Source organism: Pocillopora damicornis, chromosome 2 (genome assembly GCF_964200805.1).
Source record: "Pocillopora damicornis chromosome 2, jaPocDami1.2, whole genome shotgun sequence".
NCBI lineage: Eukaryota > Metazoa > Cnidaria > Anthozoa > Scleractinia > Pocilloporidae > Pocillopora > Pocillopora damicornis.
Genome location: NC_142671.1, coordinates 7368264 through 7511539, shown reverse-complemented (window position 1 = coordinate 7511539; position 143276 = coordinate 7368264). Strand labels below are relative to the sequence as shown.

The 143276-nt window shown below is 37.7% G+C and overlaps 14 protein-coding genes, 2 long non-coding RNA genes and 2 pseudogenes across 18 annotated transcripts in view; 8 read left to right on the top strand and 10 right to left on the bottom strand.

The window, feature by feature from the left end:
* LOC113678265 (GFP-like fluorescent chromoprotein amFP486) overlaps positions 1-6049 on the top strand; it is a 10502-nt gene extending 4453 nt beyond the window's left edge. The window contains exons 2-5 of the mRNA XM_089195093.1: positions 3972-4069; positions 4611-4829; positions 5184-5393; positions 5830-6049. Coding sequence (XP_089051219.1) covers positions 3972-4069; positions 4611-4829; positions 5184-5393; positions 5830-5953 — 651 coding nt within the window. The 3' untranslated portion in view covers positions 5954-6049. The remainder of the gene's footprint in view (positions 1-3971; positions 4070-4610; positions 4830-5183; positions 5394-5829) is intronic.
* Positions 6050-9119: 3070 nt separating this feature from the next.
* On the top strand, positions 9120-27024 carry LOC113672101 (GFP-like fluorescent chromoprotein amFP486). The gene is given in 5 exon segments (XM_089195091.1): positions 9120-9166; positions 24936-25033; positions 25553-25771; positions 26139-26348; positions 26805-27024. Coding segments are annotated over 5 exon segments (678 nt in total). The 5' UTR covers positions 9120-9148; the 3' UTR covers positions 26938-27024.
* LOC149049730 (GFP-like fluorescent chromoprotein amFP486) lies at positions 20676-21908 on the bottom strand. Its single transcript, XM_089197402.1, has 4 exons — positions 21898-21908; positions 21425-21520; positions 21111-21135; positions 20676-20879 (listed from the first exon to the last, which is right to left on the bottom strand). Exons 1-4 carry the CDS (start codon positions 21906-21908, stop codon positions 20676-20678), a joined length of 336 nt encoding a protein of 111 aa, XP_089053528.1.
* A 4308-nt stretch (positions 27025-31332) lies between the features above and the next one.
* On the top strand, positions 31333-33416 carry LOC149049729 (uncharacterized; annotated as a pseudogene).
* A 2281-nt stretch (positions 33417-35697) lies between these two features.
* LOC149049728 (GFP-like fluorescent chromoprotein amFP486) lies at positions 35698-38384 on the bottom strand. Its single transcript, XM_089195090.1, has 4 exons — positions 38279-38384; positions 37077-37174; positions 36329-36547; positions 35698-35929 (listed from the first exon to the last, which is right to left on the bottom strand). The coding sequence occupies exons 1-4, from the start codon at positions 38294-38296 to the stop codon at positions 35716-35718; spliced, it is 549 nt and encodes a 182-aa protein (XP_089051216.1). The 5' UTR covers positions 38297-38384; the 3' UTR covers positions 35698-35715.
* Positions 38385-44086: 5702 nt separating this feature from the next.
* LOC113672100 (GFP-like fluorescent chromoprotein amFP486) lies at positions 44087-48081 on the bottom strand. The gene is made up of 5 exons (XM_089195089.1): positions 47950-48081; positions 46587-46684; positions 45837-46055; positions 45230-45439; positions 44087-44314 (listed from the first exon to the last, which is right to left on the bottom strand). The coding sequence occupies exons 1-5, from the start codon at positions 47965-47967 to the stop codon at positions 44182-44184; spliced, it is 678 nt and encodes a 225-aa protein (XP_089051215.1). The 5' UTR covers positions 47968-48081; the 3' UTR covers positions 44087-44181.
* Positions 48082-68230: 20149 nt separating this feature from the next.
* On the bottom strand, positions 68231-70811 carry LOC149049727 (uncharacterized). The gene is made up of 2 exons (XM_089191439.1): positions 70251-70811; positions 68231-69914 (listed from the first exon to the last, which is right to left on the bottom strand). Exons 1-2 carry the CDS (start codon positions 70809-70811, stop codon positions 68475-68477), a joined length of 2001 nt encoding a protein of 666 aa, XP_089047565.1. The 3' UTR covers positions 68231-68474.
* Positions 70812-74617: 3806 nt separating this feature from the next.
* LOC149049726 (uncharacterized) lies at positions 74618-75272 on the top strand. Its single transcript, XR_016183285.1, has 2 exons — positions 74618-74785; positions 75053-75272. It is a non-coding gene; the product is annotated as an uncharacterized LOC149049726 (long non-coding RNA).
* Positions 75273-77086: 1814 nt separating this feature from the next.
* On the top strand, positions 77087-79870 carry LOC149049725 (uncharacterized). Its single transcript, XM_089195087.1, has one exon. The coding sequence runs from the start codon at positions 77525-77527 to the stop codon at positions 79715-79717; it is 2193 nt and encodes a 730-aa protein (XP_089051213.1). The 5' UTR covers positions 77087-77524; the 3' UTR covers positions 79718-79870.
* Positions 79871-85383: 5513 nt separating this feature from the next.
* Positions 85384-93481, bottom strand: LOC113672103 (GFP-like fluorescent chromoprotein amFP486; annotated as a pseudogene). The gene is made up of 3 exons (XR_016183284.1): positions 93367-93481; positions 85943-86152; positions 85384-85516 (listed from the first exon to the last, which is right to left on the bottom strand). The product of XR_016183284.1 is annotated as a GFP-like fluorescent chromoprotein amFP486 (transcript).
* On the top strand, positions 89459-91024 carry LOC149049724 (uncharacterized). The gene has a single exon (XM_089195084.1). It carries the CDS (start codon positions 89524-89526, stop codon positions 90880-90882), a length of 1359 nt encoding a protein of 452 aa, XP_089051210.1. The 5' UTR covers positions 89459-89523; the 3' UTR covers positions 90883-91024.
* LOC149049723 (uncharacterized) lies at positions 90990-91763 on the bottom strand. The gene has a single exon (XM_089195085.1). It carries the CDS (start codon positions 91761-91763, stop codon positions 91209-91211), a length of 555 nt encoding a protein of 184 aa, XP_089051211.1. The 3' UTR covers positions 90990-91208.
* Positions 93482-101549: 8068 nt separating the features above from the next.
* On the bottom strand, positions 101550-102964 carry LOC113672102 (GFP-like fluorescent chromoprotein amFP486). Its single transcript, XM_089191428.1, has 3 exons — positions 102882-102964; positions 102149-102349; positions 101550-101763 (listed from the first exon to the last, which is right to left on the bottom strand). Exons 1-3 carry the CDS (start codon positions 102962-102964, stop codon positions 101550-101552), a joined length of 498 nt encoding a protein of 165 aa, XP_089047554.1.
* Positions 102965-108313: 5349 nt separating this feature from the next.
* On the bottom strand, positions 108314-114128 carry LOC149049722 (GFP-like fluorescent chromoprotein amFP486). Its single transcript, XM_089195083.1, has 5 exons — positions 113993-114128; positions 110463-110560; positions 109713-109931; positions 109123-109332; positions 108314-108539 (listed from the first exon to the last, which is right to left on the bottom strand). The coding sequence occupies exons 1-5, from the start codon at positions 114008-114010 to the stop codon at positions 108407-108409; spliced, it is 678 nt and encodes a 225-aa protein (XP_089051209.1). The 5' UTR covers positions 114011-114128; the 3' UTR covers positions 108314-108406.
* Positions 114129-119671: 5543 nt separating this feature from the next.
* On the bottom strand, positions 119672-122557 carry LOC149049721 (uncharacterized). Its single transcript, XR_016183283.1, has 2 exons — positions 122320-122557; positions 119672-121896 (listed from the first exon to the last, which is right to left on the bottom strand). It is a non-coding gene; the product is annotated as an uncharacterized LOC149049721 (long non-coding RNA).
* A 6027-nt stretch (positions 122558-128584) lies between these two features.
* On the top strand, positions 128585-133878 carry LOC113672095 (GFP-like fluorescent chromoprotein amFP486). The gene is made up of 5 exons (XM_089195078.1): positions 128585-128717; positions 131778-131875; positions 132404-132622; positions 133005-133214; positions 133650-133878. Exons 1-5 carry the CDS (start codon positions 128700-128702, stop codon positions 133780-133782), a joined length of 678 nt encoding a protein of 225 aa, XP_089051204.1. The 5' UTR covers positions 128585-128699; the 3' UTR covers positions 133783-133878.
* Positions 133879-141971: 8093 nt separating this feature from the next.
* LOC149049720 (uncharacterized) overlaps positions 141972-143276 on the top strand; it is a 2325-nt gene continuing 1020 nt past the window's right edge. The window contains exons 1-2 of the mRNA XM_089191421.1: positions 141972-142631; positions 143087-143276. The exon at positions 143087-143276 is cut by the window's right edge and continues 1020 nt beyond it. Coding sequence (XP_089047547.1) covers positions 142039-142631; positions 143087-143276 — 783 coding nt within the window. The 5' untranslated portion in view covers positions 141972-142038. The remainder of the gene's footprint in view (positions 142632-143086) is intronic.
* The window catches only part of LOC149049719 (uncharacterized), a 3921-nt gene continuing 3270 nt past the window's right edge, over positions 142626-143276 (bottom strand). For both annotated transcript variants that reach the window (XM_089195076.1, XM_089195077.1), the window contains one exon: positions 142626-143276. This exon is cut by the window's right edge and continues 1383 nt beyond it. The gene's annotated coding sequence lies outside the window, so the exon portion shown is untranslated.

Sequence of the window (143276 nt, the reverse complement as noted above, 5' to 3'; positions counted from 1 at the left end):
TTTGTTAACTGACATTGGCTCACTTACAGATGTTTCTAATAGTTTCAGGAGTACGTGCCTAAAATACTATGGTTTAGATCCACCACACTATCTTTCCGCGCCTAATTTTGCCTTTGATGCAATGCTTAAAAGATGAATGTTAAACTCGAGTTGATTGGTAATATTGGAATAGAAAAAACCAGTCAACAAATGATGCGGGGTGACATAGGCAATATTACACATCGATTTGCAAAAGCAAATAATAAATATTTCGCTAATTTTAATGAAAATGAAGATTCTTCTTGCATTATTTATCTTGATGTAAATAATCTTTATGGCAGGGCCATGATTCAACCATTGCCAGAGGATAAGTTAAGTTTTGTTGATCCATCAAAATTTAAAATTGAAAATTATGTTGATAAAGGTGCTATTATTGAATGTGATTACATCTATATTGACAATTTACATGGTTCACTATGAATGTATCAACTTGCGCCAGACAAATATGTTCCATGTGATGATTTATAGCCTTATTGTAAAAAAATGGATTCTGAATTTAACCTTTCTAACAATAATGTTGCAAATTAGTTCCCAACTTCACATAATAAAAAGAGCTATGTATTATACATCGAAAATCTTAATTTATATCAGTCTCGGTGTGAAACTTGGAAAAGTACATCGTGTTTTGGAGTTTGATCAATCACCTTTTCTCAAAGATTATATCGACTTTTACACTGAGAAACGTAAACAAGCTAAGAATTCATTTAAAATATATATATAATAATGCTGTTTTGGCAAATCAATGGAAAATTTATGAAACAGATGTAATGTGAAATTCGTGATTCATCAAGAAAAACATTAAAAGATTTCTGCAAGACCAACTTTTCAGAGTTGCATCATTTTTAATGAAAATCTTGTTGGAGTAAAACAAATTAAAGAGATGCTAACGTTGAACAAACCATCTTATGTTGGTGCATGTATTATGGATCTAAGCAAATCTCTTATGCACGATTTTCGAATTCATAACGGATACTTCCTTAAATAATATGATATCGATGATGTAAAATTACTATTCAATCAACTGATTTGTTTTGCTATCACGTGAAAACTGATGGTGTTTACAAAGATTTGTTTCTAAATCAAACAACGTTTGATGATAGTGATCATGATAAAAATTCCAAATGTTATTTTGATTACCACAAAAAAGTCAATGTAAAAATGAAAGATGAAACTGCAGGTGTAACAACTAAAGAATTTGTGGTTTTTAAGATCTAAAATGTATAGTTATGTGCTTGGCGATCTAAAAGAAACCGATAAAGCAAAGAGCGTCAAGAAAAATGAAAATGAAATGAAAAAGGAAATACAACGGTAACATTATAAAGATTACATCTTGATAATGCCAAGTAAAAAGTATCACTTTCTTGTTATGATGATAAACGATATATATAAAATGATGGTATTTCAACTTTAGCTTATAGATATCAGCGGAGTGAAACCAAAGAATTAAATTTATCAGGGTAATCTTTCCATTTAAGCAACATCCGTTTATTTTTGTAGTCATGTTTCATTATTCTTTCTATTATAAAAATTTCTTGATCATGTGATTTGCAATTCTTTTTCATAAAGGCTACCTGCCATATTTTCACTCATTAACGTTGATTTCAGAGGTCACTGGCATTGTTGGCTCTATTGAATTTATAATATTTATATTAACTTCAAATACTTTCCTCTTAAAGTTACTTATATATTCTTTATAACCATTTCAAATTTAGCTTTATGTGTCATCAGGTTTTTTGGAAAAGTAAGCATTAAGATATAATATACCTACATTTTTCTTTCTTTTGTGCTTCACTTGGTGTTATTTTGATAATGTTATGATATGTATTATTGTAATTATGAACAACGTCTTGTAAAATATTAATACGAGTTGTATTATTGTTTACTGTAAATTGCTTGAGGATCAAATTTTTCGGTGTTCCGTTGAATCTTTCTATATCAGATGATTTTCCTTTTTTTGTGTGCTTTAAAGAGTCACTCCATTTTATTTTTAAGAACTGTACTTGTTTTAAAATTCTGTCCCTTTGCAATCCATACCAATGCAGGTTTTGTGCGTCAAAATGTTTTGTTTTAAAAGCATTGACAATGGTTCTCCCATCTTTAAATTTTTGTCGGGATTACCTGTGAATATTGCTGAAAACAACAATAATTGTCAATAGCTATTTCTTATCCTTATTCCACTTTGAAAACCTATGCATGTCAACAAGATCAGCTGTCCAAGTATTATTTATTGCCTATGTTTTTGTCACGTTTGATTGAAGTTAGTGGAGTTTGCAGAAAAATAGTACCAGTCTCTGAACCGTTTCGAAATAATTAAAGTCTTTAAAACGCTAGCTTTTAAATCTTTAAGTTTACTTTATCAACTCAGCCGATAATACTAACTTACCCTGTTCTAAAGTCCCGCCGACGCAGCACATCAGTTTCTTTAGTAACTAACCCCCTTTATCCATACATATTAATGAAATCAAGAGATATTTGCGTGACGGTGAATTCAATGACCATGATCTTATTGTAAAATTACAACATACAGATGATAAATTAATGAATCAATAGCATGGATAATTATCATAAGAAGTATGACAAAAAATAGAAAATAAGATTACATAAAAAAACAATACTTCAAATATGCTATCATATTTCTTCAATGTTTGTTTACCAAGTCTCTTATCAAATAAGTATCTTAACATTATCGATATAATTAAACTTAATAAGCCTTTTAATCTTCATCTGTACCATTTGCTGTTCTACTATTTGAAATAAACGGTAAAACTCGCTTATCTCGTCGTAGCTTAACATGATATGGTATTTATCAATTGTATTTTTCAAATCTTTATTCACACGATATTTCCTTCAGTAGACTGATTTTTTTTGTTTTTCTTTAACTTAAATGACAGTACCCGCAAAATCGTAATTGATGATTTGACCACACTGCGGCAAATATTCGTCCAATTATCATTAATTAAGTCTTGGTTTTGACAACATTTATCATCTGTTTTAGCCACTTTACCATTACGAAAATGAAACTCATCAAATAAATCTAATATCGTCATCGATATTTGTTTCAAACGTAAAATATTTTTAAGAATCTTCTGTTCGCGCTTAAACAATTATTGTCACGCGTGGCAAACACTGACAACAATAGCCACCTACACATTATTCAAACAAAGCGTGGGAAACATTTTGGGCCGGTTATTTACACGAGGTCAAACCCAAACCGCGGTTTCCCGCAAGCAGTGAGCCTCTGGGATTTTCTATAAGAGAGCTGTTTTCATTAAATATATATCCTTTAACTGCTAGCTTTCGGTCTTCTTGGCACTGTTCGCAAAAAAAGTTTTCGGATAAAAGTCTAAGCTGAATTCAAGATAGTTTGCAACGCGGTTTTGTTAACAACGGTTAAACTTTGTTTAAATAACCGTCCCATTGTTTTTAAGAGTTTATTTGGCGAACGCATTTCAGTGTATCATTAAAACACTCAATGATGAATGGGAAATGAACGTCAATAAGCATTATCAAATGCATTTCTGAATGAAGTTGCGTTGCGCGTGACACAAGAAATTTGAAATTTGTTCACAGTTCACAGTTTATTAAAATATAAACTAGCTGCGCGTGGCATATTTAAAAACACTGAATACAATTTGGTACAAAATGATGTACCCGGAGCATCCGCAAGTTTACAGTAGTATTTTGAAAATGACAAAAAAAGCACAGAAAATGTATTTGGAGAAACAAAAAGCAAATTAGTGCGCCGGCATGCCCATTTTCCATTAATCAGGCGCACTGAGTTAATTTGATATGGCGTAAGCTGTACCTTAAGAGTAGAAATCAATAATTCCTATTGTAATGCGCATGCGATTGCAGTTAATAAAAACAGCTTGGGTCTTTGAATTATCAATGTCAGTAGAAAATAATAGTTTCTTTACTTTTTACTTATTCAGGTCATTCTAAAAGACATGAATTTGAAATTTGAAATGAAGGGTAGTGTCAATGGACATTACTTTGAGATCGAAGGTGAAGGAAAAGGAAAGCCTTACGAGTAAGTGTCTCTTAAAAGACAGACCACGATGAATTATTTCATTATCATGTATTACGATTTATTTTTAAACACAGAGTTGATAAGATAACACTGCAGTCGTCACATAAGAGCCTGATATCAAAGTATCAATGATTTTGGAAATTATCAAAAATTAATAAAGATTTTTTTGAAAAGCAAAGTGAACAAGATCAAAGATTTATGTGAAGATTTTCCGCGAAAACTATGTCTTGTTTTTATTCGAATTTGCAAATTACCTACAGTGTATGACAGCACCTTTTTCATCTGCTTCCATGATCAGGCGAAGTGTAAAGGCTACTGTAGTGCTCAGTCACAGCTAAATTCATTTGCGATACAAATTACCAACCGTCTATGACATCGACCGATTCTTCACCTGCTTCCAGAACCAAGCGAAGTGTAAAGCTACTTCAAATCATCGTATAAAAGCTCAGTCACAGCTAAATTTATTTGCCATACTTTTTTAGGTCATACATGAGCTGCTTCTGAAAATAATTTCCAACACTCTTATCTTATCTTATTTTAGAGGAGTACAGAAGTCCACGTTTTGGGTAACCAAGGGAGGACCCCTTCCATTTTCCTTTGACATACTTTCGTCAGTCTTCAAATATGGAAACAGATGCTTTACTAAGTATCCTGCCGACATGCATGACTATTTCAAACAAGCATTTCCTGCTGGAATGTCATTTGAAAGGACATTTACATTTGAGGATGGAGGAGTTGCTACAGCCAGTGGACATATTTGGTATAAAAGTGATGATTAGTCTCGAATTGACACAATACTCTCAAAAATTAATCTTCAAGGTCATTTTTTACACGGAGAGTGGAGCGCCCTTTTTGAAAGTGTAACTTAGTTGTGATTCTCCCAAGAACGCTTCTTGTCTGGCTACAGGGGAACAAATGTACAAATAAAGCATAGTGACCAGAGAACATGCAGACCGCTAAATTTTGAAATAGGCATCTCTGAGAAAATGGATTAAGTTTGAAAAACGTCGTAGCATTATTCTACAGAGTACATGGCACTCTAGGTATGTGACACAGTTACAAGAGTAATTTTTACATATTTTAATTGATATCTCAAATTTTCTTAATCATACAGTCTGGAGGGAAATTGGTTTAAGCACACATCCATGTTTCATGGCGTTAACTTTCCCGCTAACGGACCCATAATGCAAAAGAGGACAATTGGCTGGGACCCTTCCTTTGAAAAAATGACCGTCTCCAACAACATATTGAGAGGTGATGTAACTATGTTCCTGCAACTCAAAGGGGGCGGTTATCACAGTTGCCAGTTTCACACTTCTTACAAGTAAGTATTCTGTCTCTGTAATAACTCCAACGGTTGAATATCATTTCTTTTGAGCATCTGGATCTCATCTTCTGTGTTTTAAGGGCATAAAAGCAACCGAAGAGAACGCTAAGATGAAAAAGGCCTTGAGAAAACGGCTTAACACTAATTTCCCTTGTAGATAAAATGTTTGGGATCGAATAAGATTCTCCACAAGATACTATAAGTTATCTATTATAATATCCTTTAAAACTTAGAACTTTCCCTTCCCTGTATTTCTTAGTAAAAGATGTTCAAGGAAAAACAATCATTATTAACACGAGTAATTGCTGAACTTCACTGTAAAAGCAAAGTTCAAAAGCATTGATGTTGATAAAACAAGTAAAAAACCCAACGCTGATAGGTGACGTAAAACACATATTTTGTATTTTTATAAGTTTTTTTTCCTTTTGCACAGAACAAAGGAGCCGGTCACGCTGCCTCAGAACCACGTCGTAGAACATCGCATTACGAGGACCGACATTGAAGACAAAAAGGTCGGGCTAGAAGAAACTGCTGTGGCTCATGTTAACCCTTTGTAACTGGGATGGAACTAGTTTTATTACCTCTTTACCTCTGACGATATTGTAATATGAATCAGGTCAGTTGAAAAATAAAAAAAAAAAGCATTGATGATCTGTGTAATTGTCCTTCTCCCTAGGTAATGGACATTAAGCGAGTAAATTGTTCATACTTATCATAAAATTGATATATGAATTTTGAGAAACTGTGACTTTAGCACAAAAATAAACAACTCAGAACCTACAGAGTGATTTACATCAACTGAAATCCCTAATAGCAGCAACTGACTTACATCTCTACCGAGGAAGCCAAATAGACGCTACACTTCTACTTCCTTTTTTTACCTTTGTTTCGTTTAAGCAAAAAAAGCAACGGTTAGGAACTGAAATTAAATGTAAACAAGGTCGCTACAAAGAGTTAAGACTGCTCATAACTCTTTGCATATTTGTAGAAACACCCTGGGGCACGAATTTGTGGTATCAAGGGAAAGCAGTGCCACAAGTACAAGCGTTGCCTTTAACTTTTTCGCTGCATGAGGGCACCTAAGGGAGTGGAGATAAAGCATCGGCAGCAATATTCCTTGCTTTTTTTCGGGATCGGGCGAAACAATCCCCCTCCTTCACCAGGGCCGTTCAGCCGACCTACACAGCACTGACCAAGTAGACTGAATGTTTTAGATGTAAAGAGGGCTTTTCACCAGTCTTCATCCTTGTTGAACTAGCTTTACATTGTCTCCTACTTACTAAACTAACTTCAATGCCAAAGTTAAAAGATAACTCCTTAAATGTGATTTGATCTGAACAAGTGCGTTTGAATAGGCTTGACCACAAAACCATTTCTATATTAAAGAGACAATCAACGATTTCATGTCATTTGAAGAAATAGTTGAAAAAACCTGATCGATTTTTCTGTAATCCGATTTAATATGCAATGAATAATGTTTCTGCTTAGATCAACCGAGAAGGTTGACTAGAATACTAAAATTAGTGTGGAAAAAAATAATGGCATTGGGCTTTTCAAAACTGTTTTGACGAAATATTTATCAGTTCTGTTAATCTATTACACAAATTTTGAAAGCTACACAGCCTTTGCTAAAAAAAGAAAAAGAGGGGAAAGGGAACAATTTCACGCCACTTGAAGAGATAGTTGGAAAAAAATGATTGATATTCTCTCCTCATTTCAGGCTAGAATACTCGTATTACGTTGAATTAAATCGCCTACTTTTGTAAAAACTGATTAAAGCGTCGCATGCAGAGGGCAAAGTTCACAATCAAAAATAAAAACTGCTTTCCATCGAAAGGGAATATCTGTGACCCTTCACGGGAAAACAGGGAATAAGGTACAAGAACGCGTGCAATGACACGACACGCTAAGCGAGTCACCAATCTCACGGATATGCGAATATTTTATGGCATATTCTATAAGCCTCCCAGCTACTGTGCCAGGTCTCACGCTTAACGTGCGATATAACTCGAGTGCGAAAAGACGAAGGTCATGCTCTCGCTACAAAAGAAAATGACAATCAATTTAATTTCGGCACGGCTTTCTAAATATATTTATTTAATTCAGTCTTGAACAATTTTATTCGTTAAAAAAATTGAAAAAAAAAATAAACATGAGCGAAGTCTTTTCCCTAAGTATAGCCGTTTCTTCAGTGTTCATTTTGAGTTCATTTCATTCTTTTTTCGTTAACCAAGAACTCGTCGTAAACAACTCCATCTTGGTTCGCTTGGTTTCTACATGGTTTCGCAATGCATTGAAACTCTAAGACGGTGCCCAAAAGAGATGTACTGTCATGATTTTTCAGTAAAAAGAGAAAAGACGACAACGATTTCCAAATTATAAGAAATTATGAAGAAAAACAAGAGGTGCTGAAGTCTAGTGGCACAACACGAAATAACAGCGGCATCAATCACAGAAAAAAAAAACGTGTAGTGGGACAAGAGACTGAAATAGAATTGAGCGAGTAAAAGTGCTCGGTCATTTTAAACGACAATACTCGTTGCACGTGCATCTTGAGGCCTGCTCTACGGAAAGTAACATGATGTACATAAACGGTCATATGCAGCAAAGAATAGTAAAAATGTTTAATTTGGTTGTGTAGTATAGGTCTAGGGCAGCATTTTTTTCCCCTTTTTTACGGTTGATAAAAAGATTGATCACTAAGACAAGGTAAACATCGGCTTCATTGAAATCAAGCGACTGGTTTCAAAATTTAAAAATATATATATATATATATATATAGTCGACCCTAACTGACAGTGGCGCTCAAGGACCACTTGTTGTTTGACAATTCAAAAGTATTCTCAGGGTCTCGGGGCAGACCCCAAAATCTATTCAGCAGAACCTGATACGTTGAAAGTTAAATATAATAAATCATAAGTATGTTTCCCTTGTACAGAATTCAGTTTTGACTTCTGAGTGCCGAATTGCCGTCTGCATGCGACTTTTAAATCAGTTTTCAGAAACAAGCAATCCAAACTCGACAAGGAACATTGCTCCGGGGCCAAATATTATTTGACAGTTCAAAGCGCAAAAGGTAGTCGTTACGAAACCTCGCTAAGCAGCTCTCATGGGTCCTCTCTATTAAACTCTTACTACTGGTATTATTATAGAGAGATGACACTTGTTGCCCCTGAATGGGGAAGATCAGCATGCATTCAAAACATTGTGGAGCCTTCGATGCGATGAGTCATTAAACAGTTCTAGAGGACGTTTACATAAGTAAAAGTAAAGCTTCAATGTCTACTTAAATTTCTTTTTTCGCTAAAGGATGATTGAAAGATGCACACCCTCGCATGCTGAGCCGCAATGTGAAATTACTTTGCCTATCGCTTTACGCGTCAATCGACGTTTCTCGCTTTCCTTTTCAATTGAATAGTGTAAACATAGTTGGCATTTGATGGTAGTCATATTGATTAAGATTGCACACCCTTGAATACTACGAAAAAAGAATGAAATGCGCAGCATTTAACAGTCTCAACAGCGTTGCTTCAATTAAAAATCGAAATGTAGCTTTTGAAAGCAATAGATTCATACTAAGAGGAATTCGGATAAGGCGAAAAATCTAGATAAATGTGAATTCTGTAAAATTCCTTTAATAGCAATCCTCCTTAACACTCCGGTCAGTTCAGGTTAGTTGATGACGGAATGAACTACAGCAGACTATTTCGACGCAAAATCCAGTTTTGAAAATCAAGCAGCCTATCCTCAACATGCCTCTTTCAAAGCAGGTTAGTGAATTCTTGAAGCTAATTAAAGAGAGTCGAATGTTCCTCGGTAACAAAGAATAAGGAAAAATCGTCCGAACGCAAATTGGTATGCCACACCCAAAACATGCTCCTTAAACGTTATGACCTTACACTAAAATCAGATAAAGCTATGATTGCCGCAAACTAGCTGCAATTTTAGTAATTCCACAAAAGCTTGAAAAAAATAGGCTTCCACAGATTCAAATCTGTGCCTCTCAGATACTAGTTAGGCACCGCTACTAAGCTACTAACCAACTAGGAATCTTTTTAATAGTTTTTCTTTCCCGTGAAGAAATCTGAACCTCCCGCCTGTCACTGGTGGTTAATTTGGATTCAATTTTGTATAGCTCCACCTTTGTGCCCTGTTTCCCCCGTCCTGATAATATGTAAAGACTTTCCCCCGAGTAGATGAACCCTTCTCATTAATGACACCACGCAAACAAAAATTCCACGAGACAAAAATCAATGATAGACTGTATTTGGTCGCTTCTGACAGAAAAATACCGTTGTAGTGTGTCGCTATACTAGCTAATTAACCTGTCTTCACGTATCAGTTATGGCTCATTTAATTCATTCTGCATGTTCTCAAGCTTCAAACTCGCCTTTCAGTTTAATTCAGTGCAGCGTTTATTTCTAATTCAATTAAATATTGCAGCTCATGGAAATATTTTGAAAGAAGGTCAAAGAGTAGGACAATTATGTATAGAGCCAAATAGTGTGATAGTTATTTTCATAGGGCGTAAGCTATATCTTAATAATAGATATCGATCAGATAGTGAGCAAGTTATCCACTGGAAAATTAAAATGCCAGCTTAGGTTTATGAATTATTAGTGTCAGTAGAAAATAGTCGTTTCTTTGCTTTTTACTAATTCAGGTCATTCTAAAAGACATGAATATGAAATATGAAATGAAGGGTAGCGTCCATGGACATGACTTTAAGATCGTAGCTGAAGGAAAAGGAAGGCCTTACGAATAAGTGTCTGTAAAAAGACAGACCACGATGAATTATTTCATTATTATGCATCACAATTTATTGTTAAAAAATATGGATAAAATCAAAGCGGAGCTCACAGCGCAAACAGCGTAGTCTCTTAATTATACGAAATAATAGTAACCCATCAAGCCGAGAAAATTTGGACTAACGACCGTACGCCCGAGCGTACAAGGTGCTACTTTTAGCATGCGCGGTCAACTGCATTTCTTAGCCATTACCTAATCGAAGGGCGCTGGAGAAGGTAATGCGCAGGTGCGATTGCGTGCGTAACTTGGATACCCGATTAGTGTGCGCCAGGAAACACCGACTGATGACAATGAGGTGCCCGTACTCGAGTGCTGAGCCTTAGTACAGCTTACCGCGGGCACACGGTTAGGCATTACACAAGGGCTTCACGTGGACTTCACGCGGGCAAGTAGATGTGAAGCAAGTGGATGTTGAGCGGGAATCAAACTGGTGGGGTTCTTGTTGAACAGTAATTCTCAGTATTTTCCAATTGCTTTTTTTTCTGGCTACAGGCACTTTTTGCACTTTGGCTTGATTTTAATGTGGTTATAAAACTTGTTTTTATTGCATAGAGTAGCTGATGTTGATTCAGCAATCAGAGATTATGTCCAGCACAAATTTTAATTGTTGGAGATCTTCAATACATCAATCACCTGAATATAGTAACAGAGGGAAGTGTAATTTGTCACTTCTTACAAGAAAAGATTCTTGATGCTCTCATTGGGTTACTTGGCTCATTTATATTTTCTTACAATCGGTCAAAGGCAATGTTGACTTTTTTTAGAGCAAGCATTGCTTGAAATTGGGCACAGGCAGACTCTTGTCACTGTTTCCTCTATTTTCAATGACTTGGAAAATGCCTGTGGTAGTACTTGCTGATAGTTTATATTTTGATAATATCTAAAGTAGCAATATGAGTGCATGTATTCTCACATCCACTGGAAGAATACTCTTTGCTGCTCTAAGGCTCTTTGTTTTTCATATGCACAAATCAAACAAGATCTATATTCTTGTGCAGGAACTGGACCATTTGTTGCCACTGTCTTATTTTGATAATTTTCTGTACTTTAAATCAGTCTTAATTATAAGCTGCTTTACATTACCACATTTGCTAAGTCATTGGAAAGGGAAGCTTTACTCACAAGTTTCTCTTGGGTATAATTTCTTGCAATGCTTGCACTGTTAAGAAGTATACTGATTTAGGGAAGAGATCTAGTTTAGAAAATGGTTGAATTAATGTTAAATATGTATGTATGTTATATTCTTTCACATGATGTTTCAAAGTTTGTCTGTTTTATACCACAATTAAGATTTTTAATAACTGTAAAATCAGGTAGCATAAAAGGTTTTTACATAAACAATATCTAGAACCTAATAAATGAGTGTTTGAAAGATAAAGTATGTGGTGTATTTTCATTATTTGAATGTAAGGGGGAAAATCAGCATGGAGAGGAAAGAGCCCTCTACTTCTGAAGTGGCCCACATTGGAGCTGAATTGGCTCTTTTTGAAGGGGCCATTTGTGAGAGGGCTGAAATTTTGGGGGCTGTTTTGGCCCCTATAAATTTCAAAGTGGTCCCTGTATTTTTCAAATTTACCCTTCACATGGTCCAATTTGGCCCCTACAACGGGGTCAATTCAGCCCCAAAATTGGTGCCAAAAACAGTCCCATTTCAATGGGGCTGAATTGACCCTAAGCGAGTGCCAAACTGGACTCACTCGTTTTGGCCCCATTTTTGGGGCCAAATCAACTCTTTTAATTTTACAGTGCACGAGGTCAAGTTGATGTCTTTCTCAAACCGTATTCTGTTTTGTGTGTACAGCCACTGCCAGAGTATATAACGTTGGTATTTAAGGCTTAATTTTGATATCAATGCCAATTCGTCTTAGGGACTTGCCAAAAGGTTGGGTTTTTCTTATGCTGTAGTTAGAAAACATGACGAATTTGCATATCTGCGAAACCGGTTGCGCGACTTAATTCAAATAAATGACTAGCTGCTATCACCAACAGTATGTCAGAATTGATGAGAATGTTTCTTTTACAAAATCCTTCGTTCTCAAAACGGTGAGTAGAATAAACTCTGAGCGTAATTGCACGTGGCTTGTTTACATTCAATGAATAACCAAAAATCATCCCATTGCAACTAATTTGCTTAAAAATCAAGACGTGTATGTTAAATCAAAAATATATTCACTGTATTAGGAAACTTTCTGGGCGATAAATGTTCTTTAACCGTTTTCTTCTGATCGGTGAAGTCAAGTCCCATATACAGCCAGGTCATTACGGGTTGATTTTTTTTTTCCTTGACCGTCTATTACCCCCATTTTTTTTATTTATATGATCTGTTCATCTTTGAACAAACGTTGTTCATAGTAAATGGTAACCTCTGAATCGAGGTAACACTGGAGATATTAGTTTACTAAGTTGGGGTAAATTTTTCATTGCTCGAGGCGGCCTGAAGCTACCTTAGAACCTTGGAATCATATGTTGCTAAAACCAGATATTTGCCTTATATTTTTTAAAAAGTGTTAATAGGAAGGGAAGATCGTTTCATGAATATCACGAGATTTTGAGAAATCTTTACCATACGACTCGAGTTGAATTCAAAAGATCACCTTCGATCCGCCATTTTGACGGGCAATTATGGGCAGACCAAGTGCACTTTTCCCTTTTTTTGCCAAGCAGAAATAACCGGAACTTTTTCGTCTCCATTTCGTGATTAAGACCCTAAAGCAAGATTTCATGCCAAATTTAGCCAAATCGAAGGAATGAAGTGGCTGACAAAAGTTCGACAGTTACAGACTACCGCATTGAAGGGTCTAAAGCTAATTTCGTCGCTTGAAAGAGCTTCATTCATTCATTGTTTTCGAATAGATTCTCATTAAGCATGTTTAATATTCATTTTGAGCCCCAAAAGGTATGTCTCGATCGCTACAGACAGAAAACAATCTTAAAAGTTTTTAAAGCCTTGCAGCCGAATTCTACGGAAACTTTTCAGCAAAGTGAAACTGCACGCGTTATCTTATATACGCACGGCCACCTTGGTGGCTCATTAGGAATTAGCTAGGACTTACGCGCACCCGCCTTACAACGTGACCTAGACTTAATTTTGTTAGCGTAGTCTAACTTACAAAACTAAGATAAAAGGTCATAAGCATTAAAAAAAATAAAGATAAACACTATCTTTTCTACAACATTCTTCGTGGGAACTACTTGATTTCGTAAATTTTAATTCCTATTAAAATGAAACAGAAGTTTTAAATTTTGTAACATTAAAGTAATCATTCGATTTCTTCTTCTTAGATTTTAGACTGTTTACAACAATTTGTTGGGGTTATAGGGTTAGTGATCCAATTTTGTCAAACAAAGGCGCATTGGTGGATGTTATCAACAAATTTCAATTCTTCTTTTAATTGAAATACCACTTGAATAAGGTTCTATCTAATTGGTCAAAGTTTTGCCGAAGTCAAGGTAAAAAAAAAAAACAAAAAAAACAGTGACCCTAGAGGGCAGCACACCGACAAATTTCCTTTCTTATTTGAATTAAAATACCACTTGGATAAAGCACTATTTAATTAGCCAATGCTCTGCTGCAGTCAAGGTGTGAAAATAGAAACAGGGACCCTCGAGGGCAGTACACGTACACAAATGATTACATAATCAGATGATTTGGTTTTTGTTAAACTGAGTCGAAAACTTGACTTGGCTGAAGAAGGACTAACACTCGAAACGTTCTGTAGAGTGGTTCCTGGGTCAAAAATTCACTTATCAACTCAGTCGATAAAGGCAAATATCAAATAGCTTAATTAAAGAAAGAGCCCTAATGAAGCAAGAGGTCCACTAACGGCAACGAATATTGCTGTTACGTCCACGGAATTAGCTGCTCTTTAACAGTGAAAACGATTTAGGCAACTCTGGTACTTGCGGCATTTAAATGAAAACAACTCTCTGCAAAGTCAATGGTAGAGACTAGTTACAACGTGATATGTTTGCCATTATCACTTTTTGCCACGTGCGGGACTGTGACTCCAGATTGCAGAAACACTCTTCATTTGTTTTAAAGGTTAATTTCATATTATCGTTTGAAGAAATATCAAGGAAATACGATTAACTTTCAAGAAGGTACCTCAACAGAATTTGGGAAAAATACTGAATTTTCAGGAGTTCACGGTATCTAGTTTTTTCCCTATCCGCCTTCCTCTCAGCACAGGTCGACCACCGTATGTGTTCGTGGTTAATAATTGTTGACAATCTATGAGGTTTATCAATAAAGCTCTGAAAATTACATTTCGGTCTGAATATCTCAATGGAGTTAAATGAAATGTTAACCGACGAACTTTTAATTTTTTTTAAGCTTTAAGCCTTCGTAGGCCGTTTATAGCATGCAGACTGTTTCAAATCCGACCAAAAGTAGTTTCGTTAAAAGACGTTTCATACGGCCCATGATGGCTAAAAAATATATACAAATGCACCGATAAACATATCATTTAACTTTATTGAGATCTTCAGACCTGAAATGTAATTTAGATATGAAATTTTAAGGGCTTTATTCATAACCCTCATATATTTTTTTGGTCTCATATCAACAATTATTAACCACAAACAAATGGCGTGAACTGCCTGTGCTGAGAGGGAGGCGGATGGGGCAAAAAACTAGACATCATGAACTCTTGAAAATTCAGTATTTTTCCCAAATTTTGTTGAGGTACTTTTTCTTGAAAGTTAACTGTATTTCCTCAATATTTCTTCAAACAACAAAGTGAAATTAACCTGTGAAACACATGAAGAGTGTTTCTGCAATCTTGAGTCAGAGTACCGCACGTGGCAAAACTGATTATGCTATACGTTTCACGTTGCAATTAGTTCTACCATTGACTTTGCAGATAATTATTTTCATTTCAGTGCCACAAGTACCAGAGTTGAGTAAATCGTTTTCACTGCTAAAGAGTAGCTAATTTCGTGGATGTAGTAGTAATATTCGTTGCCGTTAGTGGACCCCTTGCTTCATCAGGGCTCTTTCTTTAATTAAGCTATTTGATATTTACCGTTATCAACTGAGTTGATAATGTGAATTTTCACCCATGAGCCATTCTAAAGAAGACGTTTCGAGTGTTAGTCCTTCGTCAGCCAAATCACGTTTTCAACTCAGTTTAACAAAAACCAAATTATCTGATTATGTAATCATTTGTGTACGTGTACTGCCCTCGAGGGTCCCTGTTTCTTTATTCACACCTTGACTGCAGCCAAGCATTGGCTAATTAAATAGTGCTTTATCCAAGTGGTATTTTAATTCAAATAAGAGAGGAAATTTGTTTGCAGCATCTATTAGAGCGTCTCTGCTTGACGAAATGGATTACTAACTAACAAATTGCATAGCCTATAAACAGTCTCAAATCTAATAAAAATGAATCGAATGATTACTTTTATGTTACAAGATTTGAAACCTCTTTCAAATTTTACTTAAACTCGAAGTTTACGAAATCAGGTAGTTCCCACGAAGAATGTTGTAGAAAAGATAGTGTTTATCTTTATTTTTCATGCTTATAACCATTTATCTTAGTTTTGCACGTGAAACTAGAGTAACAAAGTATATGCTACGTTTTGATGCAGTGCGTGCATAAGTCCTATTAATTCTAGTGAGCCACCGCGGTGCGTACATACATTGACGTGTGTAGTTTTACCTTGCTGAAAAGTTTCCGTAGAATTTGGCCGCGAGGCTTCAAAACTTTAGATATTGTTTTTCCGTCCGTAGCGATCGAGACACACTCTTTGGCGCCCAAAATGATTATTAGATATACTAAATGAGAATCTATTCATAAACAATGAATGAATGAAGCTTTTTGGATACCTGGACGATATACGCCCAGTAAGCATGAACCAATTGTTAAATATCACATGATGGTTCACGTGGCATCATCATCAATGAACTTCTGTTTGTTCTATCCTACCTTTTAACATTAAGCCACCCTAACACTCCAGACAGTTCAGCATAGTCGGCGACTGAGTGAACTACAACAGACCATCTCAACTCGCGATCCAGTTTTGAAAATCAAGCAGTTTATCCTCAACATGTCTCTTTCAAAGTGGGTTAGTGAATTCTTGAAAAAATATGGTGATAAACTTAATTACGCTGATATGACTTTTCCAGTAACGATAAGATAAATGAATAAAGTAGAAAATAATAATAATATAAGAATTTATGCCTTTGGCTACGAAAATAAAAGTGTGTTTCCTTGTTATATTTCAATATTCTTCTTTTAAATTTATAAAGGCAACTCTTGAAAAAAAAGGCGTAAGCTATATCTTAATAGTAGAAGGCGTTTCTTTGCTTTTACTTATTCAGGTCATTCCAAAAGACATGAACATGAAATTTGAAATGAAGGGTAATGTCATCAGACATTACCTTGAGGTCGAAGGTGAAGGTAAAGGAAGACCTTACGAGTAAGTACCTCCTAAAAAGACAGACCACGATGGATAATTTCACTGCAATTTATTTTTCAACACGGAGTTGAATAAGATCACAGTCTTCAGATAAAGGCCTGATATCAAAGTATCAATGATTTTGGGAAATAATAAAAAATGAGTAAAGACTTTTTTGAAAAGCAAAGTGAACAAGATCAAAGATTCATAAAAAGATTTTAAATCATAACCTATGATCATGTTTTTATTCGAGTTTGTGAATTACCTACAGTCTATGACAGCGACTTTTTCGTCTGCTTCCATAATCAGATGAGGTGGAAAGGCTACTGCGGAGCTCAGTCACAGCTAGATTCATTTGCGATACAAATTACCGACAGTCTCTGACATCGACTTCTTCATCCGCTTCCAGAACCAAGCGAAGTGTAAAGCAACTTCAAATTAACGTATAAAATCTCAGTCACAGGTATTTGCCATATTTTAATTTCTCACCACTTAACATGAAAGGTTATGCAGTATTTTACTTAAGTTTGAATTATCATGCGCATCAAATATTTGGTTCTTCCTAATTATCGTGTATTTCAAGTCATAGATGAGCTGTTTCTGAATATAATTTCCAACACTCTTATCATCTTATTTTAGAGGACTACAGAAATCCACTTTTTGGGTAACCAAGGGAGGACCCCTTCCATTTTCCTTTGACCCACTGTCGACAGTGTTCAAATATGGAAACAGATGCTTTACTAAGTATCCTGCCTGCATGCCAGACTATTTCAAACAAGTATTTCCTGCTGGAATTTCCTTTGAGAGGACAGTTACACATGAGGGTGGAGGAGTTGCCACAGCCAGTGGGCACTTTAGGTATAAAAGTGATGATTAGTATAGGATTGATATAATACCCATTAAAAGAAATCTTCAAGGTCATTTTTTTACACGGAGAAGGTAGGGCCCTTTTTGAAAGTGTAACTTAGCTGTGATTCTCCCGAGAACGCTAACTGTCTAGCTACAGGGGAGCAACCTACACAAAAAGTATAGTGACCACAGAATATGCAAACTACTGCATTTTTATATAGACATTTGTGAGTAAATGGTTTTAGTTTGAAAAACGTCGCAGCGGAAATGACAAAATCTAAAAAAAAAAAAAAAAATGGCGCTAATATACTACAGAGCTCATTGTACTCTAGGTATGTAAAAGGGTAATTTTACATATTTTTATTGATATCTCAAATTTTCTTTATTCTACAGTATTGAGGACAATTTATTTGAGCACATATCCATGTTTCATGGCGTTAACTTTCCCGCAAACGGACCATAATGGGAAAGAGGACAATTGGCTGGGACCCGTCCTCTCAGAAAATGACCGTCTCCAACAACATATTGAGAGGTGATGTGACTATGTTCCTACAACTCAAAGGAGGCGGTTAATGTTTCACACTTCTTACAAGTACGTATTCTAGATCTGTTTCCGTAATAGCTCCAACGTTGGAATATCATTCCTTTTGAGCATTTGGATCTCATCTTCTGTGTTTTACGGGATAAAAGCAACTGAAGAGAACGCTGAGATAAAAAGGGAACGTAAAACACATATCTTGTGTTTTTATAGGAATTTTTTCCTTTGCACAGAACAAAGGAGCGGTCACACTGCCTCCGAATCACGTCGTAGAACATCATATTGTGAGGACTGAAATTGAAGACAGAAAGATCCTTCTGGAAGAAACTGCTGTGGCTCATGTTAACCCTTTGTGACTGAGGTGGAAGTATTTTTACCTTTTTACTTCTGACGTTATTGCTACACGAATCAGGTCAGTTGAAAAATTCAAATAAAAATAAAAAAAAACCTTGATATGATGAACTGTGAAGTGTCATCCTCTCTATTCGTACAGCCATGAATACTCCCTTAGACTTAAAAATGAGTACAACAGTGCCACAAGAACAAGCGCTGGCTCTATCTTTTCTACTACATGCGAGCACCTATGGGAGTGGAAATACAGTATAGGCAGCAATATTCCTTGCTTTTTCCCGGGATCGGGTGAAAAAATCCCCTACTTCATTAGGGCCATTCAGCCGACCTCCACAGCACTTATCAAGTAGACTGAATGTTTCAGAAGTGAAGAGAACTTTTCGTCTTCTTTGGGCTAAACTTACATTGTCTCCTGCTTGCTAAAAGTTAAAAGATAATTCCTTAAATGTATTTTGATCCGACAGAGTGCATTTGAATGGGCTTGACCGCAAAACTGTTTCTTAATGAAAGAGGCGGTCAACGATCTCATGTCATTTGAAGAAATAGTTGAAAATAACTGATTTGTTATTCTCCTCTTAGTTTTCTCTGATCCGATTCAACATACATTGAATAATATTTCTACTTGGATCAACCGAGACGGTTCATTAGAGTACTAAATAGTAGTGCGGATAAGATAATGGCATTGGGCTTTTCAAAACTGTTTTGACGAAATAGTTATCAGTTCTGTCATTTTATTGCACAAAGTGTCAAAGCTACGCATCCTAAAATTCTTCCTCAGCTAAAAGAAAAAGAGAAAGGGAACAATTTCACGCTACTTGAAAAGATAGTTGAAAAAAACTGATTAATATTCTCTTCTTATTCATCTAGGTCTGTAACCAGATTTGATATAAGTTGAGGAAGATTTCTTCGGTGAAAAGAGTGATTTTCTATTACACAAATTATTCAAACTACGCACCATAAAACTTTGGTTACTCAAGAATAGTGAGAGCGATCGTTTATTTCAAGCTAAAAACTCGTAATATGTCGAGTTAAGTCGCCTGCTTTTATAAAAAACCGATTGAAGCATCGCAAAAAAAAGGCAGAGTTCATAAATCAAAAAAGAACATTTGTGACCCTCCACGCGAAAAATGGAATAAGGCACGCTAAGTGTCTTACCAATCCCATGGATATAGTCTGGACATGACTCTATTTCGACTTCCGGTGTTGACGTTGCCGTTCTCCCCAACAAGTGCCGGACGTCATTTAGCTGCTTTTCCATTCGCGATCAAAACACCTGGGATTTGCGTAAATTGTGCACTCGTATACGAGATAATGCTATCTGGGATGATTTCAGAAGTTCTTTTCAGGATAACCACGTCCTCTTTGTTTTATGCCATGTATTTATGAAAATTTACCGCTAAACTTACGCTGGACTTCCGAAAGTTTCTGAAATTGAAAGACGATCGTGAACAAGCGATCCAAGATTTCTGTTAGTGGAGAGTGTTAGGGAGCCAAGAAATGTCGTAAAATTGAATGCACGCCAAGGAGAAAATTTCATATATGTATTCAATGCGTAATACCGGCGACGATGCATTTGGCATCAATATTAGAGTGCAATTTTAAAAAATCAACCATGATGCTAAAAAAATAAGAAAATGACAACTTACGATTTGTGGCCAACTGTGTTCTTGAATTGAATCCTCACTAACATTAACAGCGTCAGCAAAACCGACTAACACGGTGTATGGAAACACGGCAGTTACATATTTATCTCTTATAACTGCGATTTCCTTTTAGATGAAAATCCCATATTACGAAATCTTTGAGGGCATTAGGCAGCCCACAAGAACAAAGCGAACTGTCACAAAGTGCTGTTTCCGGCTCATATAAGGAATGCACAGTTCCTTAACAGCTTATTGCTACATCGAAACGAGTGAGGTGGTCATCCATTCAGTAACTAGATGTACGACACAATGGTTTATATTATGCTTAGGGCATATACTCACCGCAGTTATATAAAAAGGAAGGATCTAAAGATTTATATATCGTTAGCACGTTCCTGTTTAAACTGGGAGGCGAGGATAGGAAAAGGAAGTCTGAAAAACGTTAAATTTTTTGCTCGAAAGCTATTTCCGATATAATTTTGTGGGAAAAAAATAGCCTGTTTCAAATTCCGTAGTCTGCATATTCTCTTGTCATTATGCTTTTTGTGTAGTTTTGTTCTCCTGTAGTTAGACAGGAAGCGTTCTCGGGAGAATCACAACTCAGTTAAACATAAAAAAGGGCGCTCCCTGCTCCGTGTAAAGAATATGACCTTGAAGTTTTCTTTTAAAAAGTATTTCCTCAATCCCAAACTAAACATTACTTTTATACCTAATATGTCCACTGGCTGTGGCAACACCTCCATCCTCGAGTGTAAATGTCCTTTCATACGACATTCCAGCTGGAAATGCTTGCTTGAAATAGTCGGGCATGTCGGCAGAGTATTTAGTGAAGCATCTGTTTCCATATTTGAACGCTGACGACAGTATGCCAAAGGAAAATGGGAGGGGTCCTCCCTTGGTGACTCAGAAAGTCGACCTCTGTATTCCTCTAAAATAAGATGATAACAGTGTTAAAAACTATTTTCAAAAACGGCTCATGTATCACCCGAAATACACAAAAATAAGGAGGACCAAATATTTTATGCTCATGATAATTCAAACGTAAGTAAAATACTGCATAACCTTTCATGTTAGTTGTGAGAAATTAAAGTATTGCAAATGATTTTTAGCGTGACTGAGCTTTACAGTAGCCTTTACACCTCGCTTGTTTCTTGAAGCAGATGAAGAAGTCGATGTCAAAGACCGTAGGTAATTTGCAAACTCGAATAAAAACAAGCCTATAGTTTATGACTGAAAATCTTTTTATGAATCTCTGATCTTGTTCACTTTGCTTTTCAAAAAAATTTTGAATCTCTTTTTGATAATGTCAAAAAATCATTAATGCCGTGATATCAGACCCTGATTTGACGACAGCGGCATGATCTTATTAAACTCTGTGGCTAAAATAAATCGTAATGCATCGTAATGAAATAATTCCTTGTGGTCTGTCTTACACTTACTCGTAAGGCAGTCCTTTCCCTTCTCCTTCGATCCCAAAGTAATCTCCATTGACACTTCCTTTCATTTCAAATTCATCTTCATTTCCTTTAGAATGACTTGAATAAGTAAAAAGGATAGAAACTATTATTTTCTACTGACACCAATATTTCAAAGACCTAAGCTCGCTTTTATTTTCCAGGGAATTATTTGCTCACTATCTATAGATAATTGATTTCTACTATTAAGATACAGCTTATGCCATATCAAATTAACACAACGCGCCTCCCACCATTTGGCTCTATATATAATTATCCTACTCTTTGACCTTCTTTTAAAATATTTCCATGGACTGCAATATTTCCTTGCATCAGAAACAAACACTGCACTGAATTTAGCTTTAAGGTGAGTTGGAAGCTTAAAGACATGTAGAATGAATTAAACGAGCCATAACTGACACATGAAGACAGGTTAATTAGCTCATATATCGACACACTTCAACGGCATTTTTCTGTCCGTGGTATGTGGCGCGAAATAAAGCGATCAAGTTCAGTCTATTACTGACTTTTGCCTAAAAGAATTTTCTCCACATGGTGTCATTACTGAGGTGGACTCTTTACCGATTATCAGTACGTGGGAAAGGTGGAGGATTCTTCGGGGGGAGGGGGAGGGAGTACTACGTTGTTTTAAAGGGGAACGGAAGGGATCATTCGTCATTTCACATTCAAATTTCACACTCACCTTGAAGCTAAATTCAGTCCAGTGTTTGTTTCTGATGCAATGAAATATTGCAGCTCAAGGAAATATTTTAAAAGAAGGTCATAGAGTAGGACAATTATGTAGAGAGACAAATGACGTGTGGCTTATGATGGACGGAAAAAGGGCGTGCCGGCGCATTAGTTTACTTTTTGTATCCCACAAGCTCTCAGCTGCATTTTTAATGTGCGCGGCACTTTTTTCACTCAAATATTTTTGTACAAAATTCTTATGTCAAGCGCAACGGAACTTTATTCAGAAATCCATTTTATAATGCTTATACAAACCATTCTCATTCATCATTGAGCGTTTTAATGATACACTGAAATGCGCTTGTCAAAAACTTATTTGAAATCAAAATCTTTCTATAATATATAGAAATGAACGCAACTGAATTAAATACACTTGTTAAAAAAGTCAATTAAAGAAAACAAACTTTTTAAAACCATGGAAAGTGAGTTTAATAGAAAACCTGTTCATTTTCTAAGAACAAAGAAAAATGCACTTACAACTGGAGGAAGAAACTGTCTAATTTAAAACCAGCAGCTTTACCAAGAACAAAAATTTTACGAAAAACCCAGTAACTTTGAGAGGAACAAAACTTTAAAAAGAAAAACGTATACCTTCACCAAGAATTATAGTTTCTAAATTAGATACAGAACCATTTACTACAGATCAAAATAAAAGAATGAAAGAAGAAACAAAAAGATAGAAAGTAAGTTTTTTTCAGTGACCATGCATTTATTGATGATCCAGATCATAAAACTAGTGAGACTAAGAAAAACTAAAAAAGGGATTGAAAAAGAGTTATTACATTAGATGATAAGTCTCAGGAGAAAATCCATGCGAATGGATTCAAGAAACAACCTCTTCAGTGCTACTATAATTCATTATTGTGTCCAATGCACGCAGTCTAGGTTCGACTAATATGATACGCAGATGAAGCTGCATGCTATGGCGCACAAGCAAAAGAAGGACGAATTTTGGAGGGAAATTGCCTTATAACAAAATTTTAATTGTTAAAAAGGTCACAGAATAAAGTTGATTCAGCCTATCGATAGTCTCTTATGGTTTCGTCCGCGTTTAAGATCTAGTTTTACTGGTATACTTCTTTACACTCCCGAATCCTAACGTCCTTGTGTCGCTTAAGTCGTGATGGAACTTCCATCTGTCGTTACAATTTTGGGCCAATAATCAGTCCATTCTAGCATTGCACCTTGTTGGGGCCAAATTGGTAAATCCTTCTTGACTCTTGGAAGGGACAAATTGAGAAAAAAGTTCCAAAGTAGAATTTGTTTGGGCCAATTCAGAGTTTAAATTGGCTTAAATAGTCCAAAACGACCCTTGAAGGGCTTGATTGGTCTCCAAGACATCGAGGCCAATTTGGCTTTTCGGGTCAATTTGGCTCTCTTCACTCTACAGAGTATGTTAAATGAAATCAAGACGTATTTGCGTGACGGTGAATTCAATGACCATGATCTGATTGTAAAATTACAACATAGAGATGATAAATCAATGAATCAACACCAAACATAGATAATTATTATAAGAGGTATTACAAAAAAAAAAAAATAGAAATAAGATTATATAACAAAAACAATATCTTCAAATACGTTATCATATTTCGTCAATGTTTGTTTACCAAGATGCTTATCAAATAAGTATTTTGTAACATTATCTCCATATAACTTAAGATTCTGAAGAAGATATAATTAAACCTAACAAACCTTTGAATCTTCATCTGTACTATTTGCTGTTCTACTATTTGAAATAAACGGTAAAAGTCGTTTATTTCGTCGTAGCTTAACATGATATGATAGTTATCAATCGTATTATTCAAAACCTTGTTCACACGATATTTTCTTCGGTAGACTGATTTTTTTGTTTTTCTAGAACTTAAATGACAATAGTCACAAAATCATGATTAATGACTTGACCGCATTGACGGCAAACATTCATCCAATTATCATGGATTAAGTCTTGGTTTTGACAACATTTATCATCTCTTTTAGCCACTTTATCATTTTGAAAATGAAACTCATCAACTAAATCTAATATCATCATCTATAAATATTAAAAGTAAAATTTTTTTAAGAATTTTCTGTTTGCGCACAAAAAAAAAAATACTGTCACACGTGGCAAAACACTGACAACAAGAGCCACCCACACATTATTCAAACAAAGCGTGGGAAACATAAAAATATATTGTTTTGAAGTATCTATTTAGCCTGGCGCATTTCAGTGTATCATTAAAATACTCACTGATGTATGGGAAATGGGCGTCAATAAGCATTATAAAATGTATCTCTGAATGAAGTTGCGTTGCGCGTGACATTTGAATTTTGTATAAAAATACTTGAGTGAAAATAATCCAAATATGATGAATTTATTTCGCGTTCACAGTTAACTAAAATATAAATTCTCTTAATAAACTAGCTGCGTGTGACACATTTAAAAACAATGAATACAATTTGGTATAAAATAATACACCTTGAGTAAGCGCAAGTTTATAATAATATTTTGAAAATAACAAAAAATACGCAAAAATGTAGCGTGGAAACAAGAAGTGAATTAATGCGCGGGCATACTCATTTCTTATTCATCAGGCGCACTGTGTTAATTTGATATGGCGTAAGCTGCATCTTAATTGTAGAAATCAATAATTTCTATTGAGAAGTTTCTGATAGTGAACAAGTAATACGCTGGCAAACTAAAACCGTCTTAAGTTCTTCATTTATTAGTAGAAAATAACCGTTTCTTTGCTTTTTCCTTATTCAGGTCATTCCAGAAGACGTGTTTATGGAATTTGAAATGAAGGGTAGTGTCAATGGACATTACTTTGAGATGAAAGGTGAAGGAAAAGGAAAGCCTTACGAGTAAGTGTCTCTTAAAAGACAGACCACGATGAATATTTCATTATTATGTATCATTATTTATTTTTAAAACCAGAGTTGAATAAGATCACATTGCAGTCGTCAGATAAAGGCCTGATATCACGATATCAAGGATTTTGGGAAAGAAACAACTATCAATAAAGACTTTTTTTGAAAAGAAAAGTGAACAAGATCCAAGATTCAGAAGAAGATTTTCAGTCATAAACTATGACTTGTTTTTATTCGAGTTTGCAAATTACCTACAGTCCATGACATCGACTTCTCCATCTGCTTCCAGAGTCCGGCGACGTGTAAAGGCTTCTGCAGAGCTAAGTCACGACTAAATTAATTTGCGATACTTTAATTTTTTACAAGTTAACATGTAAGGTTATGCAGTGTTTGACTTAAGTTTGAATTTTCATTAGCATAAAATATTTGGTCGTTCCTAATCTTCGTTTATTTCAGGGTATACATGAGCTGTTTCTGAAAATAATTTCCAACACTCTTATCATCTTATTTTAGAGGAATACAGAAATCCACTTATCGGGTCACCAAGGGAGGACCCCTTCCATTTTCCTTTGACATTCTGTCGTCAGCGTTCAAATATGGAAACAGATGCTTCACTAAGTATCCTGAGGGCATGCCCGACTATTTCAAACAAGCCTTTCCTGCTGGAATGTCATAAGAAAGGACATTTACATTTGAGGATGGAGGAGTTGCTACAGCCAGTGGACACATTAGGTGATGATTAGTATGGGATTGAGATAATAATTTTTAAAAGAAATCTTCAAGGTCATTTTTTCACGGAGAAGCACCCTTTTTGAAAGTGTAAGTTAATTGTGTTTCTCCCGAGAACACTTCCTGTCTAGCTAAATGGGAACAAACCACACAAAAAGCATAGTGGCCAGCGAATATGGAGACTACTAAATTTTGAAATGGGCATTTGTGAGTAAATGGGTTTAGTTTGAAAAACATCGTAGCGGAAATGACAAATCTCAAAAATAAAAGGTGCTAACGCATTATTCTCCAGGGCACATTGGTATTTGATACAATTACAAGGTTGATTCCAATATTTTTATTGATATGTCAAATTTACTTAACTTTACAGTCTTAAGGGCAATTTGTTTAAGCACATATCCATGTTTCATGGCGTAAACTTTCCCGGCGACGGACCCATAATGGGAAAGAGGACAATTGGCTGGGACCCTTCCTTTGAGAAAATGACTGTCTCCGACACTATATTGAGAGGTGATGTGACTATGTTCCTATTGCTCAAAGGAGGCGGTTATCACAGGTGCCAGTTTCACACTTCTTACAAGTAAGTATTTTGTTTCTGTAACAGCTCTAACAGTTGAATATCATTCCTTTGGAGTATTGATATTTGGATTGCATCTTCTATGTTTTACTGGATAAAAGCAACCGAAGAGAACGCTGGGATGAAAAGGGCCTTGATAGAACGGCTTAATTCTAAATTCTTGTGTTAATAAAATGTTTGGGATCGAATAAGACTCTTCTCAATATGCTAAAGGTTATGTACTATAATATCTTTTACAGCTAAAAATGTTTCCTTCCCTGCACTTGTCGGTGAAAGATGTTGAGGGCGATGGAAAAATAATTATTATTGATACAAGTAATTGCTGATCTACACTGTACCAAAAAACAAAGTTCAAAAGCATTGATGTTCAAAAAACAAGTGAGAGACCCAATGCTGATAGGGAACGTAAAACACATATTTTTTATATTTTACTAAGTTTTTTTTTTTCCTTTTCCACAGAACAAAGGAGCCGGTCACACTGCCTCCGAACCACGTCGTAGAACATCGTATTACAAGGACCGACATTGAAGACAAAGACGGCAAGAAAGTCCTGCTGGAAGAAACTGCTGTGGCTCATGTTAACCCTTTGTAACTGGGATGGAAGTATTTTTATTACCTCGTTACTTCTGACGTAATACGAATCAAGTCAGTTGAAAAATAAAAAAAAACATTGATTTGATCAAGTGTGTAGTGTCATCCTCTCAATTTGTACAGCCGACTCGTTCAAAACTTCAGTTTTTTCATGACTGCCTTCATTTACTAATCATGTTAGTAGCCACTTACAACTCTTTCCGAACAATTGCTCTTTTTCCTAACTAATGGGCATTGAGCAAGTCAATTGGTCATCATAATTAGACACTATAAAATTGTGACATTACTTTTGAGAAATTGTGACATAAGCACAAAAATAAACACCTCAGAATCTACAAAGGGATTTACATCTCTGTTTTCGATTCGTGGTGGTAAAGTTCAGAATGCATCATAAATCCCATACTTTCCGCAGTCATTTCTTACCACCATAATGCAAGTTTAAAGCGAATGGAAAGAGTTAGATACCCGTGAATACCCAAAATACAAAAGAGAAAATACTGAGGAAGGGAACTAGAAGCTCCTATTTCCTTTTTTTTTTTTTCCATTTTTACTGCTCAGAATGTAACTCAAATAGCACTTTTCCTTTGCATATCTATTGAAATACCCTAGATTAAGGGTTGTATGTGAATTCGAAATGTACACTGCAACTGGTTAGCGAAAAATATGCTACATGAGTACATATCGAAGTGATTTGTTGCCGGGCACCCCGCTAATACGGACACGAAATTGTGGTATCAAGGGAAAGCAGTGCCACAAGAACGAGCGTTGCCTTTATCTTTTCCGCTGCATGAGAGCACCTAAGGGAGTAAACATATAGTATCGGCAGCAATATTCCTTTCTTTTTTCCGGGCTCGGGCGAAACAATCCCCCTCCTTCATCAGGGCCGTTCAGCCGACCTCCACAGTACTGACCAAGTAGACTGAATGTTTCAGATGTAAAGAGAGCTTTTCAGCAGTATTCATACTCTTTGGACTAATCTTACATTGCAGTCTCCTGCTTGCTAAATTAACTTCGATGCCAAAGTTAAAAGATAACTCCTTAAGAGGCTGTCCGCGTAAGAACGGATAAGGCAAATTTCGGCCTTAACCGATTTCCCTCAGTTTTTCACTGGAAGTCAACAATATTATCCCATGTACAAATATCACATTTATCTTGATCAATTTTATTTTGTTTGTTTTTTTTTTACGAGACAATTTTAAAAACTGCTCAATTTGTCTTCTGTGACCCCTATTATTAAGCTATAAATATCGAGCGCTGCCAAATCCTTATTTCCCAGTCTAGAAAGCTGATTATTTTACATGTTTAATAATGGCTTTAGTTCAATACTTCAAAGGTGGAACGATTGCATTCTGTAAAATTTTTACCGAGTTATGAAACTTTCAAAATACCTTCATTGAAATTTCTGAGGAGTGAGGTACATACGGTTGAAAGCCATTTTCTCTTACGTGGGAGCTGATCTAGAGTCAAGTCTATTGCAGCTTAAAAGTAATTGGATAGAGCAAGTTAAACATAGAATAAAACTTTTGGGCACTCCTCATCCTGCGCCGTAGAGAGCTTTGTGGATTTCATGAATATCCGACGTCTTGATCGAAACCAACGATAACGCAGTCCGACCAGCAGACAGGTTTGTAAAGGTTAACAGCCCTAAAAGGCTTAAAGGTGCAGGAACAATTTTGTGTTATATATTTATGACCATTTTCATTTTCTATGAGGCGATAAAAAAGAGAGCCGAGTGTTTCTGTTTCACTTAATTAAATTACTGATTAATTTTGATAAAGAAATTCGACGGCAGCTACATTTCCTTTTAATACAGGTACATCTCTTGAAAAACACACGTAATTTTTTTTGCTTAGAGCTTATTAAAGTTAAAACTTTTTAACTTTTCTGTGTGGCATTTCTATTTTTTGCGAAAGAATATTTGGCAAAATTGTTTATTTCTTCCTAATTCAAATAAAATCTGTCGGGAACAAAACGATTTGTCTGCAAGATTTTCAGACAAATCCGAGACAGTGTTTCTTGGGACGTTTACTTTGTTAGCACTCAAAATGCCTGCCGTCCCACCAAATTGTTCTCTTTACGAAATACTGCAAAGTCGGTTCTAGTGGGGAGGAACTAGAGCATGTTTTGCTCTCCGAGTGTAACGCAGATATATCCGCCCATTTGGCGAGCTGCTACATGTCAAAATACAGTGAAGTTTAAGAAACCAAGTTAATCATGGCGAGAGCGGGAATTCAGCATTTGCCGAGAAGTCAGCTCGAGGGAATGACCATCTGCCCGAGGCACAGACACTTACTAGGAAGATTCTAACGAGGTCCAAGATTGTGCCAATACCCCGGCCATACTAGGAAAGTTACAAGTGTGGTGGGCAGCCACGTCATAACCTTCCAAATAGCTGACGAAATAAGACTTATATTTAAAGAAATCGCCGCTGTAAGATCACGTAAGTACCAATAGCCTTGTGGCTCTCTCTAGTTCTCTGTCTAGTTCTCTGTCTAGTTCTGTCAATACTCCTATAAATTTTTGTTGTTGTTAGTCACATGTCCATTTCCCTTGATTAATTATTGGTGTCGCAGTCGTAAATACAAAAATGCGTTTTTTATCACCAACCAAGGAACTAAGACTACTGGACAGCCTGGTTGGTGGCAATGAAGGACACAAATATAGTTCTGAGCGGTGAATCTGCATCTCCTCTCCATGCCTCGCATGATGTCGCCCCTCTTTTACTCGTCTCTACGGTTCGAAAACACTTTTCCTTTATCTCACACCCACAACGACAACTGTTACGCACGATAGAGACCATAGACCTCCTAGAAGTGTTTGAAACGCCTGGCATTTCTATTACAAATGATTTAGGCTAAGCTAGACGATGACGATGACGATGACGATGACGATGACGAGCCAAAACTTTACTTAGGAGGGCTGACTGTCTACCATCTTCACTCGATTCGAAGGCTGAGGAGAGGAAATATGTTGCCAGTGTCCTAAAGGCAAATGGCTATACAAAAACTTTTCTCCGTAACTGCCAAAAACCAGTCACAAATAGTAACGCTCTTGATGAAAGGGAACCAGTGACTGGTTTTGCTGTTATTCCTTACATACAGGGTGTTACAGAACCCATCAAGAGAATTTTGAATAGCCACAACGTTAAAGTTGCTCAAAAACCTTTTCAGACTTTGGGGCATATTTTCGCCAAACCTAAGCATCCTGTCACGAAAGAACAACGAACCGACGCCATTTATTCTATTCCTTGCAATGACTGTGACAACGAATACATCGGACAGACCAAACGTCAGTTTGGTACATGGTTAATAGAGCACCAAAAAGCGGTTTTTCTTTGCAAAAAGGAAAATTCAGCTTTATCGGAGCATACATGCCTAACCAACCATACAATTGGGTGGGATAATTCTAAAATTATCACCACTAATCGGCGTTACCATCAGCGCCTTTGTTTGGAGGCTTGGCATATTAACTCCGCCCACGCTCCTTTAAATCGTGACGATGGCGGTTTGCTTCCTGACGCCTATTTACACCTCGTCAGAAAAAAGGCCGCTAATTATTGATCATATAAAAGGACCTCTTGTTGCAGCGTTTAGATCACCCCTAATGAAGGCACTAGACAGGAGTGTCGAAACGTTGGGTCTATAAATCGTAACTTCTTCGGTTACATTCGTTAAATCTGCAAACCAGAGTAGCGTCAAACTATGTCTGATTGTCCACCTGGTTGCCGTGGGAACTAAATTCCTTAAGCTAGACAGAGGCGAAACCATCGAGATGCGGAACGTGGTGCGTACCGAGACGCGGTCTACGATGATTAGCCAGTACATACAGTTCTGTCAGGAGGAGAAGTTTGAACCTCTCAGTCGCACCACTTTATTCAAGATCCTAGAAGTCAGACAAGCCTCACAGAGAAAGTCGTTACAAGGCCTCGACAATACTGCTACCGATGGCTCTGCTGGTTTCCAGAAAATTGAAATGATTGTCGATGATCTAGAGAAAGGAGGAATGAATAGGCAATGTTGCGATGAGGTTAAGGAAAGGCTGAAGAGTGGAAAACGCTACCTAAAGACAAATTATCGCGTTCACTGCAATACAGAGAAAGCTTTGTCCTGATCATTGCCGCAAGTTCGTTTTAAGTGACGAAGAAGATCCCGACTTCCAGGGGAAATGCTCCCATCAACACACAGAAAACTGTAACGAGTGTCAAAATCTGCGAAATGTCTTAGACAAAGTTCGAGGTCCATTTTGGATCCCTTACGGCAGTGAACATCGAGACGATCTGCTATGCGACTTCAAACTGGCACAGACAGATATTTTTGAGTGTAAGGTTCACATTGTTCGCTCTGTAAACCAGGAAGCAGCAAAGCAAGATCAGCTGAAGATGATAAGTACTAATCTGAACTGTGCACTAGTAATAATAGACTGGGCAATGAAGTTCCTCCAGCTTAAATATCGTGAGAAGCAGTCAGATTGGTTTGGCAAGAGAGGATTGAGTTGGCACATCTCGACGGTGATCACACTTGATCCGAACCTTGAAGGAAGACTAGAAATGCGGTCATATGCCCATCTGTTTGACGCATGCCGGCAGGACTGGTTCGCCGTGTGTTCCATCGTAGAAAGCACACTGAGAGAAATTGAGACCCAAAAGCCTCACATCACCCGGGTTTATCAGCGGTCAAATGAAGCTGGCTGTCATCATAATAACTCCCTCGTTGCTGCGGCAAGAGGAATTGGTAAGCGGGTTGGTTTGGAAGTTTATCGGTACGACTTTTCAGAGCCACAATATGGCAAGGATGTGTGTGATCAAATTCTGTGTCCGATGAAAACATGCATCCGACGTTTCTGCAACGAAGGACACGACATTCTATTAGCGGGAGACATGAGGAAATGCACTTTCTGGAAAACCAATGAAAGGTACATCCGCATGCGTTTGCGAAGTTGACGAGGCGAAGATAACCCTAGAAGTGAACAAGATAGATGGCTTTGCAAGCTTCACAATATCCAGTTTGAGGAGAAAGGTATTCGTGTGAGGAGGTCGTACGGAATAGGGCGTGGTAAGGAAATCTCTTTTGACCAGCTGGTGTTAAAGCGCTAAAGGGACACTGGTATCATTGTCAGTGAAACATTTTTCCCTCTTCATGATGCACGTGTTTATCAATGCTCAGATCCTAAGACAGAGAGTTCAGAAGAGGAGAATTACTGGAACGATTCGAATATAAGCATGTTTGAATGTTCCGAGCCTGGATGCGTGAAGAGTTTCCAAACATTTTCAGAGCTCGAGTCACATTTGGACGTAGCGAATCATTGCGTCAAAGATGAAAGGCCGTCAGAAACGCTATATGATAAGCTTCGTAGAGATTGGGTAGACAGGTTTATAACATCAGTCAACGTCACTGAAAATGAACCGTCTGAACCTAATATCCACCAAAGTGAAAATGTCTCAATACCCGCGTTGCACACCGTCATTATGGGTTGGGCCCTACACTGGCCACGAGCAGGATCCACTAGATTCAGTGACAAAGTTAAGAAATATCTAACTGCAAAGTTTGACCAAGGGAACAATCAGGCTAAAGGCTGACCCTCAGCAAGTCTCAAATAATATGAGCAAGACAAGAGATGAGTAGAATAGAAGGTTGTTTGAATGAGACGAGTGGTTGACCAAGAGCCAAGTACAGGGTTACCTTTCTCGCCTTGCAGTAAGCAGAAGAAGGCAAAAAGCACACTCAGAAATCGAGCACAATCCAAAGGAACTATTTCTAGGGGAAAAAGGAGCTGAAAGACAACAGCTGATGGCGCACATTTCTAACGAACTGAGGCCGCAACACCCTCTGTCTTACGACGCCTTTAACTTGTGCGAGTGTGCGAGGGATAATAAGCTGAGTCTTTTTAATGTTTCACTGCTTAAAGAAATCTTGCACTTTTTTGAAATACCATTTAAATCAAAAGACAGGAAAAAAGACCTGATTGAGCAACTGATGTCCTTTATACAAGAACGTCAATGCTTTAATGAAGTGTAACACACGGGCCGCGGTTGGGATAACTGTCAGCATGGAGCCGTGGCAAACCAGTGATAGGGCATTTAAAGTGAATTTGTTGAAGAGTAATGTGCACCGCCTCTAAATACCCTGATGTACAGTTCTATATCGATAGATGAAAGTGCTTAAAGCATTAACATGTAATTAAACCCGTGAAAATCATTTTAAAATTGGCGCCTGTTATTTTGTAGTCATGCCTTTAATGTCAAAACAAAAAAATAATAAGCCTACCGTGACCGTTAGTCATGTTGACCCTCACTCTATAGCATGTACGAGCATTTACAAAAGATATTTTCTCTATTGCCTCCTCGAAATTTTCTCAATGATTTATGCCTTAACTTAAATTACTAAATTCGCTTACTTACTTTTGGAAATGTTCATTGAATTAAATATACCAATTTCTATCGCTTGCATAATTTCTCAATTTCTTCTGGGAGATTTCCATACTCTCGATGGAGAAACATCAACATATCATGATATAAATGCCGAACTAAATGTTTCTTTAATTTGAGTTCACCAGCCGTGAGACAATCTTTTAATGCTAGTATTGCGTGACTAGGCTACTTCACTGCAGTCCACAGTCACGCTTAAAAATCTCAACGGCGTTAATCATGAGAACCAACTAGCTCACAATCTAAAAAACTTTCACAAATAGTAAGACGAAATTTTTCCACAAGTAAGGGTGAACTATTTTCCTGAAGAAAAACGGCAAAAGAGGTCTGAAAAGATTATGCACAAGATAAAAACACTTGCGCGAAATGAACAACTTAGTTGTCAAAAAAAAGGTGGATCCCCTTAGCGCATTGTGTTCAAAGGAAATGGCTCTTGAAATTTTACGTAAAGCTGTCAAGAAAGGATACAACAGATGAGTTTCACATTTATAGGAATTAAAAACGAAGTATTTTTCCGGAAAATTTGAGCCATTTCGTGAAAAAATGGCCAAAATGATGAATTATATCGATCTTGATACTCCATCAGATAATCTTTGCGGCACCTTAGGGCTGTTACGCTTTAAAAACCTGTCTGCAGGTTGGACCGCCTTATCGTTGGTTTCAATCAAGATAGCGAATAATTTATGAAATTCGCCAAGTTCTCTATGGTGCAGGATGAGGAGTGCCCAAAAGTTTTATTCTATGTTTAACTTGCTGTTTCTAAGTACTTTTAAGCTGCAACAGACTTGACTCTAGATCAGGTCCCGCGTAAGAGAAAATAGCTTTCAACCGCATGTATCTCATTGCTCACAAATTTCAATGCTCACGATAAGGTATTTTGAAAATTTCATAACTTAGTAAAAATTTCATAGAATGCAATCATTTTACCTTTAAAGTATTGAAATAAAGTCATTCTTAAATATGTAAAATAATCAGCTTTCTACATTGGGAAATAAGGATTTGGCAGCGCTCGATATTTATAGCTTAATAATAGGGGTCACAGAAGGCAAATTGGGCAGTTTTGGGATGACCTTTAAAATTGTCTAATGAAAAATAAAAAGACAGAAAATGATCAAAAAAATGTGATATTTGTACATGGGATAGAATTTTTGACTTTCACTGAAAAAGGTAGGGAAATCGGTGATCGGCCGAAATTTGCCCTATCCGTTCTTAAGCGGTCAGTCTCTCAACATTTTTTACGGAGACTCAATATTAAAACAGCAGAGACATTTTAAGTATCTTGGCGTGGTGGTAGACGAATCATTATCATGGAACAATCACGTGTCATACGTTGCCTCGAGAGTTTATCCTAAACTGAAACTTTTAAGTAGAACTTCATCTTTTCTTAGCCCTGAAATTTTATTGAAGATTTACAAAACGACAAATTTACCTAAGTATTCGAGACTATGGCTGCATCGTATGGGGTTTTTGCAGCAAGAAGAACTCCGATTTTCTGGAAAGGTTGCAAAACAAAGCAATGCGAATAATCTTAAGAACAAATCACTTAGCGTGCACACAGTCAATGAGAGAGAGACTTGGCCTGTTAACATTATCTAACAGGCGCCGTTATTTACGTCTCCAACTAGTATATAAAATCGTACATGATTATCACTGTCCCAGGCAACTTCAAGGGTATTTTGCATTGAGATCACAACTTCGCCGTAAAGCCCTCAGAGATAGTAGGGAGCTTTATCTCCCAAGATACAAAACAGCTATGGGCCAGTCAACATTCGAGTATGCCGCTGCAAAGGAATGGAATGACCTCCCCAAAGAACTGTGTGTTTGTGAAACGTTGAGAATTGTTAAAATTAAAACTTTTAAACTTTCAGTAGAATCAGATGAGGCACAACACAAATGAAGTGTATAAATTTTTTATCACTGTAAATATTTTTTGATAATTGTTTTTATTTAATCTTAACTTGTATCGATGGTAAATTGTATTTTTAACAGTATTTTTATTACTGATTTATACCAGCGTTTTCTATGATGAATTTGCTGATCGGTTTTTTTTTCAGTTTAAATAAAGCATTTATTAAATAAAGCATTTATTTGCGGGGATCTGACTCTTTCCATTCGCTTTAAACTTGCACTATGGTGGTAAGAACTGACTGCGGAAAGTATGAGATTCATGATGTATTTTGAACTTTATCACCTCAAATCGAAAACAGAGATGTAAATCAGTTGCTGTTTTCAGAGATTTAGTTAATGATGTGTTTAATTTTGTGCTAAGTCATAATTTCATGTCTCAATTTTACAGTTTCTAATTATGATGACCAGTTGACTCGCGATATTCAACCGTTGGAGCTGTTACAGTACTTACTTGTAAGAAGTGTGAAACTGGCAACTGTGATAACCGCCTCCTTTGAGTAGTAGGAACATAGTCACATCACCTCTTAATATGTTGTTAGAGACGGTCATTTTCTCAAAGGACGGGTCCCAGCCAATTGTCCTCTTTCCCATTATGGGTCCGTCGGCGGGAAAGTTTACGCCGTGAAACATGGATTTGTGTGTAAATAAATTGCCCTCAAGACTTTAAAAATTAAGAGAAATTTGAGAAATCAATGACAAAGATGTAAAATTACCCTTATATCTATGTCACATACCAAGAGTGCGATGTGCCCTGGAGAATAATGCATTAGCGCATTTTTTTTTTTTAGATTTTGTCATTTCCGCAACGATATTTTTCAAATTAAACCCATTTTCTTATAGATGCCTCTTTTAAAATACAGTCGTCTAAATATTCTCTTGTCACTTTGCTTTTTCAAGTTGTAGTTTTGTTCCCATGTAGCTAGACAGCAGGCGCTCTCTTGAGAATCACAACTAAGTTACACTTTTAAAAACGGCGCGGCCTGCTCCGTGTAAAAAATAACCTTGAAGATTTCTTTTAAGGAGTATTATCTCAATCCCATACTAAACATTACTTTCATACCCAATGTGTCCACTGGCTGTGGCAACTCCTCCATCTTCAAATGTAAATGACCTTTCATACGACATTCCAGCAGGAAAGGCTTGCTTGAAATAGTCGTGCATGCCCTCAGGATAATAAGTGAAGCACCTATTTCCATATTTGAACGCTGACGACAGAATGTCAAAGGAGAATGGAAGGGGTCCTCCCTTGGTGACCCGAAAAGTGGACTTCTGTATTCCTCTAGAATAAGATGATAAGAGTGTTGAAAATTATTTTCAGAACAGCTCATGTATGCCCTGAAACACAGGAAAATTGGGAAGATCAAATATTTTATGCTCATGATAATTCAAACTTGAGTCAAATACTGCGTAAACTTTCACGCTAAGTTGTGAGAAATTAAAGTATTACAAATGAATTAAGCTGCGACTGAGCTTTTACAGGATAATTTGCAGTAGTCTTCACGCTTCGCCTGATTCTGGAAGCAGATGAAGAAGTCGATGTCATAGGCAGTTGGTAATTTGCAAACGCGAATAAAAACAACCTCATAGTTCATGACTGAAAATCTTCTTATGAATCTTTATCTTGATCACTTTGCGTTTTTAAAAAAGTCTTTATTCACTTTGGTAATTTCCCAAAATCATTGACACCGTGACATTAGGCCTTATTTGACGGCTGCAAGGTGATCTTATTCAACTCTGTGTTTAACAATAAATTGCAATGCATAGTAATGAAATAGCTCATCGCGGTCTGTCTTTTAAGAGACACTTACTCGTAAGGCTTTCCTTTTCCTTCACCCTCGATCTCGAAGTAATGTCCATTGACACTACCCTTCATTTCAAATTTCATATTCATATCTTTTAGAATGACCTGAATAAGTAAAAAGGAAAGAAACGATTATTTTCTACTGACAGTAATATTTTTCAAAGACCTAAGCTGGTTTTAATTTACCAGCGCATTTAATTGCTCAGTATCTGAAACGATAAAATATATTTTTTTTTTACTATTAAGATACAGCTTACGCCATATCAAATTAACACAGTGCGCCTCACACCATTTGGCTCTTTATATCTAAATGTCCCACTCTTTGACCTTCTCTTAAAATATTTCCTTGCGCTGCAATATTTCATCGCATCAGAAACAAACATTGGACTGAATTTAGCTTCAAGGTGAGTTGAAAGCTTCAGGACATGAAGAATGAATTAACTAAGCCATAACTGATACATGAAGACAGGTTAATTGGTATAGCGACACAACACGACGGCATTTTTCTGTCTGCGGTTTGTGGGGCATGCATCTGTTTCAGCAACTTTTTAACCTGGCGAAATAAAGCGCTCAAGTTCAGTTCAACATTTATCTTTTGCCTAGTAGAATTTCTGTCGGCCTGGTGTTATCAGTGAGATGGGCTCGTCTACTGAGGGGCCAGTCTTTACTCACCAGGACGGGGGGAAGGGGGAATGTTTTTTTTTTGGGAGGGGAGGGGCTCTAGTTGTCAGATTTCAACCCCGACACCCTCCTCCCCTTGGTCGATAAATAATGAGCAGTAACGAAGACAAATTTTTGTTCCCTTAACAATTGCGAATCCTACTTGAGAACCGGCTGGAACACTCAGACAAATTGATGCTCACCCGCGAGGATTATTGTTTCACTTGATTTTCATCCGCAGGTCAAATAAAAATTTGCATTTCTCCTAACGTGTGGTTAGAAGCAGCGCCCAGCTAGTATTTGAGAGGCACAGGTTTGAATCCTGTCGAAGTCTAATTTTATCAAGCCAGGAGTGATGGCTCCTGTCAAGCTTCTTTTCTGCAATTGTTTAAATTACAGCTCACCTGCGAGTGAGTAAGTGCAAAGTCAAAACGTTTGAAGAGCATGCTTTGGGTGTGGCATAGCAATTTGCGTTCGGACGATTTTATCTTATTCTTTGTTACCGGGGTAGATTTGACTTTCTTTGCTTAGTTCCAATAATTCACTAACCTGCTTTGAAAGAGACATGTTGAGGATAAGCCGCTTGATTTTCTAAACTGGATTACGAGTTGAGATAGCCTGTTGTAGTTCACTCCGTCGCCGACCAAGCTGAACTGACCGGAGCTTTAGGGTGGATTGATGTTAATAACTAAGATAGAACAAACAAACGCTCATTGATGATAATGATAACACGTGAACCATCATGTGATATTTAACAATTGGTTCATGCTTAGCGCGGGTGTATTTGTAACTTTAACTTTAAGTAAAATTTACAAGGTGTTTCATATCATGTAACATAATAGTAATCATTCGATTCCTTTTTTTTAGATTTGAGACCGTTTATAGCAACTTATTGGTTAGTAATCTGTTTCGTCACACGGAGGTGCACTAATGAATGATTGTTATCAAATTTAATTTCTTCTTTTAATTAGAATACCATTTGGACAAGGCACTATTTAATTAGTCAATGCTTTGCTAGAGTCAAGGTCAAAAACAAATAAAAAAGAAAGAGGCGGAGGAACCCTCGAGGGCGGTACACGGACACAAACGATTACATAATCAGATGGTTTGGTTTTATCAACTGAGTTGACAACGTGAACACAGAGCCTAGGAATGTAATCTGATTATCTCTTATGGAAAGTTGGCAATAACTAGTCATGAATGTGCTTTACCCTCAATAATGATAATTTAAAAAATCCTCTGGAACACCCTGCTTTAATTTTCGGCTTTATTAGGCTCAACAAAATTATATCCAGTTCCAAAGAAAGTATTGTAGTTGTTCCATGCTTCTCAGCCGTTGTGAAGTATAAAAGCGTATGCTTGTCGTTTTTAATTCCTTCGGTCCGTTCAATCTTTTTATTGTTACTTCAGTTTAACATTTTTTAGGAAACAGACTAACTTCGAAATTGAACCAGTTCATGTTAACAAAAATATAGGCGTTGCTATTGACATCGAACTTTATTAAATAGTCAAAGCATTGACGACTAGTATTTAATTGGTCAATGCTTTGCTGGAGTCAAGACCCTGGGAATACATTTGAACTGTCAAACAGGAATTGCCCTTAGGCGCCGCGGTCAGCTAAGGTCAACCACGTTTTTTAAAATTATGAAACCAGTCGCTTAATTTCAATGAAGCCGGATGTTTATCTTGTCTTAATAATTAATCTTTTGTTCAACCGAAAAAAAGGTAAAAAACAAATGCCGCTCCCAGATCTATACTAAACTTCAAAATTAAAAATGTTCGTCTTTTCCTTTTCTGTATATGTATATCATGCTGTTTTCTGTGATTTTGTGAAGTCTAGTTATAAATTTCGCATTGGATGGACAGCAACTTGATATTGATACAATACTTCCTCGCCCTTTCTTGCTCTCTTGCAGTGGAAGTATACATCCAACAGGTGGATGTACTTGCGGCACTGTGTTCCGTCGCTACTGCGAATTCGTGTTCGTAATAACGGGGTGCAAGACAATGTTTAAGCAATCATATTTTTTCGTTGAACCAGTTGCACAGCTGTAAATTTCGCATATTAAAAAGCGTCATAACTTTATAAACACAGAGCCTGGGAATGTGATCTGATTTTCTCTTATGGAAAGTTGGCAGTAACTGATCATGAATGTGCTTTTACCCTCAAGAATAATAATTTTAAAAAATCCTCTGGAACACCCTGCTTTAGTTTTCGCCTTTATTAGGTTCAACAAAATTATATCCAGTTTCAAGAAGTACTATAGTCGTTCCATGCTTGTCAGCCGTTTTGAAGTATAAACGCGTATGCTTGGCGTTTTTAATTCCTTCGGTCCGTTCAATCTAATGATTGCATAATCAGCTGATTTAGTTTTTGTAAAACTGAGTTGAGAACGTGACTTGGTTGACGAAGGACTAACCCACGAAATGTGTAGAATGGCTCTTGCGTGGAAATTCACACCATCAACTCAGTTGATTAAAGAAAGAATTAAATAGCTTTATTAAAGAAAGAGCCATGATAAAGCAAGAGCCGGTCCACTAACAGCAATGAATGTTACAGCTACGTCCACGAAATTGGCTGCTCTTTAGCAGTGGAAACGATCTAAACAATTCTGGTACTTGTGGTGCAGAAATGAAAACATTTGTCCGCAAAGTCAATGGTAGAAACTAGTTACAACGTGTTGCGTTTGGCATAATCAGTTTTGCCATGTGCAGGATATGCTGAAAAACTCTCCATGTTTTTCAAAAGCTAATTTCATTTTATCATTTGAAGATACATTTTGACATTCAATTGAAGTGACGCTTTCGAAACTGATAACCTTAGCGCATTCCATTCTATTTTCGTAGTATTCAAGGGTGTGCAATCTTAATCAATATGACTACCGTCAAATGCCGCCCATATGTTTGCATTATTTGATTGAAAAGAAAAACGACGAACGTCGATTGACGACGCGTAAAGCGATAGGAAAAAATAATTTCACACTGCTACTTGGCAAGCGAGAGTGCATTTTTCAATCAACATTTAGCAAAAAAAGGGAATTAAAGTGGACATTGAAGCTTTACTTATGTCATCATCAAGAATCAATTAAATCTTTCTTTTGTAAACGTCATTCAAGACAGTTTCATGACTTATCCCAGTGATTATTATTGTGAGGGCTAAATAGAGAGAACCCATGACGGCTGCTTGACAGGGTTACGAAACGATTACTTCTGTACTTTGAACTATTGGATAACATTTGGCCCCAGAGCAATGTTCATTGTCGAGTTTGGATCGCTTGTTTCTGAAAACTGATTTAAAAGTCGCATGCAGACGGTAATTCGAGACTCACAAGTCAAAACTGAATTGTATACAAGGGAAACATACTTATGATTGTATATAGAAGAGGGAGATGGTATGTTTTGAGCTCGGTAAGGAAATAGAGAAAAATGTTTTTTCGTCTTGTCACGAGCGTGGGACAAAGAAAAAATCCTGAGTACTTATGATTTATTAGATTTCATCGTATCAGCTTCTGCTGAATAAATGTTGGGGTCTGCACCGAGACCCTGGGAATACTTTTGAACTGTCTGTTACGGTGGTATAATCAAAGCTACAGAAAAACACTACAATCCCACAAACTCAACTACTTTATTAAACAGTGAGTAATGTTCTTAACAAGGAACGACTCCTAAAAGCAGTACAATACTTATCGTTGATAAACTTAATTAAGCCCGCCACAGTCTATATGCCAGCTCACCGCTGACATAATCTCACTGCTGTCTCCAAAGTTCTTTGAATTTTTGATCATTCTTCTTTCGCGCTCATAACGTGTTCTGTCCACTTACATAGTTATGACGTGTTAACTGCCTCTTTAACTGTCCTATTGCACTTTCCAATTACAAGGATGACGCGTACACTGTCCTATTAATGCTGAAATCGGGTTGGTGATAACCAATCACGTTAAAGAATTTTGTTGAAGTTTTGACTGGAGCGGGATTTACTTGTCATATAAAACCAGAACGCTCTCATGAAGGCATCCTCAACGTCAAATTTCCTTTCTTAATTTTGTATTCAAAATAGGAGCCTTTAAGTGCCGCTATTATCACATTATCTTATTGTTTAATGCTTTGCTAAAAGTAAAGACTAAAAACCGCGACCCCTAAAAGGGTGGTGCACAGACACAACTGATAACATAATCAGATTGGATTAATCGCAGATCGACCTATTAAGGGATAAACGACACAAACGTCGACTGACCCATGGAACGAGAGAAGGCAAGGTCGCAGCCGAAAGGTATTACTACAAAGAGGAAATTATATTTGACATTCAGAAAACAAACAAATAATAAGAATTCCAGTGGGAAAGAGACAATAAAAAATATTACTTATTACTCCCACAGAGTTTAGGCGGAACTACTCAGATCATGTCAGACAAGTAACTCTTTCTCTCCATAACTCTTTAAAACTATTTCATAAGTTAGGGCTCAATAAACAATTTGTTTGAAGGCTTATCTGCCTGCAGATGGATTGACTCGTCGTCTCCCTCCAGTGGCCTTTTACAATAAAAATGTTTAAAAGTGGGAGATTGCATCTGCCGACCCCTCGTTAGCCCCTCAGCGGTGGCGTGGGTCAGCGTAACAGCGAGCTACTTGTCAGAGTCAGAGTTTGAGGTCAAGACGTATCTCGATAAAAGTTATTCTTAGTGGTTTTCGTTGTCGGCTGTGGAGTAAGGGTGTGATTCAGCACTTACAAACAACCCTTCTTCTCCTGAAATCCGACCCCCTCTTATCTCCCTTTATAGGAAGTTTGCGTAATTCAGTATATTTCAATAAATATGCAAAGGAAAACTGCTATTTGAGTTACAAGTCTTAATTCGTTTTTAGAGATCTTGTTTACATTTGTTTTCACTTCCCAACCGTTGCTTTCTTTGCGTAAACGATCTGAATGTAATTAAAAAAAGGAAATAGAAGCTTCTAGTTGGCTTCCTCAGTATTTTATCTTTTGCATATTGGTTATTCATAAAGTCGGAAGCCATGATTATTGCGTCCCACAAAGCACTCAAAACCAACCGAGACATTAACATTTTTTTACGGAGACTCAATATTAAAACAGCAGAGACATTTAAAGTATATTGGCGTGGTGGTAGACGAATCATTATTATGGAACAATCACGTGTCATATGTTGCCTCGAGAGTTTATCCTAAACTGAAACTTTTAGGTAGAATTTCATCTTTTCTTAGCCCTGAAATTTTATTGAAGATTTACAAAACGACAAATTTACCTATTTGAAACTATGGCTGCATCGTATGGGGTTTTTTCAGCAAGAAGAACTCCGATTTTCTGGAAAGTTGCAAAACAAAGCAATGTCAAAAATTTTAAGAACAAATCACTTAGCTTGCACACAGTCAATGAGAGAGGGACTTGGCCTGTTAACATTATCTAACAGGCGCCGCTATTTACGTCTCCAACGAGTATATAAAATCGTAAATGATTATCACTGTCCTAGGCAACTTCAAGGGTATTTTGCATTGAGATCATAACTTCGCCGTAAAATAAAGCCCTCAGAGATAGTAGGGAGCTTCATCTCCCAAGATAAAAAACAGCTATGGGCCAGTCAACATTCGAGTATGCCGCTGCAAAGGAATGGAATGACCTCCCCAAAGAACTGTGTGTTTGTGAAACGTTGAGAATTGTTAAAATTAAAACTTTTAAACTTTTAGTAGAATCAGATGAGGCACAACACAAATGAAGAGTATAAATTTTTTATCACTGTAAATATTTTTTGGTAATTTTTAATTTAATCTTAACTTGTATCCATGGTGAACTGTATTTTTAACAGTATTTTTATTACTTATCACCGGTTGATACCAGTTTTTTACATGATGAATTTGCTGATCGGTGTTTTGAGTTTAAATAAAGTGTTTATTAAATAAAGCATTTATTCACGGGGATCTGACTCTTTCCATTCGCTTTAAACTTGCACTTTGGTGGTAAGAACTGACTGCGGAAAGTATGGGATTCACGATGTATTCTGAACTTTATCACCCAAATCGAAAACAGAGATGTAAATCAGTTGCTGTTTTCGAAAATTTAGTTAATGATATGTTCAAGTCATAATTTCTCAAAAGTCATGTCTCAATTTTACAGTTTCTAATTATGATGACCAATTGACTCGCGCAATGCCCGGTGGCTAGGGAGAAGGACAACTGTTCGGAATGGGTTGTAAGTAGCTACCCGCATTATTAGAAAGTGAAGGTAGTCATGAAAAAACTGTTGTTTTGAACGAATGGACAAAATGTTTGTATCCAGTTTTAAGTCTAAGGGAGTATTAATGGCTGCACGAATTGAGAAATTGCCACTACACAGTTGATCACCAATGTCTTTTATCTTTTTTTTTTTATTTTTCAACTGACCTGATTCGTATTATGGTGAAGTGAGAAATTTTCGGGGAGGTAGTGAAAATACTTCCATCCCAGTTACACAGGGTTAACATGAGCCTTAGCATATTCTTCCAGCAGGACCTTCTTGCCGTCTCTGTCATCAAGGTCGCTCCTCACAATGCGATGTTCTACAACGTGGTTCGGAGGCAGTGTGACTGGCGCCTTTGTTCTGTGCAAAAGGAAAAAAATACTTGTTAAAATACAAAATATGCGTTTTACGTTCCCCATCAGCGTCGGTTTTTTTACTGGTTTTTTTTTTTTTTACTTTTTTATGAACTTTACTTCTTTTGGTACAGTGTAGTTTAGCAATTACTTGTGATTATTTTTCCATCGTCCTCAACATCTTTTATTGACAAATGCAGGGAAGGAAACATTTTTAGCTTTAAAGGATATCTTGTAAAATTTAAAAAACGATCTCTGGCTAAAACTTTAAGAATACGAGCTTTCGGCTGTTTGCGCTACAGCCTTCAACGGGTAAAATGATAAAAAGGTAAGAAATACTAGGTGTGAAGTACAAAGTAGGAAATTAAAAATGCTAATAACTAAGAATGTTTGTTAAAAATACTAGGTGTGAAGTACAAAGTAGGAAATTAAAAATGCTAATAACTAGGAATGTTTGTTAAAAAGAATGTTGTATTGTCCGGGCAAAGGACAGGAATTGTTGTCCGCATTGGGAGTTAACTTGGAATGCCACGCTTCTAGTGTTTTTCTTGTTCTAAAACTGCCTTTGTCAATAATAGATGCAATATCAAAGTCTATTGCGTGATTATTGGCCCAGACGTGATTGGAAATTCTTGAGCCTTTTGCCGCGGTTTTCACATTTCTGAGGTTTCACATTTTATCCTGGCTGCGGCCCCTCTATCTTTAAAGGATATCATTATAGATAACCTTTAGTATCTTGTGAAGATTCTTATTCTCTCCCAAACATTTAATTGACAAGGGAAATTAGTATTAAGCCGTTCTCTCCAGGCCCTTTTCATCCCAGCGTTCTCTTCGGTTGCTTATATCCCGTAAAACTCAGAAGATGAGAACCGATAGCTCAAAAGAAATGATATTCAACAGTTGGAGCTGTTACAGTACTTACTTGTAAGAAGTGTGAAACTGGCAACTGTGATAACCGCCTCCTTTGAGTAGTAGGAACATAGTCACATCACCTCTCAATATGTTGTTAGAGACGGTCATTTTCTCAAAGGACGGGTCCCAGCCAATTGTCCTCTTTCCCATTATGGGTCCGTCGGCGGGAAAGTTTACGCCGTGAAACATGGATTTGTGTGTAAATAAATTGCCCTCAAGACTTTAAAAATTAAGAGAAATTTGAGAAATCAATAACAAAGATGTAAAATTACCCTTATATCTATGTCACATGCCTAGAGTGCGATGTGCCCTGGAGAATAATGCATTAGCGCATTTTGTTTTTTAGATTTTGTCATTTCCGCTACGATGTTTTTCAAATTAAACCCATTTTCCCATAGATGCCTCTTTAAAATACAGTCGTCTGAATATTCTCTTGTCACTATGCTTTTTCAAGTTGTAGTTTTGTTCCCATGTAGCTTAACAGAAGGCGCTCTCGGGAGAATCACAACTAAGTTACACTTTTAAAAACGGCGCGGCCTGCTCTGTGTAAAAAATGACCTTGAAGATTTCTTTTAAGGAGTATTATCTCAATCCCATACTAAACATTACTTTCATACCCAATGTGTCCACTGGCTGTGGCAACTCCTCCATCTTCAAATGTAAATGACCTTTCATACGACATTCCAGCAGGAAAGGCTTGCTTGAAATAGTCGTGCATGCCCTCAGGATAATAAGTGAAGCACCTATTTCCATATTTGAACGCTGACGACAGAATGTCAAAGGAGAATGGAAGGGGTCCTCCCTTGGTGACCCGAAAAGTGGACTTCTGTATTCCTCTAGAATAAGATGATAAGAGTGTTGAAAATTATTTTCAGAAACAGCTCATGTATGCCCTGAAACACAGGAAAATTAGGAAGACCCAATATTTTATGCTCATGATAATTCAAACTTAAGTCAAATACTGCATAAACTTTCATGCTAAGTTGTAAGAAATTAAAGTATTACAAATGAATTTAGCTGTGACTAAGCTTTTACAGGATAATTTGCAGTAGTCTTTACACTTCGCCTGATTCTGGAAGCAGATGAAGAAGTCGATGTCATAGGCAGTTGGTAATTTGCAAACGTGAATAAAAACAAGCTCATAGTTCATGACTGAAAATCTTCTTATGAATCTTTATCTTGATCACTTTGCGTTTTTAAAAAAAGTCTTTATTCACTTTGGTAATTTCCCAAAATCATTGACACCGTGACATTAGGCCTTATTTGACGGCTGCAAGGTGATCTTATTCAACTCTGTGTTTAACAATAAATTGCAATGCATAGTAACGAAATAGCTCATCGTGGTCTGTCTTTTAAGAGACACTTACTCGTAAGGCTTTCCTTTTCCTTCACCCTCGATCTCGAAGTAATGTCCATTGACACTACCCTTCATTTCAAATTTCATATTCATATCTTTTAGAATGACCTGAATAAGTAAAAAGGAAAGAAACGATTATTTTCTTCTGACAGTAATATTTTTCAAAGACCTAAGCTGGTTTTAATTTACCAGCGCATTTAATTGCTCAGTATCTGAAACGATAAAATATAATTTTTTTTTTTACTATTAAGATACAGCTTACGCCATATCAAATTAACTCAGTGCGCCTCACACCATTTGGCTCTTTATACCTAATTGTCCTTCTCTTTGACCTTCTCTTAAAATATTTCCTTGCGCTGCAATATTTCATCGCATCAGAAACAAACATTGGACTGAATTTAGCTTCAAGGTGAGGTTGAAGCTTCAGGACATGCAGAATGAATTAAATAAGCGATAACTGATACAAGAAGACAGGTTAATTAGTATAGCGACACAACACGACGGCATTTTTCTGTCTGCGGTTTGTGGGGCATGCATCTGTTTCAGCAACTTTTTAACCTGGCGAAATATAGCGCTCAAGTTCAGTTTAACATTTATCTTTTGCCTAGTAGAACTGTCAGCGTGGTGTTATCAGCGAGATGGGCTCGTCTACTGAGGGGCCAGTCTTTACTCACCAGGACGGGGGGGAAGGGGGAATGTTTTTTTTTTTTTTTTCGGGGGGGGGGGGGGGGGCTCTAGTTGTCAGGGGGATCGTCGCCAACAAAGTATAAAGGGGGAGCTATACAAGATTGACTGCAAATTAACCACCAATGACGGGGTAGAGGGAGGGGGGGTCATAAGTGGGGCCATAACTATTATTTGAATCGACCAAAATATTTCAACCCCAACACCCTCCTCCCCTTAGTCGATAAATAATGAGTAGTAACGAAGACAAATTTTTGTTCCCTCAACAATTGCAAATCCTTCTTGGGAACCGGCTGGAACACTCAGACAAATTGAGGCTCATCTGCGAGGATTATTGTTTCACCTGATTTTCACCCGTAGGTCAGATAAAAATTTGCCTTTCTCCTAACGTGTGGATTCCTAGTTGGTTAGTATCAGCGCCCAGCTAGTATTTGAGAGGCACAGGTTTGAATCCTGTCGAAGTCTAATTTTATCAAGCCAGGAGTGATGGCTCCTGTCAAGCTTATTTTCTGCTTATTACAGCTCACCTGCGAGGATTATTGCTTTACTTGATTTTAGTAAAAAAGTCATAACGTTTGAAGAGCATGTTTTGGGTGTGGCATAGCAATGTGCGTTCGGACGATTTTACCTTATTCTTTGTTACCGGGGCAGATTCGACTTTCTTTGCTTAGTTCCAAGAATTCACTAACCTGCTTTGAAAGAGACATGTTGAGGATAAGCCGCTTGATTTTCCAAACTGGATTACGAGTTGAGATAGCCTGTTGTAGTTCACTCCGTCGCCGACCAAGCTGAACTGACCGGAGCTTTAGGGTGGATTGATGTTAATAACTAAGATAGAACAAACAAACGCTCATTGATGATAATGATAACACGTGAACCATCATGTGATATTTAACAATTGGTTCATGCTTAGTGCGGGTGTGTTTGTAACTTTAACTTTAAGTAAAATTTAAAAGGTGTTTCATATCATGTAACATAATAGTAATCCTTCAATACCTTTTTGTTAGATTTGAGACTGTTTATAGCAACTTATTGGTTAGTAATCTGTTTCGTCACACGAAGGTGCACTAATGAATGATTGTTATCAAATTTAATTTCCTCTTTAATTAAAATACCACTTGGACAAGGCACTATTTAATTAGTCAATGCTTTGCTAGAGTCAAGGTCAAAAACAAATAAAAAAGAGAGGCGGGGGGACCCTCGAGGGCGGTACACGGACACAAACGATTACATAATCAGATGGTTTGGTTTTATCAACTGAGTTGACAACGTGACTTGACTGTCGAAGGACTAACGCTCGAAACGTCATCTTTAGAAAGAATTTAGCTCCGTAAAGTAGGCCTCAACGATGAACATGTAATTCTTTTCACAACCGAAATTTTAATTTACTTGATCAGTGGTGTGGATGTCGGCTGACCCCTGACGATGGATAGGTTTTAGTTTTTCGAGCCCGAAAAAAGCTGGGCAAGGAATAATGCTGCTGATACAATACGTCAAGGCCCTTTGTTGCTCTCTTGCAGAGGAACTGTAATAGCGTGGTGCAAGACAAAGTTTATGCACTCGTAGCATATTTTTTCGTTGAACCAGACGCAGAACTGTAAGTCTCGCATTTTCAAGAGCGCCATAACTTTATAAACACAGAACCTAGGAATGTAATCTGATTATCTCTTATGGAAAGTTGGCAATAACTGATCATGAATGTGCTTTACCCTCAATAAGGATAATTTTAAAAATCCACTGGAACACCCTGCTTTAATTTTCGGCTTTATTAGGTTCAACAAAATTATATCCGGTTTCAAAGAAAGTATTGTAGTCGTTTCATGCTTCTCAGCCGTTGTGAAGTATAAAAGCGTATGCTTGGCGTTTTTAATTCCTTCGGTCCGTTCAATGTTTTTATTGTTACTTTTAACATTTTATCCTCATCTTAGATGCTGACCTTTTAAGGAAACAGACTAACTTCAAAATTGAACCAATTCATGTTGCTTTGACATCGAACTTTATTAAATAGTCAAAGCATTGACGACTAGTATTTAATTAGTCAATGCTTTTCTGGAGTCAAGACCCTGGGAATACTTTGAACTGTCAAACACGAATTGCCCTTAGGTGCCGCGGTCAGCTAAGGTCAACCATGTTTTTTTTTATATACATCATGCTGTTTTCTGTGATTTTGTTAAGTCTAGTTATAGACTTATTAAGTCTTGTTAAGTCTAGTTCCTTTTAAAGGAACTAGAACTAGACTTTTTATTTTTTTTATTCTAGTTCCTTTTAAGGAAACAGACTAGCTTCGAAATTGAACCAATACATGTTCACAAAAATATGGGCGTTGCTATTGACATCGAACTTTATTAAATAGTCAAAGCATTGACGACTAATATTTAATTAGTCAATGCTTTTCTGGAGTCAAGACCCTGGGAATACTTTTCGACTATCAAACACGAATTTCCCTTAGGTGCTGCGACCAGCTAAGGTCAACCATATTTTTTTTTAATGTACATCATGCTGTTTTCTGTGATTTTGTGAAGTCTAGTTATAAATTTCGCATTGGATGGACAGCAACTTGATATCGATGAAATACTTCCACACCCTTTGTTGCTCTCTTTCAGTGGAAGTATACATCCAACAGGTGGATGTACTTGCGGCACTGTGTTCCGTCACTACTGCGGATTCGTGTTCGTAATAACGGGGTGCAAGACAATGTTTATGCAATCGTAGCATATTTTTTCGTTGAACCAGTTGCACAGCTGTAAATTTCGCATATTAAAAAGCGTCATAACTTTATAAACACAGAGCCTGGGAATGTGATCTGATTTTCTCTTATGAAAAGTTGGCAGTAACTGATCATGAATGTACTTTTACCCTCAAGAATAATAGTAAAAAAATCCTCAGGAACACTCTACTTTAATTTTCGCCTTTATTAGGTTCAGAAAAATTATATCCAGTTTCAAAGAAATTATATTATAGTCATTCCATGCTCGTCAGCCGTTGTGAAGTATAAAAGCGTATGCTTGACGTTTTGAATTCCTTCGGTCCGTTCAATCTAATAATTACATAATCAGCTGATTTAGTTTTTGTTAAATTGAGTTGAGAACGTGACTTGGCTGACGAAGGACTAACGCACGAAATGTGTAGAATGGCTTTTGCGTGGAAGTTCACATCATCAACTCAGTTGATTAAGGGAAGAATTAAATAGCTTTATTAAAGAAAGAGCCCTGATAAAGCAAGATCCGGTCCACTAACGGCAATGAATATTACTGCTACGTCCACGAAATTGACTGCTCTTTAACAGTGGAAACGATTTAGGCAATTCTGGTACTTTTGGTGCTGAAATGAAAACAATTGTCCGCAAAGTCAATGGTAGAAACTAGTTACAACGTGATGCGTTTGGCACAATCAGTTTTGCTATGTGCAGGATGCTGAAACACTCTCCATGTTTTTCAAAAGCTAATTTCATTTTATCGTTTGAAGAAATATCGACGAAATACAGTTTCAAAAGAAAGTGCCTCAACAGAATTTGGGAAAAATACTAAATTTTAAAGAGTTCACGGTATCTAGTTTTTTGCCCCAACCTCCTTACTCTCAATGTGGATCCATTACTTTCAAAAGATACGTTTTGACATTCAATTGAAGCGACGCTGTCGAGACTGATAACCTTTGCGCATTCCATTCTATTTTCGTAGTATTCGAGGGTGTGCAGTCTTAATCAATATCAATACCGTCAAATGCCGCCCATATGTTTGCATTATTCGATTGCAAAGAAAAACGACGAACGTCGATTGACGACGCGTAAAGCGACAGGCAAATTAATTTTACATTGTCACTTGGCATGCGAGAGTGCATTTTTCAATCAACATTTAGCTAAAAAAGGGAATTAAAGTGGACATTGAAGCTTTCCTTATGTAAAATAAAGTCGCATGCAGACGGCAATTCGGGACTCACAAGTCAAAACTGAACTGTATACAAGGGAAACATACCTATGATTGTAAATAGAAGAGGGAGATGGTAAGTTTTGAGCTCGGTAAGGAAATAGAGAAAAATGTTTTCTCGTCTTGTCACGAGCGTGGAACAAAGAAAAATTCTGAGTACTTATGATTTATTAGATCTCATCGTATCAGTTTCTATTGAAAAAATGTTGGGGCCTGCACCGAGACCCTGGGAATACTTTTGAACTGTCTGTTACGGTGTAATCTAACCGACAGAAAAACGCTACAATCCCACAAACTCAACTACTGTATTAAACAAAGAGTAATGTTCTTATTAAGGGGCGACTCCTAAAAGCAGTACAATACTTATCGTTGATAAACTTAATTAAGCCCGCCACAGTCTTTATGCAAGCTAATCACTGACACAGTCTCACTGCTGTCTCCAAAGTTCTTTGAAATGAGCAATCTTCCGCCGTAACTTTCTCTCGGTATAGCTCTCAAAGCAGTCGTCGCTCCGACAACAACAAGTACTCTTATTACTACATAGATGAGTCTTTATAGATATTCACAAAGTGTTCTGGGACATTCCAGAAGCTCACCTAAGAAATATTTTAGTAGTATTAGATAATAAATGCGTGACTTGATGAAATGTTTTGAAAAGTTCTATGGTATGCAAGTCAGCATGACTAAGCAGTCTGGAGATTTCTTGGTTATATTTACAATTAATCATTACATGTCAAACAACAAATTGCTCTTGAGCGCCGCTGTCAGCTGAGGTCAACTATGTTTTTCTTTAAGTTATGAAACCAATCGTTTAATTTAAGTGAAGCAGATGTTTACATGGTCTTAATAATCAATCCTTTTTTCAACTGAAAAAAAGGGCAAAAACAATTGCCACCTTCAGACCTGTACTAAATTACAAAATTAAAAGGGTTCGTCTGTTGCTTTGTTGTATATGACCGTATATGTACATCACGTTGTTTTTCTGTGATTTTATTAAGTCTGGTCATAAATTTCCCCTCGAAATGGAAGCAGCGTTGACTATTTTACTTTTTTACTCAACAATGACCATGTAAAAAATATTGTAGCGTGAAATGACCGATCGCTGTTACTCCCTTGGAATCAATTTAAATTTCTTTAGTGCCAGAGCCAACGTCAAGGTTTTACGATGCGTAGTATTGATAATTTGTTTTAAAAAATAACAGAACTGATAAAAATCTCGTCAAAACAGTGTGCAAAAGGAAAACGTAATCATTCATTTCACTAATTTCAGTAATCTATTCAACTTTCTTGGTTGATTATACGGAATTACCTCATAAATTTACATTAAATTGGATAACAGATAGAGAAAAGGAAAATAATTAGTTTTCAATTTTCCATCCAAATGACGTGAAATTGTTCACTTTCTCTAGAATTTAAAAATTGTTTTGTGTTTAGGAAGAATGTACACGTGTGCTTGTTGGTTCAAACCATTAAAATACTCTTTGTCAGACCGAAACCTTAAAGAATTCTTTCTTAAATTTTGAATTGAATTGACTTTGGTAAGTAGGAGATAATGTGAATTTAGTCCAGATCAGAGGGGATGAAGACTGCTGGAATGTTCTTTTCACAACTGAAATTTCAATTTACTTGATCAGTGGTGTGGAGGTCGGCTGACCCCTAACGAAGGATAGGTTTGAGTTTTTCGAGCCCGAAAAATACCGGGCAAGGAATATTGCTGCTGCTGTTACGACAAGTCAACGCCCTTTGTTGCTCTTTTGCAGAGGAACTATACAACACACTCTAGGTGAGGTATAAGAGCGTATACTTTACGTAGCAAATGGTGGAGTATTGTTAGGGTTATGGATTAATAGTTTCATTTAGAACAAAAAGTCTCAATTATGGCCAAATTAAAAAACCCTTTAGCAAAGTCGAAATTTCCTCCCGGGCCGTTCCGATTTGAAACAGCCGTTCTCAATTGATCCTTGCGCTCAAATGTCCAAGAAATGAATTGAAATAATGTATGGTAAGACTTTATCAGTTAAAAGATATGGTTTTAATATATGTTTCAGATACGAGTGAGATATCGTTTACCTCATTCAACTGTAAACGTAACAGGTTCCGCCAAATTAAAATCAAGGGAAACCTACTCGTGATTTATTAGGTTTAACTTTCAACGTCTCTGTTCTGCTGAATAAATTTTGGAGTCTGCACCGAGACCTTGGGAATACTTTTGAACTGTAAAACACGAATTGCCCTTGGGCGCCGCTGTCAGCTATGGTCAATCATGTTTTTTAAAACAATGAAACCAGTCGTTTAATTTCAATGAAGCAGATGTTTATCTTGTCTTAATAATTAATACTTTGTTCAACCGAAAAAAGGGCAAAAAAAATGCCGCATCAGACCAATACGAAACTTCAAAATTAAAAATGTTCGTCTTTTCCTTTTCCGTATGTGTAAATCATGTTGTTTTCTGTGTTTTTGTTAAGTCTAGTTGTCCATTGGATGGACAGCAACTCGATACTGATACAATACGTCTATGCCCTTTGTTTCTCTCTTGCAGTGGAAGTATACATCCAACTCTTGTGCTTGCGGCACTGTGTTCCGTCGCTACTGCGATTTCGTGTTCGCAATAGCGGGGTGCAAGACAATGTTTATGTAATTGTACCTATTATTTTTGGACCAGTTGCACAGTTGTATATTTCGCATATTCAAGAGCAGAATAACTTTATAAAAACAAAACCTAGAAATATATTCTGTTTGTTTTTTAGGGAAAATTGGCAGTATCTGAATCCGCTTGTACCCTCAATAAAAAGGAAAAGCCCTGATCTAATTTTCGGCCCTGTTAGGTTCAACAAAACTATATCCAGTTTCAAAGGGAGTATTATAAACGTTTCATGTCTGTTAGCCGTTGTGAGGTAAAAGAGTGTATGCTTTCCGCAGCAAATGGTGGAGTATTGCACTAATTCATTTTCAGTAATTCATACTTCACTTTAGAAAAAACGTTTTCAATTCCTTCAGTCTGTTGAATCTTTTCATTATTACTTTTCAACATCTTTTCGTCTCAGATGCTTAACTTTTTAAGGAAACCGACGGAACTTCGAACTTGAACCGATCCAAGTTAACTAATACGGTTGTTGCTTTTGACATCGAACTTTTATATACCGTCCTATAGCTGTTGTTAATTCAATTGGATGATTTTCAGTGGTCGTAAGGAAATTGCAGCAGAGTGATTTAGCAAGAGGACGAGAAGGTCAGTTAACAACGGCGCGTGCAGAAAAAATACTGGTAAGAAACTGGGTCGAGAACGTTGCCCGTCTCAGATGTGACTTAGCAGTCGTTGAGACGTCAACGTTATATTTGTTCTTGAACATTCTAACCTAGGCTCTTTAAAGAACGCCATCACCTTTTAATTTTCGGTTTCATAGAACACTACAAGGACGACGAAATGACCCTCTTTGAGAGTTATGCAACAAGCTGAAAAAGAGGATAGTTATAGTTACGGAAAGTAAGTTGTTTGAAATTTAAAAAAAAATTAACTTTTTAATATAATTCCATTCCAGTTAAGTCTCTTGTCTATTGATTCATGCATCTATCAACTTTTGAAGCCAACTACAAAAATTGTTTCTGTGATTCGTACCGCTGTGATTTCGTTTTGCGTCACTCGTTTTTCTTCAAAATTTCAAAAAGTATAATTTGGAAATCGTCGTGGTTTTTCCCCGTTTTTACTGAATATTTCATCACAATCATGACAGTCCATCTCTTTTGAGCATCACCTTCTTAGAGTTGCAATGCATTTTGAACAGAGTTATCGGGAGCTATGGCGAAACCATGTAGAAACCAAACGACCCAAAGATAGAGTTACCTACGACTGTTTACGACGACTTGTTGTTTAACTATAAAAGAAAAAATATGAACTCAAACTAATCACAAGCGAAACGAATGGACTTAGGAATAAGAGTTTGTTCCTGTTAAATTTTTTTAATTTTTGATAATCTTATTCATTTTTCTCGGTTTTTTTTTTTTTTTTTTTTTTTTTTTTTACTGAAAGAAATTTTCAAGACTGAATTAAATTAATAGATTTAGAAAGCTGTGCCGAAATCAAATTGATTGTCATTTTCTTTTGTGACGAGAGCATGACTTTCTTGTCTTAGTTTTCACCGTCTGTGGTTTTGTTGCACTTACTTTGTTATCTATAAGACACGCGTGCCCTATCGCACGCGTATCATCTCGCACGCGTGTCATATCGCACGTTAAACGTGACACCTAGCACACTAGTAGGGACAAAGGCTTAAGCATGCCACACAAAAGCTGCCTTGCCAATCTTTATTTTGCCTATTAAGTATACGCATATCCATGAGATTGGTGACATGCTTAGCGTGCCGTGTCATTGCACGTGTACTCGTGTCTTATTCCCTGTTTTCGCGTGGAGGGTCACAAATGTTCCTCTTTGATAATTAAACTTTGCCGTCTGCATATGACACTTCAGTCAGTCTTTACAGAAGCAGGCAGGTTAACTCAACATATTACGAGTATTTTAGCTTGAAATTACCGATCGCTTTTACTATTCTTTAATAAATTAAAGATCCAATAACGCCAGAATAAACAACAAAGTTTTACGATACGTAGTTTTGATAATTTGTGTAATAGAGCAACAGAACTGATAACAACTGCGTCAAAACAGTCTTTCAAAAGATCGAAGGCAATCATTCTTTCTAGCGAAGATATCTTCTTCAACCTATATCAAATCAAATTACAAATGAATAAGGAGAGAATATTAATCAGTTTTTTTCAAGTATCTTTTCAAGTAGCGTGAAATTGTTCCCTTTCTCTTTTTCTTTTAGCTAAGGACGAATTTTAGGATACGTAGCTTTGACACTTTGTGTAATAGAATAACAGAACTGATAACTATTTCGTCAAAACAGTTTAGAAAAGCCCAATGCCATTTATTTTTTTCGCACCAATTTTATTATTCTTTGTCAACCTTCCCGGTTGATCTAAGTAGAAACATTATTAAATGTATATTAAATTGGATTACAGAAAAATAAGACGAGAATAACAGATCAGTTTTTTCAACTATTTCTTTAAGTGACATGAAATCTTTGACCATCTCTTTAAAATAGAAATGGTTTTACTGTCAAGGCCATTCAAATGCATTGTTCGGATCAAAACACATTTAAGAAGTTTTCTTTTAACTTTAGCATTGAAGTTAGTTTAGCAAGCAGGAGACTGCAATGTAAGGTTAGTCCAAAGAAGATGAATACTGCTGAAGACCCTCTTTACATCTGAAACATTCAGTCTACTTGGTCAGTGCTGTGGAGGTCGGCTGAACGGCCCTGATGAAGGAAGGGGATCGTTTCGCCCGATCCCGATAAAAAGCAAGGAATATTGCTGCCGATACTATATGTTCACAACCTTTAAGTGCTCCCATGCAGTGGAAAAGATAGAGCCAACGCTTGCTCTTGTGACACTGGTTTCCCTTCATACCACAATTTTGTGTCCGTATTAGCGGGGTGCCCGGCCAGAAATCACTTCGATACCCATGTAGCATTTTTCGCTAACCAATTGTATTGTACATTTCGAATTTGCATATAACCCTTAATCTAGGGGATTTCAATAAATATGCCAAGGAAAAGTGCTACTTTAGTTACATTCTGAGAAGTCTTATATTCGTTTTTAGCGATCTTGTTTACATTTGTTTTCAGTTACTAACCGCTGCTTTCTTTGCGTAAACGATCTGAATGTGAAAAAAAAAAAAAAAAAGAAAGAAATAGGAGCTTCTAGTTGTCTTCCTCAGTATTTTCTCTTTTGTATTTTGGGTATTCACGGGTATCTAACTCTTTCCATTCGCTTTAAACTTGCATTATGGTGGTAAGAACTGACTGCGGAAAGTATGGGATTTATGATGTATTCTGAACTTTACCACCACGAATTGAAAACAGAGATGTAAATCAGTTGCTATTTTCGAGGACTTCAGTTACTGTAAGCTACTCTGACATTCCCGCAGGAAAAAGCTTGTTCGAAATAGTCGAGCATGTCGGCAGGGTATTCGGTGAAGTATCTATTTCCATGTTTGAACGCTGACGACAGTACGTCAATGGAAAATGGAAGGGGTCCTCCTTGGGTGACCCAGTAAGTGGACTTCTGAATTCCTCTAAAATAAGATGATAAGAGTGTTGAAAATTATTTTCAGAAACAGCTCATGTATGACCTGAAACACAGGAAAATTAGGAAAGACCAAGTATTTTATGCTCATGATAATTCAAACTTAAGTCAAATACTGCATAAACTTTCATGTTAAGTTGTAAGAAATTAAAGTATCGCAAATAAAGTTAGCAGTGACTGAGCTGTCATTCGATAATTTGAAGTAGCTTTACACTTCGCCTGACTCTGGTAGCAGATGAAGAAGTCGATGTTATAGACTGTTGGTGATTTGCAAACGCAGAAACAAGCTAGCCCATAGTTTATAACTGAAAATCTTCTTATAAATCTTTGACCTTGTTCAGTTTGCTTTTTCAAAAAAGTCTCTATTCATTTTGGTAATTTCCCAAATCCTTGATACCGTGATACGAGGCCTTCTTAGACGACTGCAATATGATCTTATGCAACTCTTTGTTTAACAATAAATTGTAATCCATAATAATGAAATAATTCAACGTGGTCTGTCTTTTAAGAGACACTTACTCGTAAGGTTTCTTTTCCTTCACCTTCGATCTCAAAGTAATGTCCATTGACACTACACCCTTCATTTCAAATTCCATTCTCATGTCTTTTAGAATGACCTGAAGTTGGTTTAAATTTTCAGTAGATAACTTGCTCACTATCTATCAATTTTTTGATTTCTACTATTAAGATACAGCTTACGCCATATCAGATTAACACAGTGCGCTTCACATACAAACTCTTTGTATGTAATTGTCCTACTCTTTGACCTTTCTTTTAAAATATTTCCTTGCGCTACAATATTTCATCGCATCAGAAACAAACATTGGACTGAATTAACTTCAAGGTGAGTTGGAAGCATGAGGACATGCAGAAGGAATTAAACGAGCCATAACTGACACATGAAGACAGTCAGGTAATTAGTACAGCGACACACAACGACGGCATTTTCCTGTCTGGGGTTTGTGGGGCATGCATCTTTTTAAAGATGAAGCTCAGATTTCTCCACTTTTGAAACAATATTTCTTGATAAAGGTATACGTTTTTCCTTTGAAACTTTTGTTCTTCTCAAAGTATAGCGATTGCGGACTGCAGACCGGGGATAAAATGCAGACTAAAGACTGCAGACCAAAGGTAAAATGCAGACTCGGTTCTAAAAAAACCCGCTTCCCCGGGCCGCGTAAGTCATGGGAGGCTGGCAATAATTGTCTTGCGATTGGTGTTTCGAACTTCACTTCCTCAGGTGATTTTGGCGTTAACATATTGTTTTGAGATAAGAACGAGAAACGTAAGTGTTTGAATATTCAGTTCATGGCCAGCTAAATATATTTCCCTTGTTAAGGAATAAACAGTTCTGCTAAGCAACATTAGGTAGCATGAACATACATGTAGCTCATGTATACTTTGTTCGGCCTTGAAAATGACAGCGATAGACTTTCATCACACATCGGCAATCTCGATTACTTGGACAATGAAAACCTGTTTCTCGTACCATTGTTTTGCGCTGCGAAGTTAGGCTTGCAAATTCTTTAAATATAATGCAAACTTGGGGGTCCAGCTTAGAAACCTTCCAACAATATCCCCTGATGTTTGCCTTTTTTGTTCTACTCAGCGTTTCTCATCAGTATTAACCCGAGGTCAATCTGCGGCTATCATGGTCAACTTAACCTATGTTGGGCTTCTTGTTGAATTGGCTGACGAGGAATGCTTAGGAAATTTAGTTTTGCTGTGACGTGTATTTTACTCACTTGAAAAATTGGAGTCTTGAGTCTTCCTTAAATTGAAACAAATTAAAAGCACGTACAAGTCTCAAGTTCCTTTAAAGTTTAATAATTTGGAGAGAATCCAGAAATGTTCATAAATTTCATCTAAAGAACCGAGTCTGCATTTTACCCCTGGTCTGCAGTCTTCAATCTGCATTTTTCCCATTGTCTGCAGTATGCAGTCTACAGTCTGCATTTTATACACTGACCGAGCCCAAGGCTGCATATTCCATTTCCGAACCGTGAACACCCGATCCCAGGAGCGAAAGGCCATGCTCAGAATGACCGTGCGGCCACAGATCCAACGTAGAATCCCAGCACATATACTTTAGTTTCATTTCAATTCACTACAAACTCAATCCTCCTCGTTAAACCGACGCTAACCTGCAATTTGCTTGAAATTTCCAGTTTAGACGTTTCTAACGGCCCGCATACACATTCACTACGACACATGACCTTTGAAAACCAGATTACATAATCATATTACATAATCAGATGGTTTGGTTCAAAAACCAAACCTGGCTGACGAAGGACTAACGCTCGAAGTGTCATCTTTAGAATGGCTCTTGGGTGAAAATTTACATTATCAACTCAGTTGATAATAGCATATAATTAAAATAGCTTAATTAAAGTAAGAGCCATAACGAAGAAAGAGTCCACTAACGGCATCGAATATTATTGCTACGTTTACGAAATAAGCTTCTCATTAGCAGTGATCACGATTTAGGCAACTCTGGTACTTGCAGCACTGAAATGAAAACAATCGTCCGCAAAGTAAATGGTAGAACTAGTTACAATGTGATACGTTTGGCATAATCAGTTTTTCTAAATGCAGGACTGTGACTCCAGATTGCAGAAACACGGTCATTTTGGAGCAACCCCGCCTCCTTTGCAAACTGTGCCTCGCCGAGGACCACACCGTCACCTGGCACCCGTCGGTCTAAAACAATTTATTGATGCTAAGTGACGGTGTGGTAATCAAATTTCATTTCCTCTTTTATGAAAAATACAGTTCGATAAGGCACCATCAAATTAGTCAATGCTTTGCTTAAGTCAAGGTCAAAAATGAATAAAGAAACCCTGCCTCCTTTGCAAACTATGCCTCGCCGAGGACCACACCGTCACTTGGCACCCGTCGTTCTAAAACAATTTATCGATGCTAAGTGACGGTGTGGTAATCAAATTTCATTTCCTCTGTTATGAAAAGTACAGTTCGATAAGGCATTATCAAATTAGTCAATGCTTTGCTTAAGCCAAGGTAAAAAACGAATAAAGAAACCCTGCCTCCTTTGCAAACTGTGCCTCGCCGGGGACCAAACCGTCACTTGGCACCCGTGGTTGTAAAACAACGTATTGATGTTAATTAAGTGACAGTGTGGTAATCAGATTTAATTGTTTCTTTAAATCGAAATACAGACTGTAAATATATGAAAACCATATATGTGAACTGTGGATAAAGAAATGAATACGGAAGCGATCCTCCCAGTTATGAAGACTTCTTAACCAGTAGAAAATGAGGCCTGTACGGGGTTTTGACCTATGACAACTGTAATAGCGGTGCAGCGCTCTACCAACTGAGCTAACAAGCCAATTGGGAGCTAAGCCCTAAGTTTGTACAGTTGGATAATGCACAATTGAATTAGTCAATGCTTTGCTAAAGTCAAGGTCAAAAAAAACAAAAAACAAAAAACAAAAAACCCTGCTTTCTTTGCAAACTGTGCCTCGCCTGGGGCCACACCGTTCCTTGGCACCCGTAGTTTAATATTATTATTGATGCTGAGAGACGGTGTGGTAATCAAATTTCATTTGCTCGCTTGTTATCTGACCGCTTACTATGTTGAAAAGAACCTATTTTAGCGAGTTATCCATTTCTAGATTTACTGCATAAGGGAAGCCCAAGGCTGCACACTGCATTTCCGAACGCCCGATCCGAGAAGCGAAAAATCCAAGCTCCAAAGTGATCGTGTTTCTGCAATTTGGAGTCACATCCCTACACGAGGCAAAACTGATTATGCAAGTAAGGCGAGATATTTTAATTGAAAACTTGAGCTATTTCTTAATTCCTAAGAGCGGTCGTAAATATTCCCATATAAACTCTCGCCATGACTCTTATTTCCCAAGATGATCATCTCACAGCTGGAGCTTGAGCCGACTTTGGTCCAACAGGCCGCGGATGAAGTTATGCAACTCGGGTATTTCCATTAAAAGAGGAAATGAAATTTCGTTTCAATTATCCATTGGTGCGCCTCTGTTTGACGAAACGGATTACTAACCAACAAATAGCATAGGCTATAACAGTCCAAAATCTAACAAAAAGGAATCCAATATTATTTTTTGTTACAAGATTTGAGACTTCTTTTAAATTTTGTTTAAAGTTTAAGCTACAAATACACGCGCACTAAGCATGGACCAATCGTTCAAAATCACACTATGGTCCACGCGGGATATCACATGATGGTTCACGTGGTATCATCATTAATAATGAGTGCTTGTTTGTTCTATCCTAGCTTTTAACATCAATCCACCTTAACACTCCAGTCAGTTCAGCTTGGTCAGCGACGGAGTGAACTACAACAGACTATTTCAACTCGTAATCCAGTTTTGAAAGTCAAGCGGCTTATCCTCAACAGTTTCTTTCAAAGCAGGTTAGTGAATTCTTGAAATTAAGCAAAGAGAGTCGAATCTACCCCGGTAACAAAAAATAAGGTAGAATCGTCCAAACGCAAATTGCTATGCCACACCCAAAACATCCTCTTCAAACGTTATGACCTTACGCTAAAATCAAGTAAAACAATAATTCTCATTAGTGAGCTTAATTTTAGCAATTGCAGAAAAGAAGCTTGAAAATATTAGACTTCGACAGGATTTAAACCTGTGCCTCTCAGATACTAGCTGGGCGCTGCTGCTAACCAACTAAGAATCCTCACGTTAGTAGCAATGGAAACTATTAAGAGCTAATGTCAGCATGCATCAAACAAACAGCGGCAAGTCACCCAAATTTATTTTCCCTCCTTCTTTCATATTTTGTAGCCTAATATGTTCTGGTAATTGTGGTGTAGTTTTTTTGTACAAATTTATTTTAGTTTTCGAGAAATAAGTTTTTTCGCTCGACCGCTTGAATATGCAAATTTTCACCGTGAATATTACCCGAGTTGTGTGTCCTCATGTAACGAATGTACTAGAGCTACGGTATTTATGTGGACATGATCCTTTATATTATTATCTAAACTTAATTCCCTGTCGTTACTGAAGCTGGCAAAGAAATATTTATTTTTTGGCGAATATTTTTGTCCGACATACTTTTCTTATGTCGACAAGTAGCATCAAAACAAAGACAGTTTTAACAATGACCAATATGACACAATCTACTGAGCTTCAAGCTTTTATAAGACAAAAGGATGGTTATAAAGTTACTGTAAAAATTTCCTTGTGTATTTGTGTTTTTCTATCTTGAGACGAACTCAAAGTCCGGCAAAATTTACTTGATAGCGACTATGAAAAGTACATGGTGCGCCTACTTGTCGCCACCGTTAATTTGCATAAATCACTACAATTTGTAAAAAATACCAACATAACACTCTTACCTTGTTTATTTATGATTTTATTAGCCATTTGAAATATACATGGTGCGCCTACTTGTTGCCACCGTTAATTGGCATAAATCACTACAATTTGCAAAAAAATCTACCATAACACTCTTACCTTGTTTATTTATGATTTTTTTCGCTGTTTCGATTATCACGATAATTATGCTCTACCACATTCTAGCCAGATTTAAGTTCCAGTTCATATATCTTCTCTAACTTATTATATCAGTTGCGTGACAAGCGTGACACAGAAGTTCAAAGATGAAACAACCTCCGAAATACCAAGAGATGGGTTTTTTCCTCTTTGCATGACATCTAGATAAACCCTTCAGGAATTACTGCATTCAGAAAACTAAAATGTACAGATCCATCAATGATTCCTTTGCCGGCTGAAGTCAAAGTATGGTTACAGTAGTCAGTTTGATTGACAAGCTACATACTGATTAAGGCAGTGTTCACACTTGGTGCCCGGGCACTAGTACCCGGGCACCGGCACAAAATGGTGCTGTGTTCAGACACACGGTACCCAGTCTGAAGATATGTTCACATTCAATAAACAGAGCACACGCTCACTATTGAAATCTCGAGTGAGACAAGGAATTGTGGGTACGAAAACAAGTGGTTTGTGGGTAAAGTGCCAGGGCACCAACGAAAAATGTGTTCACACAAGGACTCAGTGCCCAGTTTAGTGCCCGAGTACAAGGTCGAGACCTTGTACTCGGGCACCGGCACCGTGCCCGAATTCTGGCGTGGGTACCAGGAAAAAAGGTGTGTTCACTTGGTGCCCGGCGTAGAATAGAACCCGGGCACGGTGCCCGGGCACCAAGTGTGAACACTGCCTTGGCTAACCGATCTGTTTTGTAAGCGTCTCATCTTACATGCTAACATGGAGATTTGTTATTTAGTTAAATCGTTCGCTGGTGGAACTTGTGGGTTTGGTTATCGAGAAGACCAAGTCGTACCCTTGTGTGATTGTTAAAAAGATATTTCATGTCACTTGCGGAGTTGCAAGTTTTCAGATCCAGAAAATGAAGTTGATCTTGTTTTGTCGCGTGCTGGCATCTTCGAGACGCCAAAAGATGTCGATGATTTTACAAATTGCCCCACTCACAGATCAAATCTCGGTGTTGGGTGGAATCGTGGTTCCAATAGCAGATGTAGGGTGCCAAAAGAAATGTCTGGCCATGGTAAAGGTAGGGTTAAGTCGAGTCCAAAAGCTGATAGGGGAATTGGCAAGCGTGTATCACAGATAGTACTCAACATGTCTGGAAAATTCGTACAATCTGGCTTCGGTAAGTAGGCTACCTACCACCGTGAGCAAAATTACGCGTGACGTCAGAGTTAAGTTTCAATTGGGAATTGGTCAATAGGCTATCAAAAATTCAGGCAGAGGCGGAGTTTTTTGAACTAATGACTGAAAACTTTGTTGGCTTTCCGCCGTCTGAGGGAGTGGCAACAATTAGCCTGTAAAAACAAGTGTTCATGTCCTTTTCTGTCTTTTTCAATGCTTCCCTCGCTCCTACAGAGGATTCATACAAACATGAGAGCCGTGCCGCGTTTACATTGTACAGGTAAAAAAAGGTTGTCCAGAATGAGTGTTTCGTTCTGTAATGAAAACCCCAATAATTTCACTCAGAAATGACTCATATCGAATGAATTTTACGCTGGTTATTATGTGGTAACCGGTATGAACTCGTTCTTGTACAAAATTCATTCGAATATCATGTAAAAGACCCCTAAGAGTTTTTATTCCCAGAGCATCACACTTTGCTCGCCTGTCTGAATGCTAAAAATTTCAGTAACGTTGAAGCAACAACCCGCCTTAATTTAAACTGCTTCGCTGCCGCTGAAACAACGATTAGTGAATAAAAGCACATATTTTAATATTTTCAATTCAACGTAAACAAAAATCTTTATAAATGGTAAATATTCAGTTGTGTCGGTATCAATTATTGCGTGACTAGCTTATGAGATAAAAATGAGGGAGGGGAAAACACAACGCAAAACCTGAGCTCCTGTCAAAAAGTTATACCCAGGCGTAATATATTAATCGAAATGGCTAATAAAATCATAAATAAACAAGGTAAGAGTGTTATGTTGGTATTTTTTACAAATTGTAGTGATTTATGCAAATTAACGGTGGCGACAAGTAGGCGCACCATGTACTTTTCATAGTCGCTATCAAGTAAATTTTGCCGGACTTTGAGTTCGTCTCAAGATAGAAAAACACAAATACACAAGGAAATTTTTACAGTAACTTTATAACCATCCTTTTGTCTTATAAAAGCTTGAAGCTCAGTAGATTGTGTCATATTGGTCATTGTTAAAACTGTCTTTGTTTTGATGCTACTTGTCGACATAAGAAAAGTATGTCGGACAAAAATATTCACCAAAAAATAAATATTTCTTTGCCAGCTTCAGTAACGACAGGGGATTAAGTTTAGATAATAAAATAAAGGATCATTTCCATAGAAATACCACACACCACAATTACTAGAACATATTGGGCTACAAAATATGAACGTAGGAGAGAAAACGAATTTTGGGCGACTTGCCACAATATTTCAAATTTGTTCGATGGATGCTGACATCCTCTCTTAAGAGTTTTTCTTTCCCGTGGAAAATTCTGAGCTTCATCTTTAATGAAACAAATTTTATTTGACCTGCGGATGAAAATCAAGCAAGAAGATAATTCTCGGAGGTGAGCCTCAATTTTCCCGGATGTTGCAGCCTGTTCTCAAGTAGGATTCGCATTTGTTGAGGGCACAGAACTTAGACTTTGGTACTGTTTATTATCTATTGATTAAGGGGAGGAACTGAAGTATTTTAGTTGATTCGCGAAAATGTAGCTAAATTCAGTCCAGTGTTTGTTTCTGAAGCTCAAGGAAATATTTTAAATGAAGGTCACAGAGTAGGAAAATTATGTAGAGAGACAAATGGTGTGTGGCTCATGATGGACGGAAAATGGACTTGCCGGCGCATTAGTTTACTTCTTGTATCCTAAAAGCTCCCAGCTACAATTTTTCTGTCCACGGCATTTTTTTCACTCAAATATTTTTATACAAAATTCTAATGTCAAATTCAGTGATTTTAAATGTGCCACACGCAGCTAGTTTACTAACAGAATTTATATTTTAGTCAAATGTTAACGCAAAATAAATTCATTACATTCGGATTATTTTCTCTCAAATATTTTTATACAAAATTCTAATGTCACGCGCAACGGAACTTTATTCAGAAATCCATTTTATACTGCTGATACAAACCCATTCCCATTCATCACCAGGTGTTTGAATGATACACTGGAATGCGCTAGCCAAAAGCATTTATTTATGTACGCAACTAATCTAAATGCACTTGTTAAAAAAGTTAATTAAAGAAAACAAACTTCTTAAAACCATGTAAAGTGAGGTTAATAAAAAACCTGTTCCTTTTCCAAGAACAAAGAAAAACGTACTTGCTACTGAAAGAAGAAATTTTGTCTAACATAAAACCAGTACCTTTACCAAGAACAAAAATTTTACGGAAAAGTCAGTAACTTTGAGAAGAACACAGCATTAAAGGAAAAACGTATAACCTTCACCAAAAATTATAGTTTCAAAAGTACATACCGAACCATTTACTGCAGATCAAAATAAAAGAAAAAAAGAAGAAACAAAAAGGAAGAAAGCACATTTTTTCAGTGAACATGCATTTCTTGATGATTCAGATCAAAAAGCTAGTGAGACTGAAGAAAAGCCAAAAAGAAGATTGAAAAGAGTTATTGAATTAGATGATAAGTCTCAGGAGAAAATCAATGCGACTGGATTCAAGAAACAACCTCTTCAGTGCTACTATATCACTACTGTGTCCGACGCACGCGGTCTAGGTTCGACTAATGTGATACGCGGAGGGAGCTGCATGCTATGAGGCACTTGGAAAAAAAGGACGAATTTTGGAGGGAAATTGCCTTATAACAAAATTTTAATCGTTAAGAAGGTCACAGCATAAAGTTGAGTAAGCGAATCGATAGTCTATCGTGGTTTCAACCGCGTAAAAGATCTGGTTTTACCGGTGTACCCTTTTACACTCCTGAATTCTTACGTCCTTGTGTCGCTCAAGTCGTGATGGACCTTCCATCTGTCCTTGACAATTTGGGCTAATAATCAGTTATTTGTAGCATTGCACCTGGTTGGGGCCAAATTGATAAATCCTTCTTGGCTCTAGGAAGGGCCAAATTGAGAAAAAAAGTTCCAAAGTAATGGAACTGTTCTGCTATTTGAAATAAACGGTAAAACTTGTTTAATTCGTCGTAGCTTAGCATGATAAGGTAATTATCAATCGTATTATTCAAAACCTTGTTCACACGACATTTTCTGCGGTAGACTGATTTTTTTGTTTTTCCATAACTTAAATGACAATAGTCGCAAAATCATGATTAAGAATGGCTGCCTGTCGGGATCGAGAATTGTCCGTCAACGACCATTTTGGTGAATTGCTCATATTTTGCTCAAAGATACCCTTTGATAAACTATTTTCAAAAATCATGTTTTTAAGTTTCAGCAATTGTTAAATTTTCATAAATTTGCGAAAATCTGAAAACGCGGTTTTCAGGCTTCCGGAGCTCAGGCTCCGCATGACGCACAGTCAAAAATTAACTGCAAAAACCAAGCCCCGTTTAAGGATGAAAATGGAATCAATCAACACCAAACTTCACACGATATTAGGACAGCTATTCTCATTCAATTCTAGTGAGTGATTTTTTTGGGGCACATCGATTTTGGGATTACTTAAGCCCTTGAAAGAACATCCTCACAGACCGCGTAAAATGGCAGCGAAAAACGGGTGATATTTCACGCGAAAAAAATGTACCTGGTACCACATATTTTAGATTTTCAACAACATATTCGTGAAATATTGCTATTTTCCATTCATTGTGGAAAGTGTGATGCTCGGAATCGCATTGCTTCCCTTCGAAAATGGCAGAAGTGTTTGTGACTTGAGCGAGCAAAATGATGCAAAGTGTGTAAACAAACAACAAGGTAATTTAATCATATCGAGTTGTTAAATCTCCAAATTAAATCCGGCCTCTGCTGTGTCGGTTTGTAGCTCGGAAAATGTAAAGTGACGAGTAAATTATTCCGTAAGATATTTGAAAAGGTTCTACAAAATATTTTTTGGCTAAAAATCTGCAAGTGAAGTACATAGTACATTAGCACCAACTCACATTCAAGTAATGCAAAAGATACATTCGAGAGAAGCTACTTAGTAGATTAGTACTTGATTCCATGCTGATAAATTAGATTTTTTTATCTTTTACTTTGAGAACTCATTTTCTGTAGGTTTAAATACATGGAAAGGCGACTTTTGACCTTCAAAGTAATTAAATGCAAGGCGACAGTTCTTGTTATCCTAGTGATTATCAATGTCACGCAACGTAACGCCATTGGAAACGTGTCGGGGGTGCTGAAACATACCCGCGTAGAAACCGCAAATGAAATAATTATGTCGTTAAATTCGAGAAAGAAATCCCGCACTTCAAAATGAGCGGAAAGAAATGTAGGTTGAATACTCTCACGTCTGTCAATTTGCATGTGTCAGCTACCAGATGAGTAAACTTCATTACCGATGTGAAGACCAGAAAAGGAAAGTGAGGGTCAATATTGGCATGATTAAAAGAAAAACAGAACAAAACGAAAGAACTTCTAATTACTCTACGAGCTTTAAAAATGAGATAACTAGTAACTGACGATTAGGAACGAGTCACCGTTAATTCGTTTCTTCCTCACTTTTCTATTCTGCTAAACTAAAGAGAAAGTCAGCATCACGATGACTTTTGGCAAGTACATTTGCTGACAATCTCTTTCAGTAGAGCCAAGTACGGGGCCTTTTTACGCAGGGGCTTTGATGGTACATCGAGGCCAAGGTCTTCACACATGTGCTGCAGCATGGGTAGCTTCAAGATCTTCAAAGAATCATTTAGCGCCATTTCACAAAGATCGTACTGATCGTAGATCAGGGGATGGTCAAGTTGTATTGACGCGACAGTCTCCTTTGCTTCGCTAAAATTACTCTCCTCTTGAGCTGCTCGGATATCAGCCTCATCAGGATCTCTCTGGCGTACCAAGGCACTCTGTCTTGAGAAGAAGGAGGTGATCTGGGTGGTTGTGAGGAATTCCGATGACTGGAATAGTCGTGCACCATCGGTGCCCCGGGCACGCCGCATTTCTCGAGCAACTACCTCTGCGTCAAGCTTGTGGCCTGTCGTCTGCCCTATTCGAAATTTAGATAAAAGGTACGACTTTTGTTTTTCACTGAACCAGTAAGCCTTCCTTACTACTCTAAGAGCCCATCCTTCTTTCAGAGAAACACGAGAATCTTCCTGTCGTACAAGAGCTTGAAGCGATGGCAGCTTTCCCACACCTTCCACCAAATACGATTTGTAGCCAATTTTTGCCAAGTCCATTAAAGAATTTTTTTCTGGTACCCTGGTACATTTTTCAAGTGACAAGTGCTTTTCTAAGGCTGAAAGCCTTTGAAAAACACGAGTGCAGCCGTCTTGAGGACATGAATACACCCCTACTGCCTGGCCACGTTCTATGGAAGCTGTCTCTTCAGCCACATTTTCTTGGCACTTCGTTAATTTGCGGGAGGAGTGGTAGCAGCCGGCGTTATCTTGCCTGAAGTAGGCCTTGTTGATTTCAGGATACTCTTGCTTCAATGTGGCTAAAACATGTTGCATAATCGCGGTAACAGCAGAACTTCCTTGGGTACAGGACTGAATCACATGGATAAAGGCTTGCCACTGTAGCACACCCTCTATTCGTCTGTATACCACAGATATGTGCCAAGAAATACCCCGCTTACCAAACCAGTCTGTCTGTGACTCGCGGTATCTCTGAGGCAAGAACTTCATGGCCCAGTCATTTACAATGAAGACTGTTCCAGAATTAAGGGCATCGATGACGTCCAAACGAGCCTGATCTTGATGGGTCGACCTCAGCAAATGGCACTTCCATGACTTGATGGCAAGCGTAGCAGAGCTAACGAGAAACAAAGCTTCGTCTTTGTCTTCTTCTGTGGCAAAAGATGCTTCATCGACCGCAGTAGATATGTCGTTCAGGGTCGAATGCAAGCTTTCACATTGGTCACAGAGCTCGTCATGGTTGTGTTTGCATTGCTGTCGCAGGTCAGAATCTTCGGTGTCACTCAGAGCAAATACACTGCAATGACTTGAAACGGGAGAAGAAGCACTCACGTGAACCTGAGTGAAAATAGGAAACACAGCTTGACACAAAGCATGGATTATCATATTACGGCAACATTAACGACAAAAAACATTTGCAATATGTATGCTTCATGTTATCTAAATCGAATAACCTCAATAATCTGAGAAGATAAAATCTATTACAAGCATAATTTATACTGATAAAAAACGAATACCAAGAGCAAAAACCGACGTATATTTCCCAGTCAGGGTGGACCTGTCATCGGAACGGTTTTTTCGTGCCATGCTTCCATCCATTTGTGAAATAAGATCACCCTGCTTGAAAAACATAATCCAATTTTCTTGGAACTCTTGACACTTTCGGTTGCTTACCTTGAAATCACCCTTCAGGTAGAATTTGGCCACCTTTAATGATTTCACGTATCGCACTTGCCACTCCATTCCACGACCAAGCTCCCCCAATTGAAGAACCAAGCCTTCTAGTTCATCGAACGCACGCGCCCCGTCTGCTGCAAAATAGTCAAGGCCTTGGAGAGACTTTCTGGTCGAGGCCTTGCATTCATTTAGAACACGCATCATCGTCCGCTCGCTGAACGCCTCAAATCCAGTCTCTTTGCAGTACTGGGTATACTGACGCACTATCCTTTGCGGTATCATGGTGCGAATAACATTGGGTACTTCAACCAGTTGTCCAGAGGAGAGCTTCAGTGTTTTTTGTCCAAATGGCAGATCTTGCACCAAATGGGGGCTTGTTATATAAGATAAAAAGTGATCCAGTTGTCTTGGGTCGACTCTTATCTTTGATGAAGGCTGGGGGGTCACTGAAGCGCCGCTTCCGTGCTGAAGACGATGCAGATTAGCTATGGTAAAACGATATCTACTTAAGCCAGGTATGAATCTCGAGATATCATTATGATTGGAAACACCACTCATCATCGAAAGAATTTGCCGTCTTGTGTCCCACCCATGGGCTTTGTCATATGCCTCAGCTAAGACCTCGAGGTAGCATTTGGAAGTTTCGGAGAGTTCGTCCAGCCCGAGTGCTTCGTTCATGGCAGGATAAGAGACGACTGCTTGCCAAAGAGAACCTGCACAACTGGGTGTTAGGTCGTGGAGCACAGAAGAAAAAAATCTCTGCGGTTCGTCTAGTATACCGAAGCTTAGTGCTGTCACTGGCCTTTTCCCACTCAACCCAAGGTTGAGAGACAGGTTCAATGTTTTTGGACACCAGATACTCGTTCAACTTTTCACGGGAATTTGGCTTTGAGGTGATGCTCTCTTCACTCGTTGAGGAGACGAGGCTTGCAGTATCGGGACTGAGAAACGTCTCGTCATCCTTCAACCCCTGGGATGATATTTCCAGAAACATCAAGTCCGTCTCTAGACCATCAGAAGATGACTCACTGCCAGCACTTGACTCCTCTCCTGGACGGTCTGTTTCCATCTCATGAACCTACGAAAAGGTTTGCTCTATAAGCATCAAATCTCTAAAACTGATTTCTTTGTATATGTTTGTAGGGAATCAGTTTCGGGTAATAAAAAATCTCAGCAGCACCAGGTACTGTTTCGGGACATCCAGAAAACAAACAAATGTGGGACAGGAATTAGCCTACCAAAGTGCGGCATAGCACCGCTCCCCTTCCCCACCCCTCATATAAAAAAAAAAAGTGACCGAAAAGCAGTGAGTTTTACTGGTCAACGAAGGAGCCTTGTCCCAGATTAACAACTGTGTTTGTCACGCTGTGTTTGTGTTTGTCACGTGTTTTTTCTTCCTCGATTTTTTTTCCAATTTCTATGCTCTTCTAAAAATGACTCTTTTCCTTTTAAAAAACAAGATTGAGATCATCAATTCATATTTAAAGCTTACCATTGTCTGTTGTTCAGGTATCTGCACCACTCGAGGCTCTTTAGGGGTAGACACAGTACTTGCTCCAGCGCCCTCCGCCGGCGTCTGTTCATCTGCAACTTGCCTGCAGATAAACTCGTCGCATCGCCTACAAATTGCTTTTATGAAAAAAAAAGCAAAGTGAATAACTCATATCAATTACTATTTCTAGGTATAAAGTACTCAATCTGTCATCAATCAATGGATTATCAGCTACTCAGACGAGAAAAAAACGTTGGCAATATAAATTGCAGTTTCCTCACAAATATAAAATTTGCTAGCTTGAGAAAGTTGAAACTTATAGTGCTTTTTTTTTGTGTAAGGTATTACAAATAAACGTGAGAAAAAGCAATTTCATGAGAGCATTTATCAACAGAAGCAATTCAACTTACGCGACCCAACTGGAACTAAGGTGTTGGTGTTGCAAAAAATATACATCGATTTTCGGCTATCCACACGGTTGCTTCCTTTGCCACTTGAGGACTTATGTGTCGCTAGATCCTTGGGAATTGCACAAAGGGTTTTCCTAGTCCTCCAACGTATGCCAAAGTCTGCCCTATGGCGTGGGCAAATAGTCAGGGTAAGATGTTTTTGCTCAAATGAGAAAACACCTGTAAAAAATATAACACCAATTAAATCTGTTGCAGCACTCATTCATAAGCACAATAAAGTTACCTGAAAACACACAAAATCAATATTTACCGGCTCTGGCTAATAGCAGCTTCATTTCAGTTCTAGAACCTTCATCTGCACTCAGTCCAAGAGTCGATAGATGTCCAGTTACATCTTTCGTGCAATCCTCGAGTGTAATGCATTCCACCTGACCAGGATAATCAGGAGATCGCCCGCAAGGGGTCACCTTACCAACTAGTGTTATATAGCTACAGAGAGCCATAAAATGACAAGAAATAATAACTTCTGATGAAAGCACGTATTAAAACTCAAGACTCGTCCGTGAAATAACTTTCCTTAGATCTGTTACGAAATTTCAACCATTTGCGCAAGAGCTTCGTGGGCAGTGATGACGTGACGGGCTTTACCACGAGAGAAAATTGTGTTTGAATTACAGCATCTTGGTCAAGATGGTGCGAGATGTTGGAAGCTCAATGAAAATACATCTGAGATTGAAGTATAATAGTGTTATCGTGTAGTTATCAGACCTTGAGTAAAGTTTTTGTTTTCAGTCTTTGGTATATTTCATGATGACAGCCCATTTAGGGTCTCATGTGGTGCGGCCAGTGTTTGTTGGGACCGGATGTCGGTTAATTATGATAAATAGGAACAATTCGCGTTAATACACCGAACTGCTTGTAAAGAATGCTGTTCTCCTTCTGTATTCGCTGGAATTCTTGATTTATATATACATATATATCTAAAACAAACTAAAACAAAGCCCTTGCAGATGAAATGTTTAAAAGTCATTCAACAGACTGATCAATTGTCACAATTTTCGTAATCGTAATACTTGTAATGGTGATCGATGAAATGACTGTAAGAACATTTTCGACGGTGATTTTATTTTCTCTCAGCTCTCACACAACTCTGAATGTACGACTTCACTATAACTCAATATTTTGTGGAATACAAGTCAAACATTTCCAGAATTAAAGTTTATTTTAAAACCTTTTTCCACCAGGGAAGGAATGATAAGATTAGCGTTTGTTTACACAACACACATCATTTTGCTCGCTCTGGACACAAACATTTGTGGTATTTTCGAAGGGAAGCGGTCCGATTCAAAGCATCAAAGTTTACTCAGGAAATAAATAGTATCATCTTATTACGAATATCAAGTTAAATAATTGAAAAATGAGGTACCAGGTACACTTTTATCGCGTTAAATTTAACCTATTTTTTGCTGTCATATTAAGCGCTCTTTGAGGGTGTTGCTAAGAAGACTTAACAATTCTCAGTATCAATGTGTACAGAAAAATTAACATAGTGAAAATGGATGGGAAGGCTTTTTCTTATATCGTGTGAAGTTTGGTGTCAATTGAATTCATTTTAAGCCTTCAACGGAGCTTGGTTTTTGCAGTGAATTTTGGACAATTTGATAGGCGGAAAACCGCACTTAAATCGCGTTTTCAAATTTTGGCCAATTTCTAAAAATTTAATAATCGTCGGGACTTTTAAACTTGATTTTTGAAAATAGTTTACCAAAGGGTATCATTGGGCAAAATATGAGCAATTCACCAAAATGGTCGTTGACGGACGATTCTCGATCCTAACAGGCAGCCATTCTTAATGACTTGACCGCATTGACGGCAAACATACATACAATTATTATGAATTAAGTCTTGGTTTTAACAACATTTATCATCTTTTTTAGCCACTTTGTCATTTTGAAAATGAAACTCATCAACTTAATCTAATATCATCATCTGTATTCATTTAAAGTAAAATATTTTTTAAGAATCTTCTGTTTGCACTCAAAAAATATTGTCACGCGTGACAAAACACGCATATTATTCAAACAAAGCGTGGGAAACATAAAAAGATATTGTTTTTAAGTATTTATTTGGCCGGCGCATTTCAGTGTATCATTAAAATACTCAATGATGAATGGGAAATGGTCGTCAATAAGCATTATCAAATGTATTTCTGAATAAAGTTGCGTTGCGCGTGACATTAAAATTTTGTATAAAAATATTCGAGTGAAAATAATCCGAATATGATGAATTTATTTTGCGTTAACAGTTAACTAAAATATGAATTCTGTTAATAAACTAACTGCGTGTGGCACATTTAAAAACGCTAAATACAATTTTCTACGCTTGAAGGATTCGAAAAGAATGGAACATTATGTCCAGATGTAGATGAGTGTAATTCATACATCCATAATTGCTATGTTTTTGCTCAATGCAGAAACACTATTGCTTCCTATAACTGTTCATGTAGACCAGGCTTCCTGGGTGATGGACGCTTGTGCCACGACGCTTATGAGTGTGAGGATGGGACTGACAAGTGTGATGCACCAACAGTCTGGGATCTTACGAAAGCACCTGCAATTCTGGATTCTCAGGTAATGGTCAAGTTTGTCAGGATGTTGACGAATGTCTGAACGGTTTTAGCGACTGTAGTTCCACAGCAACTTGCAACAACAAGGAAGGTTCATATACATGTTTGTGCAATGAAGATCTTCATGGAAATGGCCGTTTATGCTTTGAAAATGATGAGTGTGGCGCTGGAACTCATCTATGCAGCGATCATGCCGAATGCCTTAACAATCAAGGGTCATACAGCCGTTTTTGAATATAGTTTTTAACGTACTCTTATTATCTTCTTTTAGAGGAACCCTGAGGTCGACTTTTTGGGTCACCAAAGGAGGACCCCTTCCATTTTTATTTGACATACTGTAGTCAGCATTCAAATATGGAAACAGATGCTTCACTAAATACCCTGCCGACATGCCCGACGATTTTAAGCAAGCATTTTCAGCTGGAATGTCTTATTAAAGGACATTTACATTTGAGGATGGAGGCGTTGCCACAGCCAGTGGACATATTAGGTATAAAAGTTATGTTTAGTATGGGATTGAGGAAATACTGTTCAAAAGAAAACTTCAAGGTCATTTTTTATACGGAGCAGGGAGCGCCCTTTTTGATGTGTAACTAAGTTGTGTTTCTCCCGAGAACGCTTCCAGTCTAATTACAGGGGAACAAAACTACACAAAAAGCATAATAACCAGAGAATACGCATACTACTGCATTTTTACCCACAAAAATTATATCAAAAATAGCTTTCGTGTAAAATTTAACATTTTTCGGGTTCCTTTTCCTATCCTCGCCTCCCGATTAAAACAGGAACGTGCCAACAGACATGTTTATCTTTAGATCCTTTCTTTTCATATAACTGAGAATATGCCTCAAGCATGATATAGACCATGACTAGCTGACTCGTTTCGATTTAGCCAATTAGCTGTTAGGGAACTGTGCATTCCTAATATGAGTCAGAAACAGAACCAAGACTTTGTGACTGTTCACTTTGTTCTTGTGGGTTGCCTTCCACCCTCAAAGATTACGTAATATAATATTTTCCTCGAAAATAAATTCGCAATTATTAGAGATAAATCTGTAACTGCCGTGTTTGCATACACCGTGTTAGTCGGTTTTGCTGACGCTGTTACTGTTGCTGAGGATTCAATTCAAGAACACAGTTGGCCACAAATCGTAAGTTGTTATTTTTTTCGGTATTGTGGGCGATTTTTTAAAATTGCACATTAATATATATGCTAAATGCGTCTTCGAGGTATCACGTATGCATAGATGAAATGTTTTCTCTGGCGTGCATTCAATTTTACGACATTTCTTGGCTCCCTAAACTCTCTCCACTACCAGCGTTATCCTTAATATGACTTTGCTTCAATAAATAATTTGATTGCAGGCTTATTTGTCTGCATAGAGGGGTAAGTTTCTAAAGAAACTGTGGTGCTGCGTCGGTAGGAGAGTATAACGGGGTAATTTGGGGTTATCAACTGAGTTGAAAACGTAAATTGGCCATCGTAAAGAGTTTAAAGGTTGAAGTTTCGAGCGTCAGCCCTTCGTTAGAGTGAAACTCTGTTATCTGCCTGCAGATCAATTGGCTCGTAGCACAATTTTTTGTTGAACCAGTGGCAGAGCTGTATAATTTGCATATTTAGAGCGTCATAACTTTCTACAAGTATGGCCGAGTATGGCGGCCACGAGGATATTGGCTCCTCTTCTATTAGCTATTTTAATCAATTTTAAGCTTCAATTTTATTACAATATATACTTGGATGAAGACTTTGACTCTCTCAAGCCTATTTGGAGAGGAAAAAGTTCGGTTGGTTGCGACGTCTTTGGAATTTCCTTCTCAGCTCGTAAGTGCTACTCAACAAGGGCGCACCGCCATGATAGACTTCGAAGGCCTATCATGAAATGGGTTAAACATGGTTATATACTGCTTGCGGCGACGGATTGCTCCCTATTAACAATAGACATTACAGTTTTTATGGATGTGGAGACGAACCCTGGTCCTATTTCTTCAGAGAAGAGCTATGATCTACGAAAGCAAACCTGGTCTGACGAAAGTAAGATTCCATGTTATGGAAGAAACTATTTACTCGGTTTGAGAAAGAAATCTGGTAAACCTTCGAGCCCTGTCTTAGAGACGCTTAAGAAACTACAGCTGCTCAGGTTTCGTGGTAATCAGGGAGGTTTGAGAAAAAATGTTCAGCATGTGAAGGAGAGAACTATTCAGAATATTTCTGTCGTCATTGGACGAAGGGCGGAAAGTGGTTTTGCTATTCCCCGGCTGCGGGTTGAAAAACGACGAAACCCTAGCAATCTCGTCAGTGTACCAAAACAAGTGGTGTCCCGCGAACACACCTCTGTTAGTTCTGGTCAGCTTGCTGTCCCTAAACTTTTGTTTATTAATATCTGTAGTTTGGGGAAAACAACTAGTCGGGTGCGAGCGGTTGTGGCTTTGGAAGCCGACTTAAGAAATAATGACATCGATGCTTGTGTTGTGTCGGAAACTCATTTAAAAATTGAGGTACCCGATACGGTGGTTAATATCTCGGGTTATAATATCTTCAGAAGGGATAGGAATTGGTCTGGATGCGATCTAAGGAATGGGGGAGGTGTTGCTATCTATACAAGGAGTAATCTTTCAGTTATTGATGTTTATCGTTCTAATTTATACGAGTTTATTTGCCTGACTGTGTTGCTGCCAAGTGGGAATTACATTCTTTTATCTGGTCTTTATCACCCCGAAAACATCATACCAGCAATGCGATTTAATGGATTATCTTCTTAATTTCTTTGACACAATGCTGGATAATCACCCAAACGCTACTATTGTTTGCGGTGGCGATCTGAATCACCTTGATCTCACGAGACTTAAACGCATTACTGGTTGGACCGCTTTAGTGGATTTTCCAACACGAGGGGATTCATTTTTGGATAATTGTCTTACAAATAGGCCAGAGCTCTTCGGAAAAGCTTTATCTATAAAGATGCTGATTAAGACGGATCACATTGGATTTATAGTTCCAGCGGGCAAGAAACTCAAGCCTATTCGTAAGAAAGTGCAATTTAGGGATTGTCGTGAGCATAGGAAGCAAGCTCTTTACCTTGCCCTCGCATCAGAATGCTGGGATGATGTTTTGGAGGCGGATAGTATCGAAACAGCTGTGAACATCTTAGAATTGAAGATCCTGTCAAATATTAACTGGTGCATGCCTTTACGAACGGTTTCCCTTTCGTCCCGTGATCCAAGTTGGATGACACCGCTAGTTAAATACATGCTACGTAGCAAGTCTCGCATCTCTGTTTTACGCACTAATAAGCATAGAGAGCTTAATAGAAATGTGTTGAAGGTTATTGGCGAAAACAGAAGGATGCTTCTGGAGGGCAAAATGGGGAGCAGAGAATGGTGGAAAAACGTAGACTTGATATCTCAACGCCGGCGGTCCACAAACGTTTCGCTGGATAGAGAGACCGCTCAAGATTTGAACGAGTATTTCGGTGACCTGTGTACGGATGGCGATTACGTTGAGCCCGCGTTACTTGAAATTGGTCCTGAGGTGAAAGTCCCGGAAATTAGTGAACGATATGTATGGAACTCACTGAGTACTCTAAAGAAGACTGCAACTGGTCCTGACCAAATTCCGTATTGGGTGTGGAAAGACCATGCGGAGATCTTCACTCCAATCATTACTAAGCTATGGAATTTGTCTCTCGCTACGCACCAATGGCCTAGATCGTGGAAAAGGGCAAGTATAAACCCACTGCCAAAAGTTGATGTTCCAGTGGCAAGAGGGGACTTCCGGGGGATCAACGTAACCCCTGTAATAGCAAGAGCCCTGGAAAAGGCAGTCTATAAGATTCACGCCCAAAGGCCGGTAGAAGAACAGCTGTTGAATAGTCAATTCGCGTATAGAGAAGGAGGGAGCTGCACAGATGCTTTGCTACTTATACAGAATAAGATCTGCAAGTTTCTTGATGATCCCAAGTGCAAGGCAGTGCGGATGTTCGCGATGGATTTCAGTAAGGCCTTTGACTCTGTGAGCCATCAACTCCTTGCTGAGAAACTTAAGAGTCTACCACTTAACCCGTATATCATAAACTGGTGGTTAGGTTTTTTGCGAGATAGAAAACAAAGAGTTATTTTCGGGAATCATGTCTGTAATTGGAAAACAGTTAACAAGGGCACAACCCAGGGTAGTGTTTCAGGACCTTATTTGTTCAATATATTTCTTAACGATCTGGAAATTAAATTAGGAAACGAGACACTTGGTTTCAAATACGCTGATGACTGTACGATTATTGCTCCGGTATATTATTATAAAGATCACTCTGTAGACTTAATAAATCAGTTTTTACAGTGGGCAAGCCAAAATAGAATGAATTCAAATTCTACTAAATGTAAAGAGCTTGTTATGTATAAAAAAGGTCACACTGCTGAGGCCTACAAAAGTATTTTTGGCATACCTCAGACTAGTACAATAACCATTCTTGGTCTCACGTTTCAGCCGAACTGCAAATTCAGTACTCACCTAAAAGAAAAGTTAGGTAAAGCTAATAAATGTTTATACGTTATCAGATGCCTCCGCAAAGAAGGATGTAGCCAAGCAGAAGTAGATGTTTTATTTAATTCCATTGTCCTACCTAATATTACTAATGCTCTATCTGTGCATGGGGCCTCTGAGTCAGAGCTAACTATAGCCCAGCAGTTTTTAGATCGTTGTTTTAAACGTAGTTACATATCTAAGAAATTAGTGATAGGTGACTTACTTAAAACGCAAGATCACAAAATTTGTCGCAAGGTTTCAACTATCCTGAGCCATCCTCTTAGAGCCTACTTCCCTGAGACCAAGATCACGAGGTATAATTTGAGAAATAAATCCCCTGTCATGCCCGCCATTCGCACAAACCGTTTTAAGAATACATTTTTTAATAGAATTGTTTTTAAGTACAATGTAGCTTTGTAAAAGTGTACTTCCTGTATTAGACTTTTGTATTTGTTTCCACGTATATACTTATCTTATTTAGATACACCTAAGCTTATTTACATCCTTTTCTTTTTAATGTAACATAAGATATGTAATTTTATCTTTTGAACAATAAAGACACACTTAGACACACTTACAAACAGAACCTAGGAATGTTTTCTGTTTATATTTTATGGCAAGTTGGCAGTAACTGAACCGCTTGTTCCCTCCATAAAAAAAAATCCCTTGAACACCTGTTTTAATTTTGCCCACGTTAGGTTCAACAAAATTATCAGTTTCAAAGGGAGTATTGTAGTCGTTTCATGCTTATTAGCCGTTGTGAAGTATAAGAGCATATACTTTACTTAAAAAATGGTGGAGCATTGTGAGTTATGTTATGTCCTAATAGTTTCATTTAGAACAAAACGTTTTCAATTCCTTAATTCCGTTCCAATTCAATATTTTTATTATTACTTTTTGATATCTTATCCTTGTCTCAGATGCTTAAATCTTTAGGAAACCGACGGAACTTCGAATTTGAACCGATCCAAGTTAACAAAAATACGGGCGTTGCTTTTGACATCGAACTTATTATACCGTCCTATAGCTGTTGGTAATTCTCTTCCACGTTTTTCAGTGGTCGTAGAGAAACGTAATAGCAAGATTTATGCATAAATCTTGACACATAACAAGTTAGGCTTCTTAATCATGGCCCTCAACCGTTCCGAATTCAAACAGCCGTTCTCAATTGATCCTGGCGCCCTAATGTTAAAGAAATTTATTCAAATGATTGAAAGTAAGTAATACTTTATCAGTCTATATATATCGTTTTTAAACATAAGTTTCGGAATTAAGTAAGGTATACTTTACTTCATTCAACTGTAACGTAATAGGTTCCGCTACATTTAACTGTGGTGTCTCGGAACCGTGACCGTGGAAACACTTTTGACCAACCAATGGCAAACTATAGTAAAGCTTCAATTTCAATGGAGAAACAAGCCGCTAGATTTCACTGAAGCTGATGATTACCCTGTCTTAATCAATTCTGAGTGCAGCCGGAAAAAAGGGGAAGTGAAAACGTGGCACCCAGATAAATTAACCTCGAGGCTTCGTCTGTCTCTTTGCTGTACATCATTTCGTTGTCTGAGGTTTTGTTACATCTATCCTTAGGACACGCTTGCCATATCGCAAGCACGTCTTTTCGCACGTGAAACATGTCACGTGGCACACTAGTTGAGTCAAAGGCTTGAGCATGCCACACAAAAGCTGCCGGGCCAGTCTTTGCTTTGTCTATTAAATATGCGGATATCCATTAGATTGGCGACACGCTTAGCGTGCCGTGTCATCGCACGCGTGCTTGTGCCATCACCTTATTCTCTCTTTTCCCGTGGAGGGTCACAAATATGGAGCTTCCGACGTTTGAGTGGATACAAATTAGCCGGAAATGAAATATTTCTGCGGCACGGGAGCAGTGGCGACTTGGGCAGTTGAAGTGCAGCATGGGTAGAATGGATTGCATTAAAGGGATGCCTATCACGTGGGAAAGCCTTCTAGGCCGACACCTCGTCTTGCTCGCGTTATTTTTTAGTACATATTTGATTTACTAGTGACAGTTCGAGTTTCGCAGGGGTTTTTCAGCTTGTTTGCGTTTCTTAAAATTATTTAGAGTTTTCCGTGCTTTGTTGGAATACATTTTTAGTAAATAAGGGCAAAGACCTTCCAGCCGTGTAGCCTTCGTAGGATGGGCTTTTCAGAGCATTAGCCATGGTTCCTATCCAGATTTCCTGCCAAGTTTTTTTTTTCCCCTATTGGGTTTTTTTCCGGCAGGTTTTTTGTGGCCTCTGGGCTAACAGTATTCTGTGTAAACTGTTGCTCAGCTCTGTTCTAGTTTTTCCACCACATGTTTGAATGTAATAGGGGTTGTTGTATAACGTATTGTTATATGCGCGGTGCTCGGCCGAAACAGCCATAATGAACCTAATGGTTTTTCTAATTCATGTTGTACTGCGTAGTGGAGCCGAAATGTTCCCTTTCGATGGAAAGAAATTTTCACTTTTGATTGTTGAACTTTGTGATCTGCATGCGACATTTCAATCAGTTTTTACAGAAGCAGGCGAGTTAACTCAGCATATTACGAGTATTCTATCTTGAAATGACCGATCGCTTTTACTGTTCTCCAATAGATTAAAATTTCAATAACGCCAGAACTAACACTAAAGCTTTACGACGCGTAGTTTTGATAATTTGTGTAATAGAATAACAGAATTGATAATAACTGCGTCAAAACATTCTTTCAAAGGATCAGTGGCAATCATTCTTTTGAGGGTCCCCAATAGGGTTCTTCGATCCCGCGATCCCGCGATCCCGCGATCCCGACTAAAATTTCCACTCAATCCCGCAATCCCGACGGTTCATATTGGCTAATCCCGATCCCGATCATGAAATGTTGTCTTAGTCCATTCAACGTAAGAGGGCCTATTCGGTAGGTGATTGTCATGTTAACTGTGAAGTTGTTCTATTGCTACAGAATTGAAGAATTTTGATTCTTGTTATCTGTTTTGCATTTGTCTTTTGTCGCGTGTTGACACTTGTTCGTCATATCGGGGTATATTATCCGTTTGGGCTTCTGGATTATCTTTGTTATAACGAGGATTTCGTTATATTGAGCCTCGTTATACCGAGGTTCTTTCCCATACAATTTACTGTAACTTTGGCCGGGATGACTCATCCCGGCCAACTCTAAGAGTATCGTTAGTTATACCGAGGACTTCGTTATGTAGAGGTTCGTTAAATCGAGGTTCCATCGTATGCCCAACAAGATCATGGCACGTTCGGGTACAGCATATCAAGAATTTCAATTTGTAAAATAGTACGCCACCTAATGGGTAGCCCTCTTTAAGCCTTCTTTGGCTGCATTTCCAAACTTTCTTGGGTAATCTAATATCGTGAAAAGTTGATCTTTGCGATGCACAACCAAGAAAATATTGTCCGCGTCTATGGTCATGCAACTCAACAGGTTAAAAGTGTCATATTGGTATAATTCAGAGACTTGCTGGAGGTTTTCAAGGCCGTTAAGCATTTCAATTAACGCAGCGGTCAGATACCACGTTAACCTGTGGGCCATTGAGGACTTTTGGTAAATCGGAAACTTCGCTGCTGATAGAATTTTTATTCCCGTGCAATAACTGAAAAGTGTCGCTGACCAGCCCGACAACCTTTTGAATCCAAGGGAACCTGTACGCCAGGTGCTTTTCATGGACTGAGAAGATCACTTTCTTCAAAAATTCTCATTAACAGACATCCCGGTTCACGGATCGTTTAGGTGATTACTTCCCGAATCCCGCTCCTCAAAATCGGCGATTCCCGCGTCCCGTTCGTGATAACAATCAATCTCGCTTCCCTCTTACTCTAAATACCCGGATTCCGAAGAACCTATTGGGGACCCTCTCTTTTCGGCGAAGAAATATTCTTCAACTTACTCAAATTTGATTACGGATGAATAAGGAGAAAATAATAAGCATAAGCTATCTTTTCAAGTAGCGTGAAATTATTCCCTTTCTCTTTTTCTAAGGAAGAATTTTATGATGCGTAGCTTTGACACTTTGTGCAATAGAATGAAAGAACTGATAACTATTTCGTCGAAACAGTTTTGAAAAGCCCAATGCCATAATTTTTTTCTGCACTAATTTTTAGTACTCTAGTTACCCTTCCCGGTTGATCTAAGTAGAAACATTATTCAGCGTATATTAAATTGGATTACAGAAAAATAAGGCGAGAATAACTTATCAGTTTTTTCAATTTTCTCCAAATGAGATGAAATCGTTGTCCGTCCCTTTAATATAGAAATGGCTTAGCAGTCAAGCCCATTCAAGTGCACTTGTTCAGATCAAAACACATTCAAGGAGTCAACTTTTATTTTTAAATTTGGCTTTGAAGTTAGTTTAGCAAGCAGGAGACTGCAATGTAAGGTTAGCCCAAAGAGGATGAATACTGCTGAAAAGCCCTCTTTGCATCTGTAACATTCAGTCTACTTAGTCAGTGCTGTGGAAGTCGGCTGAACGGCCCTGATGAAGGGGATTGTTTCGCCTGAGCCCGAAAAAAAGAAAGGAACATTCCTACCGATACTATATGTCCACCCCCTTAGGTGCTCTCATACAGTGGAAAAGATAGAGCCAACGCACGTACTCAGTTCTGGCACTGCTTTCCCTTGATACTAAAATTTCGTGTCCGTGTTAGCGAGGTGCCCGGCCACAAATCACTTCGATATGTACTCATGTAGCACATTTTTCGCTAACCAGTTGCAGTGTACATTTCGAATTCGCATATAATCCTTAATCCAGGCTATTTCAATAAATATGCAAAGGAAAAGTTAAAAAAAGCTATTTGAGTTACATTCCAAGCAGGCTTAATTCGTTTTAGCGACCTTGTTTACATTCGTTTTCAGTTCCTAACCATTGCTTTGTTTGCGTAAGCGATCGAAATGTCAAAAAAGGAAGTAGAAGCTTCTATTTGGTTACCTCATTATTTTCTCTTTTGTATTTTGGGTATTAACGGGTATCTGACTCTTTCCATTCGCTTTAAACTTGCATTATAGTGGTAGAAACTTATTGCGGGAAGTATTGGAGTTATGATGTATTCTGAACTTTACCACCACGAATCGAAAACAGAGATGTAAATCACTCTGTAGATTCTAAGATGTTCATTTTTGTGCTAAAGTCATGATTTCACAAAAGTCGTCACAATTTTATAGTGTCTAATTACGATAACCAATTGACTCGCTTAATGCCCATTAGCTAGGGAGAAGGACAGTTGTTCGGAAGATTTGTAAGAAAAAGGAGTGGTAAGTAGCTACTAAGTAAGCTGACAAGTTATTGGGCTGGTCTACAGAGCAGTGGGCTCGTCGAATCCCGGTGCGTTCTCTACGTTATACAAATCTCTCGTAAGTCCAGTTCTAGAATTTACTGCTCTGGTCTGGAAGCCATATTTGGTTAAAGATGTGCTAGCGTTAGAGAGAGTTCAGCGAAGAGTCTCTCGGCTTGCTCTCGGGGAAAAACAGGGTGAGATGGAATACGAAGAACATTTAAGGAAGCTGAAAGGCCTGCACTCGAAACACGCTGATTATTTCTCTCTTTAGCTAAATGTTATGAGATAGTTTTGATGACTTGAACAAACCAAAGTTTGACAATCTGTTTGATTTTACTAAGTGTAATTCAACCCGCGCCAACCACCCTTATAAGCTCTACGTTGAGCCAGCAAAGTGTAATGCCTATAAATATTCCTTTTTTACCCGAATCGTACAAGACTGCAATAGCCTACGAGGATCCATCGTTGAGATTGGGAGCCTGAGCTGCTTTAAAGTGCACTGAAGCGCTTTTTAAATTTCCATTAGCTGCTTGTCTTTTTTTATCAACTTTACCATTTTCATCTCTCGTAAATAGTTTTTGAATCTTTTTAGTCATCCAATTTATCTCTTGTAAATAGTGTTTGAATCTTTTTTACTGTACATAGCTTATGAGCCTTTTATTGTACATAGCTGAATTAATTTTTGAATCTCTCTCATTGTATTATTCTTCATGCCGTCTTTGTCATCAAGGTCGGTCCTCACAATGCTATGTTCTACGACGTGGTTCGGAGGCAGTGTGACTGGCTCCTTTGTTCTGTCCCAGTTACAAAGGGTTAACATGAGCCACAGCAATTTCTTCCTGTTAAACCTTCATGCCGTCTTTGTCATGAAGGTCGGTCCTCACAATGCTATGTTCTACGACGTGTTTCGGAGGCAGTGTGACCGGCTCCTTTGTTCTGTGCAAAAGAAAAAAAAACCTTATTAAAATACAAAATATACTCCCTATCAGCGTTGGGTTTTTTTTACCTGTTTTGTGAACATCAATGCTTTTGAACTTTGGTTTTTTAGTGCAGTGTAGTTCAGCAATTACTTGTGTTAATAATGATTATTTTTCCATCGCCCTGAACATTGAGAAATGGAGGGAAGGAAACATTTTTTAGCTTTAAAGCATATTATAGTAGGTAACCTTTAGTGTCTTGTAAAGAATCTTATTCTCTCCCAAACATTTTATTGACACAATAAATTAGTATTAAGCCGTTCTCTCAAGGCCCTTTTCATCCCAGCGTTCCCTTTGGTTACTTATATCCCGTAAAACTCAGAAGATGAGAACCGATAGCTCAAAAGAAATGATATTCAACCGTTGGAGCTGTTACAGTACTTACTTGTAAGAAGTGTGAAACTGGCACCTGTGATAACCGCCTCCTTTGAGTAGTAGGAACATAGTCACATCACCTCTCAATATGTTGTTGGAGACAGTCATTTTCTCAAAGGACGAGTCCCAGCCAATTGTCCTCTTTCCCATAATGGATCCGTTGGCGGGAAAGTTTACGCCATGAAACATGGATTTGTGAGTAAATAAATTACCTTCAAGACTGTAAAAATTAAGAGAAATTTGAGATATCAATAATTAAAATGTAAAATTACCCTTGTATCTGTGCCACATACCGAGATTGCACTTTACCCTGTAGAAAAATGCGTTAACGCCTTTTATTTTTGAGATTTTGCCATTTCCGCTGCGTTGTTTTCCAAATTAAACCCGTTTTCCCACAGATGGCTTTTTTAAAATACAGTAGTCTGAATATTCTGTGGTCACTATGCCTTTTTTGTAGTTTTGTTCGCCTATAGCTAGACAGGAAGCGTTCTCAGGAGAATCACAACTAAGTTACACTTTCAAAAACGGCGTGGCCTGCTCCGTGTAAAAAATACTCTTCAGGATTTCTTTTAAAGAGTATTATCTTAATCCTATAATACACATCAATTTTATACCTAATGTGTCCACTGGTTGTAGCTACACTGGACTGAATTTAGCTTCAAGGTGAGTTGGAAGCTTCAGGACATGCAGATTGAATTAAATAAGCCATAACTGATAAATGAAGACAGGTTAATTAGTACAGCGACACATTACGACGGCATTTTCCTGTCTGTGGTTTGTGAGACATGCATCTGTTTCAGTAACTTTTTAAACTGGCGAAATAAAGCGCTCAAGTTCAGTTTAATATTAATCTTTTGCCTGGTAGAATTTCTGTCGGCGTGGTGTTATTACTGAGATGGGCTCGCCTACCGAGGGGCCAGCCTTTACTTATCACCAGGACGGGGGGAAGGGGGAATGTTTTTTTTGAGGGGGTTCTACCTTGTTAGAGGAATCGTCGCCAACAAAGTATAAAGGGGGAGCTATACAAAATTGACTGCAAATTAACCGCCAATGACGGGGTAGAGGGAGGGGGAGGGGGGGTCATAAGTGGGATCATAGGAATATTACGGAAATCAACCAAAACATTTCAACCCCATCACCCCTCCTCCCCTTAGTCGATAAATAATGAGCAGTACCGAAGATAAATTTTTGTTCCCTTAACAATTGTGAATCCTACTTGAGAACAGGCTGGAACACTTAGAATAACTGAAGTTCACCTGCGAGATTATTGTTTCACTTGATTTTCGTCCGCAGGTCAAGTAAAAATTTGCATTTCTCTCAACGTGTGGATTCCTAGTTGGTTGGTAGCAGTGCCCAGCTAGTATCTGGGGGAGATACAAGTTTGAACCCTGTCGAAGTCTAACTTTATGAAGCCAGGAGTGATGGTTCCTGTCAAGCTTCTTTTCTGCAATTGCTAAAATTACAGCTCACTGTTGAGAATTATTGCTCTACTCGATTTTAGTGTAAGGTCGTAACGTTTGAAGAGCATGTTTTGGGTGTGGCATAGCAATTTGCGTTCGGACGATTTTATCTTATTCTTTGTTACCGGGGTAGATTCGACTCTCTTTGCTTAGTTTCAAGAATTCACTAACCTGCTTTGAAAGAGACATGTTGTGGATAAGCCGCTTGATTTTCAAAACTGGATTACGAGCCTGTTGTAGTTCACTCCGTCGCCGACCAAGCTAAACTGATTGGAGCGTTAGGGTGGATTGATGTTAATAGCTAAGTTAGAACAAACAAACGGTTATTGATGATTATGGTAAGACGTGAAACATCATGTGATATTTGACAATTGGTTCATGCTTAGTGCGCGTGTATTTGTAACTTTAACTTTAAGTAAAATTTATAAGATGTTTCAATCATGTAACATAATAGTAATCACTTGATTCCTTCTGTTAGATTTGAGACTGTACATAGCAACTTGTTGGTTAGTAGTCCGTGTCGTCACACGAAGGTGCACTAATGAATGATTGTAATCAAATTTAATTTCCTCTTTTGATTAAAATACCAGTTGGAGTCAAGGTCAAAAACAAAAAAGAAAAAAAAGAAAGAGGCGGAGGGACCCTCGAGGGCGGTACACGGATACAAACGATTATATAATTAGATGAACTGAGTTGACAACTTAATTGGCTGACGAAGGACTAACGCTCGAAACGTCAACTTTAGAAAGAATTTAGCTCTGTAAAGTAGGCCTGAACGATGAACATGTAATGAATATTATAGCTTGACATGACCGATCAATTTGAATTTCTCTAGTGCCAGAGCTATCGTTAAAGTTTTACAATGCGTAGTTTTGATAATTTGGGTTAAAGAATAACAGAACTGATAAAAATTGCGTCTAAACAGTGTGCAAAAGGACAACGTAATCATTCTTTTCACTAATTTTAGTAATCTATTCAACCTCCTTGGTTGATTATACGGAATTACCTCATCCAATTTATAGCGGAGCTCCAGCGTAGCCCCATAATTATACGAAATAGTAGTAACCCATCAAGCCGAAAAAATTTGGTTGTACGACCGTACGACCGTACAAGGTGCTACTTTTAGCATACGCGACCAACTGTACCACGGGCACTATCTTAGCCATTACGTAATGGAAGAGCGAGGGAGAAGGTAATGGCGCGATTGAAGCGAGTCCAGAAAATCGCGCAAGAAAGTTAGAAAGGACGCCAAAATAGGCAGAATACGGCGAAAGGAACGCGAACAATAAAGGGCATAAGTAAAAAGGCGAGAATCTAGCGAAGAGCAACGCGTGAAGGAAATACAAAGTCACTCCTCAAAACAGGCTGAAAGAGGTCATCAACAAAGAGAAGCGAACTACAAAGGGACCGCGAAAGAAGAGGGGGTAAGTCGTGTCTTATCTGGGTTTTCTCTTACGCTAAGACCCAGAACAAATTCAAACTTTTACCAATCGTCGTTTGATAGCTTCAGTTTTTAATAGCCCTTTTTACAGTTCCCGGCGCCATATTGGATTAGTAGCCGCGCAAACACGATAGCGAGGCTGCCGGTGACCTGCGTATTACAAAAACAGTAAATACAGCTGATCGGAGAAGTCTTTCGCGGTTCAATCGCTTAAGATTAAAACGTTAGAAGATATCCAGAAGTTAAAAGTGAAGGATTTAAGGGAAATTTTGCGTTCTTATTCGGAAGCGACGGGCGGAATAAAAGCAGATTTGGTTTTTAAAAGTCTACGCGATACTCATGCGACACGTGCCACGACCGGGTGAGTATCAGCAGCAAAGTAGCGATAATACTGCTCAGGATTACCAGAATACAACGGAATATAGTGGTGACTTCAAGTACGATGAAACTTTAAGACGAATCTCTGCTCTCGGATGGTCCACTGATTTACGTCAGCTTCCCGAACTAAATTTTATTCAGCTTTACGATTACCTGGTTGTGTCAACGCGCAAGTACCGCCACATTGTGTTCAAGGGAACAAATTATAAGAAATTAAAATCTTACCAATTTTTCTTAGAAGAAAACGTTAAAAGGCTTGAAAGCAAAACCCATAAGGACAAGACGTACGTAAAAGCCAGTGTTTTGCCATCGATGAAAAAGACGCCTTATCGAGTGGTCGTGGAGTTCAGATCTCAGTGTGACGTATCACGTGCAGCTTGTACCTGTCCTGCTGGGCTTGGCTCACAGGGTAAGAGGAAGTGCAATCATATTGGAGGTGTGCTGTTTGCCATGGAAGACTTTACAAAACGGGGTCTACAAAAACATTCTGAAGCACTATCGTGCACATTGCGTCTTTCGGTATGGGTGGTTCCACGCAATCAGAGCGTTGCAGCCAAGCCCCTTGATCAAATCTTTATAAGAAAAATAAGATTTGGAAAGAAGAACATCCGCCTTAAGCCAAAAATTATAAAGTTCGACCCAAGACCACCACAACAGCACAACAGAGATGAAGGAAGGTTCAAAAATTTAAGCGAGAGCCTTCAAAATTGTCTGCCTTCCTGCTCATTTTTTCTTTTTCATGACATCAAATCGAACTGTTCTGAGGTGCCCACCCTTCAAGAGACTGAAGATAAACAGGAAAGTGTTGCCTTCACCGACAGCTACGACATAGCTACTAATCGTTTTAAAAATATGATCGATGAGCATGTTTCCAGTCTAACTATTACTCTGGTGGAGATCCAGGAAGCTGAAAGATTGACTAGGGGGCAAGCCAAGAACAACCTATGGTTTGAAAAAAGGAAAACTGTATTGACAGCATCAAATTTTGGAAATCCTACCAAAACAAGAGTGGAACCTTCAAATAAATTGAAAGCAATACTCTACAGTAACTTTACAACTGAAGCTGTGCAGTATGGAATTGAAAGCGAACAGAAAGCTGTCAATTTATTTATAAGGGAAATGAGAAAGGTTGGTATTGCAGTAAGTGTGGAGGAAACTGGATTGTCACTGTCTAAAGACAAACCATACCTTGGAGCGAGCTTAGACAGAGTAATAACTATGATTGACACTGATAATAAATGGGGGATGGAAATAAAATCTCCTTTCAGCAAAGCTGGCATGACTGTTGATGAAGCTTGCAAAGAAAATAATTTTTGTGTGGAGAAACTGGCTGATGGGTCTGTACAACTTAAAAGGAACCACAATCACTTTTTTCAAGTTCAAGGTCAGCTATACTGTTCCATTATACCCCTTGAAGGAAAAATTTTTGTGGTGTACTTTGGAGAAAACATGCCATTGTTTTTTGAAAAAATCCACTTTCAAAACAGCAAATGGTATGATGAATTGTTGCCAAAGATTGATTATTTTTATCGAAGGGCTTTTTTCCCTGAGATGTTAACTGAACGAGTTAAAAGAGGGAAAGTCCTTTACCCACATGGTGGTTGGCTTCCATACGGACACTATTCATGCTCAAGAAATGGTTTAAAGTTAAAACTTCAGAGGTCAACATAAGGTGAACAATAAATAAATCAAGGGAACAATTCAAAACCATTCTTGTCTACTAACATGCACTGTGTAAAAATACATGTACAATTTCATTTTTAAATGAAATACAGTGGGAATTTTTGGTTCCATGATAGCTTACCATATTGAATCCCAATAGTTATTAATATGCATTGACACGCAAGTGCTATTATTTGGAATACAAAATTAATGGAACCCAAGAGGCTGATTACGGGAAGCAGGCTTAGACTGATAGCTGGGCTTCTGCCGCCTTTCTAAAATGCAAAAAATGTAAACATTTCTGCCTAATAATAAATAAACAGCAAAAACTAGAATCAAAGATTGGCCGGTGGTAGTAAAGGGGGTAAAAAGTTTGTCAGAAGGCCACAGACAGTTGAAATTTGTGTTGCATAGGGGCTCAACGTATTAGGTAAGGTATCATCTAAAATGTGGTAGGTCTTAATGCGACCAATTGTACGCTCCACGTGAATGCGCACTGAAGCAATGCTCATAGTCTCTTCAGTTTCAGCTGCCGTCATTTGATCACGGCCAGCCAAAACTGGTGGCATTTTTACTGTAACGCCAGCAGGTACAATTGCAGAAATGTCAAATCCGCGATCAACCATGACATTATCACCCACTTGCAACAAATCTAATACACCACTGTCTCTTGTTATTTGCTTGTCAGACACACGCCCACCCCAGAGATCTGACAAAAAAGTGACCTGTCCATTTGGGGTTACCCAAACTAGCAACTTCCAAGTATTATGGTGTTTATAATCTGACCATGTCTCTGACTGGGCCAGCATAGCAGATGGTCGCTGAATGAATAGTTCAGTGCAGTCTAAAATTATCCTGGTTGTGGCATACTGGGCAAACTCCTTAGGCATGTTTTTGCGAACAAGCTCCTGTGTGGGAAATGGAAACAGGTCCTTGAGCTCATGATAGAGCAAATTTATCTAGGTGATGTAGATCCTGGAAACCAGGCTGGCACTGATGCCAAATCTGTCGGCAAGGTCTTGTACAAATAGACCAGCCTTCAGTCTCATCAGCACCAGTAGGAACTCATCCAGAAAAGTAAGCTTCCTTGATGGCCCAGGTTTACCCTTGTTATCATCAAGTTGATAAGGCTGGCTTTCCTTTACTAGATTTTCACCCTTCCAGTACTGCATTTTGGAAAGCTTTGGCTCAATGTATTTGTAGAAGCTTATTAATGCCTCATAACTTGGGAATCCGGTGTAAAATAAAATAGCAGCATTGCCATCTTCAATTTTGTCAATGGAAAATTGACGTTCTAATAACACAGCATTTTCCTTTTCTGCTTCACTGAGCTTTTCCTGGCAGTCAGCTAGCTGAGTTTCAAGTAATTAAATTCTCCTTTGCAGTTCAAAGACACAATCAGGCTCTGTTTGAGGGGACTCACACTCCACTTCAGCAGCATTTTCATCATACTCTGAAAATGAATGAGCAGCATCAGTTGACGCATCCGCAGGATCCAAACTGCAATGCTGATGCTGCTACTCCAACAATTGACTCATCCTCATAAAGTTTACAATCGTCGAATAAAACAATCAAAATCTTTGATTTGGGAAAAATTAAACGAATCCTTGTTTCTAAAGACCAAAATATCTTTGAATTTTAAGTTTTTCATAGCTCAAATCATGAACGCACACAACAAAAGTTCGACAATATCACAAACCTGTCTTCAAATTCCAGCGACCAGAAAGCTTTTTCGAGATATCTTCTGCCCGAAAATGCTCATGACAGAGGACAGTGGAGGTGGAAACAACAAAGCCGTCCTGTCCGTGTCGCCGCTTGATAAGTGAACACCACCGATTCCTTTGCTGAGCGTCCTTGGGAAACTCGAAGAAATGATAACTTGTACGAGTACCGTTCACATTATAGGCGCTATTATTGCAGTCAAAGGCTGCACAATACTTTCCTCTTCTCTTTCGAGGGGCGGAGGATGTTTCCCCGACGCTTAAGCTTTCATTCATTTCACCAAAGACTCGACAAACCAACGAAACGCTTGAAAACACCACCAAACTCTTATGCGACGCCCAAATCGGGTCACAGGCAGCCTCGCTATCGTGTTTGCGCGGTTACTAATCCAATATGGCGCCAGGAACTGTAAAAAGGACTATTGAACACGAACTAGTTTGGCCTTTGACATTACCGGAAAAAGTTCTTAGAAGAACACTGACATGTTAAAGCTAGACTGTATGTCTCAATATGATGTTAGAGACGGTCATTTTCTCAAAGAACGAGTCCCAAAAATCGTCTTCTTTTTTATCCAGTATGGGTCCGTTAGCGTATCCAGTATGGGTCCTAAGACTGTAGAGTTAAGAGAAATTTGAGATGTCAATTAAAAAAAATGTAGAATTACCCTTGTATCTACGTCACATACCTAGAGTGCAATGTGCCCTGTGGAATAATACGTATACTAGAATAAAAAGTATGTTTTCAATACCACACTAAATATCACTTTTATACCTAATGTGTCCACTGGTTGTAGCTACTTCTCCATCTTCAAATGTAAATGTCCTTTCATATGACATCCAGCAGGAAATGCTTGCTTGAAATAGACGGGCATTTCGGCAGGGTCTTTGGTGAAGCATCTGTTTCTGCATTTGCACGCTGACGACAGTATGTCAAAGGAAAATTGAAGGGATCCCCCTTGTTGATCTAAAAAGTCAACCTCTGTATTCCTCTAAAATAAGATGATAAGAGTGTTGGAAATTAGTTTCAGAAACGACTCATGTATTATTAGAAATACATGAAAATTAGGGGGGACCAAATATTTTATGCTCGTGATAATTCAAACTTAATTCATTTACTGCATTCTTGCCCTTTTATGTTAAGTTGTGAGAAATTAAAGTATTGCAAATGAATTAAGCTGTGACTGAGCTTTTACAAGATAATTTGCATTAAGGTCTTGATATTAGCAGGTAAGTCAAGAATTTAAAGAAAGCGACAAAACTTTTATGTCTGAAATACATGTTTCGACAGAAACTTCTGTCATCTTCAGTTAATTTATGTACAAAGCGTTGGAAGTTGAATTGTATAATAAGTAGAAAATTGCTAATTATGATAAATAGTGACAACAACAAAAGCGGTAAAGCATGAAAGTGTGAGAATGAAAAGGATAGTTTTAGATTTACATGGTGTAATTGTTAATTCAAGAATGATTATTCTCTTTGAATATGAATAGCCTCTTTTATCTTGAGGTGAAAACCGGTAGAGGCTTGATCTAAAACATGGAAGTTATCTGCTGAACACAAAGCGCTACAATGTGCAGAATCTTTCAGATGCTTGAAAGTATGAGAGGCCCCGTCGCTGAATAAGTGCTCTCTAACACTTGTGGAAAATTGCCGGCAAGTTTCACGGACGTAACAGGTATTACAGCCAGCACATACAAACTTATAAACCACACGTGAACGGAGCCCGTCAGCGACAGGGTCTCTCACACCAAGCAAGTTGCCAATTTTGAAGGAAGAGAAAACCAGCTTAATATCCAAGTCATTGCAATAGCGCTTAATAAAATGGCGGATCTTTTTTTGAGTGAAAGCAGAAAAATGGCCTGTGTAGGGTAGCTTAAAAAAAACGTAGATGAAGTGGTGGGAAGGGAACCCCGGGGATGATGATTGCATTGGTTCCCAGGGATGTATCGGTTTATATTCTTCTCGATTAAATGTGCAGGGAAAAGATTCTTAAGAAACGAGCCATAACTGACACATGAAGACAGGTTAATCAGTACAGCGACACATTACGACGGCATTTTTCTGTGTGTGGTTTGTAGGGCATGCACCTGTTTCAATGACTTTTCAAACTGGTGAGTTAAAGCGATCAAGTTCAGTCTATCATTTATTTTTCCTTGGTAGGATTTTTTTCGGCGTGGTTTCATTATTGGGATGGGTTCGTTAACTAAGGGGCCAGTCTTTACTTATCATCAGGACGGGGGAGAGGGGGAGGATTTTGTTATAGGGCATTAAATGGTTTTAAGGGGGAACCGAGGGGGATCAGTCGTCACTAACAAAGTATAAAAGGGTAAAATTGTTAACATCGTCAGCTCAATAACCAATGAGAGGCTAATACGTAGTAGCAGTAGGGAGTTCCCCAGTAGATTTCTCAGAAACCGAAAGAGCTCAAATATGCTGAAGTCATTTACATTTGGATAGCGACACTTGTACGTTCAACTCCTTTTTGAATATTCGTTAGACATGATAATACCATGTATTAGCAAACTACTGAATGCAATAAATGCGACTCATCAAGGGAGAGAATCGAAGCATGAAGTATTCTTCGTAACAGCCATAAGCGGATCGATCAAGTCGAATTGGAAGGCAGGACTTCCTATTCTGTTCATCGTGGCTACTTGTTTTGTTGTGGCATATGAACTTATATCACTGCATAAACAATCTCTCCAAAATAACGGTGAGTGTAGGAAACTATGTTTTTTCTATCGCTGGGTAAAAGGATTGAATACAGCAATCACAGGAAAATTGTTCTGATGTAGAATAAATCTCAGAAAATGTAACTGTTGGCGTGAGAGTTGCTCAACATTCTTACAGAAATTAACTAGCTCATTCACCAATACTTAATTGTTAAAGATACGAACAGAACAGCGATGGATATCAGGAGTTTAAGCTTATTTTCGATTGTGAACTTGAGAACAAGAAAATACTTCGATAAGCAATTTGCACGTACTGATGTAAAGCTGTTGTCTCTCGGTTCGATCTGCTGAATAATTAATGTAGGGTCTTCAGAAAATTCGCTGAGATAATAAAGAAAATTTCATCAGCCGTGGAGAATTTTAAAGCTCTGTATAAAAATATTGATCCATCTCGTCTCTCCTTAGCATATGCACCAACACTAGCGACAAGTTTTAACTGCAGTCAGAAGCCATTTTGTGATGGAAACGCCACTTGCAAATGAATGCCAGCCCAAGACCCATACTTGTAGCAAGAACGCAATTTGCTCTAATTCCATGGGCTCACACAATTGCAGCTGCTTAGAGGGGTTCCTTGGAAACGAATCGTTGTGCGAAGACATTGATGAGTGCCAAACAAGTGCAAATAACAGCAGCCTTGGTGCTGTCTGAAAAAATACCCTCGGTTCTTACAGTTGCACATATCTGTTCGTAGGATACGGAGGGGATGGGTTTTCATGTCTCAACGTGGAAGAATGTTCCTCTGGAATCATCAGCTGTAGTGATAACCAAGTTTGCCAAAACAGCATTGGTTCTTTTCATTGTCCCTGTCTTGAAGGATTCTAAAAAAATGGAACATTATGTCAAGATGTAGATGAGTGTAACTCATACATCCATAATTGCAGTGTTTCTGCACAATGCAGAAACACTGTTTGTTCCTATAACTGTTCATGTAGATCAGGCCTCCTGGGTAATGGACACTTGTGTCACGACGTTGATGAGTGTGGGGATGAGACTCACAAGTGTGATGCAAACGCACAATGCACTAACACTCTGGGATCTTACGAATGCACCTGCAATTCTGGATTCTCAGCTAATGGTCAAGTTTGTCAGGATGTTGACGAATGTCTGAACGGTTTTGGGGACTGTAGTTCCATTGCAACTTGCAACAACAAGGAAGGTTCATATACATGTTCGTGCAATGAAGGTTTTCATGGAAAGGAGGACCGTTTATGCTTTGACAATGATGAGTGTAGCGCTGGAACTCATCTATGCAGCGATCATGCCGAACGCCTAAACAATCAAGGGTTATACAGCTGCTTCTGTAAAAGAGGGTATTTCGGATATGGACGGCATTGCAACGGTAAGAACAAAATCCACAATTTCATCTCATGGTCCCAAAAGTCCCACCCGAACACCCCTTTATTTCGTGTTAGAGTAATAATTTTTCAAGCTACCCTTTTCGACACTTCCCTTTAACATTATTTCATCAGGAGGTGAATATTTCACTATAATGCATGTAATTAGCCAGTAATTATCAGATTTTACCTCAGAGATGATCAGTGTTCAAAACGAAACTGGCGGGTGCGTGACTCTTTCACATGTCAGTAACAAGATCCAAAGCAAAAAAAGGTACAGTAACAAGATCAAAAGCGTTTGCCTTTCATGGCTCCAGGGTCTGCCATCTATCAAAGTATGGAATAATGTTTCAGCACACTCTAGATTTGCACGTAATCCGGGAGCTTGCTTTATGTCAGGAGTTTACCAATGTTTGTACTTTTACTATAAACGACTTACCTCAATACTTTTTAGACATCGATGAGTGCAGAGACGGAAAATCAAGATGCAGCTAGAACGGACGTTGCATAAATACTCAGGGCTCTTTCAGTTGTCAGTGTGCTGATGGATTATGGGAACGGAAAGTACTGCTGCGATAAGGACGAATGCGGAAGTGAGCCCTGTGATACAAACGCAGTTTGCAGCAACACTGAGGAATCTTACCTGTGCTAGTGCAAAGTTGGTTTCTATGGTAACGGTATCTCGTGCTTTGATCAAGATGAGTGTTCATGGGCAGGGTACCTATGTCATCAGACAGCTTCGTGTGCAAATATTTCTCGATCATATGAGTGCTCGTGCAATAGCGGATATCAGGGAGATGGCAGACATTGTAAAGGTAAGTAAGCTATATTAAGAGTTTGCTCACCTAGTATGTATAATGATCACCCCCTTACTTTTCGGGTTTTTAAACAAGTGTAATGTCCAATAGCTTGTATCCTCACATATCACTGAAAGATAGGAGCAACGCACGGCTACCAAAACTGTTAGTCTGATTTGCTCTGTTTCCTAACTTTGTCTTCTTTTATCCCACAGCTTCTTCAGCTGAAAGGCCTGTGTCGTTGATTGAAATGTTTCTCCAGATTATGCTTCGATAGATTGAATTGAGAAAGCTGCATGTGGTCAGAATTTCTACTTTTTAATATCAACATCATTTGTGACGTTATAATCACGGAGGGAGTAGGGATACTCCATCGCCCTTCCCCTCCAAAGTCCAAATCTCCACTCATTTACATGCTTCGTTCCAACTCCAAACTAAGTTTGAAAAGAATAACCATTTGTATTACGGCGATATAATGCGGGTGGTGGATTTGCATCCTGTGAATGTGGCAAAATCTACATTAGTGAAACGGGAAGACCTACGCAAGAGAGTATGGAAGAACAAGAGAAGATACACCCGAAGAGTCAAAGAAGGTATCCACATTAGACTTCACCCTGATAACATCAATAAGAAAAACGGAATCGAAATTCCTAGAGCGTGGATACCAACGATCAAGAAACACAACGGGAGATCAGTACGACAGCAAACTGCCGAGGGAACAAATTGGAGTCTGACCTCTCGGGAAACCAATACTCACCAGAACAATAAGGATCGTTATACTCCTCTACCGACGTTGCACGACCGTACCTCTAGAAACTTACCCCTCTATTCTTATTAAAGTTAGTGGCACATGAAACACCAAACGCTCAGTCGGTCATTTCAATTGAGTTCACCTGCATAAATAATTTAATGTAAATATTTCAATATATTATTGTGAAAATCTTCAAATGATATGGTTTTGGACAAGAGATGCGTCGGTATACTAACAAGAACATATTGTTTTTGATTTGCAAAGTGTATTGCTGTATTCCCCAACCGAGGTTTCTTGGGAGGAGAAATAAAAATGTAGCAAAAAGGGAAGATGTATATTTGTATGCATTTTATCTCAACCATTCTCCCTCACAAAAGGGAAGAACATTCTACACATTAAAGAATGACGACAGATAGAGTAAAAATATAGCACGATACTATAATGATTACATTAGTTTAATTTATATTGTATTAGCACAGACAATCAATCTTTTCAATCTCCGCTACGAAATGTTGTTCAAGTGTAGATTTCAAAAGACACAAAGAATTGCGAAGCATTTCATTAACTTTTAAGCCTCAATACAAAATGCAGTGTAAAACATATGGTGTGGTTACTATAACTCGCTTTCAATCTAAACTATTCCTGCCCTGTAACTGCAGATTCCTAACTAATTGTTTAAAACCATTGAGTGTACATGTCACATAAACGAATAACAGATTCAGGTATTTACTCTAACTACCCCATTGAGTCTCTGGTTCCTGCCAGTCACAATATTACAAAATTCAAGAAAAACCTGCCGCAATTCCGTCATTTGCATACGTCTGCGTGGGTGTCTTTTTTTTTTTTTTTTTTTTTTTTTTTTTTTTTTCAGATAATGATCATGAGTGTTCCAGAAGGAGAGGCATAGACTTGACACTTACTTGCAATCATTTAGAACTTTATTAGACGCTGAATGGAAACCATTTTCAAGCAAACATTGGCAAAGTCTTTCAAACTGACAATAACTTATCACATTTAAAGCTTAAAAGATACATTGATTGCATGCTTATCTGCAAAGATGATGTGGCATGACGCTTCGCTGGTTGAAGTAGCCTTTCACAACTCCCCTTTTTGCTTAACAAATAGAGAAGCCTTGACTGTGCTCTGTTCTGTTATAAAGCACGCAGGAAGCGGCTAGAGCACGAAAGAAGTGTAGGGAGAAACACGAGACGTAACAGAACAGAGCACAGTCAAGGCCGTCTCTATTTGTTTTATAATAAATAATCCATTAAATTCCCCAAGCATTACTTTCAATTTTCAAAACAAACTTTATTTCCAAAGCGAAGAACAGTGTCGTCAGCATGCTCTATACTCTCATAAAGCACGCTACGATAAGCCAATCAGAATCCTTGTTAGAATGGTTCAAATAATCTGATTGGCTGTACAAGACTAAAGCTGTCAAAAGTGTCAAACCATCAAAGTTAAAAAACCATCAAAGTTCAATAATGGTAATAGGACCGAGTGGAGTCCAATATTCCAAGTGGAGTCCAAACTAGACATCTGTTATACATTTCGTTCACAAAACATCAGTTAACTCGTCGAAATGCGAGACAACAGCGCGCGCCCATGACGCGTTCTGTCCATTTACATGTGTCCACGTACACGTGTTCACTTTCCCTTTAACTGTCCCATTAACTCTCCTATTACACTGTCCAATTACAAGCATGACACGTACACTTTCCTATTAGTGTTCAAATCGGGCTGGTTATAACCAAACGCGTTCGAGAATTTTGTTGTAGTTTTGATTTATTTGTTACATAAAACCGAGACGCTCGCACGAAGTCATGTTTAATGCCGAATTTCATTTCTTATTTTTGTATTCAAAATAGGAGCCGTTAAGTACCGCTCGCATGCTAAAATTATCTTGTTGTTTAATGCTTTCTAAAAGTAAAGATTAAAAACTGCAGCCCCTTAAAGGCCGGTGCACAGACATAACTGATAACATAATCAGCTTGGATTAATCGCAGATCCACCTAAAAAAGGGGTAAATGACATAAAAGTCGACGGACCCATTAAACGATACTAGGCAAGGTCGCAGTCAAAAGGTATTACTATAAAGAGGGAATTTTCGTTGACATTCAGAGAACAAACGATTAAGAAGAATTCCAGAGAAGGAGAGACAATAAAATATTACTTATTGCCCCACAGAGTTTAGGCGGAACTATTCAGATCATGTAAGACAAGTAACTCTTTCTCTCTTTAAGTCTTTAAAACTATTTCATAAGTTAGGGCTCAATAAATAATTTGATTGAAGGCTTATCTACCTGCATATGGATTGGCTCGTCGTCTCCTTAGAGCGGCCTTTCATAATAAAGATGTTAAAATTTTGGGAGATTGCATATGCCGAGCCCTCGTTAGCCCCTCAGCGGTGGCGTGGGTTGGCGTAACAGGGAGCTGCTTGACAGAATCAGAGTTTGAGGTTAAGACATGTCTTGATAAAAGTTATTTTAGGTGATTTTCGTGGTCGGCTGTGGAGCAAGAGTGTGATCCAGCACTTACAAACAACCCTTCTTCTCCTAAAATCCGACCACACCCCCCCCCGCCCCCCCTTATTTCCCCTCATAGGAAGTTATCCTAATCTAGGGTATTTCAATAAATATGCAAAGGAAAAATGCTAATTGAGTTACAAGTCTTAATTCGTTTTTAGAAATTTTGTTTGCATTTTTTTTCACTTCCTAACCGTTGCTTTCTTTGCGTAAACGATCGGAATGTAAAAAAAGGAAATAGAGGCTACTAGTTGGCTTCCGCAGTATCTTTTGTATTTTGGGTATTCGCGGGTATCTGACTCTATCCATTCGCTTTACACTTGCATTATGGTGGTAAGAACTAATTGCGAAAAGTATGGGATTCATGATGTATTCTGAACTATTCTACCACGAATCGAAAGGAGAGATGTAAATCAGTTACTGTTTTCAGAGATTTCAGTTAATGATATGTTTATTTTTTGTGCTAGAGTCATAATTTCTCAAAAGTCAGGTCACAACTTTCAGTGTCTAATTATGATGACTAATTGACTCGCTCAGTGCCCGGTGGCTAGGGAGAAGGACAATTCTTCGGAAAAAAACTAACGTTTTGAATATCATTAATTATAATGGATATCATTATAGATAACCTTTAGTATCTTGTGAGGAATCTTATCTCTCCCAAATATTTTATTGACACGGGAAAATAAGTATTAAGCCGTTCTCAAGGCCCTTTTCATCCCAGCGTTCCCTTTGGTTGCTTCTATCCCGTAAAACTCAGAAGATGAGAACCGATAGCTTAAAAGAAATGATATCCAACCGCTGGTGCTGTTACAGTACTTACTTGTAAGAAGTGTAAAACTGGCACCTGTGATAACCGCCTCCTTTGAATAGTAGGAACATAGTCACATCACCCCTCAATATGTTGTTGGAGACGGTCATTTTCTCAAAGGAAGGGTCCCAGCCAATTGTCTTCTTTCCCATTATGGGTCCGTTGGCGGGAAAGTTTACGCCATGAAACATGGATTTTTGAGTAAATAAATTACCCTCAAGACTGTAAAAAATTAAGAGAAATTTGAGATCTCAATAACAAAAATGGAAAATTACCCTTGTATCTGTGTCACATACCTAGAGTGCAATGTACCCTGGAGAATAATGCGTTAGCGCCTTTTATTTTTGAGATTTTGCCATTTCCGTTATGATGTTTTCCAAATTAAACCCATTTTCCCACAGATGCCTTTTTTAAAATACAGTTTTCTGAATATTATCTTGTATGCTTTTTTGTAGTTTTGTTCCCCTGTAGGTAGACAGGAAGCGTTCTCGGGAGAATCACAACTAAGTTATACTAAATGGCGTGGCCTGCTCCGTGTAAAAAATTATCTTGAAGATTTCTTTTAAAGAGTATTATCTTAATCCTACACTACACATCACTTTTATACCTAATGTGTCCACTGGCTGCGGAAACTCCTCCATCCTCAAATGTAAATGCCCTTTCATACGACATTCCAGCAGGAAAGGCTTGCTTGAAGTAGTCCTCAGGATAATTGGTAAAGCACCTATTTCCATATTTGAACGCTGACGACAGTATGTCAAAGGAAAATGGAAGGGGTCCTCCCTTGGTGACACGAAAAGTAGATTTCCTTTAGAATAAGATGATAAGAGTGTTGGAAATTATTTTCAGAAACAGCTCATGTATGCCCTGAAATACAGGAAAATTAGGAAGACCAAATATTTTATGCTCGTGATAATTCAAACTTAAGTCAAATACTGCATAAACTTTCATGTTGAGTTGTAAGAAATTAAAGTATTACAAATGAATTTAGCTGTGACTGAGCTTTTACAGGATAATTTGCAGTAGCCTTTACAGTCGGCTGATTCTGGAAGCAGATGGAGGAGTCGATGTCATAGGCAGTTGGTAATTTGCAAACGCGAATAAAAACAAGCTCAAAGTTCATGACTGAAAATCTTCTTATGAATCTTTGATCTTGATCACTTTGCGTTTTTAAAAAAGTCTTTATTCACTTTGGTAATTTCTCAAAATCATTGATACCGTGACATCAGGCCTTATTTGACGTCTGCAATGTGATCTTATTCACCTCTGTGTTAAACACTAAATTGTAATGCATAATAATGAAATAATTCATCGTGGTCTGTCTTTTAAGACAGACTTACTCGTAAGGCTTTCCTTTTCCTTCACCTTCAAACTCAAAGTAATGTCTATCGACACTACCCTTCATTTCAAATTTCATATACATTCATATCTTATGGAATGACCTGAATAAGTAAAAAGGAAAGAAACGATTATTTTCTACTGACAATGATACCTTTCAAAGACCTTAATTGGTTTTAATTTGTCAGCGCATTACTTGCTCACTATCTGAAACGATAAAATATAAATGATCGTTTTCTACTATTAAGATACAGCTTACGCCATATCAAATTAACACAGTGCGCCTGACACCATTTGGCTCTACACTTAATTGTCCTTCTCTTTGACTTTCTTTTACAATATTTCCTTGCGCTGCAATATTTCATCGCGTCAGAAACACTGGACTGGATTTAGCTTCAAGGTGAGTTGGAAGGTTGATGACATGCAGAATAAATTAAATAAGCCATAACTGACACATGTAGACAGGTTAATTAGTATAGCGACCCTCAACGACGGCATTTTTCTGTCTGTGGTTTGTAGAGCATGTACCTGTTTCAGTAACTTTTTAAACTAGCGAAATAAAGCGCTTAAGTTTATTTTAACATTTATATTTTGCCTGGTAGAATTTATGTCGGTGTGGTGTTATTACAGAGATGGGCTCGTCTACTGAATGGCCAAACTTAACTTATCACCAGGACGGGGGGAAAGGGAGAATTTTATTTTTAGGGGAAGAGGGGGGGGGGGGGTTCTCAGCGTTCTCCTTATCAGGCGGTAACCGGTAAAATTTACCGCTTGTAAGAGCACTTATTACCGCCTGAAAACGCTCAGAAACCTTAAAAAATGCGCAGTTATGGTGAGCTAATCTGGTAAGAAAGTGTAATAACAAGCCAAAAGTGTGCACTATCATAGGTCTACGTGTGCTTTAGTTAGCTAACACTAACTGGTACCTTTGAAATTTCGAAGCAAGAGTGATTTTTCGCAGGCTTTCATGACATTTGGCAGTTCTCTGCACGTGAAAATGTGGTGTCGTTTAGTTGTTCAGTTTCCAAGATGAAACGGCAGCAAACAATGCTGTCGTTTCTGTCCAGTAACAAGAGGTCACGAAGAGTGGCTGGTAAGCTTTACAAGAGTTTTAGGGGTTAACAAAACAAAGGCTACGTACTAGCGATGGAAAAGCAGTCAATTATCAAAAATAAGTGCCTTGACAGCTATACAATCGCCAGCTGTATAACGAACACGTAGGGACAAAGGTAGTCTTCATCGTGAAATTCTTCTTAAAATGTGTTTCAGACAACGGTTTGAAAGAAGCCTTGAAAATAAAATCTCTCGACAGCGTAAAAGTTCTGAATTTGAGACGATTAGAACACAAATTCAGCTATTCGATGTGATTCGATTTCATAGCAATGCGATTCGTAGCTGACACCGCTGATTTTCCAGCGATATGCCATGTAAGTGACGCCAAATATATTACCCGAAATCGAAGGGAGACCAGTTTACGTTATAAACAGTTTGGAAAGGGCATAGTCAAATATAATGCTTTCAAACAATTTTTTACTTTGTTTTGTTCAATCTCTGAACCTAAAGGTATATCGTTCACATTATGAATTTTTCGATGGAGAATTTTTGATAGGCGCGATGTACTGTATGCTTTAGGAAATGACGAAGTTGAGAATGACCAGCCGCCTGAAGCTGAAAATGTGCTTTACTGGTTTGAAAAGGTCCCTTACCTGTTGTGCTGAAAACTAGAGAGAACCCTGATCATGTGATATTTAACAATTGGTTCATGCTTAATGCGCGTGTATTTGTAACTTTAACTTTCAGTAAAATTTAAGGGATGTTTCAAATCATGTAATATAATAGTAATCATTCGATTCCGTTTTGTTAGATTTATAACTGCTTATAGCAATTTGTTGGTTAGTAATCTATTTTGTCACACGAAGGTGTACTAATGAATGATTGTAATCAAATTTCATTTCTTCTTTTAATTAGAATACCGGTTGGACAAAGCACTATTTAATTAGTCAATGCCTTGCTAAAGTCAAGGTCAAAAACAAATAAAAAAGAAAGAGGCGGAGGGGCCCTCGAGGGCGGTACACGGACACAAACGATTACATAATCAGATGGTTTGGTTTTATCAACTGAGTTCACAACGTGACTTGGCTGACGAAGGACTAACGCTCGAAACGTCATCTTTATAGAGAATTTAGCTCCGTAAAGTAGGCCTCAACGATGAACAGGTAACCAATACTGTAACTTGAGATGTCCGATCGCCTTTACTCTTCACGTCAGCTAAGGTCAACTATGTTTTTTTTAAATTATGAAATCAATCGTTTAATTTAAGTGAGGCAGATGTTTACATGGTCTTAAAAATCAATCCTTTGTTCAACCGACAAAAAGGGCGAGAACAATTGCCGCTTCCAGACCTATACTAAATAACAAAATTAAAAAGGTTCGTCTGTTGCTTTGTTGTATATGACCGTATATGTACATTACATTGTTTTTCTGTGATTTTGTTAAGTCTGGTTATAAGTTTCCCTTTGGATTGGAAGCAGCTTTGACTATTTTCCTTTTTTACTTAAAAGTATTTAACTCCGTAAAGCAGGCCTCAACAATGAACATGTAACGAATATTGTAGCTTGAAATGACCGACCGCCTTACTCCCTTAAATTTCTCTAGTGCCAGGGCTAAAGTCAGAGTTTTACTGCGCTACACCTGTATCGCAGAGGTCATGGGTTCAAATCTCGTACGGGCCTGAATTTTTTTCAGGTCCTATTTTCAACCACTAGTTCAGTAGTGTTCTTAGCTGCAAGGATCTCTTAATTTCGTTTCTTCACCGCAGTGCAAATATATGAACTTCAAATATCTAAAATCATCAAAAATACAGGCGTTGCTTTTGACATCGAACACAGTGTACCGTTCTACAGCTGTTGGTAATTCAATTCCATGATTTTCAGTGAACGTAGAGAAAATATAATAGCAAAATTTACGCATAAACCTCGACATGTAGCAAGTTAGGCGTCTCAATCATAGCCAAATTAGGAAGCCTACGGCAAAGTCGAGATTCCTTCTTCAACCATTCCGAATTGAAACAGCCGTTCTTAATTGATCCTGGCACCCTAATGTTCAAGATATGAATTCAAATGATTGAAAGTAAGTAAGACTCTATCAGTTTACAGATATCGTTTTAAAACATAATTATGAGTTTCAGATTTAAGTAAGGTATACTTTACTTCATTTAACTGTCAACGTAATGGCTTCCGCTACATTAAACTTTGGCTTCTCGAACCGTGACTGTGGAAACGCTTTTGACCAACCGATGGCAAACTACAATAAAGCCCCAATTTCTGCTTAGACAAAATGTGGTTATTTGCAAAATATGGTTATTTGCCTTTTTATCAAGAAGAAACAAGGCATTAGATTTCACTGAAGCTTATGACTACCCTGTCTTAATCAATTCTTAGTTCAGCCGGAAAAAAAAGGGGAAGTGAAAACTTGGCACCCAAATAAATTAACATAGAAGTTTCGTCTGTCTCTTTGCTGTACATCATTTCGTTGTCTATGATTTTGTTACACTTATCCGAAGGACACGCGTGCCATATCGCACGTACGTCTTTTCGCACGTGTGTCATATCACACTTGAAGCGTGACACCGAGCACACAAGTTGGGACAAAGGCTTGAGCATGCCACACAAAAGCTGCCGTGCCAGTCTTTGTTTTGCTCATTAAATATGCGGATATCCATGAAATTGGTGTCACGCTTAGCGTGCCGTGTCATCACCTTATTCTCTCTTTTCCCGTGGAGGGTCACAAATATTCCCTTTGGATACAAAGAAGCTTTCGCTTTTGATTATTGAACTTTGCCGTCTGCATGCGACACTCCAATCAGTTTTTACAGAAGCAGGCGATTTAGCTCGACATATTACGAGTATTCTAGCTTGAAATGACCGATCGCTATCACTGTTCCTGAATGAATTAAAAAATCACTAACAGAACTAACACCAAAGTTTTACAAAGCATAGATTTAATAAATTGTGTAATAGGACAACAGAACTAATAATAACTGCGTCAAAACAGTCTTTCAAAAGATCAGTTTCAATCATTCTTTTCACCGAAGAAATCTCATTCAACTTATATCAAATCTGATTACAGATGAATAAGGAGAAGATATTAATCTTTTTTTCAACTATCTTTTCAAGTAGCGTGAAATTGTTCCCTTTCTCTTTTTCTTTTAGCTAAGGACGAATTTTAGGAAGCGTAACTTTGACACTTTGTGAAAAAGAATAACAGAACTGATAAATATTTCGTCAAAACAGTTTTAAAAAGCCCAATGCCATTATTTTTTTCCACACTAATTTTAGTATTCTAGTGAACCTTCTCGGTTGATCTAAGCAGAAACATTATTCATTGTATATTAAATCGGATTACAGAAAAATCGATCAGGTTTTTTCAACTATTTCTTCAAATGACACGAAATCGTTAACTGTCTCTTTAATTTAGAAATGGTTTTGAGTTCAAGTCAATTCAAATGCACTTTTTCAGTTCAAATCACATTTAAGGAGTTATCTTTTAACTTTGGCATTGAAGTTAATTTAGCAAGCAGGAGACTGCAATGTAAGGTTAGTCCAAAGAGTATGGATACTGCTGAAAAGCTCTCTTTACATCTGAAACATTCAGTCTACTTGGTCAGTACTGTGGAGGTCGGCTGAACGGCCCTGATAAAGGAGGGGGATTGTTTCGCCCAAGCTCGGAAAAAAGCAAGGAATATTGCTGCCGATACTATATGTCCACTCCCTTAGGTGCTCTCATGCAGTGGAAAAGATAAAGGCAACGCTCGTTCTTGTGGCACTGCTTTCCCTTGATACCACAATTTCGTGTCCGTATTAGCGGGCTGCCCGGCCAAAAATCACTTCGATATGTACTCATGTAGCATATTTTCGCTAACCAGTTGCAGTGTACATTTTGAATTCACATACAACCCTTAATCTAGGGTATTTCAATAGATATGCAAAGGAAAAGTGCTATTTGAGTTACATTCTGAGCAGTAAAAATGGAAAAAAAAAAAAGGAAATAGGAGCTTCTAGTTGGCTTCCTCATTATTTTCTCTTTTGTATTTTGGGTATTCACGGGTATCTAACTCTTTCCATTCGCTTTAAACTTGCATTATGGTGGTAAGAAATGACTGCGGAAAATATGGGATTTATGATGCATTCTAAACTTTACCACCACCAATCGAATACAGAGATGTAAATCACTCTGTAGATTGTGAGGTGTTTATTTTTGTGCTAAAGTCACAATTTCTCAAAAGTAATGTCACAATTTCATAGTGTCTAATTATGATGACCAATTGACTTGCTCAATGCCCATTAGTTAGGAAAAAGAGCAATTGTTCGGAAAGAGTTGTAAATGGCTACTAACATGATTAGTACAAATTGAGAAAATGACACTACATACTTGATCATATCAATGTTTTTTTTAATTTTTCAACTGACTTGATCCGTATTACAGTAACGTCAGAAGTAACGAGGTAATAAAAATACTTCCATCCCAGTTACAAAGGGTTAACATGAGCCACAGCAGTTTCTTCCAGCAGGACCTTCTTGCCGTCTTTGTCTTCAATGTCGGTCCTTGTAATGCGATGTTCTACGACGTGGTTCGGAGGCAGTGTGACCGGCTCCTTTGTTCTGTGGAAAAGGAAAAAAACTTAGTAAAATATAAAATATGTGTTTTACGTTCCCTACATGACAGGACGGATAATGCATGCACTGTAAGTACCTCCCGTTGTTCCATACAAAGCCTTAGAAAAGTTTTCTAAGGCTTTGTATGGGACAACGGGAGGTACTTACAGTCCACGCGTTTTTCCGTCCTGTCATGCAGCGTTGGGTCTCTAACTTGTTTTTTGAACATCAATGCTTTTGAACTTTGTTTTTTGGTACAGTGTAGATCAACAATTACTTGTATCAATAATAACTATTTTTCCATCGCCCTCAACATCTTTCCCCGACAAGTGCAGGGAAGGAAACATTTTTAGCTGTAAAGGATATTATAGTACATAACCTTTAGTATCTTGACAAGAGTCTTATTCGATCTCAAACATTTTATTTACACAAGAAATTAGAATTAAGCCGTTCTATCAAGGCCCTTTTCATCCCAGCGTTCTCTTCGGTTGCTTTTATCCAGTAAAACATAGAAGATACAATCCAAATATTAATGCTCCAAAGGAATGATATTCAACTGTTGGAGCTGTTACAGAAACAAAATACTTACTTGTAAGAAGTGTGAAACTGGCAACTGTGATAACCGCCTCCTTTGAGCAGTAGGAACATAGTCACGTCACCTCTCAATATGTTGTCGGAGACGGTCATTTTCTCAAAGGAAGGGTCCCAGCCAATTGTCCTCTTTCCCATTATGGGTCCGTCGCCGGGAAAGTTTACGCCATGAAACATAGATATGTGTGTAAACAAATTGCCCTTAAGACTGTAAAATTAAGTAAATTTGACATATCAATAAAAATATTAGGATTAACCTAGTAACTGTGTCACACACCAATGTGCCCTGGAGAATAATGCGTTAGCGCCTTTAATTTTTGAGATTTGTCATTTCCGCTACGACGTTTTTCAAACTAAACCCATTTACTTACAAATGCCCATTTCAAAATTTAGTAGTCTCCATATTCGCTGGTCACTATGCTTTTTGTGTGGTTTGTTCCCATTTAGCTAGACAGGAAGCGTTCTTGGGAGAATCACAATTAAGTTACACTTTCAAAAAGGGCGCTCCCTTCTCCGTGTAAAAAATGACCTTGAAGATTTCCTTTAAAGAGTATTATCTCAATCCCGTACTAATCATCAATTTTATACCTAATGTGTCCACTGGCTGTAGCAACTCCTCCATCCTCAAATGTAAATGTCCTTTCATATGACATTCCAGCAGGAAAGGCTTGTTTGAAATAGTCGGGCATGCCCTTAGGATACTTAGTGAAGCATCTGTTTCCATATTTGAACGCTGACGACAGAATGTCAAAGGAAAATGGAAGGGGTCCTCCCTTGGTGACCCAATAAGTGGATTTCTGTACTCCTCTAAAATAAGATGATAAGAGTGTTGGAAATTATTTTCAGAAACAGCTCATGTATACCCTGAAATAAACGATAGACTTAGAACGACCAAATATTTTATGCTAATGAAAATTCAAACTTAAGTCAAACACTGCATAACCTTACATGTTAACTTGTAAAAAATTAAAGTATCGCAAAATCGCAAATTAATTTAGTCGTGACTTAGCTCTGCAGTAGCCTTTACACGTCGCCGGACTCTGGAAGCAGATGAAGAAGGCGATGTCATAGACTGTAGGTAATTTGCAAACGCGAATAAAAGCAAGTCATATAGTTTATGACTGAAAATCTTCTTACGAATCTTGGATCTTGTTCACTTTTCTTTTCAAAAAAAGTCTTTATTGACAGTTGTTTATTTCCCAAAATCCTTAAAACCGTGATATCAGGCCTTTATCTGACGACTGCAATGTGATCTTATTCAACTCTGGTTTTAAAAATAAATAGTGATACATATTAATGATATTATTCATCGTGGTCTGTCTTTTAAGAGACACTTACTCGTAAGGCTTTCCTTTTCCTTCACCTTTCATCTCAAAGTAATGTCCATTGACACTACCCTTCATTTCAAATTCCATAAACACGTCTTCTGGAATGACCTGAATAAGGAAAAAGCAAAGAAACGGTTATTTTCTACTAATAATTGAAGGACCTAAGACGGTTTTAGTTTGCCAGCGTATTACTCGCTATCTGAAACGACTAAGATACAGCTTACGCCATATCAAATTAACACAGTGCGCCTGATGGATAAGAAATGAGTATGCCCGCGCATTAATTTACTTCTTGTTTCCCCGCTACATTTTTGCGTATTTTTTGTTATTTTCAAAATATTATTATAAACTTGCGCTTACTCGAGGTGTATTATTTTATACCAAATTGTATTCATTGTTTTTAAATGTGCCACACGCAGCTAGTTTATTAACAGAATTTATATTTTAGTTAACTGTGAACGCAAAATAAATTCATCATATTTGGATTATTTTCACTCAAATATTTTTATACAAAATTCTAATGTCACGCGCAACGCAACTTCATTCAGAGATACATTTGATAATGCTTATTGACGCCCATTTCCCATTCATCAGTGAGTATTTTAATGATACACTGAAATGCGCCAGGCTAAATAGATACTTAAAAACAATATATTTTTATGTTTCCCACGCTTTGTTTGAATAAGGTGTGGGTGGCTCTTGTTGTCAGTGTTTTGCCACGTGTGACAGTATTTTTTTTGTGCGCAAACAGAAAATTCTTAAAAAATATTTTACTTTGAATATTTATAGATGATGATATTAGATTTAGTTGATGAGTTTCATTTTCAAAATGATAACGTGGCTAAAAGAGATGATAAATGTTGTCAAAACCAAGACTTAATTCATGATAATTGGATGAATTATTGCCGTCAATGCGGTTAAGTCATTAATCATGATTTTGTGACTATTGTCATTTAAGTTATAGAAAAACAAAAAAATCAGTCTACCGAAGAAAATATCGTGTGAACAAGGTTTTGAATAATACGATTGATAACTATCATATCATGTTAAGCTACGACGAAATAAAAGAGTTTTACCGTTTATTTCAAATAGTAGAACAGCAAATAGCACAGATGAAGATTCAAAGGTTTGTTAAGTTTAATTATATCTTCCTCAGAATCTAAGTTATAGGGATAATGTTACAAAATACTTATTTGATAAGAATCTTCGTAAACAAACATTGAAGAAATATGATAACGTATTTGAAGATGTCGTTTTTGTTATATCATCTTATTTCTATTTTTTTTTTGTCATACCTCTTATAATAATTATCTATGTTTGGTGTTGATTCATTGATTTATCATCTCTATGTTGTAATTTTACAATAAGATCATGGTCATTGAATTCACCGTCACGCAAATATGTCTTAATATCATTTAACATACTCTGTAGAGTGAAGAGAGCCAAATTGACCCGAAAAGCCAAATTGGCCTCGATGTCTTGGAGACTAATTAAGCCCTTCAGGGGTCGTTTTGGACTATTTAAGCCAAAACGGGTCGAACAGGTATCATTAAGACCCCTTCAAACTCTGAATTGGCCCAAACAAATTCTACTTTGGAACTTTTTTCTCAATTTGTCCCTTCCAAGAGTCAAGAAGGATTTACCAATTTGGCCCCAACAAGGTGCAATGCTAGAATTGACTGATTATTGGCCCAAAATTGTCAAGGACAGATGGTAGTTCCATCACGACTTAAGCGACACAAGGACGTTAGGATTCGGAAATGTAAAGGAGTACACCGGTAAAACTAGATCTTAAACGCCGACGAAACCATGAGAGACTATCGATGGGCTTAATCAACTTTATTCTGTGACCTTTTTAACAATTAAAATTTTGTTATAAGGCAATTTCCCTCCAAAATTCGTCCTTCTTTGCTTGTGCGCCATAGCATGCAGCTTCGTCTGCGTATCATATTAGTCGAACCTAGACTGCGTGCATCGGACACAATAATGAATTATAGTAGCACTGAAGAGGTTGTTTCTTGAATCCATTCGCATGGATTTTCTCCTGAGACTTATCATCTAATTAAATAACTCTTTTCAATCCTCCTTTTAGTTTTTCTTCAGTCTCACTAGTTTTATGATCTGGATCATCAATAAATGCATGGTCACTGAAAAGTACATTTTCTTTGTTCTTAGAAAACGAACAGGTTTTCTATTAACCTCACTTTTCATGGTTTTAAGAAGTTAGTTTTCTTTAATTAACTTTTTTAACAAGTGCATTTAGTTCAGTTGCGTTCATTTCTATATATTATAGAAAGATTTTGATTTTAAATGCATGTATTTGGCTAGCGCATTTTGGTGTATCATTAAAACACTCAATGATGAATGGAAAATTGGTATGTATAAGCATTGTAAAATGGATTTCTGAATAAAGTTCCGTTGTGCGTGACATTAGAATTTTGTGCAAAAATATTTTGGTAAAAAAATGCCGCAACATAAAAAAACGCAGCTAGGAGCTTGTGGGATACAAGAAGTAAACTAATGCGCCGGCACGCCCTTTTCCCGCCCATCATGAGCCAAACGCCATTTGTCTCTCTACATAATTTTCCTACTCTTTGACCTTCTTTTAAAATATTTCCTCGAGCTTCAATATTTCATTGCATCAGAAACAAACACTGGACTGAGCTACAAGGTGAGTGTGAAATTTGAGGACAAAGAATGAATTAAAAGAGCCATAACTAACACATGAAGACAGGTTAATTAGCTAGTACAGCGACACACTACGACGGCATTTTTCTTTCAGTTGTTTGTGGGGCATGCACCCATTTCAGTAACTTTCCAAACTGGCGAAATAAAGCGATCAAGTTCAGTTTATCATTTAATTTTGCGTAGCAAAATTCTTTTCTGCCTAGTTTCATTAATGAGATGCCTAAGTATAAAGTGGGAGCTACACAGAATTGACTGGAAATAAACTGTAATGACAGGTTGGGGCTCATGAGGTGGGTCAACAAAATATTACGTGAATCAACCAAAATACTTCAGCTCCTCCCCATAGTCGATAGATAATGAACAATATCAAAGATTAAGTTCTGTGCCCGCAACAATTGCGAATCCTCCTTGAGAACAGGCTACAACACCCAGGAAAATTGAGGCTCACCTCCGAGGATTATCATTTTACTTGATTTTCGTCCGCAGGTCAAATAAAATTCATTTCATTAAGATGAAGCTCACATTCTCTACGTGAAAGGAAAACTCTCAAAAGTTTCCATTGCTCCTAACGTGTGGATTCCTAGTTGGTTTGTAGCAGTGCCCAACTGGTATCTGAGAGGCACAGGTTTGAATCCTGTCGAAGTCTAATTTATCAAGCTTCTTTCCTACAATTGCTAGAATTACAGCTTACATGCAAGGATTACTGCTTTACTTGATTTTAGTGAAAGGTCATAACGTTTGAAGAGCATGTTTTGGGTGTGGCATAGCAATTTGCGTTCGGACGATTCTACCTTATTCTTTGTTACCGGGGTAAGTTCCACTCTCTTTGCTTGGTTTTAAGAATTCACTAACCTGATTTGAAAGAGACATGTTGGGGATAAACCGCTTGATTTTCAAAACTGGATTACGAGTTGAGATAGTCTGTTGTAGTTCACTCCGTCGCTGACCAAGCTGAACTGACTGGAGCGTTAGGGTGGATTGATGTTAAAGGCTTGGATAGAACAAACAAACGCTCATTATTTATGATAATACCACGTGAACCATCATGTGATATCCCACGTGAACCATGGTGTGATATTGAACAAATGGTCCATGCTTAGTGCGCGTGTATTTGCAACTTTAACTTTAATTAAATTTAAAAGATGTCTCAAATCTTGTAACAAAAAAGTAATATTCGATTCCTTCTTGTTAGATTTTAGACTGTTATGGCCTATGCAATTTGTTGGTTAGTGATCCGTTTCGTCAAACAGAGGCGCACTAATGGATAATTGTAACGAAATTTCATTTCCTCTTTTAATTGAAACATCAGTTGGATAACTTAATTCGCAGCCTGTTTAATCACAGTCAGCCCAAGCTCCAGCTGTGAGATGATCATCTTGGGAAATAAGAGTCATGACGAGAGTTTGTATGGGAATATTTATGACGGCTCTTAGGAATGAAAAAATAGGTCAAATTTTCAACAAGAATACCCCACCTTATTTCCGGTGTGCATCACGTGATACGTTTGGCATAATCGGTTTTGCCACATGCAGGCATGTGACTCCAAATTTGCTGAAACACGGTCACTTTGGAGCTTGGATTTTTTCGCTTCTTGGATCGGGCGTTCGGAAATGCAATGTATAGCCTTGGGCTTCCCTTATGCAGTAAACCTAGAAATGGATAACTCGCTAAAATGGGTTCTTTTCAACAGAGTAAGCGGTCAGATAACAAGCGAGCAAATAAAATTTGATCACCACACCGTCTCTTAGCATCAACTTCGGCTGCCAAGGAACGATGTGGTCTCCGGCGAGGCACAGTTTGCAAAGAAAGCAGGGTTTTTTTGTTTTTTTGTTTTAGACCTTGACTTTAGCAAAGCATTGACTAATTCAATAGTGCATTATCCAACTGTAAAAGCTTAGGGTTTAGCTCCCAATTGGCTTGTTAGCTCAGTTGGTGGAGCGCTGCACCGGTATCACAGATTTCATAAGTTCAAATCCTGTACAAACCTTATTTTCACTTCTGCTGAAGAAGTGTTCATAACTGGGAGGATCGCCTCCGTATTCATTTCTTTCTCCACAGTTCACATTTATGGTTTTATATATATTTACAGTCTGTATTTTGATTTAAAGAAGGAATGAAATTTGATTACCACACCGTCACTCAATTAGCATCAATAAATTGTTTTAGAACCACGGATGCCAATTGACGGTTTGGTCCTCGGCGACGCACAGTTTGCAAAGAAGGCAGGGTTTCTTTGTTCGTTTTTGACCTTGACTTAAGCAAAGCCTTGACCTTTTTAATAGTGCCTTATCGAACTATATTCTTCATAAAAGAGGAAATGAAATTTGATTACCACACGGTCACTTAGGATCAATAAATTGTTTTAGAACCACGGGTGTCATGTGACGGTGTGGTCCCCGGCGAGGCACAGTTTGCAAAGAAGGCAGGGTTGCTCTAAAATGACCGTGTTTCTGCAATCTGGAGTCACAGTCCTGCATGTGGCAAAACTGATTATGCTAAACGTATTACATCGTAACTAGTTGTACCATTGAATTTACAGACAATTGTTTTCATTTCAGTGCTGCAACTAGCAGAGTTGCCTAAATCGTGATCACTGCTAAAGAGAAGCTTATTTCGTGGACGTAGCAGTAATATTCGTTGCCGTTAGTGGACCTCTTTCTTCGTTATGGCTCTTACTTTAATTAAGCTATTTTAATAAATGCTTTTGTAAACCGAGTTGATAAAGTGCATTTCCACCCAAGAGCCATTCTAAAGATGACCTTTCGAGCGTTTGTCCTTCGTCAGCCAAGTCATATTGCCACTCATTTTATAAACGAAACCATCTGATTATGTAATCATAAGTGTTCGGGCGCTGCCCTCTATCGACCCTGTTTCTTTTTTTTGTTTCTGACCTTGACTTTAGCAAAGCATTGACTAATTCAATAGTGCCTTTGTCACCCGCTTAGTGAACCTGTCCCCTGTAAAGGAAGCAGGATTACCAAGCTGGTTTTTAAAGGTCGTGTGTCGTGGTGAATGTGTATGCGGGCCGTTAGAAACGTGTAAACTGAAAATTTCTCAAGCAAATTGCGGGTTAGTGTCAGTTTTACGGGGAAGATTGAGTTTGTAGTGACTTGAAATGAAACTGTAGTATATGTGCTTGGATTCTACGTTGGATATGTGGCTGCACAGTCATTCTGAGCGTGGCCTTTCGGCTCTCAGATCGGGTGTTTGGAAATGGAATGTGCAGCCTTTTCAGTGTATAAATGCAGACTGCAGACCGGGGTTAAATGCAGACTCGGTTATTTAGATGAAATTTGTAAACACTTCTGGTTTCTCTCCAAATGATTACACTTGTACATGGTCTTAATTTGTTTCAACTTAGGGAAGACTCCTCCATTTTTTCAGTGAATAAAAAAACACGTCACAGCAAAACTAAATTTCCTAAGCATCCCTCGTCAGCCAACAAGAAGCGCAACATAGGTTAAGTTGACCATGATAGCCGCAGATTTACCTCGGGATAATACTGAGGAGAAAGAATGAGCGGAATAAAAAAAGGCAAACACCTGGGCCCATTTGTATAAAGGGCGGATAACAATATCCAATGGATAAATCGCTATCCAGCGGATAAGTAATAGCAAAACGCATAGCGTTATCCATCGGATAGAGATTTATCCTGTGGATAGCGTTATCCGATCTTCAAACAACCGGGACTAGGGGATATTGTTTGGAGGTTTTTAATTACACCCTTCATGGTCTCACACCCACAAATTTGCATTAAATATAACGAATTTGCACGCCTTACTTCGCAGCGCAAAATAAAGGCACGAGAACAGGGTTTTAATTTCTAAGTAATCGAAATTGCCGATGATGAAAGTGTATCGCTATTTCTTTCAAGTCCGAACAAAGTATATATGAGGTACATGTATGTTAAAGCTACCAAATATTGCTCAGCAAACTTCCTATTCCTTAACAAGGGAGATGTGTTTAGCTGGCTGTGAACTGCATATTCAAACACTTACGTTTCTCGTTCTTACCTTGAAACAATATGTCAACGCCAAAACCACCTGAGGAAGTGAAGTTCGAAACATCAATCGCAATGACGATTATTGCCAGCCTCTCATGACTTACGCTGCCCGAGGTAGCGGGCTGTTTTAAAACCGAGTCTGCATTTAACCTCTAGTCTGCAGTTTTCAGTCTGCATTTTATCCCCGGTCTGTAGTCTGCAGTCTGCAGTCGCTATACTTTGAGAAGAAAAAAATCTTCAAAGGAAAAATGTATACCTTTACCAAGAAATATTATTTAAAAAGTGGAGAAATCTGAGCTTCATCAGATACATGCCCCACAAACCCCAGACAGAAAAATGCCGTCGTAGTGTGTCGCTATACTAATTAACCGGTCTTCATGTGTCAGTTATGGCTTATCTAATTCATTCTGTATGTCCTCAAGCTTCCAACTCACCTTGAAGCCAAAGTTAGTCCAGTGTTTGTTTCTGATGCGATGAAATATTGCAGCGCAAGGAAATGTTTTGAAAGAAGGTCAAAGAGTAGGACATTTAGATATATATAGCCAAATGGTGTGAGGCGCTCTGTGTTTATTTGATATGGTGTAAGCTGTATCTTAATAGTAGAAATAAAAAAAATTGATAGATGGTAAGCAAGTAATCTACTGGAAATTAAAACCAACTTAGGTCTTTGAAATATTAATGTCGTTAGAAAATTATCGTTTCTTTCCTTTTTCGTCGTGAGGATGGAATTTGAAATGAAGGGCAATGTCAGTGGACATTACCTTGAGATCGAAGGGGAAGGAAAAGGAAAGCGTAACGAGTAAGTATCTCTTAAAAGACGGACCACGATGAATTATTTCATTACTATGGATTAAAAAGTTCTTGTTAAACAAATAGTTGCATAAGATCACATTGCTGTCGTCTAATAAGGCCTGGTGTCACGGTATCAATGATTTTGAGAAATAACTAAAATGAATAAAGACTTTTTTAAAAGCAAAGTGAAAAAGATCAAAGATTCATAATAAGATTTTCAGTTATAAACTATGAGCTTTTTTTTCCGCGTTTGCAAATTACCAACAGTCTATGACATTCACTTCTTCATCTGCTTTCTACTCAAAGGAGGCGGTTATCACAGTTTCCAGTTTCACACTTATTAAAAGTAAGTACTGTAACAGCTCCAATAGTTGAATATCATTTCTTTTGAGCTATCGGTTCTCATCTTCTGAGTTTGACGGGATAGATGCAACCGAAGAGAACGCTGGGATGAAAGGGCCTGGAGAGAACGGCTTAATACTAATTTCCCGTGTCAAGAAAATGTTTGGGAGAGAATAAGACTCTTGGCAAGATACTGAAGATTATCTATAATAATATCCTTCAAAGCTAAAAATGTTTCCTTCCTTTCATTTGTCAATAAAAGATGTTCAGGACGATGGAGAAGTAATCACAAGTAATTGCTACACTACACTGTACCGAAAAAAAAGCAAAGTTTATAGGCATTGATGTTCATAAAACAAGTAGAAAAAACCAACGCTGATAGGGAACGTAAAACACATATTTTGTATTTTAACAAGTATTTTCTTCCTTTTGCACAGAACAAAGAAGCCGGTCACTGTGCCTTCGAACCACATCGTAGAACATCGCTTAGTGAGGACCGACCTTGATGACAAAGACGTCAAGAAGGTCCTGTTGGAAGAATATGTTAAAGCTCATGTTAACCTTGTGTAACTGGCATGGAAGTATTTTTACTACCTCCACGAAAATTTCTGACTTCATTATAATACGAATCAGTTCAGTTGAAAATAAAAAAAGATAGTGATCAACTGTGTAGTGTCAGCCTCTCGATTCGTACAGCCATAAATACTTCCTGAGGCTTAAAACTGGAAGCAAATGTTTTGTCGATTCGTTCAAAACGTTAGTTTTTTTCTGGAATACCTTCACTTGCTAATAATGCTAGTAGCTACTTACAGCCCTTTCCGAACAATTGTCCTTCTCCCTAGCTACTTTAGAATTGCGCGAGTCAAGACTCTAACTGCCAAACAGCGAGCTGTTTGGTAAGTAGAGTCTGAGGTCAAGACCTGAGATGAGATGAGCCTTCAATCAAATTTTTTGTTGAGCCCTAGTACGAAATAGTTTTAATAACTTATAAAGAGAAAGAGTTACTTGTCTGACATGATTTGAATAGTTCCGCCTAAACTCTGTGGGAACAATAAGTAAAATTTTTGTTGTCTTTCTTTCCCTGGAATTTTTCTTTTTTTGGTGTGTTTTCTGAATGTCAACTACAATTCCCTCTTTGTAGTAATACTTTTTGGCTGCGACCTTGCCTAATCTCGTTCCATGGGTCAGTCGACGTTTGTGTCGTTTACCCCTCTATATGTGGATCTGCGATTAATCCAAGCTGATTATGTTATCACTTGTGCCTGTGCACCGCCCTTTTAGGGGTCGCAGTTTTTAATCTTTTTTTTTTTTAGCAAAGCATTAAACATTAAGACAGTGCAATAATAGCGGCACTTAACGGCTCCTATTTTGAATACAAAAATAAGAAAGGAAACTCGACGTTGAAGATGACTTCATGAGAGCGTTCTGGTTTTATATGAGAAGTAAATCCCGCGCCAGTCAAAACCACAACAAAATTATCGAACGTGATTGGTTATCACTAGCCCGATTTGAGCACTAATAGGACAGTGTGTGCGTTATGCTTGTAATTGGACGGTGCGGTAGGATAGTTAAAGGGAAGTTAACACGTCATACCTATGTATGTGTACAGAACGCATCATGAGCACGCGCTGTTGTCTCGCATTTCGACGAGTTAACTGGTTTTTTTTTTTTTTTTTTTGGAAAACGTATAGCCGATGTCTAGTTTGAACTCCACTCAGTCCTATTACCGTTATAAATTGTACCCATAAACCTTATCATATCAATCTATTTAGTGCGTACCTGCAAAACAAAATAAAAACTTATAACAATAAAAAAGACCATACTATGTAAAAGTGCATGTAAAATGTAATACATCTTTTAATCATTCAAAGTTTGAATGTGATAAGTTATTTGACAGTCTGAAAGACTTTGACAAAGGAAATATTAGATTTTTTAGCATTGCTTGACAATGGTTTCCATTTAGCTTCTAGTAAATTTCTAAATAATTAAAAGTATTAAGTCTCTGTCTCTCCTCCTGAAACACTCGTGATCATTATTTGTTTCCCCAATGTCGTCATAAATTCTGTTATGCTTTATGCTGATTAAAAATAAAAGACACCCACATTCTGGATGGCGATATCTAACGACATTCTCTTACCTCGCTTTATGTCCCATTCGACGTTTCTGTTTTTTCCATTTCTATTTCGTTCTGCCACCATTTTGTACTAATTATGTATTATGTATCTTGTCTATGTGGCGCCTTTGTGGTAGCCGCTGTTTACTGATCTTAAATCATTTTTTAAGCTTTACTTTTACTAGCAAAGCAATGCCGTTTAAACTTGAACAGAATCCTTCAGCTTCAGTCGTGTTACCATTTACAATTTTTCTTTTAAAATATTAAAAATTTACCTTTTCCATATTTAGATGCAGGCTTACAATCTGTCGAAACATAAACTGAATAGTGATAACACAGATAAACATTTCGATAAGCAACGCAGGCCTTTCCGCCAAAGAGGCTGTAAGATAAAATAAGACAAAGTTGGGAAATATGGTATTTAACTTGTCTAAAAACCCGAAAAATAAGAGGGGTAATGTTACGTGTCAGGTAGGAAAACTCTTAATATAGCTAGATATCCTCTATTGCAGAGGCACCTATATGATCCAAAAATATTAGCACAAGAAGCTCTCTGATGAGATAGGTACCCTGCCTATGAACACTCATCTTGACCAAAGCACTAGAAACCTTTACCATGGAAACCAGATTTGCACTTGCATATACAGCCATTTCCATGCAAACCTCCATTGCATGAACATGTATATGAACCTTCATTGTTGCTGCAAGTTCCTGTGGAACTTCAGTCACCAAAACCGTTTAGACATTTGTCAACATCTTGACAAACCTGACCATCACCAGAAAATCCAGAATTGCAGGTGCTTTTGAGAGATCCCAAAGTGTTAATGCATTGTGCGTTCGCGTCACACCTGTGAGTCCCATTCTCACACTCATCGACATCGTGGCACAAGCGTCCATCACCCAGGAAGCCTGCTCTACATGAACAGTTAAAGGAACCAACAGTGTTTTTGCACTGAGCAAAAGCACTGCAGTTATGGATATAAGAGTTACACTCATCTAAATCTTAATGTTCCATTTTTCTCGAATCCTTCAAGAAAGGGACAATGAAACGAACCAGTTTTGGCAAACTTGGTTATCACTATAGCTGACGATTCCAGAAGTACATTCATCCACATCGTGACATGAAATCCCATCCCTTCCGAATCCTACGAGACATGTGCAATTGTAAGAGCTGAGAGTATTGTTGCAGAGAGATTCAATTCTCCAATTATTTGCACTCGTCTGGCACTCATCAATCTTCGTACAACGATCCGTTTCCACGGAACCCCTTTAAGCAGCTGCAAGTGTGTGAGCCCATGGAATTAGTGAAAATTGCGTGCTTGCTACAAGTATGGGTCTTGGGCTATCACTCATCAACATCCTTGCACAACAATCCATCTCCCTTGAAGCCTTAATTACAAACGCAATTGAAATGAGTCTTATCTTCTGGATTTGTTTTGCAAGTGACGTTTCCATCACAAAATGGCTTCTGACGGCAGTTAAAACTTGTAACAGGTGTTGGTGCATCTGTTAAGGAGAGACGAGACGGATCGATATTTTTTCTACCGAATTTAAAAATTCTAAACGGCCGCTGAACTGCTTTTATTATTTCAGCGAATTGTCTGGAGACCATACACTAATTATTCAGCAGGTCATTAGTACGTGCAAATTGCTTATCAAAACATTTTCTTGTTGTCAAGTTCACAGTCAAAAAAAAGTTAAACTACTGATATCCATCGCTGTTCTTTTCGTATCTTTAACAATCAAGTTTAGACTCAGACAAAGATCGGATAAAAGGTTATTTCTAGTTAATTTCTGTAAGAATGTTGAGCAACTCTCATGCCAACAGTTATATTTTCTGAGATTTATGCTACATCAGCCCAATTTTCCTGTGATTGCTGTATTCAATCCTTTTACTCAGCGATACAAATAATAGTTTCCTACACTCACCGTTATTTTGGAGAGATTGTTTACGCAGTGATATCAGTTCATATGCCACAACAAAACAAGCAGTCACGATGAACAGAATAAGAAGTCCTGCCTTCCAATTCGACTTGATCGATCCGCTTATGGCTGTTAAGAAGAAGACTTCATGCTTCAATTCTAGATCTTTCCCTTGACGAGTTTTATCCATTGTTAGTTTGCTAATATATGGTATTATTATCTTTAAGAAATACTCAAAAAGGAGTCGAACACACAAGTGTCACTATCCAAATGTAAATTACAACCTCAGCACATTTAAGCTCTTTCGGTTTCTCAGAAATCTGTCGGGGAACTCCTTAATGCTACTACGTATTCACCTCATTGAGCTGACCGATATAAACAATTTCGTCATCATATTGGGAAGTTATTTTTAGCAAAGACGCATCGAAGAATTACATCATTGGTCAAGGGAAATTAATGCAAAATTATAATTTTGAAAAGCAAAGTGGACAAGTTCAAAGATTCATAAAAAGATTTTCAGTCATAAACTGTGAGCTTGGTTTTATTCGAGTTTGCAAATTACCCACAGTCTATGACATCGACTTCTTCATCTGTTTCCAGAATCAGGTGAGGTGTGCCGTGTTTGCATACTCCGTGTCAGTCGGTTTTGCTGACGCTGTTATTGTTGCTGAGGATTCAATTCAAGAACACAGTTGTCTACAAATCGTAAGTTGTCGCTTAGCGTGCTTTGTCATCGCACGCGTACTCGTGCCTTATTTCCTGTTTTGCATGGAGGGTCACAAATGTTCCTCTTTGATAACTGAACTTTGCCTTCTGCGTGCGACGCTTTAATCAGTTTTTACAGAAGCAGGCGAGTTAACTCAACATATCACGAGTATTTTAGCTTGAAATGACCGATTACTTTTACTATTCTTGAATAAATTAAAAATTCAATAACGCCAGAACCAACACCAAAGTTTTACGATGCGTAGTTTTGATAATTTGTGTAATAGAACAACAGAGCTGATAATAACTGCGTCAAAACAGTCTTTCAAAAGATCAATGGCAACCATTCTTTTCAGCGAAGAGATCCTCTTCAACTTATATCGAATCTAATTACAGATGAATAAGGGGAGAACATAGCAGTTTTTTTTTTTTTCAACTCTCCTTTCAAGTAGCGCAAAATTGTTCCCTTTCTCTTTTTCTTTTAGCCAAGGACGAATTTTAGGGAGCGTAGGCTTGAAAATTTGTGTAAGAGAATAACAGAACTGATAACTATTACGTCAAAACAGTTTTGAAAAGCCCAATGCCATGTATTTTTTGCCGCACTAATTTTAGTATTCTAGTCAACTTTCTGGGTTGATCTAAGTAGAAACATTATTCAATGTATATTAAATTGGATTACAGAAAAATAAGACGAGAATAAATGATCAACTATTTCTTCAAATGACATGAAATCTTTGACTGTCTCTTTAAAAGAGAAATGGTTTTACGGTCAAGGCCATTCAAATGCACTTGTTCGGATCAAATCACATCTAAGGAGCTTTTTTTTAACTTTAGCTTTGAAGTTAGTTTAGCAAGCAGGGAACAATGTAAGGTTAGTCCAAAGAAGATGAATACTGCCGAAAAACCCTCTTTACATCTGAAACATTCAGTCTACTTGGTCTGTGCTGTGGAAGTCGGCTGAACGTCCCTGATGAAGGAGGGGGATCGTTTCGCCCAAGCTCGAAAAAAGGAAAGGAATATTGCTGCCGATACTATATGTCCACAACCCTTAGGTGCTCTCATACAGTGGAAAAGATAGAGCCAGCACTTGTACTTGTGGCACTTCTTTCCCTTCATACCACAATTTCGTGTCCGTATTGGCGAGGTGCCCGGCCAGAAATCACTTCGATATATACTCATGTAGCATATTTTTTGCTAACCAGTTGCAGTGTGCATTTCGAATTCGCATATAATCCTTAATCCAGGGTATTTCAATAAATATGCAAAGGTAAAGTGGTATTTGAGTTACATTCTGAGCAGTCTTAACTCGTTTTAGCGACTTTGTTTACATTTGCTTTAAGTTCCCAACCGTTGCTTTCATTGCGTAAACGATCTAAATGTAAAAAAAAAGAAAGAAAATAGGAGCTTCAAGTTGGCTTCCTCAGTATTTTCTCTTTTATATTTTGGATATTCACGGGTATCTACCTCTTCCCTTTTGCTTTAAACTTGCATCATGGTGGTAAGAACCGACTGCGGAAAGTATGGGATTTATGATGTATTGTGAACTTTACCACCTCGAATCGAAAACAGAGATGTAAATTAGTTGTCGTTTTCGAGGATTTCAGTTAATGTAAATCACTCTGACATTCCAGCTGGAAAAAGCTTGTTTGAAAGAGTCGAGCATGTCGGCGGGGTATTCGATGAAGCATCTGTTTCCATATTTGAACGCTGACGACAGTATGTAAAAGTAAAATGAAAAGGGTCCTCCTTTGGTAAGCCAATAAGAGGACTTCTGTATTCCTCTAAAATAAGATGATGAGAGTGTTGGAAATTATTTTCAGAAACAGCTCATGTATGACCAGAAATACAGGAAAATTAGGAAAGACCAAGTATTTCATGCTCATGATAACTCAAACTTAAGTCAAATACTATATAACCTTTCGTGTTAAGTGTAAGAGATTAAAGTATCGCAAGTAAATTACGCTGGGACTGAGCGTTTACAGGATAATCTGCAGTAGCCTTTACAATTCGCCTGACTCTGGAAACAGATGAAGAAGTCGATATCATAGACTGTAGGTAATTTGCAAACGCGAATAAAAACAAGGCCATGGTTTAATTGAAAATCTTTCTATGAATCTTTGATCTTGTTCACTTTGCTATTCAAAAGAGTCTTTATATATTTTCTTAATTTCCCAAAATCATTGATGCCTTATTAGACGACTGCAATGTGATCTTATTCAACTCTTTGTTTAATATAAATTGTGATGCATAGTAATGAAATAATTCATCGTGGTCTGTCTTTTAAGATAGACTTACTCGTAAGGCCTTTCTTTTCCTTCACCTTCGATCTCAAAGTGATGTCCATTGACACTACCCTTCATTTCAAATTCTATTTGAATAAGTAAAAAGGGAAGAAACGATTATTTTCTGCTGACACTAATATTTCAAAGACCTAAGTTGGTTTAAATTTTCCGGTACATTACTTGCTCACTATCCATCAATTTTTTTATTTCTACTCTTAAGATACAGCTTACGCCATATTAAATTAACACAGTGCGCCTCGGACCATTTGGCTCTATATATGTAACTTTCCTACTCTTTGACGTTCTTTTGAAATATTTCCTTGCGCTGCAATATTTCACCGCATCAGAAACAAACATTGGACTAAACTTAGCGCGAAGGTGGGTTGGAAGCTTGAGGACATGGAGAACGAATTAAACCAACTGCAACTGGCACATGAAGACAGGTTAATTAGTATTATATTATAAATAGCGACACACTACGACGGTATTTTTCTGTCTGGGGTTTGTGGGGCATGTATCTGTTTATAGATGAAGCTCAGATTTCTCCACTTTTGAAACAATATAGTTTGGTAAAGGTAAACTTTTATCCTTTACAGATTTTGTTCTTCTTAAAGTATAGCGACTGCAGACTGCAGACCAGGGATGAAATACAGACTGAGGGTAAAATGCACACTGAAGACTGTAGATCAGGGGTAAAATGCAGACTCGGGTCTAAAACAAGCCGCTTTCCCGCTTCCACTTCAAGAATGAGCTAGATTGAGGCCGTGTTAGTCATGAGAGGCTGGCAATAATCGTCATTGCGATTGATGTTTCGAACTTCACTTCCTCAGGTGATCTCGACGTTGACATATTGCTTCAAGGTAAGAACGAGAAACGTAAGTGTTTTAATATGCAGTTCACAGCCAGCTAAATACATTTCCCTTGTTAAGGGATAAACAGTTCTGCTGAGCAACATTAGGTAGCATTAACATACATGTAGCTCATGTATACTTTGTTCGGCCTTGAAAGTAACAGCGATAGACTTTAATCACACATCGGCAATTTCGATAACTTAGACAATTACAATAATTATTATTATTTGAAATTATTTTGCGCTGCGAAGTTAGGCGTGCAAATTCTTTAAATTTAATGCAAATTTGTGGGTGTGAGACCACGAAGGGTCTAGTTAAAAACCTCCAAACAATATCCCCTAGCCTTGGTTGTTTGAAGATCGGATAACGCTATCCACTGGATAAATCTGTATCCGATGGATAACGCTATGCGTTTTGCTATTACTTATCCGCTGGATAGCGATTTATCCGTTGGATATTGTTATCCGCCCTTTATACAACTGAGCCCAGGTGTTTGCCTTTTTTTATTCCGCTCATTCTTTCTCTCCAGTATTATGCCGAGGTAAATCTGCGGCTGTCATGGTCAACTTAACCTATGTTGTGCTTCTTGTTGGCTGACAAGGGACGCTTAGGAAATTTATTTTTGCTGTGACGTGTTTTTATTCACTGGAAAAATTAAATGTTCATTAATTTAAACTAAAGAACCAAGTCTGCATTTTACCCCCAGTTTGCATGTTACACTGACCGAGCCCAAGGCTGCACATTCCATTTCCGAACACCCGATCCGAGAGGCGAAAAGCTACGCTCAGAATGACCGTGCAGCCACATATCCAACGTAGAATCCAAGAACATATACCGTAGTTTCATCTCAATTCATTACAAACTCAATCCTCCTCGTAATACCGACACTAACCCGCAATTTGCTTAAAAAATTCACCATTCACCACGAAACACGACCTTTGAAAACCAGCTTGGTAATCCTGCCTCCTCTGCAGGGGGCAGGTTCACTAAGCGGGTTACAAAAGCACTATTGAATTAGTCAATGCTTTGCTAAAGTCAAGGTCAGACACAAAAACAAAAAAAAAGGACACAGGGTCGATAGATGGCAGCACACGGACACAAATGATTACATAATCAGATGGTTTAGTTTTATAAACGCTCGAAACGCCATCTTTAGAATGGCTCTTGGGTGAAAATTCACATTGAGTAAGTGTCCTAACGAAGAAAGAGGTCCACTGACGGCTACGAATATTTCTGCAACGTCCACGAAATAAGCTTCTCTTTTAGCAGTGGAAACGATTTAGGCAACTCTAATACTTGTGGTACTGAAATGAAAACAATTGTCCGCAAAGTCAATGGTAGAACAAGTTACAACCGTAAATATATGAAAACCACATATGTGAACTGTGGATAAAGAAATGAATACGGAAGCGATCTTCGCAGTTATGAACACTTCTTAAGCAGTAGTGAAAATAAGGTCTGAAAAAAAATTCAAGCCTGTACGGGATTTGAACCGGTGCAGCGCTCTACCAACTGAGCTAACGAGCCAATTGGGAGCCAAACCCTAAGCTTTTACAGTTGGATAATACACTATTAAATTAGTCAACGCTTTGCTAAAGTCAAGGTAAAAAACAAAAAAACCTTGCTTTCTTTGCAAACTGTACCTCGCCGGGGAACACACCGTTCCTTGGCACCCGTAGTTTAATACTATTATTGATGCTAAGAGACGGTGTGGTAATCAAGCTGATCACTTTTTTCTTTACGTTGAAAAGAACCCATTTTAGCGAGTCATCCATTTCTAGGTTTACTGCATAAGGGAAGCCCAAGGCTGCACACTGCATTTCCGCAGAAACGAAAAATCCAAGCTCCAAAGTGACCGTGTAACTGCAATTTGGAGTCACATTCCTGCATGTGGCAAAACTGATTATGCCAAATGTACCACGTGATGCACGGCGGAAGTAAGGTGAGGTATTTTAGTTGAAAATTTGAGCGATTTTTTTATTCCTAAGAGCGATCATAAATATTTCCATCTAAAATCTCACCATGACTCTTACTTCCCAAGATGATCGTCTCACAGCTGGAGCTTAGGCCGACTGTGGTTAAACAGGCTGCGGATGAAGTTATCCAACTGGTATTTCAATTAAAAGAGGAAATGAAATTTTGTTACAAGTATCCATAGGTGCGCCTCTGTTTGACGAAACAGATCACTAACCAACAAATTGCATAAGCTATAAACAATCTAAAATCTATCAAAAAGGAATCGAATATTACTTTTTTGTTACAAGATTTAAGACTTCTTTTAAATTTTACTTAAAGTTTAAGCCACAAATACATGCGCACCAAGCATGGACAAATTGTTCAATATCACACCATGGTTTACGTGGGATATCACACGATGATTCACGTGGTATCATCATTATTAATGAGCGTTTGTTTGTTCTATTTTAGGTTTAAACATCAATCCACCCTCACACTCCAATCAGTTCAGCTTGGTCAACGACGGAGTGAACCACAACAGACTATTTCAACTCGTAATCCAGTTTTGAAAATCAAGCGGTTTATCTTCAACATGTCTCTTTCAAAGCAGGTTAGTGAATTCTTGAACTAAGGAAAGAGAGTGGAACTTACCCCGGTAACAAAGAATAAGGTAGAATCGTCCGAACGCAAATTGCTACGCCACACCCAAAACATGCTCTTCAAACGTTATGACCTTTCACTAAAATCAGGCAAAGCAGTAATCCTCGCAGATGAACTGTAATTTTACCAATGCAGAAAAGAAGCTTGAAAATATTAGACTTCGACAGGATTCAAACCTATTCCGCTCAGATACTAGTTGGGCGCTGCTACTAACCAACTAGGAATCCACACCTTAGGAGCAATAAGAACTTTTAAGATTTTTTCTTTCCCGTGGAGAAATCTGAGCTTCATATTTAATGAAATGAAGTTAATTTGACCTGCGGATGAAAATCAAGTAAAACGATAATCCTCGGAGGTGAGCATCAATTTTCCTGGGTGTTGCATCCTGTTCTCAAGGAGGATTCGCAATTGTTGAAGGCACAGAACTTAATCTTTGGTACTGTTCATTATCCATCGAGTAAGGAGAGGAGCTGAAGTATTTTGGTTGATTCACGTAATATTCTTTTGACCCACCTTATGAGCCCCACCCCGTCATTGCAGTTCATTTCCAGTCAATTTTGTATAGCTCCCACTTTATACTAAGGCATCTCATTAATGAAACCACACAGAAAAAATTTTTGCTAGGCAAAAATAAATAATATACTGAACTCGATCGCTTTATTTCGCCAGTTTGAAGAGTTACTGAAATAGATGCATGCCTCACAAACCACAGACAGAAAAATATCGTCGTAGTGTATCGCTATACTAGCTAATTAACCTGTCTTTAGGAGTCAGTTATGGCTCGTTTAATTCACTCTTTATGTCCTCAAATTTCCAGCTCACCTTGAAGCTAAATTCAGTCCAGTGTTTGTTTCTAATGCAATGAAATATTGCAGCTCAAGGAAATATTTTAAAAGAAGGTCAAAGAGTAGGACAATTATGTAGAGAGCCAAATGACGTGTGGCTTATGATGGACGGAAAAAGGGCGTGCCGGTGCATTAGTTTACTTCTTGTATCCCACAAGCTCTCAGATGCATTTTTAATGTGCGCGGCATTTTTTTCACTCAAATATTTTTGTACAAAATTCTTATGTCACGCGCAACGGAACTTTATTCAGAAATCCATTTTATAATGCTTATACAAACCCATTTCCCATTCATCGTTGAGCGTTTTAATGATACACTGAAATGCGCTTGTCAAAAACATATTTAAAATCAAAATCTTTATATGATATATAGTAATGAACGCAACTGATTTTTGTGCACTTGTTAAAAAAGTTAATCAAAGAAAACAAACTTTTTAAAACCATGAAAAGTTAGTTTAATAAAAAAAACCCTGTTCCTTTTCCAAGAACAAAGAAAAATGTTCCTTACAACCGAAAGAAGAAATTATGTCTAACCTACTGACCAGTACCTTTCCCAAGAACAAAAATTTTACGGAAAACCCAGTATCTTTGAGAAGAACAAAACTTTAAAGGAAAAACGTATACTTTTACCAAGAATTATAGTTTGAAAAGTACATACAGAACCATTTACTGCAGATCAAAATAAAAGAATAAAAGAATAAAAGAAGAAACAAAAAGAAAGAAAGCAAATTTTTTTTAGTGAACATGTATTTATTGATGATTCAGATCACTAAACTAGTGATACTGAAGAAAAACCAAAAAGAGTATTGACATGACGACTTCAACACGGACAAAGTGTGTAATTCTGCGAACCCCACTTGAGTGGGGTTCGAGCATATGTATGAGCACTGTTACCTAGTAACGCATGACGTATTTTACGTCACGTTCCGCTGGGAGTCTTAGATGGAAGCTGTGTAGTAAAACCTGTTTGGATGCGGTCTGAGAAACTAGGATAGATCGAGAAATTTGAAGTGAACTACGTCTGATGTTTTGAATGTAATTTGGAAAGCTTTGTTTGCTAAGTAGATAAAGATAAAGCAGATGTAGTTCTATTTAACTAAAAATTCTGAAGAAGATATAGTTAGACTTAACGTACCTTTTAATCTTCATCTGTACCATTTGCTGTTCTGCTATTTGAAATAAACGGTGAAACTCGTTTATTTCGTCGTAGCTTAACATTATATGGTACTTATCGATCGTATTATTCAAAACCTTGTTCACACGACATTTTCTTCGGTAGACTGATTTTTTTGTTTTTCTATAACTTAAATGACAATAGTCGCAAAATCATGATTAATGACTTGACCGCATTGACGGCAAACATTCATCCAATTATCATGAATTAAATCTTGGTTTTGACAACATTTATCATCTGTTTTAGCCACTTTGTCATTTTGAAAATGAAACTCATCAACTTAATCTAATATCATCATCTATATTGATTCAAAGTAAAATATTTTTTAAGAATCTTCTGTTTGCACTCAAAAAATTATTGTCACGCGTGGCAAAACACTGACAACAAGAGCCACCCACACATTATTCAAACAAAGCGTGGGAAACATAAAAAGATGTTGTTTTTAAGTGTTTATTTGGCCGGCGCATTTCAGTGTATCATTAAAATACTCAATGATGAATGGGAAATGGGCGTCAATAAGCATTATCAAATGTATTTCTGAATAAAGTTGCGTTGCGCGTGACATTAGAATTTTGTTTAAAAATATTCGAGTGAAAACAATCCGAATATGATGGAATTATTTTGCCTTAACAGGTAACTAAAATATAAATTCTGTTAATAAACTAACTGCGTGTGGCACATTTAAAAACACTAAATACAATTTGGTATAAAATAATGCACCTTGAGCGAGCGCAAGTTTATAATAATACTTTGAAAATAACAAAAAATATGCACAAGTAAATTAATGCGCTGGCATATCATTTCTTATTCATCAGGCGCACTTTGTTAATTTGATATGGCGTAAGCTGTATCTTAACTGTAGAAATCAATAATTGTTAATATGTCGTTTGAGATAGTGAGAAAGTAATGCGCTGGCAAATTAAAACCAGCTTAGGTCGTTAAATTATTAGTGTATGTAGAAAATAATCGTTTCTTTGCTTTTTCTTACTCAGGTCATTCCAGAAGACGTGTTTATGAAATTTGAAATGAAGGGTAGTGTCAATGGACATTACTTTGAGATGAAAGGTGAAGGAAAAGGAAAGCCTTACGAGTAAGTGTCTCTTAAAAGACAGACCACGATGAATTATTTCATTATTCATGTTATGTCTAGCAATTTAGTTTTAAACCCAGAGTTGAATAAGATCACATTGCAGTCGTCAGATGAAGGCCCGATATTACGGTTTCAATGATTTTGGGAAATAAACAACTATCTATAAAGACTTTTTTTGAAAAGAAAAGTGAACAAGATCCAAGATTCATGAGAAGATCTTCAGTCATAAACTATGACTTGTTTTTATTCGAGTTTGCAAATTACCTGCAGTCTATGACATCGACTTCAGTTCATCTGCTTCCAAAGTCAGGCGAGGTGTAAAGGCGACTGCAGCGCTAAGTCACAACTGAGTTTTTTTGGGATGCTTTAATTTTTTACAAGTTGGCATGAAAGGTCATGCACTTTTTGACTTAAGTTTGAATTATCATGAGCATAAAATATTTGGTCGTTCCTAATTTTCGTTTATTTCAGGGCATACATGAGCTGTTTCTGAAAATAATTTCCAACACTCTTATCATCTTACTTTAGAGGAATACAGAAATCCACTTATTGGGTCACCAAAGGAGGACCGCTACCATTTTCCTTTGACATACTGTCGTCAGCGTTCAAATATGGGAACAGATGCTTTACTAAGTATCCTGAGGGCATGCACGACTATTTCAAACAAGCCTTTCCTGCTGGAATGTCATATGAAAGGACATTTACATTTGAGGATGGAGGAGTTGCTACAGCCAGTGGACACATTAGGTATAAAATTGATGATTAGTATAGCATTGAGATAATACTTTTTATAAGAAATCTTCAAGGTCATCTTTTACACGGAGAAGGGAGCGCCCTTTTCGAAGGTGTAACTTAATTGTGATTCTCCCGAGAACGCTTCCCGTCTAGCTACAGGGAACAAACCTACACAAAAAGCATAGTGACCAGAGAATATGCAGACTGCTAAATTTTGAAATAGGAATTTGTAAGTAAATGGGTTTAGTTTGAAAAAACATCGTAGTGGAAATGACAAATCTCAAAAATAAAAGGCACTAACGCATTATTCTAAAGAGCACATTGCACCCTAGGTATATGACAAAGGGAAATTTCAATATTTTCACTGATGTGTCAAATTTACTTAACTTTACAGTCTTAAGGGCAATTTGTTTACGCACGTATCCATGTTTCATGGCGTAAACTTTCCCGCCGACGGACCCATCATGGGAAAGAGGACAACTGGCTGGGACCCTTCCTTCGAGAAAATGACCGTCTCCAACAACATATTGAGAGGTGATGTGACTATGTTCCTATTACTCAAAGGAGGCGGTTATCACAGGTGCCAGTTTCACACTTCTTACAAGTAAGTATTTTGTTTCTGTAACAGCTCCAACGGTTGGATATCATTCCTTTGGAGCATTTGGATTGTATCTTCTGTGTTTTACAGGATAAAAGCAACCAAAGGGAACGCTGGGATGAAAATGGCCTTGAGAGAACGGCTTAATACTAATTTCTTGTGTCAATAAAATGTTTGGGAGAGAATAAGATTCTTTACAAGACACTAAAGGTTATCTTTTATAGTATCCTTTATAGCTAAAAATGTTTCCTTCCCTGCACTTGTCAGTGAAAGATGTTGAGGGCGATGGAAAGATAATTATTGATACAAGTAATTGCTGATCTACACTGTACAAAGTTCAAAAGCATTGGTGTTCAAAAAACAAGTAAAAAACCCAACGCTGATAGGGAAAGTAAAACGCATATTTTGTATTTTAATAAGTTGTTTTTTCCTTTTGCACAGAACAAAGGAGCCGGTCACACTGCCCCCAAACCACGTCGTAGAACATCGCATTACGAGGACCGACATCGAAGACAAAGGCGGCAAGAAGGTTCTGCTGGAAGAAACTGCTGTGGCTCATGTTAACCCTTTGTAACTGGGATGGAAGTGTTTTTATTACCTCTTTACTTCTGACATTATTGTGATAAGAATCAAGTCAGTTGAAAAATAAAAACAACATTGATATGATCAAGTGTGTTGTGTCATCCTCTCAATTCGTAAAGCCCGTAAATACTCCCTGAGACTTAAAACTGAGTGCAAGTGTGTTTTCGATTCTTTCAAAACTTCAGTTTTTTCATGACTGCCTTCATTTACTAATCATGCCAGTAGCTACTTACAACTCTTTCCGAACAATTGCCCTTTTCCCTAGTTACCGGGCATTGAGTGAGTCAATTGGTTATCATAATTAGACGTTATAAGATTGTGACATGACTTTTGAGAAATTGTGACTTCAGCACAACAATAAACATCTTAGAATCTAAAGAGTGATTTACATTTCTGTTTTCGATTCGTGGTGGTAAAGTTTAGAATACATCATAAACCCCACACTTTCCACTGTCAGTTCTTACCACCATAATGCAAGTTTAAATTGGATGGAAAGAGTTAGATACCCGTGAATACCCAAAATATAAAAGAGGAAATACTGAGGAAGCCAAATAGAAGCTTCGATTTCCTCTTTTTTTTACATTCAGATCATTTCCGTGACGAAAGCAACGGTTAGTAACTGAAAACAAATGCAAACAAGGTCGCTAAAACGAATTAAGGCTGCTCAGAATGTAACTCAAATTTTTTTTCCTTTGAATAGTTATTGGAATACCCTAGATTAAGGGTTGTATGCGAATTCAAAATGCACGCTGCAACTGGTTAGCGAAAAATATGCTACACGAATACATATCGAAGTGGTTTATGGCCGGACACGAAATTGTGGTATGAAGGGAAAGCAGTGACACAAGTGCAAGCATTGCCTTTATTTTTTCCACTGCATGAGAGCACTTAAGGGAGTGGACAAATAGTATCGGCAGCAGTATTCCTTACTTTTTTCCGGGCTTGGGCGAAACAATCCCTCTCCTTCATCAGGGCCGTTCAGCCGACTTCCACAGCACTGACCAAGTAGACTGAATGTTTCAGATGTTAAGAGGGCTTTTCAGCAGTATTCATCTTCTTTGGACTAACCTTACATTGCAGTCTCCTGCTTGCTAAACTAACTTCAATGCTAAAGTTAAAAGAAAACTCCCTAAAGGTGTTTTGATCGGAACAAGTGCATTTGAATGGCCTTGACCGTAAAACCATTTCTATTTTAAAGAGACAGTCAAAGATTTCATGTCATTTAAAGAAATAGTTAAAAAAAACTGATCTGTTATTCTCGTCTTCTTTTTTTGTAATCCAATTTAATATATATTGAATAAAGTTTCTACTTAGATCAACCGGGAAGGTTGACTAGAGTACTAAAATTAGTGCGAGAAAAATAAATGGCATTGGGCTTTTCTAAACTGTTTTGAAGAAATAGTTATCAGTTCTGTTATTCTATTACACAAAGTGTCAAAGCTACTTATCCTAAAATTCGTCCTTAGCTAAAAGAAAAAGAGAAAGGGAACAATTTCACGCTACTTGAAAAGATACTTGAAAAAAACCTGATTAATATTCTCTCCTTATTCATTTGTAATTTGATTTGATATAGGTTGAAGAAGATATCTTCGCTAGAAAGAATGATTGCCTTCGATCTTTTGAAAGACTGTTTTGACGCAGTTGTTATCAGTTCTGTTGCTCTATTACACAAATTATCAAAACTACGTATCGTAAAACTTTTTTGTTGGTTCTGGCGTTATTGGATCTTCAATTTATTCAAGAATAGTAAAAGCGATCGGTAATTTCAAGCTAAAATACTCAATAAAATAAAATAAATAGTTCAATTATCAAAGAGGAACATTTGTGACCCTCCACGCGAAAACAGGGAATAAGGCACGAGTACGCGTGCAATGACACGGCACGCTAAACATGTCATTAATCTCATGGATATGCGTATACTTAATAGGCAAAATAAAGATTGGCAAGGCAACTTTTGTGTGGCATGCTTAAGCCTTTGTCCCTGCTAGTGTGCTAGGTGTCACGCTTAACGTGCGATATGACACGCGTGCGATAGGGCACGCGTGTCTTATAAATAACAAAGTAAGTGCAACAACTAAACTGTGAATTGATAATTGAGACAGCTTCATCAGCTTCAGCGAAATCTAACGGATCAGATTTGCTTATCAATAAAGGTTCAGTTTTGCTTAGGGTAATCTCAGTTTCGCTCAAGATAATTCTCAAAGTTGCTTCAAGGTTCTCAAAGATCACTAGGAGATGACGGGCTTGTTGATCGAGATCAGTTCGCCTGACCTTAGTGTCGATCCCCGCTCTCGTGCAATGAATTTGTATGTAAAACAACTTAATAAAAATTTTATCATGTCTTTTAATGTCAACAACTTACCTTTGGCTCCACGTTCTCGACAGAGGACCAGAGCACCAGCTGAAGTCAAGAAACGATGCTCTGGGGGCTACCATACTCAGCTTTTAAAAGGGACTCGAAAAATGAACTGATGGTTGATTTCTAGTACACGAACCGTATTTTTCTCATACGAAATAGGTTTATACTCCATAGGTGTACACATTTCAAGACTGTATTGCTCTTTCAAATCTTTCCATGCATTTTCTCAACACTTAAAAACATTTTTTTGCAGCCTTAGTATATTTCAAATAATTCCCTACCCCTCACCCCGTTAAAGTCGACAGTCAACACCGTGCTTAATGTTCCGTGCATAAATTTGCATACACGAATGCGACACCAAAAATACGAAGAAACGGAAGGCATTTTACAACTCGTGCGCCCGGTGTGCATGAGTAAAAAGCAAATAACCATATTTTATCCTAGCAGAAATAGGCGCTTTAAATTTTAAAAACGATATCAGTAAACTGATAAAGTCTTACTTACTCTGAACCATTTGAATTCACTTCTTGAACATTTAGGCGCCAGGATCAGTTGAGAATGGCTGTTTAAATTTGGAACGGCTGAGGATGGAATCTCGACTTTGCCGAAAGCTTCTTAATTTAGTCATGATTGAGATGCCGAACTTATTGTGTGTCGTGGTCTATATAAAAAAATCTTTTTATTAAAGTGATTTTGCAACTGGACGGGTGAGCGCGCCCTCTTAGTCAGGACACCACTCTATTTCGACATCTCTTTTAATTGAGAATTAAGTAAGGCTTTTAAATATGTAAGGCTTTTCTTTGATACATTTCTTTAACTCTATACGAAAACTCTAAGAATGGGATGCTGTTGAATTTTATCGAGTATAAATTCATCAATAAACTTGCCTTATGTTAAAGCTAACCAAGATGAAATATCACGAAGCTTACCTACTGTATCATTTTGTTATTTGTTGTCATTGTGGTTTTTACCGTGATGAATAAATGTTCTGCTAGTTGAAGTCACAGATAAAACAATTTGAGAATGGATCGGGTGTGCACTTTTTATGTGTTAAATTTTTAGTATCTACATGGTTTCGTCATAGCTCCTGATAACTGTGTTCAAAATGCATTGCAACTCTAAGAAGGTGATGCTCAAAAGAGATGTACTGTCATGATTGTGAAGAAATATTCAGTAAAAACGGGGAAAAACGACGACGATTTTCAAATTATACTTTTTGAAATTGTGAAGAAAAACGAGTGGTGCTGAAATCACAAAACGAAATCACAGCGGTGCGAATCACAGTAACAATTTCTGCAGTTGGCTCCAAAAGTTGATAGATGCATGAATCAATAGACACGAGACTTAACTGAAAGTTCAATTTTATTTTATTTTCAAACAACTTATTTGTCGTATCTATAACTATCCTCTGTTTGCGCTTGTTGCATAACTCTCAGAGAGGGTCAAGAACAAATATAACGTTTACGTCTCGTTGCAACGACTGCTAAGTCACATCTGAGACGGGCAACGTTCTCGACGCAGTTTCTTACCGGTGTTTTTTCTACACGCGCCGTTCTTCACTGACCTTCCCGTCCTCTTGCTAAATCACTCTACTGTAATTTCCCTACGACCACTGAAATTACCATCAGCTATAGGACGATATATAAAGTTCGATGTCAAAAGCAACGACCGTATTTTTGTTAACTTGGATCGGTTCAAATTCGAGAAGAGGAGAATATATTGAAAAGTAATAATGAAAAGATTCAACAGACCGAAGGAATTGAAAACGTTTTTTGCTAAAGTGAAATATGAATTAATAAAAATGAATTAGTGCAATACTCCACCATTTGCTGCGGAAATCATACGCTCTTATACTTCACAACGGCTACCAGGCATGAAAAGACTACAATACTCCTTTGAAACTGGATATAATTTTTTGACCTAAGAGGGCCGAAAATTAAAGCAGGGCGCCCTAAAGGATTCTCCTTTTTTATTGAGGGTACAAGCAGATTCAGTTACTGCCAACTTTCCATAAAAAACAAACAATACATTTCTAGGTTCTGTTTTTATAAAGTTATTCTGCTCTTGAATATGCGAAATATACAGCTGTGTAACTGGTTCAACGAAAAAATATGCTACAATTACATAAACATTGTCTTGCACCCCGCTATTACGAAAACGAATTCGCAGTAACGACGGAACACAGTACCGCAAGTACAAGAGTTGGATGTATACTTCCACTGCAAGAGAGCAACAAAGGGCGAAAAATTATTGAATCAATATCAAGTTGCTATCCATCCAATGCCAAATTTATAACTAGACTTAACAAAATCACAGAAAACAACATAATTTACATGTACAGAAAAGGAAATGACGAACATTTTTAATTTTGAAGTTTAGTATAGATCTGGGAGCGGCATTTGTTTTTGCCCTTTTTTCGGTTGAACAAAGGATTAATTATTAAGACAAGATAAACATCCGGCCTCATTGAAATTAAACGACTGGTTTCATAATTTTAAAAAAACATGGTTGACCATAACTGACAGCGGCGCCCAAGGGCAATTCGTGTTTTACAGTTCAAAAGTATTCCCAAGGTCTCGGTGCAGACTCCAAAATTTATTCAGCAGAACCGAGACGTTGAAAGTTAAACCTAATAAATCATGAGTAGGTTTCCCTTGATTTTAATTTGGCGGAACCTGTTACGTTTACAGTTGAATGAGGTAAACGATATCTCACTTGTATCTGAAACTTTTATTTAAAAACCATATCTTTAAATTGATAAAGTCTTACTTACCGTACATTATTTCAATTCATTTCTTGAACATTTGAGCGCAAGGATCAACTGAAAACGGCTGTTTCAAATCGGAACGGCCGGGGAGGAAATTTCGACTTTGCTGAAGGTTTCTTAATTTGGCCATAATTGAGACGTTTTGTTCTAAATGAAACTATTAATTCATAACCCTAACAATGCTCCACGTAAAGCATACGCTCTTATACTTCACCTAAAGTGTGCTGTATAGTTCCTTTGCAAAAGAGCAACAAAGGGTGTTGACTTATCGTATCAGCAGCAGCGATATTCCTTGCCCAGTATTTTTCGGGCTCGAAAAACTCAAACCTATCCTTCGTTAGGGATCAGCCGACCTCCACACTACTGATCAAGTAAATTGAAATTTCAGTTGTGAAAATAACATTTCAGCAGTCTTCATCCTCTCTGGACTTAATTCACATTATCTCCTACTTACCAAAGTCAATTCAATTGAAAATTTAAGAAAGAATTCTTTAAGGTTTCGGTCTGAAAAAGAGTATTTAAAAGGATTTGAACCCACAAGCACACATGTACATTCTTCCTAAACACAAAACAATTTTTAAATTCTTACGACATGCCCAGTGAACAATTTCACGCCATTTGGATAGAACATTGAAACTAATTATTTTCCTTTTCTCTATCTGTTATCCAATTTAATATAAATTGGATGAGGTATTTCCGTATAATCAACCAAGAAGGTTGAATAGATTACTGAAATTAGTGAAAAGAATGACTACGTTATCCTTTTGCACACTGTTTTGACGAAATTTTTATCAGTTCTGTTATTTTTTAAAACAAATTATCAAAACTATGCATCGTAAATCTTTGAAGTTGGCTCTGGCACCAAAAAATTTAAATTGATTCCAAGGGAGTAACAGCGATCGGTCATTTTACGCTACAATATTTGTTACATCGTTGAGTAAAAAAGTAAAATAGTCAACGCTGCTTCCATTTCGAGGGGAAATTTATAACTAGACTTAACAAAATCACAGAAAAACAACGTGGTGTACATATACGTTCATATACAACAAAGCAACAGACGAACCTTTTTAATTTTCTAATTTAGTACAGGTCTGGAGGTGGCAATTTTTTTTGCCCTTTTTATCGGTTGAACAAAGGATTGAATATTAAGACCATGTAAACATCTGCTTCACTTAAATTAAACGATTGGTTTCCTAATTTAAAAAAAAAAAACATAGTTGACCTTAGCTGAAAGTGGCGCTCAAGGGCAATTTGTTGTTTGACATGTTATGATTAATTGTAAATATAACCTAGAAATCTCCAGACTACTTAAGAGAGGTTGTCAGTAATTTTCAAGAATCCGACGACAGAAGTAAAATTTCAACTTTTTTTTTTATTTGCTCCAAAAGACCCTTTTGATGAACTGTTTTCAAAATAATATTCAATTAATATTAATATTAATATTCAAAAGTTCCAGCGAGTTTTTATTTTGGCAAAAAATACGAAAGTTCGAAATCGGCCAAAACGCACCTAATTTGCATAATTTCTATCTGGCTTTCAGTGCATTTTCACAACGCTCGTACAAGACAAAGAAAATTTATCTTAGATTCATTTTTTGATAAGTTGTTTTTCATCCCTTGGAGTAGCTTTGCAATTACATTTCATCTCCAAATGAACTTTCTTTCGTTTATAATAACCCGCGTAAAGTACACTATATTTTCTACTCCGTTTGTAGGCTGATTTTTGCCATATTTCAGACGACCATAATATCGGAGGTATACGAATGTACATAAAATAAAAGAGCTTTTTTCAACGAGTTGCAAGAGGTGCATGAAATTTCATTTGTCACGCAATAAGCATGCTGACCGTATTTGCGTTGTGGAAACTAATCCAGGATACCTTTAGCTGAGGAATCTGAGGTCTGCAAATATAATCTACTTCAAAAACATGGACTACACATACATAAGTGCATTTCTCTATATGTTGCATGAGAATAATTTCTCAGCAGGGTTAGAAAGTGGTGTATTATGGTAATCCATGAACCAGAGAGACGGAATATGTTGCACTATTTCTCGGATTATTCGACGATTTTTACAAACAGAATTCCAACTTAGAGTTAATTTGAAAATGTATCTAAACAGGTGGACTACACAAACATGCTATTTTAATTACAGTGACAGTGGTAGAAATCCATTGAAAGCAACCGAGCAGAACACCGAATGTATCTACACGAGGTTCGTGTACAAGGGAGTATTTTCTTGCGACAACTACATGTTTCGAATATTTTATGTGTGAGAAGATTTTATTTAGCTCACGCTCACGTATTTACAACAACATTTATAGTTACATGTAATTTACTCTCACTCGAGAAAAATAAACTCGAAAACTTTACCTAAAACGGAGGTTTGTTTACTTAAAAATAAAGGTAGGGTAATTTTAAAGTTAAAATTGATATATTTAAATGAATCAAAACAGAAGTAGAGACCAAACACGTCTAGTTTTGTCCCAATAGCGTGTGATTTGCAGTAGGAGTACAGCAAGAAAATGGCTGAACTCCGTGAAAATGTACGCTATATATTTTGGTCTGGCACGCTCGCTTTTCACGGGCCAAGGCTAATAATTCTCTCGAATTGCCGTCTGCATGCGACTTTTAAATCAGTTTTCAGAAACAAGCGATCCAAACTTGACAATGAACATTGCTCCGGGGCCAAATGTTATCCAATAGTTCGAAGTACAGAAGTAATCGTTTCGTAACCCTGTCAAGCAGCCGTCATGGGTTTTCTCTATTTAGCCCTCACTATAATAATCACTGGGATAAGTCATCAAACAGTCTTGAATGACGTTTACAAAAGAAAGATTTAATTGATTCTTGATGATGACATAGGTAAAGCTTCAATGTCCACCTTAATTCCCTTTTTTTGCTAAATGTTGATTGAAAAATGCGCTCTCGCATGCCGTGTAGTAATGTGAAATTATTTTGCCTATCGCCTTACTCAATCGACGTTCATCGTTTTTCTTTTCAATCGAATAATGCAAACATATGGGCGGAATTTGATGGTAGTCATATAGGGTCCTTTCGACATTCTCGGACGCGTGTTCCTGAGAACTAGAAACCAACATGTGAACGAGGCTTAGAGGACAAAATGGATGCCAGCTCTGGTGCGGGCATCTTCAGCACTAAACCAGTTCCTTGGTTAAAAGAATATTTAAAACAAAGAGGCATTCAAAGCTCGGGAAAGCGTAAGAATGAACTAGTAGAACTTTGTGTAAAAAGTGAGGAGATAAAAGTCCCGAAAATCTCAGAAGAAGAAGAGCCAGTCGATCAAGCAATTTCAATGAAAGAGCAACTGAAAACTAACAATGAAGGGTACTTGGCCAATCCGTTGAACAAAGAAAATCAGGCTTTTGGTAAATGGACCCACAATTTTTCGGAAGTACCAGACTTTAGATTTCCTGATCTTTTTAATTATCTAGTGGGAAAGGATCCCGGGTATAACGCCGAAAGCCTAAAAAGTTACAAATCTCTTCTGGGATACAAGTTGTACTTCGATGGACACGTAGAAGACCTTTGTTACCATCCGCCACAATCTAGTGCCAGCAGCTACAGTTATTTTCTGTTTGCTGTAAAGCCAACTGAAAGGTCCAAGGCTGACGATGGGTCAGCAACATATAAGGGTTTTTTTATTTTAAAGAAGGATGGAAGTGTGCATTCAGCCTACTGCCCATGCAAAGGAGGGTATGTATTTTCATTTACTCTTACTACAAGGTAATTAGCCTTAAGATGTACAATGAGCCAGAGTCATTTGAAATATGTACGAGCTAAAAGTCTAAAATGAGAGGTGTATGTTCACCTGTTATGATCAGCTAATAAATTGTTGGACTATTTTTAATGTTAATGTAAACAACATACAGATATGTTATATCTGAAATACATTAATTAAAAAAACCCAGCTAACTAACTGAATAAATAAAAAATGAAACTTGTGTGATAATATATCACTACTAACTTTCAAAGAAAAAAAAAATTAAGCTATTGGCTACATTTCAGTGTACCAAATGTTTCACTCTGCTATAAGATTAATATACAGAAAAAACAAGCAGATGACTGAAAATCACTTGCTTTTTTGATCATTTTATTTGTGTGAGGACAATGTTTAATAAATATCAGTCATCTTGGTCTCTATTTGATAGGGCAGATGGAGGTTGTCGCCACATAGCTGCAGCACTTTTTGATCTGGAAGCAAGCGTACGATTCAATGATCTCCAGTCATGTACATCAAGACAATGCATGTGGAAAAAGAAAGGAAAGAGAAATGAGGGAAGTTTGCCTGTTCAGGAGCTACAAACAAATAGTGGTGGCTATGGTGTGACAGTAAAAGAC

What these genes read in the sequence shown, in the direction of transcription:
- LOC113672095 (XM_089195078.1), top strand. An exon ending in GGAAAAGGAAAGCCTTACGA is followed by an intron (nt 131,876 to 132,403) that starts GTAAGTGTCTCT and finishes ATCTTACTTTAG; the next exon opens with AGGAATACAGAAATCCACTT. An exon ending in ACAGCCAGTGGACACATTAG is followed by an intron (nt 132,623 to 133,004) that starts GTATAAAATTGA and finishes TTAACTTTACAG; the next exon opens with TCTTAAGGGCAATTTGTTTA.
- LOC149049723 (XM_089195085.1), bottom strand. Translation starts at nt 91,763, where the DNA reads ATGCCTAAGGAGTTTGCCCAGTATGCCACAACCAGGATAATTTTAGAC.
- LOC149049725 (XM_089195087.1), top strand. Translation starts at nt 77,525, where the DNA reads ATGGATTATCTTCTTAATTTCTTTGACACAATGCTGGATAATCACCCA.
- LOC149049724 (XM_089195084.1), top strand. Translation starts at nt 89,524, where the DNA reads ATGAAAAAGACGCCTTATCGAGTGGTCGTGGAGTTCAGATCTCAGTGT.
- LOC149049730 (XM_089197402.1), bottom strand. An exon ending in GGGAAAGGACTGCCTTACGA is followed by an intron (nt 21,136 to 21,424) that starts GTAAGTGTAAGA and finishes ATCTGCTTCAAG; the next exon opens with AAACAAGCGAGGTGTAAAGG. An exon ending in AGCGAGGTGTAAAGGCTACT is followed by an intron (nt 20,880 to 21,110) that starts GTAAAGCTCAGT and finishes TGAGTCACCAAG; the next exon opens with GGAGGACCCCTCCCATTTTC.
- LOC149049722 (XM_089195083.1), bottom strand. An exon ending in ACAGCCAGTGGACACATTAG is followed by an intron (nt 109,333 to 109,712) that starts GTATAAAATTGA and finishes TTAATTTTACAG; the next exon opens with TCTTAAGGGCAATTTGTTTA. An exon ending in CAGTTTCACACTTCTTACAA is followed by an intron (nt 108,540 to 109,122) that starts GTAAGTATTTTG and finishes CCTTTTCCACAG; the next exon opens with AACAAAGGAGCCGGTCACAC.
- LOC113672102 (XM_089191428.1), bottom strand. Translation starts at nt 102,964, where the DNA reads ATGTATATGAAATTTGAAATGAAGGGTAGTGTCGATAGACATTACTTT. An exon ending in GGAAAAGGAAAGCCTTACGA is followed by an intron (nt 102,350 to 102,881) that starts GTAAGTCTGTCT and finishes CTTATTCTAAAG; the next exon opens with GAAATCTACTTTTCGTGTCA. An exon ending in GCAGCCAGTGGACACATTAG is followed by an intron (nt 101,764 to 102,148) that starts GTATAAAAGTGA and finishes AATTTTTTACAG; the next exon opens with TCTTGAGGGTAATTTATTTA.
- LOC149049727 (XM_089191439.1), bottom strand. Translation starts at nt 70,811, where the DNA reads ATGAGTGGTGTTTCCAATCATAATGATATCTCGAGATTCATACCTGGC. An exon ending in ACCTGAAGGGTGATTTCAAG is followed by an intron (nt 69,915 to 70,250) that starts GTAAGCAACCGA and finishes ATTTTCACTCAG; the next exon opens with GTTCACGTGAGTGCTTCTTC.
- LOC149049728 (XM_089195090.1), bottom strand. An exon ending in GGAAAAGGAAAGCCTTACGA is followed by an intron (nt 36,548 to 37,076) that starts GTAAGTGTCTCT and finishes ATCTTATTCTAG; the next exon opens with AGGAATACAGAAGTCCACTT. An exon ending in ACAGCCAGTGGACACATTGG is followed by an intron (nt 35,930 to 36,328) that starts GTATGAAAGTAA and finishes TAATTTTTAAAG; the next exon opens with TCTTGAGGGCAATTTATTTA.
- LOC113672100 (XM_089195089.1), bottom strand. An exon ending in GGAAAAGGAAAGCCTTACGA is followed by an intron (nt 46,056 to 46,586) that starts GTAAGTGTCTCT and finishes ATCTTATTCTAG; the next exon opens with AGGAATACAGAAGTCCACTT. An exon ending in CAGTTTCACACTTCTTACAA is followed by an intron (nt 44,315 to 45,229) that starts GTAAGTACTGTA and finishes CCTTTTGCACAG; the next exon opens with AACAAAGGCGCCAGTCACAC.